At 40.8% G+C, this 144,179-nt stretch overlaps 3 protein-coding genes, 2 long non-coding RNA genes and 1 other non-coding gene across 6 annotated transcripts in view; 4 read left to right on the forward strand and 2 right to left on the reverse strand.

Annotated features, from left to right (window-relative positions):
* Positions 1-22,469: 22,469 nt before the first annotated feature.
* LOC103189595 (collagen and calcium-binding EGF domain-containing protein 1-like) lies at positions 22,470-47,928 on the forward strand. The gene is made up of 10 exons (XM_007910046.1): positions 22,470-22,480; positions 26,347-26,399; positions 37,036-37,170; positions 37,529-37,666; positions 39,831-39,937; positions 41,494-41,611; positions 44,600-44,748; positions 45,373-45,408; positions 46,842-46,877; positions 47,678-47,928. Exons 1-10 carry the CDS (start codon positions 22,470-22,472, stop codon positions 47,867-47,869), a joined length of 975 nt encoding a protein of 324 aa, XP_007908237.1. The 3' UTR covers positions 47,870-47,928.
* Positions 47,929-49,630: 1,702 nt separating this feature from the next.
* On the reverse strand, positions 49,631-52,130 carry LOC103188926. Its single transcript, XR_489014.2, has 3 exons — positions 51,969-52,130; positions 50,790-50,893; positions 49,631-49,962 (listed from the first exon to the last, which is right to left on the reverse strand). It is a non-coding gene; the product is annotated as an uncharacterized LOC103188926 (long non-coding RNA).
* Positions 52,131-54,917: 2,787 nt separating this feature from the next.
* On the reverse strand, positions 54,918-58,528 carry LOC103188930. Its single transcript, XR_489015.2, has 3 exons — positions 58,480-58,528; positions 57,455-57,539; positions 54,918-55,050 (listed from the first exon to the last, which is right to left on the reverse strand). It is a non-coding gene; the product is annotated as an uncharacterized LOC103188930 (long non-coding RNA).
* Positions 58,529-100,805: 42,277 nt separating this feature from the next.
* LOC103188936 (cytochrome P450 1A1) lies at positions 100,806-107,353 on the forward strand. The gene is made up of 6 exons (XM_007909133.2): positions 100,806-101,959; positions 102,271-102,397; positions 102,972-103,061; positions 103,167-103,290; positions 103,713-103,799; positions 106,026-107,353. Exons 1-6 carry the CDS (start codon positions 101,111-101,113, stop codon positions 106,327-106,329), a joined length of 1,581 nt encoding a protein of 526 aa, XP_007907324.2. The 5' UTR covers positions 100,806-101,110; the 3' UTR covers positions 106,330-107,353.
* Positions 107,354-112,952: 5,599 nt separating this feature from the next.
* Positions 112,953-144,179, forward strand: part of edc3 (enhancer of mRNA decapping 3 homolog (S. cerevisiae)) — a 45,107-nt gene continuing 13,880 nt past the window's right edge. The window contains exons 1-4 of the mRNA XM_007909141.2: positions 112,953-113,087; positions 115,120-115,299; positions 115,616-115,926; positions 127,838-128,173. Of these exons, the coding sequence (XP_007907332.2) occupies positions 115,136-115,299; positions 115,616-115,926; positions 127,838-128,173 (811 nt within the window). The 5' untranslated portion in view covers positions 112,953-113,087; positions 115,120-115,135. The remainder of the gene's footprint in view (positions 113,088-115,119; positions 115,300-115,615; positions 115,927-127,837; positions 128,174-144,179) is intronic.
* Positions 117,204-117,275, forward strand: trnav-cac. The gene has a single exon. It is a non-coding gene; the product is annotated as a tRNA-Val (tRNA).

Genomic DNA, 144,179 nt, shown 5'->3' on the forward strand with positions numbered 1-144,179 from the left:
TGTAGTCCTGTAGCTCAGTGGTTAGAGCACTCGCTTTGCAAGTGAGAGACCTGAGTTCAATTCCAGGCAGAGGGCGAAACCTTGGGCAAGTTTCCTTACTCCACACAGAGCCTAATAATAATCCCTCCAAAACAAAACAATAATAAATTGGTCATTTTCAATCTACGACTGTTTGTGGGACATTGCTGTGCGCAATTGGCTGCCGCGTTCGCCCACAAATATACAGTCAATTCACTTTACAGTCTATTCTGTGAAGCGCTTTGGGACGTCCTCCCGATGTGAAAAGTGCTATATCAAATGCAAGGATTATTATTATTATTATTATTAGTTTGCCATTGAAAGCACTGTCTGGCAAACTTTCCCGCTTGTTGTCCAGCTAGGACCACCCTTCCCGTTAGGGCTTTGGTTTGCAGGGTTATCAGGAACTGAGTGAGAAAGAGACCCTATCCCCAGTGATTTGTCTGCCTTTCCAAGTCCTGCTGATGAGCCAGGCTGAGCTGTCATCATGTGGTTTAATTAATCAATGTTATTTCATATTAAGTTAGAACACACAGTTTGTGTCAATTTGACCTGTTTTTTGTGTTGAGCCAATGGTAAAAGTAAAGTATATAACTCATGTGTTAGTTGTACATCTTTGATTACTACATTTCTGTGGTGATAACTCACTTTTATGGCTCTAAGAGAACAATAATAGCTATAGCTCCATTCAATTAAAGTGCCTTTCATTAGATGATGTGGGAGCTTGATTGAGGTGGGAGTTAGAGGATGTAGGAAGGAAACAAATTAAGGTGTAGTTAAAGATGTAGGTATTCAGAAGGATTTTGAAAGTGGGAGGGACATTGCAGTGTGGAGTGATTTAGGGAGAGAGTTTCAGAGAGTAGAACAAGATGGCTGAGGGCTCTTTCACTAATAATAGGTTGGAGGAGGCAGGGAATGTGAAGCAGGCCAAACGAGGAAGTGGGCAGAGACATAGGACTGCAGGAGATCCCAGAAATAGACCATGAAATGAAGGCATCTGCAAATTAAAATGAAAATCTTAAAGTCAATCTACTGGGTAATAGGGAGCCAATGAAGCCTGGCACTTTAGCCCGTAGGTGACTTGACATGAAAGTGAGCTATGCAATGAGATGTAGAGGCTTGTGAGGGAAGCTGTAACATTGCAGAACTTGTGTACAGCAGATGGATAAGCAGCAGGAGGCTTGCCAGACAGTGTTTGCAATGACAAGCTGTGCAGTGTTAGCTGGTTAAATTCCAGCACTACCACAATGCATGCTCTAAGATCTCCAAGCCCTGTCTCTCACCAACCTGCGCCTGATTACTCCACAGGCTGTAGATAATCCAGAACTCTGCAGCCCAAGTCCTCTCCCGCACCAAACTCCGTGACCCCAACCCACCCATTCTCGCCCGACTCCATTGGCTCCCTATCCTTCAACAACAACAACAAGATTCCATTTATTGAGCGCCTTTCACGTCTGGAGGACGTCCCAAGGCGCTGTACAGTTGGGTCAGGACCCGAGCAAGGGGGAAATGGTGAGGGGAGGGAAGGGAGGGAGGGAGCGAGGAGAGGGTAGAGAGTCGAGAGGGGAGCTGAAGTCACGGTCAAAGAGAAAGGTCTTGAGACCGGCCTTGAAGGAGGAAAGGGAGGAAGCAAGGCGAAGGCACTGGGGGATAGAGTTCCAAAACCTAGGGGCTGAGAGGCTGAAGGCCCGGCCACCGATGGTAGGGCAGTTGGGGCGGGGGATGTGGAGCAGACCGGAGCCAGAGGAACGGAGGGTACGGGTAGGTAGGGGGATAGTAGGTCGGAGAGGTAGGAGGGAGCAAAATCAAGATCCTGGCCCTCACATAGAAAGCCCTCCATGGCCTCGCCCCACCCTACCTCTGCAGCCTTCTAACCCGCTACGAACACACCCGCTCCCGGCTCCGGCCTGCTCCATATCCCCCGACCCACCCGCCCCACCATTGGTGGGAGAGCCTTCAGCCACTCTGCCCCCAACCTCTGGAATTCCATCCCCCAATCACTCCGCCTCTCCCCCTCCTTAGTCTCCTTCAAGTCCTGCCTCAAAACCCTCCTCTTCGACCATGCCATCGGTCACCCCCTTCCCCTCCCCTCCCTTCTCCCTCCCTGAAATGCTGTACACTGTCCAGGACCTTGGGATGTCCTCCCGATGTGAAAGGTGCAATACAAATGTAATCTTGTTGTTGTTGATTAGGTGAGCCAGAGAGCTTGCACTCCATTTCAATTTCCAAAAGATCCATTGGTTTGGATGAAGATATGGAACTAATAGTTTGGTTTGGAAACTCTCTCAAGCATGGTGATGGTTTTCCGTGTGTGTCAAACACCTGGCTGACCAAACAAAATGCAGCAATAGGTACAGGCATCAACAGAGAAATTCCTTCCTCCCAGGGATGATTGGTTTTGTTGGTTGTCTCTTCACCCACTACAATTGTCTCATGATTGTTAGCAAAAGAAGCAGAGAGAGGTTAGAAGAATTGTCTTCACTCAGAGGTTTGTTAGGGTGTGCATCTGAGGCTGGATCAAGATATTAAATGACATGCAAAAAGCTGGGATGTAGGACTAGAAGCTCCCACTCCGTAGGGTCAAATGACCTCCTTCTGTGCTGAAAACATCTAGTCTTTTCTCATAGCTCTCCCTACTAACACTACGAGTCAACCTGAATCATGTTCCTCTGCACTGTCTCTAGGACTTAGGCATTTGTTGCATTTACTGCCTTATCACATCTTCGAGATATACATTATACGTTTATACGTTCCTCATATGTTGCAGTGAACTGCGATAACTTTTGGCAGTCCATTACTCCAGGTACGGAATAACCAAAGTACATCATAACCCATGATGTCTTGGGATCTGAAGTCAACTAATTTGGCAGCGTATTCAGCATCACATTTGCCTTGTTTATTATTGACTCACTCAATTCCTTCATAGTGAATGTTTGATCAATCACCTGGGCATCTCCTGGGAAAAGGGCTGTGAGTTTTGGCTAGGATCTTTGAAGCAGGACTCAGGTTAGCATCCTTAGGGACAGACCAAGGTACAACACTGAATCATTGGAGAATGTCTCAGGCTGGACTGATATACTCCTCTGTAACACAGATAATGGAGGAACAGGAAGAAGTTAATGTCTTGTATCTTGCGTATTATTTTTAATTCGATATCTGTAAACTTTTCTTTTATGGAAATTCACATATTTCAAGAGGCTTGTTATTACTTGATTGAGGTCCACAATGAATTGTGGAAACTGTGCAGATGAATGCTAGCCATTAATCCAAACCAGGCTCTCTATTTACAACGTGTCAGTGCTTCACATGTTCCAATGACATAGGCAGTTCACAGACGTTCACAGCCAAATTTTATGAAAATTGATGGAGGCATGGGGTTTTCACAGGGAAACAATTAAAACAGACAGAAATGCCTTTTCAATATGGCAGAGACTCAGCCTCACTGTTATATATGTTTTAATTTAAAAATAGTAACACAATAAAGTATTAATAAAGTATTAATAATCCAGGATAATTGCATAATCTTTTACTTGCAAAAGGTGGGATGGAGTTATAAAAGGTAGGGGCAGAAAGTCTGAAGGGCCGATTACTGGTGGTGGTGTGGATGGGGGACATCGAGCAGGTCAGTGTCGGCTGGAAAAACAACCAAGCTCTAAAAATAGAATGGCAATGGCAACATGTAAACCAGCTTTATTTGTTGAGTAAAAATTTGGTTTGTTTAAATATTCTATTAGATGAAAACTTTATTTGAAATACATCTGTGCATGTTGGGACAATACATAGCAGTGGTTACTCCATCTACTGTGTCATTAATTTTCCCACTTTTAACGAGTTTATAATTGGATCATATTTTGAGTTCTCGCTGTGAGCCAGGCATGTGAAGGAAAACGTTAGTGAAAACAAGAATTTTTTCAGGTATAGTTCCATCAGCTGTATTGTCCTCTTAAAATAGTGGTCTCTGGGCTCCTGCAAAAATAATTTAGCTTTGGTCAACCCCAACACCCCTAATGCATCAGTGTGATATATCTGTTTCCTGCACCACTTATCCTTGTCAACTCTCTCCCCCAAAAGGCTGTGGATGCTGGGTCAATTTAAATTTTCTAAACTCGAATTGATAGACTCTTGTTAGGCATCAAAGTGACTGAAAGCTCACACTACGAATTGTAGAGACTTCAACAATTTGTACTGACACAGGCGGAATGTGCAATATAAAGAATTTCTTGTTGTACAATCTTGCAGGATTTATCATTAATTCCTGTGGGTGGGAAACAGTGTCTTCAGAACCAAATTGGCCTAAATAACTGTGGATGGAGGAGCACGGAACAGCTGAGAAACATTAACATTGTTCAAGTGAAAGGACAAATTAGCTATTCAATGATGTAAAAAAAGCAAACAGGACGCTGGACTATATTGTCAAATCACTTGCGATCAGCTCCCAGAAGTGATACTCAAGCTGTGTAATGCTGAGTTCAGGCTGCATCAAGATTACTACAATTAGTTCTGGTCACCGTGACATAAAAGGGGGTTGCCTAAACTCTACAAGCAGTAATGGGGTTGATCCCAGTGTTAGAGGAATGAGTTGTGAGAAACAAGTAGAGAAGCTGGGGCTCTTTAGTCTTGAAATGAAATGTCTCGGAGGGGACCCTATAGAGGTATATGATATTTTAAATAGAATTGAAAAGATAAACCCAGAAGAATACTTTAGGATGTAACAACACAGTAGAACAAGAGGACAAAGGTTTTGAGTTGCAAAGGGTATTTCAGGGCAGGCACTTTACTCAGAGGGTAATTAACAACTGGAACAGGATGTCAGGAAGGGCGGTAGATGCCAGGATAGGGACTCATTTAAAAACAACTTCATATAGCCCCTTTCATGCAGTGTAGCATCCCAGACCGCTTAGATTGTGATGGGAAGACAATTGGGTGAGGGTTCTGGAAGTATGAGATTAAATAATAATCCATGCATTTGATATAGTGCCTTATCACATCTTTGAGATGTCTCAAAGCGCTTCGGAGAATATACTGTAAAGTGAACTGAACATATATTTTTGTGGGAGAAACGTGGCAGCCAATTGAAAGATTTATTCAAGGCTATTTTGTGACAGGGATTGGCTTGCTAACAATAGATCACTTTCTCTTTAGTATGTGTGTTATTGTAATTCAGCTTAAGCAAAATGGCATTTTCAAACAATTAGTGGAATTTATGAGCAACATTTGTAACCTTAATTACAAAGGAGGAAATAGCTTTGGGATGTTGATATTGTTCAGTTTATCATCAAATATTAAAGCAGTCGCTTTCTCTCCCATCAGACAATCGATTTAATTGCTTTCTGAATGTGATGAACTTTTAATGAAACATTAAAAAAATCTTATGAGGAGTGAACATTGTGTTCTTTGTTTGACAGTAACTGACTTTTTAATCTTCTTTATGTTGGGGCCGTGTCAGCTGTGATGTATTAGAGTCTGTGCTCAGCCATTACTCCCCTTAATTAATTACTGCAATGATAGATTATTATTGTTTCTGATGCACAGAGATAACTGCAAATTACAATTTTCATCTGTTCATTAAATTGTCCATCATTAGTCTTTTCAGAAACTGGCACTACCTTTCTATCTGTGGCAGGAAGTATTTTTTTAAAAACCAAATGCTGTGTGCTAGTGGATTCATTTTATTTATTTTATTCATTTAGATTCAGCTCGGGTCCAAATCCCTGACTATCCAGCACCTTGGAATGTCCTCCCGATGTGAAAGGCGCTATACAAATGCAATTTGTTGTTAAGCTACATATGTAAAGCTTTAAACTGCGAATTGTTAGCTGATCAATGCCAAGTTAAATCATCTGTTATCCAGAATCTCACCAATAGATTTGCATTTGGTCATTTTGACTTCACAACTATTAAGATTTGGCTTCCCCTTCTTTAACTTTCCAAAATGGGATTTGCGTGAATAATTACATTAGAGTACTCGCCATATCTCAAATGCCCTCTCAGGCCTTTCTGTTTCCATACGTTCCTTTTCAAATAAAAAATGCTTATGCCGAATAATGAATGCTGTTAAATTTGTACAGCACTTGATCAAGCAGGAATTGCCTCTATGAAGGCAGATTGCTCTAAGGCTTTAGTACATTAAAACAATGAGTATAATCCTTTCAGCCTTTTGACAAGTCTGCACCTCTACCTCCCACACGGCCCTGTTCTATGTCCTTAGAGAACAAGGCAAAGATATATCTGTGGAAGTGTGAAACTAGCATTTCTAAAGTTCACAGGGAAGGAGCAACTAACTGCTTCAGACTGTTTGGGTCTCGGAGGTACATAATCGATGAGCCCAGCTAAATTATTCAGCCTTGCACTCTTCGCTCAGAAATGCCCTCAGGCAAAACATCTGAATTTTCATTTTACCTCCAAGCATGACGCCCCTTGGTAGAGATTTAGTGCGGTATTCTAGATATTCCCATTTATGTTATTGCGTCTATCTGTTTCAGTTGGCCGCACTCTAACCTCTAGGTCAGAAATTTGTGGATTTGAGCCCCACACCAGGATTTGATCATATCATTTACGCTGATTCTAGTTCAGTACTGAGAGAGAGCTGCATTTGTTGGAGATGCCATTATTTGGGTGAGATATCAAATTTGATCGTATCTCCTTGTTGTGGTGTTAAGGATCCCATGATGTTCTTTCAGAGGAGAACTGGAAGTTCTCCTGGTGTTCTAGTTGATATTTCTGCCTCATTCAAATTCATCAACAACTCCATCCCCATCTCTACCCCAGATATTGCTTGAATGTCATTTCATTCCCATTGTGGCAAATTGTTGGCGCAGATCAGCAGTATCACTGGTAAAAATCTGAACTTCTGTTCATCTGATGCCTTCTCTGCCCTCACCACCATCACCACCACCAAGACGCTCATAATTTTTAGCAAATTTGTGTTTGGGGGGAGGGCTCACTGGATAGCGGCTGAATGTCTCCTCATTAGCCTAGGGTTACTGAGGGCAATTGTAAGCATCCACTAAGGCTACACACAAAATCAGCACAGATCAGGGTTTCATTATGGGCATCGTGGATCTGAATGGTTCTGTTACACATTGGGCATCTGGTATTGCCAGATAGTCAGATCATAAGCTATCAAATTTGGGATCTGACTATGTAGCAATGTCAGAAAATAAGCATTTCCCAACCAGTTGGTCATGGGTTAGAGCCCTGAATCTTCCACTCTCATAGCAATAGACCACTGCTTCTCTGGGCGCTCCATTTATGAATGCCATTACTAACTTATCCCCTGCTTATGGTCACTTTCCATCAGATGTTTATAGAGAAAAAAAAGGTGGAAAATAAATGTGTGGCACTTAGACAATACACAAGGAAAATAACAACATTCTCAAGAGCTTACGCTTACGCAGTAGCACACATTTTATATGCAATCTAACATAATGAAAAATGTAGCTATTTGACACTTGTAATTGAAGCTTTCAGTAAATACGAATACGGGAAGTATTTATGGTAAAGTTTCTGAAGATCAATCAGTTGCAAACTGCACTGGACTGCCAGAACTAACCTGCTGTTCCACTCCTACTGAATCCAGTTAAATAGTCGCTGAAAGGGTCAGTTCTCCGCATGTTGCCACTCTCTGGGTCTCAGTTATGGGATATTGTAGAACAAAATATGTTTTGTTTCTATTTCGCATCCTAAAGAATAAAAGTAGGAAGCTTTCGGTTGAGGCAGTGGGAGGAATTTCCAGCAAGGAGTCAAATGTCAAACAATACGCTAGCGATTCAAATTAAAACCAGTCTTTGACAACAAACACTTCCTGGCAAATTATTTCTTATTGAAACTGGCTCAAAGTGGCATAGCACATATATGATAGACTGTAAAAACTTAAGCTCAAAGAGAAATTCTTAGTCATTCAAGTTTTCAAAGTGCAATGCATTTTTTACTGCATGTTGAGCTGTAGAATCGCATGGATTTGGGCACCGATTCACCAGCAAAAATGCAGCAGTCAGGAGCTGAGGCGAGATGGAGTCCTGCTCTGATACCCACTGAATGAATTCTTTTCACGAACAGTATGTTCTGCCATATACCATGGTGGATGCAAATCCCTGGTGCGTTCAAAACTGTCGGTCTGTCCCCTCCATGTCCTGAGAGCTTTGAACAGTTAATTTATTGCCAATTTAATGTTAGTAAAAGATGAATGGTGGAGGACACTTTGTTCAGTTTGATAACGACTAGGTTGCTACGTAATCATGTTTAAAAGGCATATGCTGGAAGCTAAGGCTAATTTCACATTTTATGCTGTTTCTTTTGATTGCTTTAAAGGAAGCATTTGAAAGCTATTTTCGTAGCAATATAATGATTAATAATTAGGAATATCCCTACCGAGCTAATACAATAACAATAATAATCCTTGGTTTTGATATAGCATCTTATGACATCTTTGAGACATTTCAAAGCGCTTCATAGAATATACCGTAAAGTGAATTTGCTGTATATTTTATGGGCGAAACATGACAGTCAATTGTGCACAGCAGTGTCCCAATATGAGAAACAACTACAGCCCATTACTGGATCACACTGAATAAGATGCATGTTGTGGAGATCATGCCCATTCCATTCAGTAATCTAGAAAAAGAAAGTAATCAGAAAAATAACATTGAGAATAATAACTCTAGGAAGGATGACTTTTCACAAAACAACTGCAGATGATATTTGCTCTTCTGGAAAACAGCCCGAACAAGCAGCTTGGAAACCTTTAGATTAAGGTTAGGATAGTTTCCCATATATCAAACACTTGACATTGCACAATAAAGACAGAGAGAGACAATGACTTTGTGTATCTTGGTTGTGTTACTATCAACCAAGAATGATAAACACAAACACACCTCTGATGCTCTGGTGATGTTCTGCTAACTTCAGGGTACATACAGTCCCATTACATCGTGGTAGTCGGGAATCAAAAAATGCGATCAGCATCATAACAGGGTGCATTATATCACTCTGTCGGCTTGAGAGAGGTAGCATGCTATTGCTTCACTGTGTACATTCATCTGAACAAATGATGCTTATTTTTACGGTAAAGTATTGTCTACAACAATCACAGGCACTACATCATTCAGTTCAGCTTCTTGAAGAAGTCAGTTACATTCCTTACTATCAGGCTGTCTGGTCAAACAACTGGATGTTGAGTTGGATGGTCTGGATGTCGTGAGCCTCAAGCCAGGCCAGGCCAACTTTATGTGGCTTTACAGCCTCTGTTGGTGATGCTTGCCGCTGGCTGTGGCTCTTCCTGATCTTCTGGTTCCTCTGGTTCCGTTTTGGACCTGAGCTACAGCTTGCTCATCTGTAAGATGCTCAGTGTTTGATGCATTATTATATATGGTCTCTGACCAATCTAATTTCCTCAGCCATCTTGTCCTCCACCAAGTCCTTGAATATTTGGATCTCATCTGCTGTAAATCCCACAAAGTTGTAATGTCATCTGCTGGTTCTTCTGGAGGTGAATTGCAGAGTACCTTCACATCCTTCAAGTTTGATGTGAATTAATTCGACGTTAATGTAATCTTAAGAGGAAATCCCTCCAATTCTCAAATTTTAGTTTGGAAGCAGTTCTATTGCTGCCGAAAACAAGCTTCCAAATTAAAACTGAATTTAGAAGTTTTCCAAAAATTCAGCACAACCTTAAATTTTAAAGACAGTGATTTGAGGACTAAAACCATGAGAAATTTCAGGCCTTAGACACTCACACACTACACAACAAAGTGTCAACAAACCGTGGCCTTGTGTTTGTGAACTATTGAAATTATATTGTCCTTCAATGTGGAAATGCTCATTCTGTACACTGCGGTCTCACCACAAAATGGTGAGTAAACATGCAAGAATGTTTGGAGTTGGCAAGTCATCAGCTACAAAAGTTACTGGTAAGTTAAAGGAAGCTATTATCCTCAAACAGTTCAACATTTTGCAGTTCAATGATTTTCTCAGATGCCAAACTTGAGCAGTTTTCCTTGAAACAATAATAACCCACACTTGTCCTGTAGCTTAGTAGTTAGAGGACTTGCTCGCAAATGAGAGAACCTGGTTTCGATTCCCGAGCAGGGCGAAACGGTGGGCAGGTTTCCTTACTTCACACATATGTTTACAGTCAATTCACTTTACAGTAGATTCTGTGAAGTGCTTTGAGACATCTCAAAGACAGGATAAGGTGCTATATCAAATGCAAGGATTATAATTATTGTATTATTATAGCCTCTCTTGACTAAAAACTGGACTGAAGCAAAGTTCAATTGCCAAAAGTTTTGCCACATTATAAAGGCAATTTTCGGGGTTTTACTTTTATAGCAAATGCTCCTTTGGGTACGTTGGAAAATGTAATTGCAGGAATTCTGTTGCAAGTCTGGAGACATTTTCAGTTCAAGACAATAACTGTGCAACCCCGATTGCCTCAAAAGAATTGTTTAATCTCAATTCACACTTACCTAAAAAAAATCTTCTGAATGTGCTGGAGTGACTGAGATATTTTGGATATAACACTAGTTCACTTGCACTACTCTGATCCTACATGTCACAGCAGCCAGCCAGCGCTCCTCTAACCAATGCACCTTTCACTGAATCAACTGGAATGTGAATGCCAGCTCCAACTGGAATGACGATAAATACATGGTTGAAGTTGAATGTTTCACTCTGGCAAGTCACTCGGAAACCATTGAGAGAGATGCATGCAAACGGTCTAGAGTCAATTATTCACAGATTTTCCCTCTCTCCCTGTAGGAAAGAGTTTGGCATCCGCACATGCCTGGGATTGGGAATGTGGTATTTATGGGGGGGGGCCTACGGGCATGAAGTTGCATTTCTCCAGGTCACATCTCTGCCCAGCTTTCTGATTAACAGCAGTGTTAGCAAACACCAAACAAGGCAATCTGTATTCAATGTATCTCCTGTATACCATCAAAATGTGGGCAAATGAGAGAACCTGGTTGTAATGTAATGTGTAGCCAGGACATTCCTGTAATTAGTTACTGAAGAACGCCGATACCTACAGGAATTCAGCTCTGTTTTGCTTATTTATTTGGGTCAAATCCCTTTGCAATGAACCATGACCCATTCAAGGGTTTGTTTTCTCAGTGACATGTGGCTGTTCCCTGAAGCTGCTTTGACATGAATAAAAAAACAGACTAAAAGCAAGCGCATATGTTTCTGTTTCTGGATACGGTTCTGCACATTTGACGTGCACAGGGTTACTCGCACGAACACATGCAACAAAAGAGTCAATCTTTCAAGTGTCACTTTTTCACATTGCGGAACATGTAAAGCAAGTCATTCTGTTTTTGGTGACTATTTCCTGTTAGTCATCCTGTAAGCTGGTGAACACATGCGCAATCTAGTTTTAGTCAAAAAGAGGAAGCTCGGTGAACAAAGGGTTAATCTCTTAGACTCATGCCTTGCTTCCATTGTGATATGCTCTGGAATACGAGAACCCTACTAACAAGATCTTGCAGGTTGCTCTCTCCCCTCCATAGGGTCTCCACAAAGTCCAGTTACCCCCATGTTTTTTCTACAGTGCACAGACCAACAACTGAAACATGCGGAAGAATGATGATCATTGTATTGAGTACAAGTGTCTAACTGTACTTAGATATCCAGAGAATCGGCATAAGTGATCCTCTGGACTCTCAAGCGATCCCTCATTTTCATGGCAGATACTGTTCGGTACACCACTTCCATAACATGGATGGAGTGACAAGGCAAAATGCATCGCTGGCAGCTTCTGTCAGCTCCTCCTTAGACTTATCTCATTGAGTGCTCTGGGGAGCTACCTTGTGTGAGGGGTGCTATATCAATGCAAATTGTTGTTGTTTTGTAAAAGGGGTGTTAAGAGATTTTGTGAACACCCTGCAGAACTCTCTGCTTGTCAATTGATGTTTTTGCAACCCAGGCAAGTGTCCTATGTTTTGCTAATTAAATCTGGAAATTCACATGTCGAAATTCACGCGTCCAAAACTTCACACGTTCTAGCAACTTGTGCAATAAAAAACGAACAGTAACCAGAGTTTACACCCAATTCCATATGGCTAAACTCAAAAAGAAAAACTCAGAAATGGGATGAGATAAAAACAATATCTCCTAAATCAAAAGGAAACGGAGTACAGTTTGAAGCTGAAACACAACATTCAGGTTTAGATGACCGTATAAACCATTTGAGTTTCTCACTTATGGTTCACATTATTCTGATTCTTTAAGTGTGACATGACCGCAACTATTTCTTTCAGGTTTTTCTTCACTCTATAAGTGGAATTAGTTGATCTCAGCCGAGGTAGCAATTAAGGTGCTACAATTGGCTTGAGGACCTTGGGAAAGAGTGATGAAAACCAGCCCAATTTCCCTCTCCTGATTGCAATCCAGATCCCCTTTGGAGAGGATAGCAGGAGGCTGGACTGTGATGTCCTCCTGCAGTTGAATAGCCTGCCAATGCTTCCTGCCAATGCTCTCATATGAATAATGGAAGCTGGAGGGTGGTTAGTGTTTTTGAAATATTATCCTGGTGAAGAGAAAACTGGAGGCCAAAAATTGTCAGAAAATAAATGAGTGCAGTGGAACCTCATTGAAACAACCTCACTACAACAATCATTTCTGCTTTACAGGGAATTGTGGTCATGTACAGTAACTGCATCTGAGTGCAATATTGCATCTCTCCTCCACTGCCCTGCACTGTAAACTCAAAGACCCCACAAACTTTATGCCAACAACTGTCTAGCCCAGGAGCAAGAGTGATCCTGACTGAGCTGGACTGACACCCAATATAGATTTGATGAATAAACAGCATGGTGAAAGACAGCGTTGATCTTTATTTTACCAACACAAGTAAATTGACCTAGTTGTTCATTATACACAAGTTCAAAACTGCTGAGAAACATATCTGATTTACAATGATTAACAACATCACCTTATACCAGGAGCTAATATAAAAAAAATTATAGCTGCTGATTCATTAAGAACCATGTTGAAATGTCTTAAAAATAATTTGCTTGTGACCTCATAAAAGCATCAATGAAGCAGCGTGGCTGCCCTGTTCTCTCTTATCTTGCTATTTATTCCAACTAAATTGAACGAAAGACAAGTTTCAACTCTCCATTGGTTGCAGATTAAAATAATAATCCTTGCATTTGACACAGAGCCCTATCACATCGTTGGGATGTCTCAAAGCACTTAATAGAATATGTTGTAAAGTGAAAACAAAAACAGAAATTGCTGGGAATACTCAGAAGGTCAGGCAGCATCTATGGAGAAAGGAAAATGAGTCAACATTTTGGGTCCATGACCATTCTGATGAAGGGTCCTGGACCCGAAACATTGACTGACTTTCCTTTCTCTATAGATGCTGCCTGACCTGCTGAGTGTTCCCAGCGACTTCTGTTTTTGTTTTCAGATTTCCAGCATCTGCAGTATTTTGCATTATGCTGTGAAGTGAATTGCCTGTATATGTTGTGGGCGTAACAGAATGACTGTGACTGTATATTTTGTGGGAAAGGAAAGAGCAAAAGGATAATGGAGAGAAAGGGAGAGAAATTTATCATAATCCAATGGTTACGGTTACAGCCATTTTCACGTCTAAGTCAATAATAATCCTTGCATTTGGTATCAACACAGTCTTTTTAGCTGTTTCTGAAATGAGTCCAGTATACTGGTCTCTACCATTTTTCTTATTAACCTGTGCCAACTGTTGAGTATTTCTGCGTAAAGAAATATTTCCTGGCGTCTGTCCTAAATTTGTCTGCATCCACTCGGCCGGCTTCCGTTTATCCCTTCCCCCTCCGCTCCACCATTGGCGGCCGTGCTTTCAACCTCTATGCTCCAAAGCTCTGGAACTCCCTCCTTCAATCACCCCGCCTCGCCCACTCCCTCCCCACTTTCAAATCCCACCTGAAGACCTTCCTTTTTGATCGTGCTTATGGTCACCTCCTCACTCCCTCTCCCCCTGGCTCGGGGTCAGACTCCACCACTGTCAAGAGCTCTGGGACTCTACCCCACATGAAGGGCGCTATATAAATGCAAGTTGTTGTTGGTGTTGTTGATCTTCACAACCATGAACCTGCGCTCTTTTGTGCTGCTACGTTGATATCTCTGAAAGTATTGTTCTGGGTTTACTTTGTCAATCCCATTTAGCATATTGTATAACAATATCAGGCCCCCACCGAGATATCTCTTTTCAAGTCTATAGAGCCGTAGGAGCATTTGAAACACCCTTTCATCTTATTTGGCAGCAAAACATACCGCTCGTGAGATATTTGGCAGCGCTTAATAGTGAATTCAAATAGGAATCAGTGTCAAATTTTACTCCTCATACATCGCTGAGAAACAAAAGCAACTTTATTGTTTCACCTTTGCTCAGTCAGTGACCTTGCTGGCTAGTCAAAACCACATTCCTCTGCCCTGATTACTGTTTCTGTTTCAAGAGGTGTAAACTTCAAGAAGTTTTCATAACTCCTGTTACTTATAATTTATTGACTTTTCCTTCCCCTCGAGGTAAATCCTGAATAACACAACAGGCTTACCAGTAATTGTACAACAATTGCAAAATGCCGTGGTTGGCCTGCTGATTAGTTGCAGGGGCACATGTTCTTAGGCTAAATGTCAAACCTATCGAATTAACAGTAATCCCATTGAGACACTGTACACTGTGAATTTCAAGCTATTTGTGCACAGGCTAATTTGGATAGCCAGAATTCTATTCCATCATTTAAATGTGAAAGGTTACAGTGTTTTATAGTAGAATCTGAGAAAGAAGTACCGCCATCCAATTTTCTACCTCTTGCCTGTAGCCTGTTGCCCTCCTGAGGTTCCAGTCAGGCTCCAGTGACTGGCACAAGTGATTATTTTTCAAGCATGAACTTAACAGCACGCTTCAAAGCCTAGTCCAAGCCTGTTCCCACATGACGTGCACACACATGCACATTTTTGCTTCCGTTGCCAAACGTAGTTTGGCTTTATGTAGAAGACGTTATCTTACATTCTCCCTGGGAGATGCTTTCAAAGGTGCCAACAACTCTCTGCTACTTGGCCCAAGTGCCATTATCCACATGTACGTCATGACCATTGATGTCAGGGGAAAACTCTACGGCAAGAGATTCACAAGCCAAACACAATCCTGTCTTCAACTTGACGCCCATATTTAACCTGCTAGAGATGGGGTAGTATTTCAAGGTAGCAATACAATTGGTTCATTTGCATATTAATATTCTGTCATCAACAACAACAAATTACGTTTATATAGTGCCTTTCATGTTGGGAGTACGTCCCAAGGCGTTGGGCCATCAAGGGTTTGTACTCGAGCTGAAGGTTGGAGGATGGCTGAAGGGATGGTCAAAGAGGAAGGTTTGAGATGGGCCGGGGAAAGATGCTAGAGTTCCTTGGATGCGTACCAACTGATGGTCATTATGCCAGAGAGAGAGCATTTTGGATCCCAACTGCTACCTGGCTCAGATAAGCTAACAGAATAGTCCAGTATTTGAACCTATGTCTTTCTGGTAATTTTGACCCATTGCTGCAGTGGACAATGGCCATAACCACTAGGCCATTGGACAATCACCGTTTCATCTTTTAAGTAAATGTTAGCATAAGCAGAGGAAAAAGGGATATTAAGTGAAGAGTAATTATTTATAACGGTTTGATTATAAAAAGAATCACGAAGGTAAAACTGGCCCAGATCTTCTTTCGATTCTTTTTCAAATGGAAGTAAAATAGCGGCTTGCTGAAATAAACTGTGCAGTTTGGGTCCAGAAATAAAGCTATCTGCGAGGAAAGTACATAATTACATGGAGAACATGTCAAGAGGCTCAAGACCACATTTTAAGCTGGTTTCCCCAGAGTTCTGTCTATTTTCAGTTTTTGGTTTGATTTTTCATAGCCTATAATTATTTCAAAGAACTATCCCTGTGTGAGCTGCCATGATGGCTTAGCAATGATTATTCAATGAGTAGCTGATCCAGATAAACTATAGGTTTCATCTCCGGTTCTGGCCTGAGATAACTGATCTGAGCAGGCAGCAACTGGGGTTTTACTGTTCACCTCTGGATTCATAAGAGAAATCAGTTCGTGTTCATTCTCTCCAATAATCCCTGATGCAAGGTTTGTGTGTGTAGGTCAAAGTACGGGGTAAACTGCAATGCAATGCTGGTATTTTGATCCTATGACGTATTGATCCATTTGCCTGTTCAGATGGGCATTAAAGATGCCATGGCACTATTCAAAAAGAATAGGGGGTTTCTCCTGACCAGAAATGATTGCCACGTCTGCCTACAAATTTACAGCTACTACAACTGACAGCAATTCCCTGTAAAACACTGAGACATTATAAAGCACTGCAATCAAAAGCAAAGGTTATTGAATTATTCTTATATGATATTAAAGATGAAATGGCTCATCCCAGGGAGAGTATTTAAGTTGGAGGATTCAATCACTCCCACACTCTCTCCCTCCCCATTCCCCTCGCAACACTCAATTTCTCACACCTTTTAAACTCGCTCAGTCATTATTCTAACTAAATCTGAAACATCCACTATTGTAACAGGAGGGGAAGCAAGATAAAATGTTGCACTGAATTAATTTGAGACATTTTATATGCCATTCTATCTGCCCACAGAAAGGAACAACTGTCTTTTGTAAAGAATGATTATTAGAGGCTAGCCTAAAAAACAAATCATAATCATTACTGTGTTCACAGCATGGAGACAGTGTGACATATTTTTCTTGGAGCCCATCCAAGAACAGTTCTATGTGATTCTACTCCCTCACCCACAGCGCCTTAACTGTATTTAGACAAACCATTAGTTGCATTTGCAAAAGAATGTTCTTTCTTTCACTAACGAACAAGATGAAGTATTCTAAGGGCTAGGGGGTACGAGCAGGGGTGTGGGACTAGTTGGATAGCTCTTTCAAAGAACCGACACAGGCATGATGGACCGAATGGCCTCCTTCTGTGCTGTGAGATTCTATGATTCTATGAATCATAGAGAATAAAGAAAAGAGAATGCCAACCACCAAACAAAGAGCTCCATGATTGCAATGGTTGGAAACTAAATTAAACGCATCAAAACAGAAAGGCATTTGTCTGAATGAGGTGGTGCACATGTCCTCAAGTAACTCCTTCCAGGCCAGGGCTCCATATATGTCAGGTTTCTGCCAACCTGCGCTCATATCCTCCAGACACCAAGATTGCATACAAAAATGGATCAGAATCATTGAACGAGTGGCTACAGTGGATTTATAGAGTACTGGCCCCAGCCTGTGTTATTCTCAGCTCCATCTCAGTGCTGCCAACCTACAACACACAATTAATATATTTTCGGCCTTTGTTCGTGTTTACTCATGTTGCAGTATTGTGACAATCCTAATAATAGAAGGACTTTATAAGTATTTGCTCACATTCACGAGAAAAAATCAAAACTTGGATCTGTTCGTTGTTGTCACCGCTAGTATTATCACTTGGTTGAAGACTCAAACCCATCAATGTCTCATTTGATATCTGGTGAACTCTTCCTCCCATCCCCTCGATTGACCACAATTATTGGATCTAAAACATGTCTGTGACCTGCACTAAAATTGCTGCCCTGTGGACCATATTTTACTGCTGGTTCCCTGGTCCTCCTGACTTGAAAAACGCTATACAAATGTAATTTGTTGTTGTTGTTAAACTGCTTTAACTCAACATTGGATATCACTGACATGAAAAGTCGTATGCTTATGATTGCGTGACTCTTGTGTTGCATTAATAGAGAGAAACAATTAAAGCTTTGCATATTTCACCCACAAAGTATACAGTATATATACCAAGAAAATCCTTGTGTGTTGGATGAGGACAGGTTGGACTCACTGTGATTTCCCCTCTATGCTTGACTGCAGTGACCAACATCTGTTAAACCATATCCCGGTACAGTGGAAGAAAGGAGGAGTCAGACATCTTCAGGAGCGTGGGCGAGGAGGGAGCAAAATTGGTAGATAATTTGAAAAAAAGTAACATATGCAACCACTATAGAGGGCATCTGATTGCCAGGAAAGTCTGGTTTTATTCAAGTATGGGTTGAACTTAAGTAGAAATAAAACCATTCACAGATTAGTTTTATTTCTGGCTTGTTTCCATTAAACAGGGTGGGAATTTTTAAAATTGCCAGACAGATTACAATAGAAGAGTCCATGACTAATGTCAATAAAGCAACAGTATAAGATCATTGTCTGGAAGCAGCACGACATAAGAAACAGATCAGGACACAGACTTTTCAATTCCCAGAGATTAGACTGTATTTAGTGCATGGGTGAGTCTCTATTATTGTGTTAAACCTTAAAGCTTCATTAACTTGCTGAGCCACAAACTTCAACTACAAAATAATGTGATATAATAATAATAATAAATCCTTGCATTTGATATAGCGCTTTTCACGTCTTCTAGAAGTCTCAAAGCGCTTCATAGAATAGACTGTAAAGTGAATTGACTGTATATTTGTGGGCGAACGCAGCAGCCAATTGCACATAGCAGTGTCCGACAGACAGTCGTGGATTGAAAATGACCAATTTATTATTGTTTTGGAGGGATTATTATTAGGCGTGTGGAGTAAGGAAACTTGCCCAAGGGTTCGGACTGCCTGGAATTGAACTCAGGTCTCTCGCTTGCAACGCGAGTGCTCTAACCACTGAGCTACAGGACTCCTTTCTCAGTTCAGGCAGTTTCCTTTGCCTGAAGCTCAGTTGCTTCCTTTCTCAGTTCAGGGTTACTTGACAGATTTTGCCTCTGCTACTCTTAAGGTTCAAGTGAGAGAGATGTATTGTACCCATGTTAGACTTGCAAAATGCTGTCAGAAACAATATTGTGCAGCCAAGCAAGATCAGAGGTGGATGTTGTATGGTTGAATCCTCTGCTGGGTCTCTGTAGGTTTAAGCTAATGCTATAAAAGTCTTTCCCATGCCCTCAAACCAAATCGCTGCTCAGTTTGAGTCTACTTTCTGCTTTAATCATCTTCAAAGAATTAACCCTTGATCACTGTTCTGTCCAGAATCTGGGTCAAGAAGGAATGAAGGGTCAACTTGATAAGTTTATGGATAAGTTTTCAGCGCCTTGGGACATCCTCCCGACGTGAAAGACGCTATACATATGTAATCTTGTTGTTTTATGTGTTAAGGTTCAAACACAAATGATGGGCCGAATGGCCTCCTTAAGTGCTATAAGATTCTATGAAGATGTTACCGTTTGTGAAGGCAAGTTATCAATCTTAAAATGATCCACACTGGCTGGCTGCCAGCTCTGGCCCTGGAGGAGAAAGATGATGGCTAGTGAATCACAATCAGCAGTGGGAAGGAGCATTTACCTTGCATTGCAGATTGATGCTGCTTTTAGAGGTTGTATATGGTGTGGAACTGCCTCCAAGGCCCCTCAAACCCTCATTTATATTCCATCATTTGTGTCAAAGGCAAATGTACCAAAGGCAGGTGTTGCAAATATATTACAGCATAATACGCAGGAGGAAGGAAGTGACTGACACAGCAATAGTTGCATACGCATCTCCTTGTGCTTATGTGTCAATTCAGATGATTAGTTTCCTCTTTAAACAGAATAAATTCTGCCAGCGCTTAATACCTTACTTACTGTATCATTTTGCAACCGAGGACAGATCAGAGACAGGAAGGCCATTCCATTAATCTGTCTGAGCTCCCAAAGGTTCAAACCATTCACTACTGTGTGTTTCCTCTGTTATTTCAGCAAGTGTTTTTGGTTCAGTGCTAATGGTTCTACAGCACTAGTAGTTTTGTAATTAGTCACACATTCGATCACTGTAACTTCTCCCACACGAAAGCAATGGAAATGCATTGAGGTTGTTTTAAGATTACTCTGGGCAGCTCGTTTGGAGTAAAGGTCAGAAAATTGTGGGTCCAAATCCTGGTGTCTCCACTCACCCCTTCACTCTTTTGGAGGCTACAAAACGAGACTTACATCTAAAAAAAAGTACCCCTCACTGGGGAGTAGGTGGAGTCTCTCTGGCTGAGGAGGAGTCAGAGAAGAAGAGCACCTCCTCCTCTGACTCCTTTGTAAAGTCAATCCGAAGTATTGTTAATGGTTGGAGCAGCCAGTGTGATTATCTGTACGATTTAAGGTGTGAACATTGCCTACAGCCTAAAAGTCAAAGTTTCTGAAACAACTGTTAAGATAAAATAGTCTTACAGGCTGAGATGTGGTGTCATTTGAAGCCTCTGGTGCCATACATATCACAGTGCAATATACGATGACAAGAACAACAAAATTACATTGAGATTCACATTGAGAAGACGTCCCAAGGGTTTGCACCTGAGCTCAGGGTTGGAGTCAAGAGGGGTGGAGGGCAAGTGGGGTGGAGGTGAGAAGATGACTGAAGACGCAGTCAAAGAGGAAGGACTTGAGACAAGCCTTGAAGGAGACAAGAGAGGAGGCTGAAGACCTGAGCGCCGATGGTGGAGCAGACATGCCAGTGCCTGCTGAGTAGAGGGAGCGACCAGTTTGTAACATTTTAGTAGGTCACAGAGATAGGGAGGGGCAAGATCATGCAGGGCTTTAAAAGAGGACAAGGATCTTGAACACAATCCTCTGGGAAATGGGGAACCACAAGCTGCAGAGCTCTGAATAATCTGCAGCTTGTGTCTTCAAGATGAATACAGTACTAGTGCCTACCCGAGTCAGCTAACAAAACTGCTCATTGGAAGAGGAATTAGAGATATGGCTCAATGACAGAGCATTTGCATTTGTTTTTAAAAAAAATTCATTAAACTCTATATAGATTCATGCAGGCTTGGGGGATCATGTCACCAGTGGGAATGGCGGCCTAATAATAAAGCCTATAAATCTGTTCGTAGTTTGTTGAGAATTACATAAGGAACAGATTCTTTCCAGCTGAACTTGTGGAAATGCAAATCAATCAAATTTAAGTAGCACAGATGTGCTTGGCTGACAATGGACACATCTTAGCAGGAAGCAGAATAGAGGTTGATAATAATATAATAATCCTTAATAATAATAATAATAATCCTTGCATTTGATATAGCATCCCAAAGCGCTGTTGAGACATCTCAAAGCGCTTCACAGAATATGTTGTAAAGTGGATTGACTGTATTTTGTGGGAAAAGCGTAGTAGCCAATTGCACACAGTAGTGTCCCACAAACAGTCGTCGATTGACTGACCAAATTATTATTTATTAAAAAAATTTGGAGGGATTATTACCCACGGAAAACAATCCACCAATCGACTAACAACTGGGTTCCTACCTAATTGCTAGGTAAACAGAGGTATGTGGAGTGAGGAAACTTGCCATTGTTTTCATACAGATATAAATATTACCTAATTATTTCTTGGCTCAACACATTCTCAACAAGATCTGAAATTAATGAATAAGGTATTTCCAAAGCAGAAGCAGACTCAAGGCTCTCTGTGATAATTAAAGCTAGAACAATTTTGGGAATTGCGCACAATTTCACCTGTGGGTTCATGAACCTCTGTGGGATGGGAAGCCAGTGGAGTTGGGCGAGGATGGGGGTGATAGGGCCATGGAGCCTGGTGTGGGTGAGGACATGGGTTGCAGAGTTATGGATGATCTGCAGCCTATGGAGGGAGGCGATGGGGAAGCCGACAAGCAGGGAGTTTACATAATCAAGCCTGGGTGTCATGAATGTGTTTATGAGGGGTTCGGTGGCCTGCGGTGTGAGACAGTGGCGAAGCCAGGCGATATTGCGGAGGTGGGAGAAGTCAGAGCGGGTCAGGCACGGATGTGGGGTAGAAAGGATAGTTGAGGGTCAAACAAGACCCCAAGGTTCCAGACTGGCTTAGTAAGGTGAAGTGTGCATCCTTGGATGGTGATGCTGTCAGCGCCTGAGGTGTGGAGGCACTGACGGGAGCTAATTAGGAGGCTCCTCATTTATGTTAACATTCAACTGAAGAAAGTTAGCTCTCATCCAGGACTTGATGTCTGACAGACATTCTTTCAGGACAGAGGTGGCCCTGGAATTGAGGATGGAGTATATACACACACACTGACATACTATAAAACTATTAAAGGTTCTTCAACAATGAACACAGCAAGAAGAAACCACTGTGTGCTACCATGCTTTGAAGTAGAATAGAGGTTGATTATACAGCACATTAGAGGACTGATATTGAACAAGATCCTTGAACGTTGGATCTGTCCCAGGAACAAAGGTCTCCTCTTGCAGGGTCAGAAGCTTGAACTTTGGCAGAAACCCAAGTGGGCATTTAGTTCCACTGGCTTAATTCTGAGAAGCCCACCAAGTGGTGAAGAGAATGAGAATGTCATGCTGGTTTAATGGGAAAGAGAGCATTCCTCTGGTGCTTAAATTCTGTTACCTGGTCACAGGAATAAAAATGTAATGAACCTTGAGGTTAAGCTGCATATATTTGATGTTTGTTTTATGATCATCAGGTGTAGTGTAGAAAATGATCAGAAGGTAAGTGAATCCATACCTTCACAGTATTGTGAAGGAAGATTTGTTGTATGTTGTATCTCTAATTGAACTGGGGGTAGGGGGTATTCTTCTGTCTTCCCAAAGTTTCTGTCAATTGGGGTGGTGATGAAGAATTACCCCGGATCCTAATTAGGATGAAACATTTGAAAAATACAAAGTACACCACAAATATAAAAATTACCAAAGGACATTGGAAATGTTCAACAGTAATAATAATAATCCTTGCATTTGATATAGAGCCTTATCACATTGTTGAGCCATATGAAAGCGCTTCACAGAATATATTGTAAAGTGGATTGACTGTATTTTGTGGGTGAAACGCAGCAGCCAATTGCACACAGCAGCGTCCCGCAAACATTTGTGGATTGACTGAGCAATCGACTAACAACCGGATTTCTACTTATTGCTAGGTAGACAGAGGCATGGGGAGTGAGGAAACTTGCCTAAGGTTTCCCAAAGCCTGGGAATTGAACCTGGGTCCTCTAGCTTGCAAGAGCGCTCTAACCAAGACGCAACAGCACACTGTAAAGCAGAGAACACACCCAGGAGTATAAAGCAGATTAAAAGGCACTTGTGGAGTTGTAAATCACTGGAGGGAAAACACGACTACACACAATTGGCTAGGATGTGATACACATCCAAGACATCCGCAGCACAAGGCACTACTACAAATAATAATGGCAGTAATGACTCAAGGGCATCAGATGGGTCATGGGTCAGATGGGAGTCGGATCAGTGAATATGATAGTGATTTTTCATCAGTGCTTTAATGCTGCTGTCTGAACTCCATCTGCAGAATTTATGAGTCAGGTAAGAGTTCCTTGCATCTAGGAGCCCAGAGTGAGCTCACTGTTTCCCTACCAACAGACAGCTGGCTGACAGTAAAAGTTAATTGGTCAACACCGTAGTTTGGATCAGCAAACTCAGTCCACCCTCTATTGTGTGAGGAGCAATTACCTTCTTAAACCTTTCTTTGTCTCCATTTCCCAGGAAATAGCAGGGTTTATTGGATGAAGCAAAAAGCCTATAGAAAAGGCAAGAGGATTAAAGGGAGAATAAAGGACAATTTGAAGTGGTTCTGATTTGGTCATTTCATCTCAAGGTTCGTAAACAACAGGATCAAAGGTCGAGTGGTATCTGTAAGTTAAAATAAAATTGGGAAGAATTAATATTATGAATCAAATGTACCTTTTAAAAATCTCCTCTCCGATTCTTCTCTTGATCATACTGAAATAAAACAGACATTGCCCACTTCTGAGACCTTACAATTTGTCATGTGTGAGAGTGTGAGCCCAATCTTACTGTAGGAAACCCAATTTGGGGGGAAGTGGGGGTGGGGGTTTGTGGGCGGAAAGGAGATCTCAAAGATATCTGATCATGCCCTCACTGAACCACATGCACTTTCCGGCAGAGGTTATTGTATATATAAAGCATCATTCCCACCTGGACTGCATTCAATTCAGAGTGACTTCCAGCATCAGCCTGGCTCATGTCTCTTCCATTGAGGCCAAATGTGGCTTAGTGGTTAAGAGTACTTGCCTTGCAAGCTGGGAGATCTGGGTTTGATTCCCAGCAAGGCGAAGTTTTTTTTTACTCCACATGCCTCTGTTTACTTAACAGTAAGTAGGAACCCGGTTGTTAGTCGATTGGAGGATCGCTTTTCCGGGGGTAATAATTCCTTAAAAAACAATAAATTGGTCACTTCAATCCACGACCGTTTGTGGGACACTGCTATGCGCAATTAGTTGCTGCATTTTGCCCACAAAATATACAGATAATTTACAGAATATTCTGCGAAGCGCTTTGAGACTTCTTGAAGACGTGATAAGATGCTATATCAAATGCAACGATTATTATTATTAAATCTGTGGCCACCTCTACAGACCTGACTGTGAATGGCTATCTCAACAGATCAAGAATCAAACCCGGGAACCTCTTCATCTAATGGACAGTGAATTTACCAAATGAACCACAAAGGGAGTTGTATGAGTGTCAGCCTGGCTCAATTGGTAGCATTCTTGCCTGATGGGCCACTTTCTGGGTTCAAGTCAAATACTTTGTGCTCATAGTCTCGGCTGACACTCTTATACAGTACTTGAGGACTGCTGCCTTATTAGAAATGCTGTTGGTCTCCTTATTCTAATGAATAATTGCCTACAAAATATACATTCACTACACTTTACAGAATATCCTGTGAAACGCTTTGAGACGTGCGCTAGGCGTGAAAAGCAGTATATCAAATGCTTTCCATTATTTCATATCATTATTATTAACATCCATGACACTATTTTACATGCTAGCTTCTCTCATCTTTAAAGATATCATACTTCGTAGGAGACACACTCACACACACACACACAAGATAACTAGGGAAATCTGTCACTAAACTGGTTCTATAGTATTCCAGGGTTGACCAGCATTTGAACCCATTCCCGAGTAATCCATAAACTAAAGGAGGCATGAATTTCAAATTTACAGCTTTGCCATCAGAAGAATGGAAACCAACTTAATTTCAGCAAGTTATATCCAGTTTCTAGAGGAAACTGGAAGAGGAAAACTGGGTGGAACAGTGGAACAGTGCTTTAGCACACTATCCTTTCACCTCTGAGTTTGACTTCAGTCCAGACTGATGGCAAATTTCCTTTCTTTAATGGCTATAGAGTCTTAAGTGAAATGTGTTTGGGAAGCCTCACCCAGTTCCTAGTAACGGGTGTGAACCCAGAGCACAATGCAAAATTGATTACACTTTTCACTGAGATGTCCCACAGGATGACTGTTGTTGAAATGTCACACTACAGACATTCTGAATTGAATGCAGGACAGAGGGGAGTGAGGCTTTGTCAGAGGTGCTGTTCTTTGGATGATACGTTTTGTCCACAAATATAGTCAATTCACTTTACAGTATATCCTGTGAAGTGCTTTGAGATGTCTAGAAGATGTGAAAAGTGCCAAATCAAATGCAAGGATTATTATTATTATTAAATGAGGTCCCGTATTTATATTCAAATGTATCTAAAAGATAATAGAGATGTTTCTCCTGGTGTCCCAGCCACCAATTCTCCAGTAAATTGGCCAGTTTATTTGAGTGGCTGTTCGTGAGACATTGCAGTGCATACAATTGCTGCCACATTTAATAATAATAATCCTTGCATTTGATGCAGTGCCTTATCGCGTCTTCGAGATGACTCAAAGCACTTCACAGAATATACTGTAGAGTGAATTTTTTGTGGGCGAAATAATTTACCTACAGATATACAAAGACGACATTTGTCTGCAAAGCTCTTTGAGACACTTCAGTGTTTTACATCAGTGTTACAGGCCTGCATTAGGAAGGTCACTATAAAAAGATTTCTTAACTTGCAAGAGGCCAGCTGACTGGGAGAAACCAGCTTCAGGGAATGGGAAGCCTGGAATCAGATGCCTTGTAAGGGAGATGCTAGTTAGGAATCAGTTTGAAAAGAATTATGAATTTTCCGTTAGTGTGTTCCTCGTGCTAATTAAGACAAGGAACACATTGAGGAATACTAGAAATTTTGCCCCAGTGTCTTAAAAATTTAGGTTTATGCTGCGTTTTGGAAAACACTTAAATTCAGTGTTTATTTGGAAGTCGTTTTTTTCACCGTTTTTTTTTAAAAAGGTATCAAAACCATATCCTTAACACTTAAAACAAAGAATATTCTGTACTTTTAATATTGATTCAGTGCAGAAACAAAGAGTGTTGTGTGACCGGTACATCAGATTTTGGAATAGTATCTCCATGAAGTTCTAGCAATGTCCAGGAGAATTATGGACTCGTTTTGCATTCTCTCATCCTAATACTGTATTTGTGTTTGCTTTTCTATACTCAGGAAGAAATGTTGCAAGGGTTTCAGATTTGTGTTTGGCCAGTGTATACCTGAAGGTAAGCTGAACATGCTTTATCACTTGCAAAAAATTAACTGAATGAGTGAGCTAGTTTCTTTTCAGATTATTCTTATTTCATTATATTATTTTTATTAGATTATTTTGCCCAACAAAATACATAGTCAATTCACTCGACAGTATATTCTGTGAAACGCTTTGAGACGTCTCAACAATGTGATAAAACGCTATATCAAATGCAAGGATTATTATTATAATAATTTTCAAAGTTTCTCTTTTGTTTTCCCCAAATCTCGCTCTTTACATTTAAGTATGTTTCTCTTAAACTGCCCAGTTGTTGCTGGTCTGAGATCAGCTTATCCAGCACAGACCAGCAATTGAATCTGGTTCCCTCCAGATATGTGTGCAGGTTTACTCAAGCCAATTACTTTATCAACTGAGCCATCACTCTGTCAGGTTCCAGATTTGTTTGTGATCTACAGGCTGCTGAAATCAAGATTACTGAGCATAGAAATATCCATCCACTTCATACAAAGTTACTGATTAAAGATTCAAGTTAATGACAAACTGTATCCTGTATAATAATAATGCAGTTTGCCCTTCAGTACTGGAATGGACTTTCAAACTGGACTGTAAACTCGCCTCCCATTGTGGGGCTTGAAACCACAACTTTTTGGCCTGGAGGCGAGATTGCTATCATTGAATCAAATTGACACCTACTAACATTGATGTCTGTACTCAGTATCATACACCAGCATTTATCTAATTCTTTATTGTTCTGAGCTACTCAGCTGCATAAATTAATGATTTTTTTGCTATGCTCGGTACAGACAGCAGTTAGTTTAATACTGGATTTATACTGTTGGAATGAATAAATCTTGCTCCCAGTGAGACAGCTGGTGTATGTTTCTCACTCTGAAATTGCACTTGGTACCTCTGTGCAATTAATCACAAGTACAGAGCTCACTAACTGATGCCAAAAACTAGTTTGTTTAAGTGACAAGTGTGCAACCAGCTTTTCAATGATATAGTAATAATAATCCTTAAATTCAATATAATGCCTTTCACATCAGGAGGATGTCCTAAAACACTTCACAGGGATATACAGTAGTGTAAAGTGAAGTGAAGGTGGTTTGGGGGTGAAATATTAAACCTTAAGGATGATTCAGTGGATCACCTGAGATCTTTTAAATAATTTTTTTTTAAAAAATTTAACAATTTCTTTTAAAAGTCATGTAGTAAAAAACAGCTTTGCATTGTATTTCAAACAGTTTTTCCATTTCCGATTGAAATGTAGCCAATATGTAATTGCAAGACAATAGGAGTTAATTATGATAGTTCATTAGAACACTTTGATGATTTGCTTATATTGGGAATTCTAATTAACTGTGACAGTGCAGAATAATGAGGATTCCAGTATCTCCCTGTGAATCCACAGTGCAACAAAGTAGAAAAATAGGAACATGTTAGAAATAGGTGGAAGAGAAGGAAGGATGACAAACGGTACCAAAAGGAACTGAAATCAAAGCCAACAAAATTACAGCATGTGTGCCTTGTGCATTTGATGTGGTTCTGGTTCAGTTGCAAACTGTCATGTGGATTTATCCAAGTGTGCCCAAGCTTTTTCGTTACACATCATTAGCTGTGTGTGGCTGAACCGAAATGTATTGCACTTGGAAGAATACATTTCCTTACGAAAGTAATGCCTCCTTGCCTCACTATGCTTTATGCATCATTACCTAAGAAAATGTAGTACATTTCTCTCTCCTCTGAACTCAGCATTTCCTTGCACAAATGGGATAAAATCCAGAACAGCAAAAGCCCTTGTTTTAGAGAAATCTTTTTTTCCGCTGAACTCTACCATTCTATGAGGAGTTTGCATATATCAAGAGCAAGAATCTTATGTATTCCATACACGTGGTTTAACAAAATCAAAAACAGTGAATTCAAGGTCAGATCGATCTTGACAGGGTAATCTTGACAGTATTCCTGATGTCAATGTAAGGGGCTGTTTACTCCACCATTCTCATACAACAAATTGCATTTTATATAATGTCAGGAGGACGTCCCAAGGCGCTGCACAATGAGGGGTTTGCACCTGAGCTGCATGTTGGGATCAGAAAGAGGTGGAGGGAAGATGACCGAATAGTCGAACAGAAAGGTTTTGAGATGGATTACAAATATATATTTATACTGGTTACAGTGCAGTAAAAGTTGTTATTACAATCTTACAGTTAACTTTGCAAAGCTTACATTTATAAAGCATCTTTCAAACAAGATGAGCATCTCACAGAGATGGGGGGAGAGGAAGAGGATTTTACGAGTGTTGACCAAAGGCACATTAAAAATATGCATCAGAGATGTTTTGAAGTTAGGATGAGAAAGAGCAACATGAAGACATTTGGGAAGAGAGTTCCAGAGAGTGAGGGACAATGTGATCCACAATGAACAGTGGACCAGAATCGGATGAGCAGAAAGACATAGGTCAGACATAGGTCTGACAGAGATTGTATCAGAACTTTCCAGCTACCGCCCCATCTCTAACCTCCTATTCCTCTCCAATGTCCTGGAATGAGTCGTTGTGTCCCAGCTCCGCTCCTTTCTCTCTCGCCATTCCCTCTTTGAACCCCTCCAATCCGGCTTCCACGCTGCCCACAGCACGGAAACAGCCCTGGTCAAAGTCACTAATGACATTCTGAACATCTGTGATCAGGGCTCACTCTGCCTCATCCTCCTCGATCTCTCTGCCGCCTTCAATACTGTTGACCACTCCATCCTCATACACCGCCTCTCCGCTTTACTCAATCTTCGCGGACCTGCCCTTGCCTGGTTCGATTCCTATCTCTCTCACCGTCTCCACTTCATTGTCTCTAATAGTTTCTCCTCCAGCCCCCGCACTGTCACATCTGGGGTCCCCCAGATGTCCTGGCTCTGTCCTTGGCCCTCTCCTCTTTAATATACACATGCTCCCCCTTGGTGACATCATCCGCAGACATGGGGTCAACTTCCACATGTATGCAGATCACATTCAACTCTATCTTTCTGCCTCCACTCTCAACTCCAGGACCACTGCTGTCCTGTCAGACTGCCTGTTGGACATCAAGTCCTGGATGAGGGCAAATTTCCTACAGTTGAATGTGAACAAGACTGAGGCCCTCCTGCTTGGCTCGTGCCAGCACCTCAGCACCTCAGGCTCTGGCAGCATCAACCTCCATGGTTGCACACTACAACTCACCAAGCCAGTCAGGAGCCTCGGTGTCTTGTTCAACCCTCAACTGTCTTTTCTCCCCCACATTCAAACCATATCCCGCTCTGCCTTCCCTCACCTCCGTAACATCGCCCGACTCCACCACTACCTCACCCCCTCAGGCCGCTGAAAACCTTGTTCGTGCCTTCATCACCTCCAGGTTCGACTATGCAAATCCCTGCTTGTCGGCCAGATAATCCAGAACTCTGCAACCCGTGTCCTTTCCCGCACCAAACTCCGTGACCTCATCTCCCCCGACTCCACTGGCTTCCTATCCTTCAGAGGATCCAGTTCAAGATCCTGGTCCTCACATACAAAGCCCTCCATGGCCTCGCCCCACCCGACCTCTGCGACCTCCTAATCCCCTACCAACCCGCCCATTCCCTCTGCTCAGCCGGCTCTGGCCTGCTCCACGTCCCCCTGACCCACCCGCCCCACCATTGGCGGGAGAGCCTTCAGCCACTCTGTCCCCAACCTCTGGAATTCCATCTCCCAGTCACTCCACCTCGCCCCCTCCTTAGCCTCCTTCGAGTCCCGCCTCAAGACCCTCCTCTTCGACCATACCTTCAGCCACCCCCGTTCCCCTCCCCAACCCGGGTCTGAAATGCTGTACTCTGTCCAACATCTTGGAAGGCGCTATACAAATGTAATCTTGTTGTTGTTGAAGGGATTTAAACATCAATCTTCAAATTGATTCACTAAGGTAGTATGAAAAGTCTAATATATAACTATATATTAATTATTCTGTAGCTCAGTGGTTAGAGCACTCACCTCACGAGCGAGAGACCTGGGTTCAATTCTCGGCGGGACGAAACATTGTGCAAGTTTTGTTACTCCACATGCCTCTGATTACTTAGCAGTAAGTAAGAACCCTGTTGTCAGTCGATTGGCAGATCGTTTTTCTGGGGGGTAAGAATTCCTTAAAAAAAAATTGGTCACCCAATCCACGACTGTTTGTGAGACACTGCTGTGTGCAATTGGCTGCCAAGTTTCGCCCACACAATATACTTTTCAGTACTTTTCAATACACAATTCACTTTACAGTATAGTCTGTGAAGCGCTTTGAGAAGTCTGAAAGACGTGATGAGGTGCCATATCAAATGCAATGATTATTATAATTATTATAATCCTTGCATTTGATACAATGTCTTATTATGTCATTGAGACGTTTCAAAGCACTTCACAGTGGTGTGACTGTGTGTATTTTGTGGGTTTTGGTGTTAATGGGCCTGCAGAGCCCAGTGTAGGGGCTACCGAGCTATATTTTACTGTAATAATCGCTTTGATTTTGGAAAGAATATTTTCTTGGGAATTACTTTTGGCAGTCTAAGCATGAAGGAAAACATCTGCTAATGGGCAGGTTTTAAATATTTACAGTATTTGTTCTGGCTTTGTGTCTTGCAAAAGGCAAAGCAGGATCACATTTGCTTTCAAAGAATTGATTCAAAGTTTCCTTCATGGGCTAAGGAGACACTTGTTTTGATATGTGAGGATATCCAAATGAATATCATTACTGTACATTACTGAGATGGAACTTGTGACATGGCTTGTAACATAATTTTCCATATTCAGTGCATGTGTTGGAAAAACAATCCTTCATCTTTGAATAATATTAGAAAACTTGACAGGTGCAGAACTGATTGTGATCTGCCAGTTAGTACTGTAATGTGTGCAGTTAACAAAGTGTTAGGCATTACAGGTCTTCCTTTTTCTGGCAGATAAAGCATAGAAAACAGTGGGAAGAGTGAGGTGATGCAAAAACTGAGCCAGCGCTCTGAGGTCATATGAATTCAAATAGCGGAAAACTTCACAATAGCTTTTGTTTGTTTTTCATGAAATGGTCCTCAAACATCCAAGAGCTTTGTGGCAGTTGGTGCGTTACTGCAGATACAATTCTTTCAATTAAAAACTTTGTTTAAATTGTCATATATTACCCGTCCAACCAATAAAGTGTTATTTTGATGTGCACTGTTCTTGTTTATGTCCCTATTGTTTCTGTAGATGTATTGAAAAATGAAAAACTAATATCTTTTTAAAAAGGCACCATCTACTGTCACCACAGAGAACTGTTAGACTACTGCATTGCTGTCTGCCTTTAGACCACTGGGTGACACTGCTCACTACTGTTACAGCACTTGGATAATTTTCAGAGGCTCCAAATGCATCACCATCTTAGCCTAAAACCATTGTTTTTAGAGATGGGAGAGAATTTTAGAGACTTGAGAGTAAACTTAAGAATTTTCCAAAAATTCTGCACAATGTTAATTTGAAGACAATGATTTTTAAGGCTAAGGATATTTCAGCCTTCAGCCATGTTCACAAGATTAGTTAGGATGAAGAAGGCCCTTCAGCCCATCTGATCTCATCCGTTGTGCTCATGTGCTCCTCACAACCACAGCAACACACTAAACACCACTGCTGTTGCATAAACACTGAAAGAATAAATATATCCATGTTGTAAGGGAACACAGTATCACAGCTTATTGTATCTCAACTGCTCTAAATAATCCTTTCCACAACAATAACAACTTGCACTTATATAGCACCCCTCCACACAGGGTAGCGTCTCAGAGCGCGTAACAGTTGCTCCGAGCCGGGGGTGGGTGGGGTGGAGGTGGCCGGAAGCACGGTGGAAGAGGAAGATTTTCAGGCAGGACTTGAAAGAAGGGGGAGAGGGGGCAAGGCAGAGGGATTGAGGGAGAGTGTTCCGGAGTTTCGGGGCATAGTGGCTGAAAGCACGACCTCCGATAGTGGAGCGGAGGGTGCGAGGGATGAACAGGAGGCTGGTGCCAGTCGAGCAGAGGTGGTGGATTGGTGGATTGGGGAGTGAGGAGGTTGGAGAGGTAGGGAGGTGCAAGGGAGTGTGAGGATCTTGAAGTTCAGTGATGGGGAGCCAGTGGAACCTGGCAAGAACTGGTGAGATGTGGGTACGGAGTTTATACCGGGTAAGTATGTGGGAGGCATCAATTTCAACTGGTCAGAAATTAAACAATTTACTTAAAGTTAATTATGTTTTGCTTTCATCTACTTTTAAAAAACATATTTTTCCTTTTCCAACTTTCTCCCCTTTTCTGGAAGCAGTGATTCATGCTGGAGTATTGTTCCTTGAAGTTGGCTGCCTTCTGGTACATTGCCTAAGAGCCCATCCTTCACTTTTGGACCTAACAGTGACAGGGAAGTGGGAATAGAATTGATAGCTCGAGTGGGGAGAGTGGGGGGTGTGGGGGAAGAGAAGCTAGCATAGGCACAGTGATAATGGGAAAAAAGGAGAATGGGTTCAGAGGAGATAGCTCAACAACCACAACAACAAGTTGCATTAGTATAGTGCCCTTCATGTGGTGTAGCATCCCGTAGAGCTCGAGTGGGATGTGTTTGTGTGGGGTGTGGAGCAGGAAATTAGAAAAATTACAGCTGAGCCCAATCCTGTCCTCACTTGATGTTCACAATGGTATAACTTAAAATAGACATTGATGAATGAAAACATTAACTGATTTTTCCTTCCTAACCCCAGGGTACTGTGTCAAACTAAAAGTATCATCCAGCAGCCCTGATCACATTGGGATCAACTAACTTAGCACAGAGTAAGCATCCAAATGGAGTTCATTGAAATTAGCTCTTGCCAACCTGTGCCTAATACTCTCTGGAAAGAGGTGAGAAGGGTGCGTTCCTCCACTGAGAGAGTCTGTGCCACCCTCAGTCTGATTTCGATACTCTTAAGAATGGGGATGGGTTTCCACATGGGTCAGACACCCAGCTGCCTTGTAAAATTGCCACTAGGTCTTTTCTGGATTTCAGGCTCAACTTCAGACTAACCGAGTAACCAGACAGTCATCCCCTCAAACATACAGATTTTGTACTTCAGCAAATGCTCTGGTCAAGGGGAGATAGAACCAGCTTCAGAGTTCTTGGGTTTCCTTTCTGAAGCACAGATAACATGGAGGAAAGAAAGCATTCAATTTGGAAACAATGCAGCCCAGTGTGCCATGTAGATCAGAAAGGCTCGAGGTTCCATCCCCAAAGTGTGAATCTGGTAGGGTTGTGAAGTTTAACAGATTTATTGCTATGAACATATAAGTACTTTGCACTGTCCTTTTTCAGTCCTACGAACACATATGTACACGATAAAGCCATCCTAACAGTTTCATGCCTGATTGTCAAGTAATATTGTTGAATGTCACTTATAAAATATAATACAAAATTACATTTGCATACCACCTTTCATGTTGGGAGGACGTCCCAAGGCAATGAGGCATTTGGACCCGAGCTGGGGGGTCGGAATCGAGGAGGGTGGAGGGCAGGAAGGGGAAGAAGGCCGAAGGCTCGATCGAAGAGGAGGGTTTTGAGAAGAGCCTTGAAGGAGTCAAGGGAGGGAGTGAGGCGAAGGGAATGTGGGATGAAGTTCCCTAGGATGGGGGCAGAAAGGCTGAAGGCCCAACCGCTGATGGCGGGGCGGGCTGGGCAGGGCTATGTGGAGCAGACCAGAACTTGCTGAGCGGAGGGAGCAGACAAGTTGATACAGGATCAATGGAGGGCCACGGAGGGCCTTGAAGGTGAGGATGAGGATTTTTGAACTCTATCCTCTGGGGGATGGGGAGCCAGGTAGAAAGGACAGTTGAGGGTCAAACAAGATGCCAAGGTTCCGGACCGGCTTAGTAAGGTGGAGTGTGCATTCTTGGACGGTGATGCTGTCAATTCCTGGGGTGTGGAAGCGCTGACGGGAGCCATTCAAGAGGGCCTTGGTCTTGTTGACATTCAACTGTAGAAAGTTAGCTCTCATCAAGAACTCGATGTCTGACAGACAATCTGTCAGGACAGCAGTGGTCCTAGAGACGAGGGTGGAGGCAGAGAGATAGAGTTGGATATCATCCAACTTATGCAGCAAATCAACAGCAAACCCCCAAATAGGCCCAATCATGAAGAGAGGCTTTTTAAAAGCTTTTGCTATCAGTGATTTACTTTAGCACAGTGCGTGAGTTAATATTGATTAGCGATATAGATTTGAGGCCTGGTTGGAAATCCACATCTCAGGGCAATACAATGCAGAGACATTGTAGCTGTGGGTGTAAAATTTTCCCAGTTCTGAAAGATAAGAGCAATATGAAAGATAAAGAACAATAAAATGAAGGAAAGGTCTAAAGGTAACTGTGGTTTGTTTGAGAATGCTTATTCATTATCAATCGGCTCTTTCAAAGGTGTCTCTGCCCACACGCATATGCGCTGATTGAATGATCTGGAAGAGAGATTCAAAACAATAATAATAATCCTTGCATTTGACATAGCTCCTTATCACGTCCTTGAGAGTCTCAAAACGCTTCACAGAATATACTGTAGAGTGGATTTACTGTATATTTTGTGGGCAGATAATTGCGCACAGCGATGTGCCACAAATAAAGTATAACTGTGAAGTACTCTGAGACTCTACCCCACGTGAAGAGTGCTATATAAATGCAAGTTGTTGTGGTCAAAGCACTTTGAGCTGACCTCCCGATGTGAAAAGCGCTCCAGCAAAACAAGGGGAATGCCGACTTAAAATTACAGCCAAATCGGCAAGAAGTGGGATAGGAAAATATTTCGTCCAAAACTGAAAGAGTGGGATCTGTGCAAACAGGACTGACATATTTTAATGCATAAAAAAGTGAATGAAAACAGTTGTTGGTTTGGGTGGTTCTTCCACTTTGCAGCCGTGCACTTGAAACATTCCACTGAGCTGTATTTTGCCCAAAGGCACTGCAGTGTGTGAAACTCTGGTCTTGCCAATCATACAATTATCCTGTTGCATAATATGTTAAGCTGACACACTTTAAACTCAGTTGACTTGCTGTTTTTTTTTCCCCTCTTCCTGTTTAGTTTGCATGGCATGAAACACAATTCCAGGAGTTGTCTCTGCCATCTGCACATTTTATCTTAACAAAATCTAAACAAGTTCGTGGCTATGCTTTGCGTGAGGATTTGTCTCACACCTCTGTAGTTGCATGTTTGAGCCATGGGAGTGGTCGAAACTGTTGCCCTATGTATGTCTGGGTGAATTCCTGATCACTACAATGTGCACATTTGACTCCCCTCTTGGAACCCAATGTCAATCCCACTCTTAATTGACTCTAGGATTCCCCTAGTGGTAGTTTGCCAAATGCTTGCTGAATTCAGTCTTACCTTTGAAGCCAGTTTTCCGCAATTCTTAAAAGAACACGCAGAAAAACAGCTTCAAAATTAATGCTGTTAATTTGCCAAATTTGCTTGGAAATGCTATGTTAATGCAGTAACTCTTAGACCCTTCGGGTCGACACTTGGCTCATTTATGAAACGGCTTGGTGCTGTAATAATCCTTGCAGATCTTAGAATTTGGGGTGGCGCCTGTAACTTTGAGAACGCCTCACAATGCTTTGCAAAGTTTCTGTGGAGTGTAGTGACTGTGTAATGATTAGTTAGTAGGGTTAGTATTCTGGAAGGATGTGTTTGAAAAGTTTGAGACTTTTGCATGCTGACCTCTTTTGCGATCTCGTGATCAGTTGGAGAAGGGGAGGAAAATCTGGACAAGGAAGGGAGGGGCAATGTCGTTTGTCACATACCTCAAGTCAATTTTCTTGCCAATTGACCAATGAGTATCATTGGCAGTACCTGTGTTGAAGGATGTCTGGTGGATTAACCCAGTTTGGGATTAAGCAGGGCGGTATGGATGCAAGTTGATTTTGGCAAGAGGGGAACAAATAATGGAACCCTTTCCAAGTTATAGAAATAATTGCACAACACAGATTGCAAATCTCACCAGTTCATGTTTACAACAAGTGTTGGCCTGACTCAGTTGACACAAACTCTGGGTCTGAGATTTGGGGTTCAAACCCTGACATTGGGTCTCTGAGCTCATAGTCCATCCATGGCTTTGGAGGAGATGTTAAATTAAGGTCCTCTCTGCCTGTTCAGGTGTATATTAAAAGATTCCTTGATCTGTTCAAATAGACAAAAGAGCCAAGAAATCTCAAGGTAAAATTGATGATTCACACCATTGCTAGGCATGCAATTAGCTGTGTGAAAATTGGCTTCTGCATTCACTTACAAATGCAGTCACCATGCTTCACAGCAAGTGTTTTGAATTGTTAAACGTTAGACACTATATGAAATGCAAGGATTATTATCAATGGCTCATTTCATGTATTTGAAACCTCTAGGCTTGAATAGCTTTGCCAGTGATTGCAGTTGCAATGCTGTCCGCAGTGGCTTGCTTCTAAGTGTTGTGAGAGCAAGATAAATGTCATCAACAAACATGAGAATTTACTGACTGATTACACATCCCATATTGTTGTTCACCATAACATATACAAGAAATTGTAAACTTGTTCCTTATGATGATGGTGCTTGCTGACGTTCCATTTATCAGGGACCAAAGCAATCGTCACCTGCTAAATCTTTAACTGTGTATTTTCTTCACCTCTAGATACTGATGTCTGTGCTGAATCGAGATGTGAACAGCAATGTACTGATAACTTTGGGCGGGTCGTATGCACATGCTATCCCGGCTATCGTTTTGACAGACAACGTCACAGGAATCATCAGTCACCCTATTGTTTAGGTGAGATCCCTAATTGTAGGAATTATCAACAACAACAAATTACATTTGTATAGCACCTTTCACGTTGGGAGGATGTCCCAAGGCGCTGAAACCTTAGGAAGTCCTCCCGATGTGAGACACAGCAACTGTGTCTGCAGAAATACACAGGGTTCACTGATCAGTGTCTCAATATTAGTGATAGTAATTTTGCCCCCTTACACCCACAATACTGTATTGAGCCACAATGTACAACATAGGAATAGAAAGTCACTAAATAGCTTTGGTGGTAGTGAATATAGAATCTTCTTATTTTTCTTCCATTCCAGTATCTTTCCTGTTCTGTAGATCAGTAAAAAGTAGCCACTGCTGTTCTCTGCAGATATAGATGAGTGTTCAGCAAGCCACGGGCACCTTTGTGATCACAAATGTATTAACACACTCGGAAGCTACAAGTGTGAGTGCCAAGAAGAGTTTTACTTGGATGTGGATGGAAAATCCTGCCTCAAAGCTATTAATAGTAAGTAGAAACCTTCTTTTCACGATCTACATCCAATTTGAACTGCACTGCACATGTTGGAAATGGTGGAGCAAGAATGTATGTTGTTTCAAATAATAATTATCATTCAGTTATTAAATACATGCCAATGACAGGATTTCTTTTCTAGGAGAGAATCATGTCATGTAATTCTATGTCATTCAGCTTGTGACGTGCCTTGCGATGTCCTCTCAATGTAGAAGGCATAGCTAATAGGTTTTGCTTCAACCCAAATCTTTGGTAAAGCATTCCATGTCCTAATAATCACGTGTAAAGAAACATCTCCTAACTAACCTCTCAAACGTCTATATTCTAGGGAAAATAACTTCTCTCATCTCCGTTTATAAGTAAAACCTTCCATCTTTAGTATCATCATGGTGTATCTTCTCTTGTACCTCCTCATTTGTGGGCAAAACGCTCACAAAATATACAGTCAATTCACCTTACAGTATTTTGTGGTATAATCCTCTAACCCATGGCCTTATCAATAATTTGTACATTATAATTATTGCAAATTCAATCCAAACTTGGGAAAATTCTTAAACTGATGTATGACCGACTGATATAATTGCCTCACATTTCTGAGCCTGAATTCCTAGATATGATCACAAGAGATTTTCACCTGATTAAGGCCCTTCGGCTATTTGATCTGATTCTTTTAGAATACCAGTACTAAACAGTCATAAAAACCCATTTTGTTTGGCAGCTTGGGTCTTTATTGACAAGCATGGAGGGAAAATAAAGAGAAAAGGAAATAGATTAAAAGACAAGAAAAAAAGAAAAAAGGAGATGATTATCCAGCACACTACCTAAGCTATGCAAAGTACCTAACAAGTCACACTACACACCATTATTTTCACCACTAAACTAAATAAACTGGCTGCTCTGGGTGGAAATTCCTTAGTTCGGAAATTGTTCAAATCTTTCGGGATCATTTTGAATTTGTTCCCTATTCAGAATAGGGTACAATGTGATAGTAGTAACAACAACAACTTGCATTTATATAGTGCCCTTCATGTAAGATAATGTCTGTGAGGGCTTTGAAGTGATGAGGTTGGACACTGAGCAGGTGAGTGAGAAGAGAGAAGAGGGATGGAAGACGTGACCACAGATGTGGTCAAAGAGGTAGGTTTCAAAGCGTCACTTAAAGACAACTGGAGAGAAGTTTAAAAATCAAACATCAATTTATCTCATGCGTAATGATCAAATACCCATGAATGATAATTATCAGTTGTCATAGTTAATTTACTGATTTATTGACCAGCACAGATTCACCTTAGTCTAAATAAACGATGTCACAAGTTTGCCAGACATTGCAAACATCATATATCAAAAGAGACCATTTGGCGCAGTCTAGAACAATGTTGTGGCTCCACAATGAGAGTATGTTTATAGACATCTCACCCAATATATCAAAAAAAACTCCCCTATGTTTCATATCATGCATCCTTCCCACAGGAGAGAACATTCCTACATCAAATCCATTCTAAGGGATTCGCAGTGAGCGTGTGGTATTCATTAGCCACCCTCTATCCTTCCATGAAACTTTGTCTGTCACAAAAAGCTTCTATGCAGGGAAGGAGTTTGGTTCAACATACTGTAATTGCTTACCTAGTGACTCCCCAACTTTAGCTAGGCTTCCCCAAAAAATCTAGCTGAGGTTGGGAACTAACCATACAGATAATTATGTAGAGGAGCTTTTATCGTGTTACCAATGTATTGTATACTGTACCATATTATACCTTAGTTTTCACAGGCATACATCTGCCTAAACACGCTTCCTTGTTCCTGCATCTACAGTGTGTTGAAATTTAGACTCATTTCCTTGTCTCCAGTTCTAACTCATTCTTTCTTTGGACATCAAGAATGAACTGTTTGCTACCAGTCTATAATTTCTCCTGGAATCTAACAGCTATTAAAATGCAATCTTGGGCTCCTGTAACCACTATTTTTCTTTTGGCTTGTTTTTTCTCCTACGTTTTCCAATCATGGTCGGTTCCTCAATTGAAAATTTTTTTTAAACCATTTTTTGGCATTGTTACTAGCTTGTCTGCGGATTAAAGGTTCACGTGTTGCACGAACAGTACCAGATCAGAGTCCAGGCTGATTCACTGATGAAGATATTCACTGTTTTGCCTTCTTTCAGACAGCAGTCAGATCAAATCTGAACATCTGATGAGTGCTGGCACCTGTTCAGTCACGTGTGAAGAATTTATAGACATGAAGCAGACCCTGGCACAGCTTAAACAGAAGGTAAAAACACAATCCTTATTCCAATATGCCTATCCTGCTCTTAATCTTTGTAGTGAAACATTAATATTACCAAGGACTCCTTTCACATATGTTGTACTGGACTAGGAAAGACCACCGCATTTGGTCAAAGGAAGCAAAACATTCACTCCTCGATCTCTAATATCCTCAATCAATTCAAATTCTTTCCATTCAAGGCTAAAATATTAACTTTAATAATGTACACCTTAAACAATAGGTGTTCGCTTTAAAACCAAGGGTGTTGCTGTGCTTTTTCGAGGGTGGTGGTGGTGGTTGGGGAAGTCCCACAATTGTTAATTGTACTCTCAAACGCATAATAAGCTTACGAACCTAAGAATATACTGAGACCTGGAAAGTAATTCATATTTAGGGATCCATCACATAACAATCCCGGACACTAGAAATCTCATCCTGGCTGGGGTCAGGACACTGGATTTATTTGAAAAGCAGCTTAGTGCTTTAATGAGGCAGTAGGGCTGGTGTTCTAAAAGGATGAATTCCCAAGAACCGATCTTGTGATTGGCTGCCAACATGTCCAAGTATCACGTGAATAATGGATCTCTTGGGTGAGGTATTGCCTGGCGCCTGAGTAGCTGAATCCATTAGGAAGGAAAACAGGAGTTAAGAACATTGCCTCCAGGAGGGGAGGCGGGGAGGGGAAAGAGGAGGGATTTTTTTTTCTTAAAAAAACACAGCGCATCCGAATCATAGTGTGACTTTTATTGCATTACATAACATGAGGTAGTTATGGTCAGATTAGCTCTAACCTATCATTAGTCACTGAATCAGCTTTGTCTCACAGGCATACTCCATTCTTATGAATGGCTATTTGTTACTATGCTTATTCCAAACTGATTTGTGGCGTTCTGAAGCACTACAGTTTGAAAGCAGGTCTATCGAGAACGGCAGTCCGTAAAAAATGTGTATGAAATAGTTTTTAATTGAGTCAGGATATAGTGTGTTATAATAATAGTAATCTTAGGGTTAATGCATTTGACACAACTTGCTTCTAACTTCCTGACAAAGCCAGAGGCTACATACATGAATTAATGTGCTGTGTTACATTTGGTGCCAAAACAATTTAATTTGGTATTAAAAGGGCCCCGTCTTTATGACTAAAAGTGGTCCCATTACCACAACATTGTTGATTACACTCCAAATGATGATGGCATTGATAAGTGGGAAAATGTCACAATGCTGCAAGTAGGCAATGCTCTTCTGAATATAACGCTGGGACCTGCACTCCAGTACATAGGAAAGAAAGGAACCAATGCCTTTAAAAGAGGCGTCAGGGAGAATATTAAGACAACGCTGGGCTGAGGAAATTATAGGCATTTTGAGTTAAACATGTCTAATGATAATAATCCTTGCATTTGATGCATGTCTCAAAGGGCTTCACATGATTTACTATTGAGTGTAGTGACTGTGTATTCTACAGGGAAACAAACCTGCTTTGAATGTGGGAAACAAAAGATTAATAGAGCATGTTTTACAATGTGAAGTATTTCTCAACTGATGAATACTATTTCTTTCTCCAGCTTTTGCTGGCAAACCTAGATAATTCCAGTGAAAAAATACTGTTGGCTGGAAAGTGCACAGACTCTTTACAGTGCCCTCTGAATACACCTGGGCACCCTGGTACGCCCGGCCCACCTGGTAAGCTCGAACACCACCAACAACAAATTACATTACATGTGTATAGCACCTTTCATGTTGGGAGACTGTCCCCAAAGCGCTGAACAGTCAACGATTTGCACCAGACCTGGGGGTTGGGATCAGTGGGGGTGGAGGGCAGTGAAGGTAGGTAGGGGTAGGAGGGTGACCGAAAGCACTGCCGAAGAGGAAGGTGGCTTAGATGCTCACTTTAAGGTAAGGAGGCCTGAAATTGCACATTGCCTTGAAATGTATTGTGCAAAATTTGGTAAATTTCTGAAATTCAGCCTTGATTTGAAAACTGGCTTTCTGTAGTTTTTAAAAGGTTGTTATCAAAAGGTGGGGCCCTGAAGCTCAGTGGTTAAAGCACTTGCTTTGTAAGCGAGAGACCCGGGTTCGATTCCCAGCAGGGTGAAACCTTGGGCAAGTTTCCTTTCTCCACACGCCTGATAATAATCCTTCAAGAAAAAAAATAATAAATTGGTCATTTCAATCCACAACTGTTTGTGGGATACTGGTGTGCGCAATTGGCTGGCGCATTTCGCCCACAAATATACCGTCTATTCACTTTACAGCCTTTTCTGTGAAGCGCTTTGAGACGTCTAGAAGATATGAAAAGCGCTATATCAAATGCAAGGATTATTATTATTATCAGTGAATGTTAGCAGGTTATTAAACTAGTGTGAACATCTAACTTTCTCCAACTGAACGTTAGCAAGACCGAGGCTCTCCTGATTGGCTTGTGCCAGCGCCTCCGCACCTCGGGCGCTGGCAGCATCAGCCTCCACAGCTGCACACTCAACTTCGCGAAGCCAGTCAGGAACCTGGGTATCTTGTTTGACTCTAAACTGTCCTTTCTCCTCCACATCAGCGCCATGACCGGCACTGCCTACCACCACCTCCGCAACATTGCCAGATTCTGCCACTTTCTCACCCCTCAGGCTGCCGAAACCCTCACCCACTCATTCATCACATCAAGGCTCGATTATGGAAACTCCCTCCTCATCGGCCTTCCCAACTCTTCCCTTCACAAACTGCAGATCATCCAAAACTCTGCAGCTTGTGTACCAGGCTCCGTGACCCCATCACTTGCCCGACTCCACTGGCTCCCCATCCCTCGGAGGATCATATTCAAGATTCTCATCCTCACTTTCAAGGCTATCCGTGGCTTTGCTGACTCCCTGCTAACCTGCCCCTCCCTCCTTTCAGCGTACTCCGGCCTGCTCCATCTCTCCCGCCCGACCTACCATCGATGGCTGGGCTCTCAGCCTCTGCCCCCACACTCTGGAACTCCATTCCACAGTCCCTTCACCTCGCTTCCTCCCTTGCCTCCTTCAAGGCCGGACTCAAGACCCTCCTCTTCGATAGTCGCCCTCCCACCTCTCTGTCTTCCCTCACCCCTATCCCACCCCTCCCCCATGCTTGGGTCCTGACCCCTGACTGTCCAGCACCTTGAGACATTCTCCCGACGTGAAAGGCACTCTATAAATGTAATTTTGTTGTTGTTGTCTTTACCTGACATCCACACACTCGTGCCTGTTTGCAAGGGTGTCACTGGATACCGATGAGGAGTGGGAAGTATGTTTTTTAATCTACTTGTGGCATTTTGAAAGGGAACATTTGACTGTAGAAGTACCCTTGTGAGAAAATAAAGACACTGGTCTAATGATAAGAAATGTTTTAAGAGTCCGAGATAGGGTTTAGGAACACGAGTCAAGTATGAACAGGAAAGCCAGCAAAGTTCCACTGCTCAGTGTTTGAACTTTTTGCCTGTGTTTAGAATTAAGAAAAAGCAATGACTCGTCTACACGCCATTTCAAGAAAAGCCTGGGGGGGGGGACTTTAAAAACAAGTTTTAACTGTTATGATCTCTGATACCAAATCTCTGCTGAGTTTTCATCCAAACATTTATATGGTAGTTCTTTAAAAACAAAGAGATAAGACACTGACTGTGAATTAGAACTGAGGCTTAAGATATTTTACACTGATTGTTCACACTGAGCATAACATCGCCATCAAAGTATGATGTTTAGTGTCTTGCCTTCGATATGGCATGCTTTCGTGACTCTAGTGAACTAATCATTGATTTGTGGCTGAAATCCAATGTAAACTTAAAAAGACAGACTTTGCGTGTTAGCTGTGCCACATATTTTTAGCTCACATCCGCCAATGAACAACTTTCTCCTCTGCTTAAAGTTGTGGAATTGATAAATAAATAAAAGACTTGTGGCCACAGCTACATTTCACCAAAGCAGCGTGCGACGGTAGATCATTGTTAGAAAGCGGTAGCCATGGTCGATAAAATCCCAACCAGCGTGACAATGGGACACAAACCAGTCAGTGCTTCTGCATTCATTGTGCGTACACAAGCAAAGCCGGCTGCCCTTCTGTCTGCTTGCTGGCTCTCCATTGCTAATCAGTGGCTAAGATAACTTCCATGTCACCAGGGTGTTGAAACGTGTGCACACAGCCAGCAGGAAGTCATTTCGGTGGCGACCTGATGACAAGGAAATCAGCCACTGTTTATCAGGGAAGAAGCTGCCCAGCGTTTTGAAACAAGCCAAGAACATCTGAGGTTGTCAAACCGAGGTCCCATCTGCCTGTTTGAGTGGGTATTAAAGATGTTCTCTGACACTATTTAAAAAGAGAAGGGAGTTTCTCCCAGTGTCCCGGCCAATAATCCTTCAGATTGAATTGGTCAATCACTTTGCTGCTGTTTTTTGGTACAATATACCATCACTACACTTAACAGGAACATTAATAATAATATTATTATTAATAAGACATTAATAATAATAATTATTGCATTTGACACAGCGCCTCATCGTGTTTTGAGACGTCTCAAAGCACTTCACGGAATATACTATAAAGTGAATTGCCTGTATTTTGCGGGTGAAATGTCAAATTCTTGACTTTGTAAGTGCTGTATCAAGTGCAAGGATTATATAAAAAAACATTGTCCCAAACATGAATTGTTTTGATTACTTCAAGGTCCGCCCGGACAGTCTGGACATAAAGGCGTCATGGGGCCGATAGGACCTCCAGGGTCTCCTGGTATACAAGGACCCAGAGGTGACATGGGTCCTATGGGACCTGTCCCTGATCTATCCCATACCAAGAGAGGAAGACGAGGTCCTGTGGTAAGTGAATGTCAAAGTAAATGGATGGTATTTGCTCCAAGACTAGAACGTCACCGCTGAGGAATAATCATGAGTTACGTTGGCACGACAAGTTTTAAATATGTTGCTAAAACGCTGTCAAGGAGGCTCTTGATCTGTGTAGCATATTTGTTGCTGCAAACTTAGCACTATTCTGTTCCATCTGATAAGGTTGCAGGTGTATCCCTATCCTGCAAAAAGTAATTTTGTCAGGCAATTCGAAGTAAAAATAAAAATATAACAAGGCATTACAAATCTAAAATTAGACATTGCAGTATTACATTTATTTCAGAGATGAATAGGCACACGGATATGATATAAATTTGATAGCTCTTAACTACACTATAACAACAACATAGTGCCCTCCACGCAGGGTAGTATCTCAGAGCGCTCAATGAATTTACTAGACAGAGTGCAAGGAGCACCATAGCCCTTACACTTTACATTTCAGTCTCCCGTACAATAATGTTACTCACTTTGCGCTGGGTGAATATTACCGTTTATTGTTCTCCCATGATATAAACTTAGCCATTGAACGTTTAAAGCTCTTTAAAGTAAGTGTGATTGATTATCCATTGCAATCAACTATGTCTATTATATTTCCAGGGTGCACCTGGGACACCAGGAAGGAATGGCCAAAAGGTACTAAGTATATCCAACATTTGTGTTCGTGAAATAAGACGATTTGGACCCAATCAAAAAACCTGTGTCTACCACCTTTCGGACTTTCGGGGTGGAATTACTCACTTATACATAACAATACTCGCACAAACTGTCATTTTATTGGTAATGTAACACTCCACCTTGCTAAGCCAGTCCAGAACCTTGGGGTCTTGTTTGACCCTCAATTATCCTTTCTACCCCACATTTGCGCTATGACCCGCTCTGCCTTCCCCCACCTCCGCAACATCGCCCGGCTCTGACACTGTCTCACACCATAGGCTGCTGAAACTCTCATACACGCCTTCATTACATGAAGGCTCGACTATGCAAACTGACTGCTTGTCGTCCTCTCCAACTCCTCCCTCCACAGGCTGCAGATCATCCAGAACTCTGCAGGCCGTGTCCTCTCCCGCACTAGGTTCCGTGACCCTATCACCCCCATCCCCACCCAACTCCACTGGCTTCCCATCACACAGAGGATACAGTTCAAGATCCTGGTCCTCACCTTTAAAGCCTTCCACGGTCCTGCTCCCCTCTACCTCCCAACCCTATCACCCTGTTCGCTCCCGCCGCTCAGCGGGCTCGGCCGCTTCACGTCCCCCACCTTGCTCACCCCACTATTGGCGGGCGGGCCTTCCACCAGTCTGCACCCTCTGGAACTCCATCCTGCAGTCCCTCTGTCTCGCCCCCTCCCTCGCCACCTTCAAGACCTACCTCAAGACCCTCCTCTTCGACCGTGCTTTCAATCTCCCTGCTTCACCCCCTCTCCTCCACCATCCCCCCCACCCGACCGTCAGCTCGTGTCCATAACTCTGTCTGTCCAGCGCCTTGGGACATCCTCCCGATGTGAAAGGGCTTTAACAAATGTAATTTTGTTGTTGTTGTTATGTATGAAATTGAGAAAAAGTGATAGTGAACAAAGGCTGTATGATGATATAACTTGTGGGAGTAAATTATACCAAATCGATAATGCCATGCACTTATACAGCCCTATGTGCTTTGTTAATCACTCAGGTTGACAACAGTATAGCTTGCTCAGTGAGAACAGTTCAGAACTTGGCTAATTCCTCTCCCTGCAGTCACATACCTTGCTTATACTCACACAAGAGTAATGGCCTCGAGGAGAGGAATCAGAGACCATTGAACTGTATCCCAGGACATTACAGGTGCCTTCAGCAGAAAAGGGGAGAAAAAGGAAAGGAATAGGATGAGATCAGATGGGTAAAAAGGCCTTCTTCATCTCAACAAATCTTATGTATGGAATTTATAAAAAAATCTCTGGCAATTTCCTTTAATGGTGGATGCTTCTTTAACCATGCTGTTTTTCCCTCTTTGTGAGTGTATGTTCCTTTCTCCATTGTGTCTAATTTCGGAGACATTGGGTAACTTATGCTATTTTTCTTCTATTTCAGGGGGAGAGGGGGCCGCCAGGTGCCAATGGACTGCCGGTAAGACATTTGTTGAATGTATAAGAATAGAGTGCAAGGCCGTAAGAATCTTTGTATGTGATAGTCTTATCAGATCATCAAAAATGGCAAGCTGTGTTGGTTAGACTCCAGCAGTATCCCCAGTGCACACTCTGGGATCCCTAAGCCTTTGCTCTTGCCAACCTGCGCCTAATACTTTTCGGAATTAAGGAAGCAGAATGCGTCCCTCCAGGGAGAGAGTGCAATGTATATTTGTAGGCAAACACAGCAGTCAGTTTCCACCGCAATGTCTCACAGACAGCCATGAAGTGAATGACCGGTTTTATCCTGGTGATGGTTGGTCAGGACACTGGGAAACGTCCTTGTCTTTTTGAATAGTGCCATGGGATCGACTCATTGAATTAAGTCACTAAGTCACAAGGGGAGCCACTGATGATTATACTATGTGGAGTCCTGTAACTCAGTGGTTAGAGTACTCGCTTTGCAAGCGAGAGACCTGGGTTCGATTCCCGGCACGATGAAACCTTGGGCAAGTTTCCTTACTCCACACGCCTGATAATAATTCTTCAAGAAAAAAAAACAATAATAAATTGGTCACTTCAATCCATGACTGTTTGTGGGACACTGATGTGCGCAATTGGCTGCCACATTTCACCCACAAATATACAGTCAATTCACTTTACAGTCTATTCTGTGAAGCGCTTTGAGACGTCGAAGATGTGAAAAGCGCTATATCAAATCCAAGGATTATTATTATTATTAATATGAATTTAGCTTGTGTATTTTATCACACTCTGTTACATTTGTGTCATTTCTTTCAGGGTCCCCCTGGCTCATTTGACTTTTTGTTGTTAATGATGGCTGATATCAGGAATGACATAATTGAACTACAAGAACGAGTGTTCGGCCACCGACGAGGTATTATCCTAGACACCCTGCCTCTGGATATGCAGGATATGGGATCTGGACAAGACACAGTGGATCCAACACAGTCTGGCAGTCACAGTAGGTGACCAACTGTTCCTAGACTGTTACATAACGCCTAACTGACTGTATATCTCTCTTAGCCCCCCCCCCCCCCCCCCCCACAACCCCCTGTTGTAAATAACAAGAATAATTAAGATCACATCTGTTCAAACTATCCATGTATCGGGCCACAAACTACTTCTCAGAAAAGAATGAATGTACAAGTGCTTTATATGTTTGTGTATCACAACAGGGAAGTTTTGTAAGGTTTTTATAATAGATTTTTCACTCAGATCATCATGAATCCATTTAACATCACATATAGATAATAATAATAGTAATTGCATTTGATAAAGCGCCTTATCACATCTTCTAGACCTCTCAAAATTCTTCACAGAATATACCGTAAAGTGAATTGACTGTATGTTTTGTGGGCGAAACGTAGCAGCCAATTGCGCACAGCAGTGTCCCATGATGGGCTGTAGACACTCCAAAGCAGGGCTGTTGGTATACTAAAATATTAATAAGATAGTGTGTGAATTTCTGCACTTGAAGTATGAAGAGTCTTGTGGAAGAACAGGAAACAGAGCAACATCAATAAAAAGCGATGTGTTGGTTCTAGTTCAGATTTATTGGAATTGGTTGACAAAGTGAAAGAAAATTATGATTTATGTCCCGTGTTACAGAGCCTGGGGAGGAGGTTGTGGTATGATACATTAGAGAAATTACTTGCTACTCTCCTCTTCCCCTGCTCCCTCTCAGGTCTACTGCTGTTTTGGAAGCCTGCGCATACTCAGGTGACTAAGAAATTCAAACAAAACCACAGTTTGAGACATCTGTCTGGCAGACTGGTCTGGATTTGTTCTCTCCACCATTGTGTTTGTGAGGGACATTTACATGAAGTCACTAACCAGCTCATTTCACGGTGTCTGAATTTTTGTGTCGACTGATTTCATTTGCAGATTTACCGACAAATTCCCCCACTTTGTTATTCAAGAGATAGGTTTCCTGTAAACTGCTCCAAAGGAGCAAAAAAAAATGATTTTACCTCGATTCGTCTTAATTTCCCCTTCAGTTAAGGAATATTTAATGTTTTCATTTAAAAAAAACTATGGGATCTAATTTACAGTATTTCTAATGGGATTCCTTTCTCTAGAGACCCACACAGAGGGCACTGCAGAAGTCAATCTTGCAAGTTGAGTTTCTGCAAGTTGTCATGACAAACTTCTGGTTATCAGAATTATTTCACATTTTGAAATCATTTTGCCCACAAAATACAGTCAATCCACTTTATAGTAACCTATAGAATGCTTTGAGATGTTTCAACGACGCGATAAGACGCTAAATCAAATAATCAGGAATTATTTATCATTTGCACGATTCAAATTCTTTATTGAGGGGTTACATAAAAAGTACTACAGATAAGATAGTTATGTATCGTTCCTTATTAATATTATGTTTTGTATTTTCATTCTGTGCACTAATTCCCTCTAATATAAAGTATCATCATAATCATCCTTAAATTTGATACAGCGCCTTTCACGGCAGGAGGCTGTCTCAAAGCCCTTCACAGGACTATACAGTAAAGTGTAGTGATTTTGTCAGTGAACGCAGCATTTTGTGCACAGCAATTTGGGTCCACCGGAACAGGCAGACGTAGGTTTATTGTCTCATATGAGGGATGGTACACCCAACAATGAAGGACACACCCAGCATTGCATTGGAGTGTCAGCCTAAACTATACCAGCTCAACGTCCTGATGAACTCAGGAACCCACAACCTTGTGATTCAGAAAAATGAATGCTACCAACTGAGCCAGCCTGACCATCTTACCCTGACGGAGGAACCCACTCTGGCAGATTTTGTTCAAATAAAATCTACTTGTAATAGATCGTACTTTACCTTTTCATTTCTTGGAACAATTTTCGGCAAACAATCACGCACAAATTGTTTTGGAATGAGTGACCAATTTAAAAAAAAATAAGGGATTATTACGCCCAACAAAAAAATTAACAGTTGAGTGAGCTGATGTACAACTTGGGGATAAACCCTGAGTTGGAGAGGAGATACCTGCCAGGATTCATGTTCTTGGTTGCTATCTGGAGACCACTGCAGGAAGTTGGTGGGTGATTGCTGTGTGCTGGAGGAGTAAATGGATGAGAGAAAAAATAATGAACATTCCTATTTGTGATTTAAAAAAAAGCGAAATTGCCTTAAATACTGAGTGCTAATGACATCACCTGAAGTGATGTAAATTGATGTGAGGGGAATCATTCAACATCTGTACAGATACAATTACTGCTCAGGGGCTTCAGCTGGGCTTGTTAATTCACACACATACATGTGCACACACTCACACGCACAAACACACACACAGTAACTCATCCAAGCTATGCTATTACTGAACCTTCAAAATAATTATTTTGACCAAAATTATTTTAACAAAATTAGCAGAAACAAAAAAGAACTACGGAAAGTGGAATTTATTAAAGACCCTTTTTAAATAATTTTGGAAACTGTTTTTTTTATTATTCAGATGAATTGTTCCTCATTAATTTAAATCATAGAATGATAGAATTTTACAGCACAGAAGGAGGACATTCAGCCCAGGGTGCCTGTGCGAGCTCTTTAAAAGAGCTACCAACTAGTCCCACTCCCCTGCATTTACCCCATAGTCCTACAAATGTTTCCTTGTTAAGTACCTTTACAAGTCCCTTTTAAAAGCTATTACTGAATCTGCTTCCACCACCCTTTCAGGCAGTGCATTCCAGATCGTAACAACTCTCTGGGTACAAAAATCTGTATGTGTTTAGTATGAAAAATGTACGTGGGTATCTATTAAGAATTTGTAACCAGAGTACTATTCCTATATGTTTCATTGTGTTATTGCTCCTATCTTGGTTCTTGTTAAGTATGGTGATGGGTTTCTGCATGTGTCAGACACCCGGGGCACCAAATAAAAATTACCTTGGATATCCTCCTGTTCGCAGAATACAGAAGTGAAACAGGCATCACCTGCATCGCCTATGTCCAGTTTCTATTTTGGTTTTGGAGCAAACATTGGGCTGAACCTGAACAAAATATCCCAGAGACTAATGTGAATCACTGGCATGTGAACAGATTTTGAATCTGCTATAGAGTGAAAGAGGATAAAAAGACAGAGAATAGTTGAAGTGTTTAAAACACATGAAAAGTAATGAAGGTATGATGAATATTAACATACAAGGTGAGGGTGCAGGGAGGGGGAAGAAGCTGTACAATGGTGTATTTGGAACTTGGGAAGAATAAGGGAGAAAGCTCGGAGAAGCAATGATGGCTGTAATATTGATAACACAGAGAACAGCAAGAGAAGCTGCAAGGGAGAAAGATTTGGAGACAAGGGATAAGAGAAAAAAGTTTCAACTATCAGATGAAATCTTGTAGCCTGTCCAATCAATTTAGCACACGAACATAGGAATAGAAGTAGACCATTGAGCCATTGAGCCTGCTCCGCCATTCTATTCATGCTGACCTCCAATTGACAGGTGCAACAGGAATCAAAGCTGAGTCTACGAGGATCAGTCTCACATCTCCAGTGCCCAGCAACCCACTCAAATTCATGGTTGAAAGTTGAAACGTATGAACACTGGGAGTTTATAAGAGATTGGATAGAATATGACTTCAAATACTTTGTGAATTACTTAAACCTGACAGTACATGTCATCACCGCCTTCCGTTTAATGCCGTGCTTCCAATTGGGCATTGAGGAATGTTTTGTGATTCAGGTAAACTGATGGTGGCTGGGCTCCAAGATGCTAGCTCTTGGCATGTCAGTGATGTTATCCTTCATTGATCGCCACATGAATTTACACGCACAAAGCACATCTCATCAGTAAAACTTCCCTTTTTACACTAAAAGCTTTTAAAAAAAGTGATCATCCATAGGTCAGTGCTAATCACAACACAGACAATCATCAATGGTGCTTGTGTTATGATTTCTGGTGGGGCTATAAGAACTGTAATTAAATAAGATTTTTTTTATAAATTGGTAATGTCATGCTTCAAGCTCTGGTGAAATTCGTGAAACGAAAGTGCCTGATTTTTACAGATGGTGTTGGGTGAAATGTCTCATTTAAAAATAAAAGTAGAAAGCACTTCTTCAAATACCTTTCAGCATCTTCTAATATTGCACTGGATAGTCAGTCTAAGCTGTGACCTCAAGTCCCGATGTGGGGTTTAAACCCACAACCTACTGATCCGGAGGTGAGAGTGGAACTTGTTGAACCAGGCTGATAAGAATAAGACCATGGGAATTGTAGGGAGACATGTGAATACCTGTAATTAGAAAAGAGCTCAATCTATATGAAGCAGGATGTGAATGAATCATGATAAAAATTGTTATATTTGGCATAGCCCCTTTTTACTGTTTTGCAGTGAATCATAACAAGAACTTGCATTTATATAGCGCCCTTCATCCAGAGCGCTTTAATTTTAATTTCATGCATATTTAATGATTCGGAAACATCTACGTATCCACGTCAGGATTTGAGCTCATGGTCTAAGGAAAGTCTACGTTGAGGTCAAAAGGAAGGATTTAGTCTCAGCTGACACTCCACGTGTGGCATTGTTATGGGAATGTGTGACATTGTTGCAGGTGCTGTCTTTTGGATGAAATGTTAAACTGATATCCCAGTGCCCGTTCAAAAGGACTTTAAGGATTTCATGACATTATTCGAACTTCCTGCACGCAAAATAGTTTGTCCACAATCACAGTCTGGTGCAACACCAGATTCATGCAAAAGGGGGCAGCAAGGGTAACAAATCTAACCACTCACTGCACTCATGGTTGTCTCGGATTTCCTCAGCAATTCCTGGTAATGTGCTCCAAGAGTAACGTAGTTATGCTTCAGCACTGCTAATGTTCCTCAACCTCATGTGGTGCGTGATCAGGGTGCGAATGTTAATCAATCGCAGTAACACAGGTTTTTTTGGTTCCCATGACTCTTTAACCAATTGCAAGAAACAAGATATGAATGAATCGTGCACACTAACTGCTTTGGATACTTTGGCTTCTCACTCTTAAAATCCAACAACAACAATAGGGAAAGGAAATCAACAGTAACCAGATATCTTAAACTAGACCCTTAGACGTCAGATAATTTTGTTTTTTAAAACTATGCAAACTGAAATATAACACTGATATTTCGGATTCCTGAAATAGTCATTGGATGAAATTAAATGGGCCAAAGGGCCTTCTTTATCCAATCGGTGACTTTCACAGCAACACAGGGAATATTACAGTGAAACTGCTGAAACAGCGCACAATAATAATAATCCATAGCATTTGATTTAGTGCTTCACAGAATATACTGTAAAGTAGAATGACTGTATATTTTATGGGCGAAACGCAGCAGCCAATTGCACAGCAGTGTCCTGCAAACAGTCGTGCATTGAGTGACCAAATTATTATTTTTTTTGAAGGGATTATTACCCTGGAAAAAGAACCACCAATCGACTAATAACCGGGTTTCTAGTTACTGCTAGGTAAACAGAGTAAACAATGTGAGCATAAGGAACAGATTTATTAAAGGTCTCAAACAGGAAAAAAAATCCTGCGTTCATTTATACCTACCTCAAAGTAGACTAACAACTGCATTGCAACATTGAAAATGTTCCTTTAGCACAAGAAGCCGCTGCCTGGTGTTTTTGCGACGGAGACTGCCAATTTAGTGTCTCACAAATATTTTATTACAAATACTTAAGCAAGGGCTATAATTTAGATTAATGTGAAACATAACTATGACATGTCACTGCATTGAAATGCACAGTCGTTCCTGCTGCACTGAGATCCAGGACATTATTTACCGCATTAATTCAACTGAGGTTCCAATCCTTCTGATTCACTGTGTTCATTACTCTATACCTACGTCAAACCGACTTTATCAGAATCAGTCAACATAACGATAATAGTAAAAAAAATTACACTTTTTTAAATCACATTGGTTGCTAACCCCCTCTGAAGCATCCATAATCTCCATTACGAAACCCTTGAGGCTGAATCTCTAATGCTGTTTACTATACCATGGTTCTGTACTAATGTGGTTTCTTTTGAATATGTTTGTGTTCAAATATTACCTATAAACCTGGCTATGATTATGTTTCAAAGTCACGTACCAGTAGCTCTGGGTGTATGTTCACACTCAAGTTGAATTTTCTGACTCATTGGTCAGTAATTCTCCACATGTAGGAAGGAACAATGCATATTTTTTGGTAGCTATTATAAAACATTTTTAGCTGTTGCTGACATGAAAATGAAGTTATTAAGCAAGATTAATTCTACAAAAACATTTTTAACAACCAGTTTGCCAAATAGTTTATAAGGTTCGTTATGAGTTATTTTGCTTCTCTTTCAGGAAATTGAACTTACAAGGAAACTCTATATCACAGTATTTTATGCTGTATTGTATATGTAAGGTAACTGTATCACAGTACTGTATACTGTGTAAGGTAACTCTCTATTACAACACCAAGCCTTTAATATAGTGCCTTTCACACAGGGTAGATTCCTGCAGAGTTTGACAGTGGTGGAGGTTGGCCAGGGAGAGAGGGAGGTGCTGTACTCTGTATATATAGACAGTGTATCGCAGTACTACATACTATAAAAGGTAATTATATTATATTGCCAAATACTGTATATAAGGTAACTAACATAGTGCTCTCTCTTTATCTCTCTCCTCTCTCTCTCTCTCTCTATATATATATATATAAAGTAGCAACATGTTGCAGTACAGTGCACGCAAGATAACACAGATCATGTGCCTTCCCTGTTTGGATTACCCTACTTGTTGGGGCATTGACTTGCACAGTTGAGGACATATTTGTTGTTTCAAATCAGACATGGTTATCTGTAATATAATTCTGCAGGGTGGAAAGTCTGAAGAATAGGGATACCTCTAAGGCTTGAAATTCCATCTAATCTTAGCCAACAATGCAATTGTGACTTAAAACATTTAGACTCCACAGAATTGGGGGAAAAAACATTTTCATTTCAGTCTTACCTTGGAAATCTGAAATAAAAACAGAAGTCGCTGGGTCGGCGCTCAACAGGTCAGGCAGCATGGAGAGGAGAAAGTGAATTAATGTTTCAGGTCAATGACCTTTTCGTCAGAACGTCTAATGATGATTATTTTCTGCAAATTCTATGCCGTCTATGCAAACTTTAAGACAACATTGTCTGTGGAATTCCAGACTTCAGAGAAGGAGAAAAGAAAATTGCAGAATTAAAAATTATCACTTGGATGTGTTTTATTTTCAAAACTGATCTACTAGGTGAAATAAATGATGGAAAGAGAAGCAAAAAAAATTCATAACGAACCTTACAGACTATTTGGCAAACTGGTTGTTAAAAACGTTTTTATAGAATTAATCTTGCTTAATAACATCATTTTCATGTCAGCAACAGCTAAACATGTTTTATAATAGCTACCAAAAAATATGCATTGTTCTGTGTATTAAGGTGTCTCTTTCTGTATTCCTAATCATTGTGACTGAAAAACTGATAAGACATGGGATGGAATTGTATTGTTTGCAAGTTCTTTGGATGCTAAATGCAGGGCTGCAATTACTGCTGAAGTACTGATGCTTAACTTACTGCTCAATTACCTCTCCTATCTTAATATGTGTCAGTCTGGCTCAGTTGGTTGCAATCGAACCACTGAGTCAGAGGTTGTGGGGTTCAAGCCACATAGAAACTCATTTAGCTCATTGAACTCATTTAGTTTACTAAATAATAATGCTTATATTTAATATAGCATCGGTTTGGCTGGTTTTATATCTCAAAATACTTTGCAAGATTTACTATAAAGTGTAGTGACTGTGTATCTTTTAGGCAAATTCAACTCTTTTTTTGCAATTTGCACATAGCAGGCTCCCACAGCAGCCAAGAACTGAACTCCAATGCAGTGGTGGGGGATCCAAATGAGCCATGGAGTGAGGGTTTAAAGATTCTGTTTCACCATTTGAAAAGAGAAGGGAGTTTCTCCTGGTCAACGATGCTGCAGATAAAAGCAATGATTCACTTAATGGCTGTTTGCCATTACACTTCACGGTAAATCTTATAAAGTGCTTCGAGATGCAAAAGCAACAAGGTCCTATATCAAATATAATAATAATAATATTATTAATCATTGGCAGGAATTTAAGCCATTCAATGGAAATTTCATGCAGTGGTGCACACTTTACAGCTCAGTAGCAGGGAAAGAACCTTAAGTACTGCATTGCTGTACTTAAATTGGGAAATATTGCATTCACTGTTTTTAATATTGTTTACTTTGATGAGCATTGAAAAATCACCAAAAATATCATTAAGAATAATCCTTGCATTTGATATGACGCCTTATCACATTGTCAAGATGACTCAAAGCCCATTCACAGGGCATACCATAAAGTGGAGTGACTGTGCATTATGTGAGTGAAATTCCGCAGCCAGTTTGCACTCAGCAATGACCCACAAACAGCCATCGAACAAATTTTTATTTGATGACTGTTGGCCAGAACATCAGGAGAAACTCCCTTCTCTTTTCGAATTGTGCCATGGGATCTTTAACGTCCAACTAAACAGACAGAACCACGGTTTAACATCTCATCCGAAAGACTGCACCTCCGACAATGCAACACCCCCCAGCACTGCATTGGAGAGTCATTTTAAAAACTATGTGATTGCAATGCAAAGGTCCAGGTGAGCCATGCAGCGAGATTGTGCGTGTGGTGAGAGTGGGTGGGCGATGCCGATAGATATACGGCAACAGGAGTCTCCATCATCCAGACGTTCCTGAACTTGTTGCATGGGAGACTCTTCTTTTGCTGGTAGGTGACACCTACACCTCAGCCTTCCTTTGACCTGCTCCGTCTTCCCCCACCTCCACACGTTGCCCGGTTCCACCACTGTCTCACACCGCAGGCCGCCAAAACCCTCATGCATGCATTCATGACATTGAGACTCGATTATGCTAACTCATTGCTTGTCGCCCTCCCCAACTCCTCTCTCCATAGGCTGCAGATCAACCAAAACTCTTCCTCACTAGGCTCCGTGACCCTATCACCCCCATCCTCGCCCGACTCCACTGGCTTCCCATCACACAGAGGTTACAGTTCAAGATCCTGGTCCTCACCTTCAAAGCCCTCCATGGCTCGCACCCCCCTACTTCCTAACCTCTTACCATCCTGCTCACTCCCTCTGCTCAGCGGGCTCTGCCTGCTTCATGTCCCCGCCTTGCTCGCCCCACTATTAGCAGGCAGGCCTTCCGCCACTCTGCCCCCACCCTCTGAAATTCCATCCTGCAGTCCCTCCGCCTAGCAGCTTCCCTTGCCATCTTCAAGACTCATCTCAAGACCCTCCTCTTTGACCGTGCTTTCGATCTCCTTGCTTCCCCATTGGCCTCCACGGGATATCCTCCTGATGTGAAAGGCACTACACAAGTGTAATTTTGTTGTTGTTGTGTGGGACACTGCTGTGATTATGATTCGCCTACAAAATATACAGTCAATTTGCAGTATAGTCTGTGAAGCGCTTTGAGATGTCTCGAAGACATGATAAGGCGCTATATTAAATGGAAGTATTATTATTATCATCAGCAGTGTTATTATTATTATACCTGGCCTGGTATAGATGGAGCCACATATCTTTATGGAGGTCCTTGACATCAGAGCCTACGGTGCTTCGGAGCAGTTCCACTATTACTGTAAGAAAGCCTAAAAACATAAGGTCAACTCAATCCATCAAAGACAATATTTCCACGCAAAAACAAAATCATTATTGATGCAGTGCTTTATCATTATTAAAACATCTCAGGCGCTTCACCCAATGCAGATAGCCGCTACTCTCTGCCAGCAATAATCGCACCCGCGGCAATTAACCGATAAGGTGCCATATCAAAATTCAAGGATTACTATCATTGCTAACATTATTAGCATTAAAACGTATTAACCCAATTTCCACCGTTGTAGTGTTTCGAGAAGAAGAAAAAAAAAGTGAATAAACTCAACCTCTGGTATGAACCCGAGCAACAACAACAACAACAAAAAAAATAAGAATAAGAATAAGAAGAATAAGAAGAAGAATCATTTGAATTGGACTTTGCTTTCTTCCAACAAACAAATTAAATAAATAAATAAATAAATAAATAAAAATCCTCTGCAAAGAGAAAGAGAGAGAGAGAGAGAGAGAGAAAAAAAAAAAAAACCCTGTCTCGGTGCAGGAAGGGTGTTGGGAGACAGGCGTGTTCCCTTCGCTGCTGTGTTGCGTGACTGGAATCACATCGCTCAAGTGGCTGTACCTGCCCTGCAATGCTCGGCATCTCACGTAGCCCTGAGTCGGACTCGCACGCGAACTCGTCTCGTCTCGATTTGCACGAAGCCAATTGTTAAATGGACAATTGGGTGAATTTCTGGATCTGGTTTACATTGTGCATTCATTCCCCCCTCTCCCCACACACACCCCACCCACCCAACCACACACACACACACACACACACACCCACCCACACCCTGTGATTGCTTGCACAGCGTTAGAAGCGCTCACACACTACACTACACTACTCTCTCTCTCTCTCTCTCACTCACTCACTCGCTCGCTCGCACACACGCACAGTGCAGAGTTAGGGGGGAGTTTAACATTTACGTGATTAAAAGGCATTGCACGGGAAACGGTCCAAACAGCAGCTCCACAGGGACTGCAAATGCTCAGAGTTGAAAGAATCCCGAGGAGGAGGGAGTGGGAAGGGGAGTGGGGGGGAGACCCCCTGGGATTACAGTGGCGTTGCATTAATTCTGCACCAGGATCTGAACGTTTGCAGTTGAACTTTGCTGAACTTTCCAGCAGCTGAAGCTTTTTGCCAGTCTCGATTTTGCAACGAGAAGCCTCGTCTCTCTTTAATTCTTGCAGCTGACTATAAACGTGCGTTTTTTTAAGTGCCAAAGCATCATCGGGTTAATCAACACGACCTCAACAGTCGGGTATCAATCGTATGAAATATTGGGGCTCGAAAAAGTCTTTTGGGAGTGAGTGGGAAGTGCCTGATGTTGATTTTGTATTCTGCTGCACCAGAGTGGCTTAGGAGTCTCCCATCTCAAATGGGAATAAGTTATTTTTTTTGACTTGCCATTGCTGGTGTCAGCTTGTATTTTGCCCACACAATACATAATATGTTTTAGAGTAATGTTATCAAACGTTTTCCTTTTCAACATTCTCCCATTTGATTGTATCAGCTCAGCTCCGAGCAAAGTACCAGCAGGTACGGTTACCATCCTCTGCGCTTATTATTGTTCCACAGTTGGATCGCACAATTTTCTTTGACATGATAACAACAATAATAATCCTGGCATCTGATACATCATTGAGTCGTCTCAACGCACTTCACAGGACATACGCTAAAGTGAATTGACTGTGTATTTTGTGGGCAAAATGGTATAAGTCGCAATGCTTGGATGTTACTCACCCCGTCCCTTCCCAAGTACTTATCGTCTCTGCAAACAACAACCGCCTCAAAAAATTCAAACTAGATTAGTCAGACACGACCTGCCCTTCACAAACCCATGCTGACTCTCTTTAATTAGCTCATACCTGACCAAATGTTCAGTCACTCTGCCCTGATGATGGATTCCAGTATTTTCCCTCCAACTGGTGTTAAGCTGACAGCTCTGTAGTTTCCTGGTTTCTCCCTCCCTTCTTAAATAAAGGGGTGACATTCGCAATTTTCCAATCTAAGGGCCCAATTCCTGAATCTAGTGAGCTTTGGAAAATTATGACAAATGCATCTGCAATTTCCTCTCCTGTTTCCTTTTAACACCCTGGGATGGAAACTATCAGGTCCTGGAGATTTGTCTCTTGAGTCTGTCTCATTATTTTCTCCATTACCTTTTTTTTATTTATATTAATTTTATTTAGCATTTCTCTTTGACTTATTTTTAGGTTCCCCTATACGGCTGGTATTTTGTTTTAATCCTTTACTGTAAAAACAGTAGCAAAGTATTTATTTAACAAGTCATCCATTTCCTTATTTTCCATATGGTCTCACCTACACCTGTCTTTAAAGGAACCACATTCCACTTGACATTCTCTTTCTTCTAATATATTTATAAAAGCTTTTACTATTGGTTTTAATGTCCCTTGCGAGTTTTCTTTTCACACTCCCCTTTTGCTCCTCTTGTTACACTGTAGGAGGATTTAATTTAACAGGAATTGGGTGATATCTCGTGACAGGAAATAGTCTACCAAATCTTTGCTTGGCACAGCATTATGTGTTGAGTCAAAACATTCAACTGAGCTTGGATATTGAAATATTAACCAACTTAATATTCTCAGCACCAACCTGTGAGCATATCCCTCCACTGCCCCCCTTCCCCACAACGAGAAAATGATACGTCTCCAAGATCTGGATAATCCATTTTACATTTCTCTGAAAGGAACTGCTGTACAGTTATAATGAAGAGACACAACTGTAGATGCTGGAAGTACACTGCAGGTAATCAGTATCTGAGAGACAGAAATAGGTTAAGGTGTCGAGCTTGACTTTTCATCAGAACACTAGTTGCTTTATTGGAATAATAATATTCCTTGCATTTTACATAGCACTTTATCATGTCTTCGAGACTTCTCAAAGCGCTTCACAGAATACACTGTAAAGTGAATTACTGTAAATTTTATGGTCAAAGCAAAATTGAAATAATAATATTCTTGTGCATTTCATTGGGATGACATCTCAAAGTGCTTCGTGGGATTTACTGTAAAGTGTGGTGGTTGTGCATTTTGTAGACAAGCATGTCCACCAATTTGTGCACAGCAACATCCCACAAACAACTGTGAAGTGAATGACCAATGTTATCTGGGTAGTTGTTGGCCAGGACACTTCTCTTTTCAAATACTATTGGATCTTTAATACTCACCTGAACAGGCAAATAGCATCTTGCACCTCTGACACTTGACTTTTATATCTAAAATTCATCTCATTAAATACAAACAAGATCACAAGTTTACAAGAAAAGTATGGATGAAGATCCTTGAGCCCATTTGAACTCATCCTTCAAGAATCATCCTTCATTCTATCCGTTCGATGCCCAATACAGAGTTGTGCAGTTTCTCGAATAAGTTCAGCAAACTAGCCGCTACCATGCTTCCTGATGAATTGTTCTGCCTGAAATTCTAATTTGACATCAAACTATCCAGAGCTCATGCCGTCAGTGTGGGAGATGACTTGCGTGCTATAAGGCATCAGAAAAAGAATTAATAACTTATTTTCTGGATGCTTTTTGACACCAGATATAAAATTGAAGGGTGATATACAGGAGTAACTGCCTTTGTTAAAGATTTCTGTTAAGCCTCAGTTAATGGGAGGACATTTACTGTGATTGTTCCCAACACTGTGGCCAGTGGGCAAGAGAATGCTTTCAATGGTAAATTTCACTCTAATAAGGGACCACATGTGTCAGACTCAATTATGTAGAATATTTACCAGATGCAATGCCGTCTATGTGAGAGTCAGTCTGTTGGGAACGAAAATTATCCAAAATCTATTCACACAGATGTTACACATGGATAGAGGGTAACTGCATTGTACAGATTATATTCACCAGTTTACAGCACTGTTATGGTGAATATTGGTTGTCAGATACAACATGTGGCATATTCATCAATTCATGTATTCAGATATTTCATCATTTCAGACATTTACTTATCTGTCATAATTCTTATAATGACTTCCTAGAAGTGGGATTATTAAAACATATTCATTGCATGCTTGCTATTGCTGGGGAAACTTGAAATTTTAATGGTAAAACATTTTAAAAGTTAATTTCAGACAAAAAAGTGTTTCTGCCTGTTAATGATTACCCTTCATTCTGTTGAACAAGTAAATTCAAGGTCATAAATCCTGGTCTGTACTGAGTGAACTGCTCCGCTCTTTCACTGGGCTCCTATCCAGGGCCTTGGGATGTCCTCCCGATGTGAAAGGTGCGATACAAGTGTAATTTTGTTGTTGTTGTTAATCTTGCAAGACAAAGCCTGATGGGTAGGGTGGTCCTAGCTGGGCAAGCAGCTGGACATTTGCCAGACAGTGCTCTCAATGGGAAGCTACACGGTTGTAGCTGGTTAGGCTCCAGCAGTTATCCCAACACAAACATTGAGGTCCCCAAGCCTTGGCTCTTGCTAACCTGCACTTAATAGTCTCTGGAATTAGGTAAGTAGTGTGCGTCCCTCCAGGGAGAGAGTGCACATTCCATTCCAGATGCGTGTAGATGGCACACATATGTAGAACTCTGTCTGCTTGGATAGTCTTAATCATGGGAATGAGTTTCTGCATGTGTCAGATCCCCCAAAATAGCCAGGAGCGCAATGAGATAACAATTGTCCTGAATGCCCATGGATTTGGAAGGGAAAATCAGACCGGGTTCCCACTTCTGTCTATCCACAGACTCCTGTTGAAAGATATGCATGAGTGGGGCCAGGATTGTGTCCCATGCAATCGAATATTCTGATTGTTAAAGCTCACACAAGAACTTGGGTTAAGAAATGGTGGGTGACTGACAGCCATGAAAACACAGTCTAATAGAAATAGTAAGGATTATAAATTATAAACGAGTCAAAATGTCTTCACGAGAGGAGGGAGAGAATTGATTAGACAGAAAACAAATTAGATGATTGGAAGAAGTTAATGGATTTGTCTTCATTGTTGCCATGTCTTCATGTTTCTCTGAGTCCCACAGCTTCTTTCTTGCTTTTTTACCCTCCCTTAAATTTTGCAATAATTCATGTCACAAAGGTCTGGCTGGTTGCTCCAATAATGTTGTTTGTGAAGTAACATTCTCAGTGCCCCTCTGCTTCAGAACACATTCTGGATGATATCAGCCTAAAAATGATATATTAGAAGTTGAAGGTTGTTTATTCTAAGGGATTGCTTTCAAGATTACATCATCAGCATAGGTCACCAGATTGAGAAGGGTCTTGCATCTGTTTCCCACTAAATTCTCAGACCTGAGCCTAGCGATGGGAATTGTTCTAGATGGCTGTTTGTGGGACATTGCTGTGCACAACTGGCTCCTGTGTTTTGCCCAGAAAATACAATCATTCCATTTTATAGTGTATCCTGTTAAATGCTTTGAGACGTCTCGGTAACCTGATAAATTGCTATATCAAATGCAAGGATTATTATTATGACAATTCTTTTCCATTACATTTCATGGCAATCACACTATTTCCCTTTTAAAAGTTCTTAAAATGGAAAGAATCAAGAATGTGACAATAAGAGCATGACACTGAAAGGTGAAGGAATTAAAGAAGCAGAAGAACAGGTGCGAAAACAGGGGCAATGCTTTGCCCTGCAGTTGACCATATTCAGCTGGTTAAGCAAGAATTTCAACATTGAGCACCCTGTCTTGGCACAAAATCTGTACGGTAGATATCGATCAATCTCAGGTACATAATGTTGGCAACCAGAACTACTGCTTAAAAGATGGTTAATCTGCGTGCTTGCTCATCAGGTGAGAAGAATTTATGGAAGGGATCCACTGATTATAATCCTTAGTGAATTACCCAATGAGAACAATCTTCTAAGTCCATTTGAAGAGAACACGGCATCTTCACTTTTATAAGGAACTAATAGAGTGAAAGAAATAGAGTGAAACAACTTAAAGGCTTTATTGTACAGATAATCGATCAAAGTCAGAAGAGCAGAGGGTACAAGCTGGACGTAACCTGGAGAAGATTGCATAGTGAAGGTGGCACAAGATCATGGATGGATGTGCTAAACTTGGCAAGGTGACTTCAAAGGATTTATGTCCAGAGGTCCTCTGTTGGTTTATCTGGTAAGAACATTGCCCAATATTAAATTTGAGCAATACAGATTAGGAAGGTCCTAGGTTTGATGCCCAGCCTATGCTGGGTTAACTGATCCTAGCTAGGTAATGACAAAGCTATGCACTTCTTCTCAGTATCTGATGAAGAATTGTCCATTTAAGCAATCAAATGAATCTCCTTCTCTTACTGTTACTGAAGAGTGGTCCTGCAAACAGCAATCTCTACTCAAGTGAAATTGTTTTTCCAAGAAAAGTTTCAGAAGATGCATTTGCAAACAAATCTGTCTGTACGTGACTTTGTAAAATGTAATTAATTTTTTTCCCTATATTCCGATAAAATTGAATGCAACTGGAACATAAGCTGGAATGTGTTGTCACCTCCCAGCCTTGCCCTTTTTCTTGCACCATTCCCTGTTCGAGTCCCTTCACCCATAAAATTCACAGTCAATCCAGTTTACAGGATATTTTGTTAAGCACTTTGAGATGACTCACTGAAGTGATAAAGCGCTATATCACTGCAAAGATTATTATTATTATAATTACCCATCCCAGCATCGTCACTGTGCATGTTCACAAAGGGGTTGAATTGTAATTGGCACTGTATCTCCTCTCATGGCTTCTCTTTCTGTCCCCATACAGTCAATTGCATCATTCGGGAGATGGGGGGGAGAATATTTAATTCCCTTTTTGCTCATAAAATTGAGGTTATATATAATAACTTTCCAGTAGTCAAAGTACTGTAATTTATTGGCAATACAATCTCTCCAGTGCACTACAACTGAAGCATTTGTCGAAACATAGTCAGTTATTTGAACAGAATTCCTTTGATCTGCAGATGAAATGTATTAAGCTTAATAAATCCAAAAAACCAATACAGCCAAACGTTGATTGACATAAGACTTGTGACTATTGGCAAAACTTGTGAACGCACGACTGAATTTATAATCCATGATTAACTGAACTCTTTGACTTTGCAAATGGTTGTTTAAAATTGTGCCACACATTGCTTCAACCCTCTTCCCCCAACCCACCCTTGATTTTTTGGGGGCTTAAACATAGTTTATTTTGCCCACAAAATATACAGTTAATTCCCTTTACAGTATATTCTGTGAATCACTTTGACACTCAATGACATGATCAGGTGCTATCTATATCAAATTATTTACATAATTACAAATTTAACCTAAACTCGGTTTCCACATTTGTGAAAAATAATAATAATTTGATCACTCAATCCACAACTGTTCTTGGGACACTGCTGTGCACAATTGGCTGCTGCATTTCACCCACAAAATACAGTAAATTCACTTTACAGTATATTGTGTGAAGTGCTTTGAGATGTCTCGAAGATGTGATAAGGTGCCATTATACAAGGATTATTATCATTATTAATTGAACTCTTCTAAATTCTTCCATGTTACAAATGGTTTTTTAAAATGTTTGAAAAACACATTACTCCGACCCTCTTCCCCCAATCCACCCTGGGTTTTTTTGGCTTGTACATTGTTGAAGTTCAACCTAAACTTGGTTTCGACATGTGCGAAGGAATTGGACGTCATTCACAAATAAATAGGATAAACCAATGAATAATATCAATGGTTACATTGGAGAGAGTGGTTAAACTAAAGAGGTAGATTTCCCAATCCACCAGCCACCCTTTTAAACCACAGCCACTTTCATCCACCTCCTTTGCATGTTCTTTCTGAACAGCCGCGGAAGTAACTCTACCCTCATTACACTGAGAGGCTGCAGTATTATGACATGTGTTCGCACGAAATGTCCTGATTGATGACTTTTCGGTGTTCTTCAAGCAGAAAGCACCTCCTCGGCCACCACAGTTCTCTCATTTCCACAGCTAGTCAGGGTCAATCTGGGTATTTGGATAGCTTGACCCTTGCTTTGAGTAATCAGTCAGACAGAACCGAGTCCCGCACGCTAACCTCTTACCCAAACACGATTAACTTCCCAAGAAGGATGTTAAAGAGACAGCATCAATCTTATCGCTCTGCAAAGCTATTAAAACAGGCTCTGGAGATAATCCACGACTTTTCTTTGCAAATTCCACTATCACACTCCCCCACCCACCTCCACCCACAACTCATAAATCTGAGCTAAATGAGAGAAGTGACTATGTTTGACTCAGAATCAATTTTCTCTTAACAAAGCTTTACCTATTAGATTCAGTGACTGTTACTAAAAATGTGATTTTTTTTTAAACTCGGAATAATTTAGGCAGGAAAGTGTGAGTTTCAAATGAAATGTAAATTCTAAAAGGTTAAAGTTTCACTTTGATTTTAAAAAAATCACTAACTTCCTTTGTTTCAGGTGTTTCCAAGAACAAATTAAAAATTATTATAAGCGTTGCAATTCATTTAATGTTGCACCTTTATCAAAGCTAGATTTTTTTTTAAACTCGGAATAATTTAGGCAGGAAAGTGTGAGTTTCAAATGAAATGTAAATTCTAAAAGGTTAAAGTTTCACTTTGATTTTAAAAAAATCACTAACTTCCTTTGTTTCAGGTGTTTCCAAGAACAAATTAAAAATTATTATAAGCGTTGCAATTCATTTAATGTTGCACCTTTATCAAAGCTAGATTTTATTTAGTGGCAATTATTGTTTACAACCTCAGAGCAAGAATGTGGCAGGATGTAAATGCTGTCCTTTTTAGCTAATGAAACCCCAATGCTAATAGCGTGCTCATTTCTAATCTGCGGTAAATAAAGCATAAATCAAAACCAGTTCTCTTCAGGTATCTGACTTGACCCAGGGTGAGTTGAGAAGGATAACCTGTCCGCACGCAAAGCTGTCTAACAAACGCCCCAGGCTAAGATTGAGAAGTAGAATGAAATAGTTGCTCAGAAACTCCTTATGAGTTTCTGACTGAAGTTCCTTTCCCATGCCTCGACACTCAACTGTAAATTATGCAAGAAGTAATGGCACGATTCCCTTAAGCAGTGTTAGTTTACATAAGACTTTTAAGATGTTTAAACTAAACTTCCAGCCCCAAATCTCATTTGTTCCCAACCAAGTATTGAATGACTATAGGAAGCATTACAACTGGGGATAAAACAAACAAAACAATTTTAAATAATCAACACTTTTGCTCCTCTGCTATAATAATTTTTGCATTTAATAATCATCCTTACATTTGATATAGCAGCTTATCATGTCTTCGAAACGTCTCAAAGCGCTTCACAGAATACGCTGTGAAGTGAATTGACTGTATATTTTGTGGGTAACCCATTAATTGTTTCTCTCTGTAAATGGCAGATTGGAATTTTTCACCCAAACAAAAATGTCGGATTGAAATGGAAATGGAGGCATGACATATAGTGAATGTAGAACGCTTGGGAACACTAAGAAACTTTGGATCTATGGTTCCCAAAGCTTTTCAGTGTATTGATAAACTAATCCATGCAGAATTATTTGCTATCAACATCTCCATTATTGTAGCATGCAATAGTAGAAGGTGAACTAGATGGACCTTGTATATTTTTGTCTAACAATTCTTATGTTCCTATGAAATACATGTGTTAATGTCCCTTCCTAACATTGCAGTTATAACATCCTTGCATTTTATATAGCACGTTATCACATCGTTGATGTCTCAAAGAATATACTTTAATTATAATTCAAGTATAAATACAACATAGCAGGCCAACACCTCTGATTTTCCATTGATTGATACCAGATTTTCTTAAAGTGAACTTGTACCACAGGGGGGACTAAATTCTGGATGGTCATTAATGTTCCTTAACATAAGCAAAACTAGAGAAGCTAGTCTTATGCCCTTTTAATACTCTTTTTTTATTATTATTATTATAATACAATCAATTTGATACAGTCCCCCATTTAACTGTCATTGATTCAATGTTAAAATTCAATGGAGCTTGGGGCATCTTCAGTAACAATGAGATAACTAACTAAATTTAATCTGTCTCTCGGCTAGTTTGGATATGGAGCAACGTGGGCCAGGACAATGAAAGAACACCATGTTCTTCTCTGAAACAAAGCATTAGGATATTTTATATTCAACTCATCCCCATAACTTGGCACTGAGTTGTTGGTTTATTCAAGAAACCTTTCAACAATGCAGCTCGCCCTTAGCGCTTCACTTCAGTGTCAGCCTTAACTGTTCCTAAATACCTTTATAAATTCTTCTCAATCCTCGGTGTACCTGCCTCTATTAAAGCTCTGGCTTGCAGTGTTAACAGGAGCCAAGTGAGAAGAATCCCTCCCCTCAGTGACTTCTGTTCCTCTATGTCCTTCTGGCAGGCCCGGTTGGCTGGTCTGTTGTCAACAGTGCCTTGAAGTACAGCAGAGCCCCTTGGCTTAAGAACCAGCTCAGCACCACTCAGACCCCGGTTACCCTTATTAAGTGAGTTTCTCCTGATGTCCTGGCCAGCAATACTCGGAGAAAATTGGTCACTCATTTCACAAGTTGTTTGTGGGATATTGCTGTCCCATGTTGCTGTTTGTAAAATTGGCTGCCATGTTTGCCAATAAACACACAACCAGTTTTATAACTCAATCTGACATCGCTATTTCAATGTTTAGGTGCTATTTCAAATGCAAAATTTAGCATTATAGGTTGAAACATATATTTGCACTTCCATTGAGAAAGATGCTGAGATGCTAATTTCACGCTGGAGTACTTAAACTGTATTTTGTCTTATGCGTATTTTGTCTGTACATTAATTAACACCTATACTTGTTCTTTTCCTTTAAGTCTGAAGGTACACGATTGCTACAGTATATATTTAAACTGTGAAGAATGTGAGCACACCTGTCAAACAGGTCTCTGCCTGCTGAACACCTGTCTTGAGCCAACTGGCATTCGGACATGGTTGCTTTCCTGGGTATGTTTCAATAGTTCATGGCTGGATTCTGAAAAATAATTTAAAAAACTTGTATTTGGTATAGCGCCTTATCATGTTCAATCTTCTCAGAGCGCTTCACGCAACATGTTATTTTGAAACGCAGTGACTTGTTATGAAGTACTATACTTTTTTAATTTCAAAAGCTTTTGTAAACACATTATTTCTTTTTTAATGTTTTGTATTTATTTTGCCAAGTAACCCAATGGCACTTATCCATGTATGTTTTGATTTCTTTTTCATTTATCTGTGAAATGCGATGTGATTGAGTAAAACGGTGTATTTTTTGGCACCTCTTTACACAGTGACCTATTTTCTCCTCCAAACCTGCTCCCACTTCATATGTAGATTTGATATTTGCAATATTTATTTATGCTCCTTTGTGCAGCATCATTAATATCGTGAAGGTGGCTTCACTTTGTGCAAACTCAAACACGTCATCACAATATTTCACCAGAAAAAAGTTTGCAATTGTAAGATTTTATTCAATAAACATCCATTCAGACTGAATACATCGTAATCAGTCTAAAACAATCCCACTGGATGTCATACTGAACAACAGCAATGAAAAACATTGTGGTGCACCATGCATCATTCTCCTCCTACAAACCTCCATCCTGGAGTCCCTCTAAATCAACCTCTCTCCCACTTTCAAATCCTGCCTCAACACTTACCTCCTTGACTGTGCTTTCAGTCATCTTTCCCGTCCTCACCCACCTCAGCCTCTCTCCCTGGCTCAGGTGCCCAGACAGCATAGTACAGTGCTTTGAGACATCCTCCCGACATGAAAGGTGCTACAATAAATGTAAATTGTATTGTGTAATGGAAATTCAGATGGGTATTTAACAAAACACCATAAACCTTTTATCTTAGCTTCACTGGTGGTAATTAAATGTGGGCATGGTAAGCATGCAGATTAGCAGTACGAAGCATTGATAAGAACTAGTCTTCTCCTACAAAATACACAGTCGCTAGACTTTACAGTGAGCCCTGTGAAGCATTCTGACATGTCCTCCCAATGTGAAAGGCACTATATCAAATGAAAGGATTATTATTGTTGGTATTACAGGTATCCAGTTAGGAACGACCTATCCATTATGGTTTGGGCTTGCAGGATTTGAGCCATGTTTTTTTAACTCCAGGTGTTACTGGTATCCAGCCAACCCGATCAACACCAACAATGTATTGAATTACTGGTGACCTGCCTGGCTTCACTGGTCATATTTCCTCACAGCCAATTCATCTGCAGAGAGATTCTGGCATCCTCATCAGGGAGATATGTAATAAAACACGCTCAGAGTGCTGGTGACACAAAGATTGTGAAATATTGGAATTCTTCAATGTCACATAACTTCCCCTTTCTTATGAACTCTGTACAGAAGCATCAACATCACTTACTAATGTTACCCACTCTTTGTAACATGCATTTGCCTCAGATTTTATACGTATTTACTTTCTTCTTTACTTCTCTGGTTTGCACATCTTTAATTTTTAATCCACAATCAAAAGGTTTTACAAATTATTTTTGAAATTAATTCAATTTGTCCCCAAATTCATGTTTTTAATTTGTTACAAATCCTTCAAACTCCACCTCCTTCTCTCCCTATATGGTGACCACCCCCACCCATTAGTTTTATGAAGTGCTTCGAAAAAGAATGGGGGAAAGGTCTAAAGTGAAATATAAAGTGCCTTTTGTGTAAATTGTCATAAGAGTGGCAATATTTTCTTCTCCTAAACCCAAATGAGAAGATACGATCAGGATAATATTATTTGGTCCAATGCACCAATTCCACAGCAAATTGATGACAACTCTCTTTCATTCCATTACCTCACTCTTCTCCATAAAACATAATCTATTCATAGTATACCGCTTATTGAATGTACCCAATCAATACTGTACCTTTGGATATCTGAGACACATGATGTAGCATGTTACAACCATCAGGTTTTGCATCAACTACATTTACATTTGACATGGTAGATATTAATGGTGAAAATATTACTGACACTCTGAATATCTGGCATTATATGTTTCAAATTCAAATAATGCTCACTGAAGTATAATCCTCCATTTTAATACTAGAACTCCATTTTAAAAACAATTTCTCACATTGCAACATCATACATTATAGAACCCTCCTTTTTTTTTCCATACTTGAAGAGAATTTGTCAATCTTCTTATGGAAAGTATTGTTCATGAAGCAGTTGTTACTTGCTCAATCATTTTGGAGAAGGGATTTCATATTTTTGACTAATGAGCTAACAGTGTTCACGAGTTCTCCACTTACTTCCTTATTACTTCATTTACACCAAATGAAATAGAACCAGGTGTACTTTCAGGCATATTTTAGGTTGGTTAGATCTTAAGCGAGGAAAGAAACTCTAACAATCACATCCAGTGAACTTACAGCAGTCAGAAGTGTTCTCTTCCCCATCTCCAAACATTCGCTGTCAAGATTCATACATGAAGCACTGGCTATCAAGCAAGTGTATGGTGAGAGTGGAACTTTACCCTCGCAAAGAGTCAGTGCCTCCAACAGACATGGGGATGGGAAAAATGGTGGGCATTGAACACTAAATGGGATATTGAGATTATTTAATAATAATTATCCTTGCATTTGTTATACAGCACCTTATCTTCTCATCGGGATGTCTCAAAGTGCTTCACATGAAATACTGTAAAGCGGTTTGACAACAACAGCAACTTCTACTTGTATAGCCCCCTCCACACAGGGTAGGATCTCGGAGTGAGTGATTGTGTGCATGTGAACATAGCAGTCAATTCCAACACAGCAATGTGCCACAAACAGACATGGAGCAACTGAGCAATTTTATTTGGGGGATTGTTGTCCAAGCCAGCTGGAGAGATTCCCTTGATATCAATATGTTGCAAAGTAGCCATAAATGCCAGGTATTCGTGGGAGCTTGCTTTCTGAGATTCACTCCTGGATTTTCCAATATAACATTTACTTCCTTTCCAATCAACTGCATTTTGTAAAGTGTTTCAAGACATATATTTTGGTGTGTAAATACAAGATATTACTATAATACCACAGTACAATGATAGTTTTGAGATGATCCAGGGGAGCCCAATACCCATAGGAGTCTTGTATTACAGTGGTTACAGCACTTGTCTTGCAAGTGAGAGGAACCAGGTTTGATTCCCGGGCAGGACAAAAACCTTAGGCAAGTTTCCTTACTCCCACACACACCTTTGTTTACCTAGCAATCAGTAGGAACTTGGTTGTTAGTCAGTTGGCCAATGATTTCCGGGGCTAATAATAATCCCTTCAAAAAATAATTTTGTCACTGAATCCACTCCAGTTTGTGGGACACTGCTGTGCGCAGTCGCCCGCAAATACATACAGTCAATTCACTGAAGCGTAGGTTCTACGAAGCGCGTTGAGACGTCTCAACAACTTGATAAGACGCAACATCAAACGGAAGGAGCGTGATAAGTAGCATCATCACCCATTTGGAAATAGGTTTTTCGAAACATTCTCCAAACGAAGCTCACCCAAGCCATTTCATTTAGCATTTCAAATGAAATAAATATTGGACCAGGTCTGCATATTGTCACGTCGGCTGTTCTTGTGACTGACAGGCAAGGCGGGCAGGAACTGAGCTGAGAGGGCTATTGCCTTGACAGTTATTCCGCCTGGGTGTGCTGTGATAAGACATGTTACACGCACCTCCCCAATCGCACGCAAAGTCGTGCTTAACCACACGGAAAACAATAACTTAGATATTCCCCTTCGAGTCCAATCTTACATGCCTTTTCCCTTTAGCACGCAACCTCCATCCAGCCCTCCAGTCACCACACAAGTGCAAACCGAGATGGATTGGAAAACGTTGCACCCTTTCATTCAGACTGTGCTCTGCGTTTGATATATATTGTGTGTTTCGTGTGTGAAAAGGACGCATCGACTTATGGCATTTCGCTTTTGATGTCCTTTCTCTGGGAATAAAGAAAAGATTGCATGAGTTCACGGTCGTGTTTGTCCTCTGCAAAAAAAATAAAATTCATCAGAGTTATAAAAATCCAAATGAATTTGGATTATTTCTAGATTTCTTTTGCAGCTGCTGTAATTGCTATTTTAAAAAAAAGTGCCTCTGAAACTTGCAGTAAGTTTATACACTGCGCGTTTTTAATTGAAAGTTACCATCTAAAACGTAAAAGATCCAGATCCACTATTCCCATCGTTTGTATCTGTTGTAAAAGGGGAATTTTCGTTTGCCTGAAATTATTGTGTGGGCAGAAATGAATGGTTTTTAACCAACTACGAAAAGATAACGTTTTAAAATGTAACCCCGAGTAACAAACTGTGTGTGTGTGTGTGTGTGTGGGTGGGGAATGTGTTCAATGAATTAAGTCAGGAAAAAGGGAAATAAAAACGTTCAAAAACAGAGAGGTATTTGTGAGCCCTCTCCCTAACTTATGAAAATAGGTGCAAATGTGCAATGTGTTATCCTCGAAGCAAATTATACGTTGGTTTTAAATGATAAATTCGGATCTCATTTCCCATCATGTGGCATGCATTAATCTGTAATAGAATTAACTGATCTAAATTAACTTTGGATGTGTGTATGTGTGTGTTTGTGTGTGGGGAGAGGGAGGGAGGGGGAAAGAGCACATAAAATGCACCAGACAGGACAAAACTCATCAGACAATCCAATGATTGAACCATGAAAAATACCAGAGCCCCAAAAACCACACACACACACACACACACACACAGGGACAAATAGTTCAGAGGAGAAATAGATCGTGTTTCACAAACCCTCCTGTCTCAGGACTTTAAAGCACCTCTAAGTTTTGAAGTTGCGTGCAAAGATTCCCTGCCTCGTTTTTTTTTCTTTGCAATCGCCTGTAGGTAAAAACCCTGAGCACCTGAGGCTTCGCACGCGACCATTAACCAATGCTTAGAAGAAGAGAGAAAAAAAAAAATGAGCAAAAAAGAGAAAAGAGAGAAAAAAATATATATGTGTGAGCAGAGAGCAGTGAGGGCAGGTCGCTCTGGTTTCCTGTGGTTAGTAGTTAATCATAAACATGCTGGTGGCACTTGCCAAAAAAAAAGTGTGACTGATGCCTGTCACCTTCTGGTTCTCTCTCCCTGGTTTGCATCTGGAGGGGGCAAAAGATCTGGCCATGAATGTCCTCTCTGCATTGATGTCGTCCCTTTCTCTGGGTCGTGTTTTTTAATTATTATTATTATTATTATTATTATTATCATTATTTTATTAGTGGTATTTTATACTAATTGTATAAAATGCAATATTGAAAAGCAATGTTTTGATGGACATCAAAAATGTATAAATGTGTATTAGAAATATATACATTTAATAGGATGAAAATGTGATACTCGTTTCTGTGAAGCCCTTTGAGATATCTCAAAGATGCGATAAGGCACTATATCAAATGCAAGGGTTATTATTATTATATGAAGTGTTTTGAGACATCTCAACAATGTGATAAGGCGCTATACCAAATGCAAGGATCATTTCTTTAGTAATAATGATAATCCTTGTAGTTAATATAGCATCCAGAGGACGTCTTCACAATATTTCCTGTGAAGTGCAAACATTTACTTTGTCATATTTACTGTGACTATGTATTCCATAGGGTAAAGTGGGCTTTTCTTTGCAAGCAGGTTCTGATTTCTCTAATTCAGTATTGCCATTGTGTATTAAAAACAAAGCCACACTCCGTATTTTACTGTCTAAAGCACTGTAGCATTTGTATGTCAACAGGCTGGTAAGACACTAAACAAAATCAATTCCACCCCTCCCCATTAAGCTATCTACATGTCACAGGTTAGGAAAGTAATTAAGAGTTAAAATAGTTCAATAAAGTTGCAGATTTTAATTTGAAAATGGGAGTTAAACTAAAGGTGATTGCCCAGTGATATAACGTTCAGCATAAATGTTCCTGAAGAAGCATATGCAAAGGAAAAATCTTCTGAACAGCACGTTAAAAGTTCTGCGGATTTCCCGAATTCAAAACAATTCAATTGAAAGGAACTCTCATTACCTGCAAATTCAGCAGGTTTCCTTCAGTTGATTCTACATCTTGATACACGCAAGACGCCGAAGAGAGAAGTATTGGAAAAAGTTGCTGCATATTTGGCTTTGATAATTGTACAGATCAGTGGCAGCATGACAAATGCAATGCTGTCTCATCAACACAGTTTGAATAGCCCCCCTGGCGAAGTGATAAGACTGATTTTGCACCTGGTTCAAGTTGCACATCCAGCAGAGGTTTACATATCCTTTCCCCCTACTTTATTTTGTCAGCTTACACTGAGAAAATCACATTGTGGCCAGCTTTCCCCCATCCACCCTGATGGCTCAATGAATTTGATCCAGTGAGGAACTTTTATTTGAAAGACCAGGTTCGATTGAAATGTTTAACATAATAAAGAGATTCAATAGGATAGCTACAGAGAAACTATTTCCTCTGGTGGTGGAATCCAAAACAAGGGGACATACTCTTAAAATTAGAGCTTAGCAATTTAGAAGTGAAATCAGGAAACATTTTTTCACACAAAAGTGTCGTAGAAATCTGGAACTCTCTCCCCCAAAAGGCTGTGGATGTTGGATCCATTCAAATTTTCAAGACTGTGGTGGATAGATTTTTGTTAGGTCAGAGTATCAAGTGTTATGGAGCAAAAGCAGGTAATTGGAGTGAAGGTACAGATCAGCCACGATCTAATAGAATGGCAGAACAGGCTCAAGGGGCTGAATGGCCTCCTCCTATGTTCCTATGATTCTATGATTTTCCTATGTTTCTATGATCCTTAGTCTGTGCTGATCTCAGACAGGGCAATATTAGAATGATATAATTAGCCTCAGAGACACTAGGTTATAGAGAAGAAAAGCAGTTTGTGTTCTTTCTCCCGATCCAATGATCCTGCACGTTGGCAGGAAGTTGAGTGAAGACAGAATGGCTGTGATGGCCCCTTCTTCCCTATCCTCTCGGGTAACCCAAAGTGCCAAGACTCACTAGCAAAGCTCGCAATGGCCACTCGCATGTGGAATCTGACTGACACCCAATGAACTGTACTCCAGTCGTAGATAAAAAGGAGACAAATGGCTACAGAAAAATTGTCAAGTGAGAAAGAAAGGAAATGCAACTGACAAGGTAGCACTGATATAAGGTATCAGACTCACCGAGTTACAGACTAACTCAGGCCAGTGGAATAGATGTAAAGTTAACTTCAAAATGTGTTAAAAACTGACGGTTAAAAAACTTGCAGCTTGATGTAGTAAAGCTTCTTAACCATATCTTCACTAAGTTTACATTTTTCTTTAGTTAAAAACTGCCCTGAATAAATGTGAACTCATATCTGCATCAGAAAAGTAATGACTGGTAATTTCTAATAATAATAATAATAATAATCCTTGCATTTGATATAGCGCTTTTCATGTCGGGAGGACGTCCCAAAGTGCTTCACAGAATATACTGTAAAGTGAATTGACTGTATATTTGTGGGCGAACGCGGCAGCCAATTGCACACAGCAATGTCCCACAAACAGTCGTAGATTGAAAATGACCAATTTATTATTGTTTTTGGTTTTGGAGGGATTATTATTAGGCGTGTGGAGTAAGGAAACTTGCCCAAGGTTTCCCCCTCTGCCTGGAATTGAACTCAGGTCTCTCGCTTGCAAAGCGAATGCTCTAACCACTGAGCTACAGGACTCCACAATGTATATTTAACTCAGGTCTCTCGCTTGCAAAGCGAATGCTCTAACCACTGAGCTACAGGACTCCACGATGTATATTTAAAAACAAAATATATATTTTCTCTCTTTTTCTCTTTAGAGACAGTTCTATCTATGCATTATAAATGATGAAAAAATATTTTAAAATAAAGTATACTAGTGCTTCATTCAATATATTGCAAAGAGTCATCCAAAACTCTGCCGCCCGCATTCTTACCCGCACCAAACTCCGCTCCCTGATCACCCCATTCCTTGCCAGACTGCACTGGCTGCCTGTCCCAGAGAGGATCGACTTCAAGATCCTCACCCTTGTCTTCAAATCCCTCCACTCCTCTGCACCCCCCGACCTCTCTGACCTCCTCTCTCCTCACAACAGTGCTCGTTGCCTTCGTTCCACCGGGTCTGGCCTCCTCCTTGTCCCCTGAATCCTCCGCTTCACCATTGGCGGCTGTGCCTTCAAACACTATGCCCCGAGGCTCGGAACTCCCTTCCTCACTCCTTCGCTTCGCCCCCTCTCTTCCTATTTTCAGGTCTTGGCTGAAGACCTTTCTTTTCGACCGCGCCTTTGGTCACCTTCCTCCCCCTCCCCCTGGCTCAGCCCCAGGATCCGTCACTGTGAAGCGCTCTGAGATGCCGTCCGGGGTGGAGGGCGCTATATAAATCCAAGTTGTTGTTGTTGTTTCTCAATAGACTCAATACAATCATAATTTTCACTGCTGTTCACTTAATAACCATAAATGTTACTTTGACCACAATAAAAGGACCAATATTCAATTCATAATATTAATGCATCCTCTTTTACATGAAGTCTCTACAGGATACTTAGAGCTCAAGTACGCCATTTTCCTTATGACACAAATTGTACTTAGTTTTGTTGTAGCACGGAGTACTAGAGAACTCTAGCATATGATATATAGAATTGTATATTGAAGTAAAGTAAATGACATGTATCTTTCAAATGTGCTATTTGTTTGATTGTTAAAGCTTCTGGCTACATGTGGAGTCACCCTGATCACTTTAGCATCATGATAGTCGTGGAAATTCTAATTAAATTGCCTTGATAAAAAGGACCTAGATTCTCTGGAATTTATCTTGAAGCAACCAGAAACTGTGTCCTACAGGCCTTTGAGTCAAGGAGAGTCTAAGCATTCTGTAAGAATATACTTCACTGTGAGCAGATGGTTAATCAATTTAGTTTGATGTGGCTTTAATGGACTATTTAGCAGCATGCCCAATGCATTTACAAAGGTTTTCCTGACAGTTTGAACTCCTTGAGGTTTGATAATGGTTACTCTGCATTATTGGGAGAACAAGACCAAAGTTTACAGTCTATTCGAAGAGGGTATCAAAGGAGAGACTTTTTGAAGGTTTGTTAAAACTTCTGCAGTATTTTAATGCTGATTTAAAAAAACTTGAAGCTATGATAATCCCAAGAATACGTTAACTATTGTATATTGAACATATCAGTGTGGTCAAGAACAAGGGGTCATGGCCTCAGATTGCGAAAGGGGAGGATGAATAGACAGTTCATCCTTAACTACTGTAAACAAAGGACCGTTGATGTGCAGAACAGTTTGAAGAGAGAGGGGTAAAGGTGGAGAGTATGGGCAGTTTCAAGAGAGATTTAATTTCACCAATTTACAGTGAAGGAAACTGAGAGTTTAGCCCACAAAATACGCAATCAATGCACTTTGCAGTATATCCTGTGAAGCGCTTTGAGACCTATAACAACATGATAAGGAGCTATATCAAATGCAAAGATTGTTATTATGATGATGAGTATTTGAAATTAGACTGGCAAGATGGACTGTGGTACTCCTACACATTCTCATCCCACACATTCCTATCTTCCATTTTTTAAATATGGTTGAGTCATCTGAGAAGATATGAGGCAAAGGTTCTACCCAGTTCACATTGGGCTCAGCAGGAATTGAGGTGATTAAAAACAGAAACATTTTGAATTTGGAATATCAATCATGACTTTGCAGAACCCATTAAAAAAGGCAGATGATTATGAAACAAAATATACACATGATTCAATATAATACGGTTTGCTGTGAAGTGTAATAACTGAAATTATTCAGCATGAGGTACTGCAACAGAAGAGGATTTGCTAATTAACACAACAATTATAAGAACCAGTGGAGTTAGAGAAGAGGACAGGTGATCTAGCAAATGGAATATTAGGACAATCCTTTACAGCTCTTTGGGGTGTTTATTCTGGGGAAATTAATTTGTCTATTTTTTGTTTGTTTTGCATAGTTTTTCAAGTAATAAACTTGAGAGAATCTTCAGGTGTGTGCTTAACATTAGACCTAACATTTGTTTCCACCTTTTACAATCACTATCACATTGTAGAAAGTTCTTTTCTGTCCAGGGTTTCATCCACAAAGTACACAGACCATTCACTTTACAGTTTATCCCTGGAAGCGCTTTGAGACATCTCAATGATGCCATAAGGCACTATATCAAATGCAAGGATTATTATTAATATTTATATTTATGGTGATGTTTTAAACTCATCAAAGTAAATGATATGCAAATGCATGAATGAGTTTTGCTATTATTGTTGTTATTTTCTAAATATTTGCCAGAATTTGCTGAATGATTCACCAAATATTTAGTATAAATTTGTGAACATGTTGGTTATTGTTAGGTTAGAGTGAATGAAGTAGATCAAGTCTTTCATTCATAGATAAATACTATCTATTTGAATAAAATCTTTCATTTTATCTCAGGAATTTCAGTGTGGTTGTAATGGAAAATGGTTGGCAATTTTTTTTATTTCCCTGAAAGATATAAAATCTAACTTTAATTTCTTAAATTAAAAAAGTTACCTTTTTTCTTCTCTAATTTCCTACCTTCCTAATGCGAAGGCATTGACTCATGAGGGAGTTACTCTTTCTCCAAATTGTGATTCACTGACTCGCAATATATTTAATAACCTTGGGGTTGGCTGGCAAACACACCTCGGGACTCAAATTCCAGTGTTTGATCTCTGGATTAACCTTGAATTGCAAATTACAATGGAAAAAATCCATTAGAAGTTTCTATTTTCAATATCGCAGCATAGAACTCTCTGATTATAATAATAATAATAATATTATAATCCTTGCATTTGATATAGCGCTTTTCATGTCTTCTAGACGTCTCAAAGTGCTTCACAGAATAGACTGTAAAGTGAATTGACTGTATATTTGTGGGTGAAATGCAGCAGCCAATTCTGCACAGTAGCGTCTCACAAACAGTCGTGGATTGAAGTGACCAATTTTTTTTTGAGGGATTATTATTAGGCGTGTGGAGTAAGGAAACTTGCCCAAGGTTTCACCCTGCCGGGAATCGAACGGTCTCTCGCTTGCAAAGCGAGTGCTCTAACCACTGAGCTGCTGATTCTCCAACATTTGGTAAAGTTACTAACCCTGGGATGATATTCTCATTGTAAAATACCAAGATGGGCTCATGAACTCGATATATTTACTGACCAGAGGAGAATCAAGTGCCAAGGTTGTTGAGTTTACCAATAGTCAGAGATTCTAATTGGCAAGGCGGCACAACACAATTGCTCACAATTACCGTTAATCTCACTCCAATAGACCAAAGGGAACATGTAGCAACATGGGAAAACAAAACTAGAGATCATCCATTTATAATAATAATAATCCTGTACTAATCCTTGCATTTGATATAGCACTGTATCATATCTTTGAGACGTCTCAAAGCACTTCACAGGATATACTGGAAAGTGAATTGACTATATTTTGTGCACAGCAGTGTCCCACAAACAGTCATGGATTGAAGTGACCAATTTATTATTATCATTGTTTTGAAGGAATTATTACCCCTCTGGGAAAGCGATCCGCCAATTGACTAACAACCGGGTTCCTACTTACTGCTAGGTAAGCGAGGTGAGAGTTCTAACCACTGAGCTACAGGACTATAAGGTGTAATGAAAGGAGGGTGTTGCAAAATAAGGAAAAGGAGAGGTTAGAAGCACATCATTTAAAAGCAAATAAGGTAAATAATTGAGAAACGTCTTAAATGTGATGAGGGAAGCGTATGGGGGGAAAGGGAACAGGTTAATAGCTCTGACCAGCAACAATACAGACGCAGTGAGCCATATGGCCTCCTTCTGGGTTGTAAACCTTCTAGAATTCTAAGCACACCGCAGCCCATGATTTAATTTGGTGAGATATACAGGTATAACCTTAACCTACACTCCGTTTACCCCAGTTAACATACGATTCAGTTGAGCTTCAGTCTGTAGGGCGCGTCGATCTGAATTGGTCAATGCTTTAAATTTATTGATTATTAATGTTAAATTTTAGATATGGTTCAAAATTGTTTAAAAACAATATCCTCCCATGAGCATTAACAAGAATGCCGCAGGTATGATCGCCAGTACCAGGATTTATTGCCTTGCCCTTGCACAAGCCATTGAGAAAATCTTTCAGAAGTTTTATAGTCTCAACACAGCTGTTCAACTCATAAACCACATAACAACCTCATTTTGATTTGTAATAATTACAGTTATAAGTGCAGCAAGTCAACTTGATTTGCCCCTTGCACGCAAAAAGGACATAAACGGTGTTCATATATATGATTATAAGTGTTTGTTTATTTCCGCTTGGCTCCTATATGGAGAGACGAGGAAACGACAAACATTCCAATAAAGCATGTTTGTTATTGTTAATGCAATCAGACTTTCTTCCACTTGACAGGACTGCACTGGTATACACATCCTTGCTGCTACTGCGGTAACTTGCCTGCCGCTGCGTGCCATCAGTTTGCTAGTGGTTACAATGATCAATTACTAGGTGTTTAACAGCACGCAGAATGTTTATGAGGCTGCAAGTTGCATCACTCGTTTTGAGTAAACAGTTTACCAAGGGATGAAAAAGGCTGAAGGACTTCCAACCCCTTTGCAATTCATCCCCTCAATTAAATGAAATTAAATCAAATGAAAGGGGATGGTAATAATCCTACATTAATAATTTGGTCACTCAGTCCATTACTGTTTGTGCGACACTGCTGTGTGCAATTGGCCCACAATTTTCGCCCACAAAATACACAGTCAGTCTTTTACAGTATATTCCATGAAGCCCTTTAAGACGTCTCAATGACATTTTAAGGAGTAATATCAAATGCAAGGATTATTATTAGTATTATTAAAGTTAGTAGGTGAAGTAGAGAAGCATCACTAAATGTCACTTTGAGCTACTGACCATCAGTCTTACATAAAGATAACAGTTTGCTCTAGGTCATATAACTTTTATATTGCTCTGAAAGTGTTTTTCTAGTACAGTTTTAAATAAAATCAAACTAAACATTAGGTTTATAACGTTAATTTAAAGGAGAAAGCCTTTCCGTTCGGAATTAGTTTAAAAGGTAAGAAAACAGCAATAGAGAATATCTTCACTTTTTTATTAACACAATTTGGGGAAGGAAAACAGGTTTTGGGGAAAGTGTACCTCAACAGTGCAGTTAACTTCAGAGGAGGCTAGCAGTGTTTGATGTTGTGCTTGCTCCCTCCTGTACCTTTCCACACAACATACCTGTCACATTTGGCCTGACCGCATTGTTGCAGAACAGGCACATCAAGCCGTTCAAAGGCTAAGATTTGCGTGTGAATGAAAACGGGTGTGTGCATCTGTGTTTTGGGTATCACACTGTATAGAATATGTCAAAGTGCCACGATGTTGGGAGGAACAGAGGGAAAATGAGAAAGCTATTTTGAATGAAAGCATTCCCACTTCCCGCAAAAAGGCGGGATACTAAATGATGTTGAGTGAGGTCTGGTTCAAGCATACGATCTTCAACATCCACTTGAACAGGTTAATTGTTCCTCAGTTTAATGTCTCATCCAATCGATGCTTTAAGTGCTCTGGAACTTTACCCTGTGTGAAGAGTGCTATATAAATGCAAGATGTGGTCGTTAAGTTGGAACTGGTTTTCCCAAAAAACATGACATCTGGTAAAGCTAATCAGTCCACAGTTATGTAAAGCATTGCTGCGAGTTGGTCTGTCTGTCTGATCAATGATTTTGGTAAGCAGGATGCATCCCTCTATGTGTAGATGGGATGCATGGAAATCTCAGCTTGGTTTGGATACCCGTAAGCATGGTGATGGGATTCCACATGTGTTAGACACCCGGCTGTCCAAAAGAAAAATCAATCAAACTTAGACATATCCATATACAACAATAACAACAACAACAATAAAATTACATTTGTATAGTGCCTTTCACGTCGGGAGGACGTCCCAAGGTGCTGGACAGTCAGAGTTTCGGAACCGAGCTGGGTATCGGGATTGTGGAGGGTGGAGGGAAGGGGTGGGAAGCAGGGTGATCGAAAGCATGGTTGAAGAGGACGGTCTTGAGATGTGTCTTAAAAGAGGCAAGGGAAGGGGTGAGGTGGAGGGTCTGCGGGATGCAGTTCCAGAGGGTGGAAGCAGAGTGGCAGAAGGCCTGTCCGCCAATGGTGGGGCAGGCGAGGCAGGGGATGTGAAGCAGGCTGGAGCCCGCTGAGTGGAGGGAGCAGACAGGATGGTAGTGGGTCAGGAGTCATGGAGGTAGGCGGGAGCAAGATCATGGTGGGCTTTGAAGGTGAGGACCTGGATCTTGAACTGTATCCTCTGTGTGATCTGAAGCCAGTGGAGTCAGGGGAGAATGGGGGTGATAGGGTCACGTAGCCTGGTGCGGGAGAGGACACGGGCTGCAGAGGTCTGGATGACCTGCAGCCTATGGAGAGGGAGGAGTTGGGAAGGACGACAAGCAGGGAGTTGCATAGTTAAGCCTGGATGTTATGAATAAGTGTATGAGGGTTTCGGCGGCCTGCGGTGTGAGACAGTGGCGGAGGTGGGCGATGTGGTGAAGGTGGGGCAAGGCAGAGCGGGTCATGGCACGGATGTGGGGAAGAAAGGATAGTTGAGAGTCAAACAAGATGCCAAGGTTCCGGACTGGCTTAGTAAGATGGATGTCAGGCTGTATCAGGCAGCCGCACTCTTGCATCTGAGTCTGAAGGTTGTGGGTTCAAGCCCCACATTCAGGACTTTGATCTCTAGCATTCCTATACAGTGCTGGGGAAAAGCTGCATTGTCCATTGGATGAGACTTTAAACTGAGGTCCATTCCACCTATTCAGGTGGATGTTAAAGATCCTACGGCAATATTCAAAAAGAGAAGGGAATTTCCTGACCAACAATTCCCAGATAAAATCATTCACTTGGTGGCTGTTTGTGGAACATTTCATTGTGTAAATTAGTTGCCACACTTGTCTACAAATACAAAGTCAGTGCAGTTAACAGTAAAATTCTGTGAACTGCTTTGAGATGACTCAAAAATCTTATTAGACATTATATCAAATGCAAGGTTGATTAATCTCAACTCTGAGAGCTAAACAGTAGGGTGGTTCTATCCGGTTCTAGCAAAACCAGTACTATATTCTACAGTTAACAAAATTCTTCCATATTAAACAAATTGATTTCCTACAGTTGTCTCTTAAACCAGTCTATGGTATTTACTTTTGACAGTCTTGCTTGATAAGTTATTGAATTATATCTCCTACGATTTGTCGTACTTCGTCACAAATGACTATAATTAAAAAAGAGTCTAGTTTACTTATAGTCACAAAGATGAAAAGTTTCTCTCCACAAATTAAAAATAATAATGCCAGAGATGAAAGTATCTAATCCTGCTGTTTAATCCAAAGAAAAAAGACCCTTGCCAGAAAATATTCTTCTTGACAGATGGGTCAATGCTGAATTATACTGTGTAGCTTACTAATATGAATGAGTGCTTTGTCCTAATAATACGTTGAAATGAACAGGCCCTGTGGATTTCAAGCATTGAGAGCAATCTAATCGAGAGCTAATTTACTGATTGTTTCGTGCAAACCTGAAATATGAATAATTTTGAAAGATTCTAACACCATTGGATTATGAACTTCAAAAAATAGAAAGTGAATCAAAGATTTTGTCAGATATGGGGGTGAATACACTCATCATTGATTAATTCTTCATTGTCTGACTAAGTATATTAGGCAAGGAAACATACTTATCACGACGTGATAAGGCGCTATGTAAAATGCAAGAATTATTATCATTAAATAGCCATGAAATGGATACAAATGCATCTAAAGGATAGTTGACTAAAACACTGGAATGAAATGTAATCATTGGAAAAAGTGACAAAAAGTATCTAAGCACAACATCTAAACACAACGATGTAAGCTCCAAAAGGATGAATGTGTAATATGAGGCATCGTGCTGTGATGACTGCAAACTCTGGATATGCCCATCATTTTAACAAAGGAGTAATTCAAGTCAATCATTGTAGTGAAAATTACTACTCCAATGCTTGACAGAAAATGGCTACCATCTATCAGTTACTGATAATATCATAGAACAGTGGGAATGAATAGATACCTGATATTCTTGGACATGAATGAATGTTGTTGTTAATCCTATGAAGCTAATCGACATGTCATGGATGATAGCCATTTGGACTAGAGGAGAAAGGCCACTTTTGACTCATAGCTGTTTGTGGAATAAAGGTAGTGTCAATAAATGTTAGCAAACAGTACTTTGAAATGTTTTTGAAAAACAAATTTCTTAAATTTGGTAAGGCACTGATGCAGTATTTAAAATCTCAAACACAGCCAAATCAAATTATTTAAAGACTGTTTTGGTTCAATTTCACTCTGAGACCTTCAATGAGTTCATTGGAAAGGAAAAATTTGTAGTGAACAATGGGTTTTCTGTATCTTGGATAAGAGAAAATCAGTGACATGTAGACAGTTGAAGTCCAAGATTGATAAGAATTTGAGGAGCTTCCATAATAAGATCCTGTTACATCCAACACTGAACATCAACAAGTCTACTTTATAATTTTTGCGTCAATTTGCGCAGTCAATTTGCACACAGCAATATCCCACAAAATACTCAGTCAATTCATTTTACAGTATGTTCTGTGATGCCTCAATAATGTGATGAGGCACGATATCACTATATCAAATGCAAGGATTATTACCGTTAAATAGCTATGAAATAGATACGAATGTATCCAAAGGATTGCTGGCTAAAACACTAGAAGAAACACAGGCAACACATTTCAAAGTACTGTTTGCTAATACTTTGACAATTTTAAAACATTTTTTTCAATTTAGCACAAATGCACCATGCCATAGTGCTGCAAAGGTACACAATGAGACACAGACAGATAAGAGCCACATGGAAATTAGAGGGTCCTGTTGCAAAGCAATTTGGAAAAAATAGCATGCACGAAGACGACACATTTTTGAGATTTCAGATATCCGCAGCAGGTAAAATTGAACTCTGGCATTCTGTATCTCAATTGGGTTGTTTAAAGTTGGAGACATGTACTGGCCCCATAAATACTGGGTTATAGACACAAAAGCTTTACTTTGAAGCAACATCAAAGTTAGAAATAGTGTTTGTGAAGTGTTTACACCCTTTCACACAGTGCTTTGCAAATCCAGTTATTTACAGCTGAGCTTCAGTTCCTGGAAACAGAATATGTATCTGGTCCTTTGCAACTTTTTTCATGATGAATTTGCTGATATAAACAAGTCATCACCATTGACAACCCACACTGTAAAGGACCTGAATTTTCCAGGTGTGAAATACCTTTTTTTGGCAGGATCTTCCGCTGCCCACATAATAATAATTAATAATCCCTGCATTTGATGTAGCACCTTATCATTCGTTGAGATGTCTCAACTCGCTTCACAGAATATACTGAAAAGTGAATTGACTATATATTTTGTGGGTGAAATGTGCAGAGGCAATGTCCCACAAACAGTCGTGGATTGAGTGACCAAATTATTTATTTTTGTGGGGGGGATTATTACCCCTGGAAAGTGATCTGCCAATCGACTAACAACTGGGTTCCTATTTACTGCTGGGTGTGTGGAGTAAGGAAATTTACTTATGTTTTTGCCATTCCTGGGAATTGAATCTGGTTCCTCATGCTTGTGAGGCAAATGTTCTAATCAATACGCTATAGAACTCCTCATACAGAGTCGCTGAGAATGATATCTATATGACAAACACAATAGCCGTTTGCACAGGCAAGGGGTCAAAAAAAAGCTGTGAGGTGAATAATTGACGAGGCATATAACGACAGATTGTGTGTTAGGCTGGTAATTACATGCAGCCTTCCTTATAAACTCTGAGGATTACATAGCCATTTTCATCATCTTAGCTCAATGGAACCTGATCTCTACAGACCTGAAGGTAGGAACATGGCTTCTACCTTAATGTGAAACCTACCAATTCAGCTTGCTAACTCTGCACCTGGCACACATTAAAACCCATTGTGTAACACAAGTTTGCTCATTCTTTGCTTATAGTGGGACAGATATCTATCTACCTTGAGTGGAAACTGAATTGATTCAAACCATACTTAACAAACACTTCAAAGTCCTGCCGTTCCTCCCCTCAGCACTGTACAAATGTAGAGAGCCCTCATTCTATAGTAATTTAATACCATCCAATGCTTGTACTGCTTAGGAGACAAGGTAACTTGTAAACGATAAGGGAGATCAAATTCATTTTAGATTAGTGGACTTGCATAGCATTGCTTGTCTCCAATAAACAAGCGCCACTTTTTTATATTCTCTTGGAAAGCACTAGGATGCCCGTGTGTCTCCAATTAACCGATTGGTCGGGCTCAAAGTAAAAACAGAAGTTTACACAGAGAGCTGAAAGACTATCATCTAATGAGGGGGTTCAAATGATATCACAAACAGTGAGAGCAAATCTCGAAGGGTTTATAACTGTCACCTGAACCCCCAAATCACATAACTGCCTTGAATCTAATCCTTGTTTATGTTTGTTTTAAACATATACTGTTCTGTTTGTGTGGTGTTCTATTTCATTCCTAGACACTTTTATATGGATTATGACTCAGTGGGTCTCATGTTCCTAAATTCCCAAGGGTGCATTAAAATGCTTAATACGCGGAGAATAAACTGTTTGTATGTTTTATTGCCCAGCAGTTAACCAGGATTTACAGTAAAGTTGTGGCCAATTTTCTGCTCTCAACCAAATTTGGTCATTCGTCTAAGTGTTGTTTGTGGGATGCCCCTGGCACAGATTTTCCACATGTACCAACAATTACTGCAATTAATTCAGTGTGTGAAGCACATTGAGATACTTCGACATTGTTAGGTGCTGGATCAAATACAAGCATTATTTTCATTTATTTTATTTGCAGCAGTGACCGTTGGTGTGCAGAAATTGGCTGTCGCATTCATCTACAAATACACAATCACTACACTAAACAGTAAATCCTATGTAGTGCTTTGAGACATTCAACAACATGATAAGTTGCTGTATCAAATGTAAGTATTATTGCATTTTTCAGTGCAATTAATGGCCGTGAGTGTGTTATGCTCAGGTTATGCCCCGGTTGTGCTCCCCCCCCCACACAAAAAAAACCTCAGGGCCTTGTGACATTCTTCCAATGTGAAAGAGGTTATATAAATGTAATTTGCTGTTTGTTGTTGTTCTTTTATTCATCACTGCAACCAGAAACCCACATGATTACATAACCTTTGTGTGAGAAAAGCAGATTTCAATGCAAGCACACACAGAGTGCTGATTACTGGCCTCGAACACTCAATGAAATGTTTGATGATTGAATGGCTACAGCGGGATTCTTAAGTATGTGATTGTTGGGTTTCCAACAAGATTGGGCTAAACTCTGATGTTCCCCCATCCCCCACAGCTGAATACTGACCTGTGCTCAATACACTGAATGCTGAACAACATGCATGAAGAGTGGTCACTTTGGTGAGGTACTGAAGGGTGCATTTGCAACTGTACAAAGTAGCAGGTGCTCATATTACTACTTCTGCCACTGCTCTCTCTGGATATCAGTGAAAACTAAGAACACTTATATGATGTCTTTTACATAGGATACATGTCTTGAGTTGCTTCACAATGACCTCTGGGGACCACCAACACAGGAGGAGATAAGTTTGAAGATGTTGACTTAAGGCATGATTAAACAGTTGGACTTTTAAGAGGGTTTGAAGGCAGAGCCAAAAGTCACATGACAAAAGGATATTGGAATAGAGTTTCAGAGCATGGGGGCAAGAGAGTGGCTGAAGTCTATGGCAAATTGGTGGTTATATCTATATTGTAATATATTTCTAATACTGATTTATATTAGTATAGTTCTCCTGGTGCTATTGCAAATCTGCATGAGGTAGGATAGGGTTTGGTTCCTCCACTATGACTTAACTCATGGTCTAGATAGGGTAATACAATACTAGTGAAAGGCTTTATTGTTGAGGGTACCATTTTTTAGATAAAATGTTCTACTTAGATTTCATCTCACAGATGGACATTAAAGAGTCCACGATAATAGCTGAAAAAAGAAATCTGTTCTGTTCAACAATCCTCCAGGTCAAATAACCTCTCAACTCAAAGCTTTTTATGGGATCTTGCTTTATGCAAATGTGTTTGCTTACACAAAACAGTCACTGCACTTGATAACAATTACTGTAAAATGCTTTGCAATGTTTCAACGTGTACAGGCACTATACAAATGTAAATAAAGTTTATGGTTGCTGGTTAGTGTGGGGAAGGGAATTGGTCAGCCAAGTGAAAAACCATCACCATGCATTCAAACTAGACTGAGAGTTCCAGATATGTGTGCCACATACACATGGAAATTTCCCTGTGTTAGGGATGGAATGCACTCTCCCTCTCCCTGGAGGGATGTACGCAGCTTACCTAATTTGCCAGGTTGGCAAGAACCCAGAGTGTGCATTGGGGAACTGCTGGTTAGTGGCCATTCCAGGATATGACCACAAGCACTATGTAAAAGGGAATTGGGTAAATATTTCAGAATAGAAATAATAGAAAAAGCTTTGGGAAAGAAGAGGGTTATTGGGATTGGAATAGATAGTCTCAGTGGAGGAGCTATGAAAGGCACTGACAAGGTGGAATGAATGGCTTTGTTTTGTGCTGTAATTCTTATGATTCTATAAGTCGAATCTTGACATATCTGACACACTCAACACAGACACTTGTTACACAATACTATGAGTCTAGGCTACAGGGTGAGTGATTGATGTAACTTACAGCACTCTCTTTTATTAGAATGCTGACAACAGCGAATCGCATTTATATAGCATCAGGAGCACATCCTAAGCTGCTGGACAATTAAGAGTTTGTACCCAAGCTGGGGGTTGGGATCAGAGAAGGGTGGAGGGCAAGGGGGCGGGGGATGGATGAGGGAAGGTAGCTGAAAGCACGGTCGAAAAGGAAGGTTTTGAGGAAACAGAAACCGATAAGCTGTGTCATTGAAACGTGCGATTGTCCATCCGCTAAAGTCCTAAACCATCCCAAAGCATACAGGATGATGATCCAATATAATTCCTGCATTAATACCAGGACAAAGCGATGTATAGTACACACACGATGAATGGGAACATTTGTCTCTTTGCTGCAACACCTACTCGAACTTTCATACCGTTTCCTGTCTGACGGGTTTGGTTGACATTAGTGAACTACTTCTTTGAGACAGATTTCAGCCTCTTGGATGGCACTACTCGAATAGAGAAGTACGTTTCTCCCGATGTCCTGACCAACATTCCCCAAATAATAAAAAAAATTGGTCACTCACTCCATGGCTGTGTGTCAAACTTTGCACTTCACCCACAAAACCCGCAGTTGATCCAATTTACAGTGTTTCCCATGAAGCACTTTGAGATGTCTCAATATCAACAACAGCAACAACAAACAACAAATTACATTTATGAAGTGCCTTTCACGTTGGGAGGACGTCCCAAGGAGCTCAACAACGTGATAAGGCGCTATATCAAACGCCAGGATTATTTATTCTGTGAAACACTTTGAGGCGTCTTGACGATGGTGTTCAGGCGCACTATCAAATGTAAGAATTATTACTATTATTGCTGTTGTTATTCATAATAACAAAAGAACGTAGGTACAAAAAAGCACGATGGTTGTCACTGAGAGTTCACTCTGGGGGGGTGATGGGGAGGACATAGGGGGAGAGAAAAACATTAACATTCTCAGTCACATGAGTGCTTTGTAAAAAAGGATGTTGACCTTTTGCATGTCTAACAGTCCAGGGCAGAAAGGAGCCCGCACGCGAATTTCCTACAAATAAAAGTAATGATTAACTTTTTTTTTGGACAAACAGCACCGAGGTCGCATTTCAAAGGCAACTCAAACACTGCGAAAGGCGGAACCCTTTTATGATCATCTGGGATAAGATTGCTTCTCTCTGAATGACTTCATTACGCTTCTCGCCCACACTCTCGCCAGTTCTACCTTTTTTTCTTGGCGGCTTAAAAAGAAAAAAAAGTTAGTGAATGAGTGAGTGAGTGAGTGAATGAGTGAGTGAGTGAGTGAGTTGGTTAGTTGGTTGGTTGGTGAGTGAGTCGATTGGTTGGTTGGTGAGTGAGTTGGTTGGTCATGTTAGGCTTTTCTGACCTTGAAATGGACAAATATGAAATGAACATATTATGACTCTCCCCCTCCCCCCTCCCCACACACACACACTTCTTTTTTCTTCCTCAGTAAGGATGATTAACAATATTGTGACAGTCAGGCGACTAGGAAACACATTCAGCCCCACGAGAGAGTGAGTTGGATGCCTGTGTGTGCGTCTCTGTGTGTGTGTGTGTGTGTGTGTATGTGTGGAAGGTCATTCCCCGTCCGAAAACTGATGGAAACTGTTGGGTGATGCAAAAGATAAAGGCAACCAGAGATAAACTGGTCGCACGCAAGGATTGTCGGAAAGCGCTGGGGGCAGGAGGGGAATAAAGAATGGAATAGTAGATCGCTGTGAAGTAATGATACACCTCCCACCATTGTTAATTCCTCTTTGGATGCATTCCATCACATTCGCTGCAAATCAGCCAAAAAAACAAAACGCTCAAAGCATTACCCACAGGCGACATCAGTTTATACAAGTCTCTCTTTTTCTCTCTCTTTCTCTCTCTCCCCACCCCCCCTTCCTCCACCCCTCTCTCTCTCTCTCTCTCCTCTCTCTCTCTCAATCTCTTTCTCTCTCTCTCCCCCTCACCCCCCATAAAAAAAAGAGAAAAAAACTCAAGTCAAGTTTTCACTCTGCAGCGAAAGGGCGTGAGGTTTGTTTTTTTTCCTCTCTCTCTCTCTCTCCCTCTTTCCTAAATATAAAAATCCCACGCCTTTTTGACAGTTCCTCAACGGTAAGTGTAACCTATTACACCCACGCTGGACGTGTGCAAGGGGTGGTGGGGTGGTGGGGTGGGGGTTAAAGATGGATAGGCATCAGCTTGTGCAAAAAAAAAATCAGGAGACGTTTAATGTTGCACCAGGTGGTTTTGGAAAGAGCTGTGTGTAAAGAGTTCATTCAGATGGCGTGAGACTAACCTATCTCCACTGCACGCCAAACACCAAACGCTAGGGATGCCTTATCTCTTGGCAAAGGGACGCCTTTGCACATCCAATCATCTACCCCAAGGCTTCTCGTTTTCCAGAAGATCATTTAATAGTGTGATAATTATTAACTTCGCTTAGTTGTGCATCACTGCTCTGGGAGTAAACACTGGCAGGCAAACCAGAGCTCTGCTTTACACGGTATGTGTTGTTTTCCCAGACTTGCCAACGAGCCATTCCGAAACTTCAGCATTCCACCATTAAGTTAAACAGTCACTCGAATTGTTTTTTCTCACCAGTTAATGGCTGAGCCGCAATGTTTTCTCTCTCGACAATTAACAGCACGGGCTGCCATCCTTGCATTTGATCAAGCAAATCTATTGAAAGAAACCATAATAACATAATAGTAATAATATAATAATCACATTGGGAGGACGTCTCAAGTGCTTATTAATAATAATAATAATAATTCTTGCATTTGATATAATGCCTTATCATGTCGTTGAGCGCTTCATAGAGTATATGGTAAAGTGAATTGACCGTATATTTTGTGGCATAAATATATATGTAACAATAGAGATTGGGTGAATGCTGACATTTTATGTGTTATTTAGTAGGCTGGACATTAGACTGGGGGGCAGAGGCTGCTTAGTGACATAGGAGAAATTCCACCTTTGAGGAGGTTTTGTATGGTATGTCTGACAGGTGGCGGAACAGCAAACGTTTCAGGCAGTTTGACCAATTGCCCTCAACACTAAACTTTAAGTTTACAATATGTTTTTAAAAATCTGATGTGATAGGGATCTAGTTTATAACCTTAATTCTGCTTAACCTTAATTTTGTCCGCAAAATACACAGTCAATCCACTACAATATATTCTGTGAAGCGTTTTGAGATGTCTCAATGAAGTGATAAGATGATATATCAAATGCAGGGATTATTATATGCTGCTGATAAGTGTAGATTGATTATCAGGGCTCTGATTCAAGAATCTTTTGAGTAGTGAGGGTAAACTCACTTTTGTCTGAACTCCCCAATGGCCAAGAGGGTGAAGCCACCACTAACACACACAGAAACTAAATGATTGGAGATATGAATAGTGCCATGAACCAGCTGATCTTGGCACAGCATCGGTTGGGGCACTGCAATTGGCATCAATGTCTCATAAGTTAAAAAGATGAAAATTAGCCAGTTTACATTCTTGGTCATTATCCAGTAACCAGGCTCTAATGGGGAAGTGTGTGAGCGCAGAGATTGTGAGTGAGGGCAGAATCATCTCTATTGCCCCATAACAAAATAACTATCTCTGTGTCTATGATACCAAGAGCACACATGAAAATATATTTCTACTCAATCAATGCCTTCAGGAAGGACGTAGAGGAGAAAATTGGCAGAACTAAAGGTCTACTGATATCACTCAAAAAATAGTACCAGCTATCAACTGGTACCAGCAGCACCATGTGACAATGAGGTTCTATGATAAGATTTATAAGCTGTACATTACAACGACCCATCCTTAATCAAATTATGGCACCACCATCTTAGCCAAATGGAACTACCCATTAATTCTAATTAGGGTATGGTTCTAAAGTTGTAAATGTTTACAACTTTTGGACATTAACTGGCCACATAATAATAATAATAATCTTTGCATTGATATAGCACCTTATCATGACTTTAGATGTTTCAAAGTGTTATATTTTGTGGGCGCAATGCAGCTGCCAATTGTACACAGCAATTAGTTAGTGCATGCCAGTTTGGGGAAATGTGACAACTTGGATTCAATGGTGAATGTTTAAGCTTGTTTCAAAATTGTTATAGTATATACCATCCATCCCCTTGGGATGTCCTCTTGATATGAAAGGTGCTATATAAATGTAGAATTGCATTGTAATTTATAATCTTGTTCCAGCTGAAATCAATTAACTCTGGACAGATTCAAACCTTCAAACCATGATTCAGACCAAAACTGGGTTTCTGATCTGTTTGACTCCATTTCAACAACAACTACAGCAACAAATTACATTTATACAGTGCCTTTCATGTCAGGAGGATGTCCCAAAGTGCTCGACAGTCAAGGATGTACACCTGAACTGGGGGTTGGTGTTTAACTTTTTTCACACTGGTCAGTGACCTTACCAAAATGAACAATCATTGGTGCCCAATAATATTCTTCTATATCCCTGAGAACACAATACAAAAAGCTGTATCGCTTAACAAATTCATTCAATTTATGCACTGCGTCGATTGTGTCAGATGATTTGGAAATCAGCAAAAAAATATTCCTTGGCTTAGATGGAATATATCCTAGAGGGCCAAAGGAGACCAGGTAGGAAATGTGGACTTTGCTCTTATCACAGAAGAATTGCTAAATGTTGATGATGTGTCCCAGAAATCGAAACAGTATTGATCCAGTCATTTTTAGGACATATTATAGTTTATTTAGATTTAAAGAAAACTTTTGACAATATTCCACATGATAGACTTCAAAAATAAAGGCCACAGGATTCTAGATATAAACCAGGACTGAATAAGAAATGGGTTTAATACTGGAGCGCAGTAAGAACTGATCAGAGGTGTGATATTGGACTTGTTGAATTTGGGAGAAGTGTTGCATGGAATTCCAAAAGCTCAAAAGCTTTAGAGGAAAAAGGCCATTTATTTCATCCAACCATCTTCCCAACCCATCAAGCTGTTTGCTAAAGTAGCCCAATGTCTTGTCCTCTGCTATCCTTCCAGATAACCAATTCCGGTCATTAACTATCCTCTGTGTAAAGAAATCCTCTTTTCCTGATGTGTTGTTAAAATTAAAAATAATAATCTTTGCATTTGATATAGTTTCTTATCATATTTATTGAAATGTCCGAAAGCATTTCTTAGGAGTTTTACTGTCAATTTGTATTTGCGGGCAAACACAGCAGCCAATTTACACATAAGAATGTCCCATACACAACCAATAATCAATGTCCAATTTTGTCTGCAAGATTGTTGATAGAACTCCCTTTTCTTTTCTAATAGTGCCATGGGATGAACAGGCAGATGGGTCCTCGGTGTAAGAACTCATCCGAAGAATGGCACATGCCTCTCCTAGCATTTCACTGGAACAGTGCCATGGGATCAGTAATGTCTGCTTGAACAGACCTACCTGGGCCTCAGTTTGACATGTCATCCAAAGGACAGCACCTCTGACAATGCAACACCTCTCCAGCACTGCATTGAAGTGTCAACCTAAGACTCTATGAGATCCAAGTCCTGAGTCCTACCATCTGAGCCAGACTGGCAACCAATGGAAACAGTGATCTTCATAACTGCAATATAGTTTGTATGGGTTAAATGTGAAGGATTTCATAATGAACCAGAAGCTACAGAAGGAAATGTGTCCTATTTCAACATTTCCTGTTAGCTCAGCTTCCACCGACTGAGTCCATTCTAATTTCCACTTTCAACTCCTATCGTCTAAACTGACACTGCAATGCAGTGCGGGGGAGTTGTGCAATGTAATTGTTAAGTCCCCCAAAACAGAAATGCTACTCTACTGCCCACTCTTCCTGACTACTGAGTCAAGCCTTGATCTATTTCAAGGTCCATGAACACTTTTTGCGGATATTAGCTCTCTATAAAAGCGTCGGGGGTCACCTGATTAGTATTACTGCTAATCTAACATTGGGAGCACATTAGGTCTTCGTAGTTCCCTCGTGTAGGTGTATGGTAAGATTTATAAATACATATCGATAGTCAGACAGACAGACAGACAGATTNAAAAAAAACTGCTCCTTTTAAACTAATCCCTTTAAATTGATATGTGCAATAGAATTAGCTGTCGCTGCTAAAATCAGCATTGGGTAAGGTTGCAAAAACTGAATACCAGTTTTAGGATATAACTACAATGTGAAGTGTGCTTTCAAGTCCCACCAAACTCATTATAGGTGCTCGTGCAAACTTCTGCAGACTGCCTTTTTTTTTCAGTCCAGTGTACGAGTGCTTGAGAACACGATTGCATGAATTATAGCGAGCTGTCACGCAACCTATTGCAGCTTTAAAATCCACCAAGTTCTCACCTTGTTTGTTTTGGGTTACCCCCTCGCTCTGCAGGGCATATTGTTGGTTTGCGTGCAAGGGGAGAAAATTAATAACAAAGTGATTTATTCTCGACGGGGAGGGGAAGGGAGAAACAACACCGTAACGTGCAATCTGATTGTTTTCCGCCCACCTACTGTTCAGTTGACCAAAAACTGCGCTCAAACGATAAAGTACTAGTGGTAATTATTCGCAAACACCGTTGGGAGTTCTGTATCGTGCTTTCAAGTGAAGGCAAGACTAAACATCGCCTAACACGTTACATCCTATGGTTTATTTCTCAGATGTTAGTTGCTGTTTATAGTATATTTAATGGCACGTTTGTACATAGCTTCGGATGTCATTTTTTTCTGAAAAAAAAGCAACTTTCATGTAACATGTGTTTAATTAAAGAAAGGTTCTGATAACATGCAGGCGATTATTGTCGAGGGAATCAGTTGACTGGTGTTACTTTGTTCGGTTTAGGAACAGTCTATGCACGAACCAGATCAGTATTTGGAATAAAAAAAACACCTTTTAAAACATTTCTTTATTGGGTTCTCACGCACATTCTGAATAAATTATTGTTTTTGTTATTTTTCTGGGCAGGGTAAAGTATCTCCCTAAACAGAACATGTTGTTTAATTGTCATTGAATAAGTCTTTCAGTGCAAATTCCCACTGACTGGCCAGTCAATTCACTTTACAGTATATCCTGTGAAGCGCTTTGAGACGTCTCACGACGTGATAAGGCGCCATATGAAATGCAAGGATTATTATAATCATTATAAATCGTTTGAAAATGAAAGCTGGGATATGGGAACTTGTCTGTAACCCGTCAATCTGCTAAAATATGCTACAAATCTCCAGGAATGCTGATGGATTGTGCAAAGATAACACACAAAAAGAGGACTGAGCAATTAGTATGCATTTTAACGCTGGGGTATGGAAAGCGTTAAAATGAAACAACGTATGGAAAGGGGGGCCACAGATAGTGACATTCCGGTGCATGTTTTTGTTGATTTTTTTTGTGTGTGTTTCCATTAAAGCCTGAATCAAAGAAGTCTAACACGTGCTGTGAAAAATTCATCGAGCGCATGTTATGGCTCAGTTAAATCACACCTCGCACTGCCTCGCCGAGTGGCGAGTGAAGCAGTAATTGGCTCAGCGCTGCTTTGCGTGACTCCACACACTACCTGGGTATTAGGAGCAGACTCTGACCCAAGGGAGGGATTGAAAGGTCGGGCAGACAGACACCAGGCAAAGTGCTGCAACACAGCGACGACACGCTATCTATGCCCAGAAGACAATGCTTAACATGAAAGACTGTGTGTGTGTGTGTGTGGGGGGGGGGGGGGGGGGGAGGGGGGGGGGGGGGGGGGGGGGGGGGGGGGGGGGGGGGGGGGGGGGGGGGGGGGGGAGAGAGAACACACATTTTAATTTAATTCCACATCTCCACTCTTCATAACCAAAAAAAGACATTGCATTTTGATCCCCTTCACGATTTTCATCTTTAAAAGCCAAATGCAGAAGATAGGGTTAAAAGACGTGCAATATTCGGGGAGGGGGCTAACCCCCCCCCCACACACACACACACCCCTCTCTATCCTTTCTAACTATGTTCAGCCATGAAACGATCTGGATTGTTTGGCTTTCCTTTTTTTAAAATAAAAGTGTGTGATTCTTCATACAAAATGAGTTAAACAAAATCAACGGCCAACAGCGGTTTCCGTATTATCCTGAAACCGTTTAATGGTAAGAACACTCACTGACTTTTTAAGAGGCCGAAATAAAAATCCACCAACAGACCACTTTAGTCGATCATCTGAGGTTTGTGGGGAGAGTGAGTGTGGGGAGAGGGAGAGACAGAGAGAGAGGGAGGTAGAGAGAGAGAGAGAGAGAAATAAACTGTGTGAGCATTATATACCCTTTCGTGGTGGTTTCAAGGCACGAACGTGTTTCAAAACCCCACAGAAACAGAAGTGTGTAACTTTGCGTCGACTGCCTTTTGAGTGAAGTTTCTCCCCATTTTGGGGGATTAACTGATAGGCTTAAAATCTGCATTACAGGTTAACTCGAAACACATCCTTTTAGTATGAATTAAACAACCACAACCACACACCCCACTCCTAAACCCCCCACCACCACCACCTCCCAAAAAAAAAGTTACCAAAGCGACTAGGATCGAATTAGGGGGAAATTAGCCTGGAGTATTTTTTTAAAAAGCAAAGAGAGGAGGATGAATCTTTGGCGTTTGAAGGTTATGGGATTCGATTGTGTTAGTCTGGGTTTAGTTGCGTGACTGGACACACAGCTCAAGTCGTCCTGTCCTGTCCTGCAACTGTGACATCCCATATCTCCATCTCACACTCGCACGCAACTGCAGTGTGTGTCTGAGTCGCACGTAACACACCATTTCACCAGAGGGTCACACACACGAGCTCTTTCCACCCTCTGAAGCGGTTAGGATCCTGTTTGGAGAGAGAGAGAGAAAAAGAGAGAGAGAGAAAAAGAGAGAGAGAGAAAGGGAAAGAGAGACAAGAAATCTCCATTCACCCCCACACCCCCCCACACCCCCCGAGCCCATGAAAAGATTCCTCGCGTGTGCAAAAGAGTTAGAGTCACGCGATGTGTCCGCGAACTGAACCCAGCAGATGTAAATTATCTTCACTTTCGCTTTTATTTTTTTTAAAAAACTAATACAGAACGGTAAAAGTTCAGTTTTTTTAAAAAAATAAGAAGTGTGCAAAAAAAAAACACACACACACTCTCCAGCACCGAAATTCACAAATGAATCAATGAGATATAGCGGAGAGATGCAGAGACACGGAATATATATATATATATATATATATATATATGTACTGCATAATGCCAAAAAAAAATGCCAAAATGCCCCTCAAAAAACACGTATTGATTGTGTTTCCATGAAAAAAAACATTTACAAATCTTGAATGTCGCCAGTGGTACGGTTTGCACGTGTCCACGCCTCAAAAGTGAGATCTATTATTATTAATACACGTTTGCAACAGTTCCTGACATTTTGGGATAGAGGGTGAAATCAAATCATAAAATATACTTGTGGCAGAGTGGCGTGTGACTCGAGCTCGTTGCCTCATGCAGGTGCGAGATGGAATCCTATTGACTCAGCCAAGATCACACCCTCATTTGAGCGACTTTCGTGCGAGAGGCAAAGGAGGTTTACAATAAATCAATCAATCAATCAATCAATCAATCAATCAAAGTGCCGAGTGGTGTGGCAAGTGGCTGCAGCGATTCCTCACCAGACTGATCCTCGCCATCCATCCCACAGCATCAGAGATAGCAGGAGCTCTCCCACTCTGGAACACTGAGATGGGAGCTGGGGGTGGGGGTGGGGGGTATCACATGAATTATACACTGCACAGCGGAAGGGTAAACTTGCCCCAAAAGTCAGCTCAATGCAATGCAACACAACCAACTGAAATGCTAATAGTTAGCTGTCTGACACACAAGTTGAAATAGGGCTGACGGCAGCAAACCCATCATAATTCACCCCAGGCTCTCTCAATCCTATTTCAGACCAGCGCCCCTACTGAGTCCAGGAGCCAAAAAGTTATTTTCTCACCCGAAACACGCACGCATGGATCCCATAAATACAATATTGCACATCAAATTACTTATTGAACATCAAATTGCTGCTCATTACACATCAGGGATGGAGTGGGGGGGGGGGAGGAATGAAAGCCTTAGGAAATGGAAATGGCACAGACTGTGGGTAAACGGCTGTACTGCACGGGAGGTGACACTCTCATCGTGAATTTAGATCGGTGTAAAGGGAAGATAAAACGTACATTTTTTTTTCATTTTCAGTAGTTAACATCCACAAAATATACAGTCGATTCACTTTGCAGGAAACTCTGGGAAGCGCTTTGAGACGTCTCGAAGACGTGATGAGGCGCCATATCAAAGACAAGGATTATAATCATCATTATTATTGTTGTTATTATTATTAACAGTCATATTGCACACAACTCCCCCACTCCCCCCCCCCCCCCCTCCCCACAACCCCACACCCCCAATCTCACCAGCAAGTCATTGATAAACGGGGAAGAACGTTTTAATAATTATTTAAAAGCAATCATTTCAGAACTATTTGCAATAATATCGACACGTATCACGGCTGTCAGTAATAACACGAGTCAATCGATCGGAATGTATACATTGTCTGAACGACACAACGTTAAAGGAAACACGCAAAGGAGTCAGGGTCAGGTGGCAGTGCGGATGGTGGGGTTGGGGTTGGGTTGGGTGAAGATTTTACTCCAGCCTTCCGCTACGGGAGAGTTACGTGGGTACATTGTGTTGTGAGCCTGTGTTAATCTCGGCTGTGCATTGTCACGCTGAATAGTTTGGGACATAGCGATGTAGTGTATATATAAGGCTGGCGAGGCACACACTGCTTTCTACATGTGATCTGCAGCCAATCAAACGCGAAGAAGGTGCTTATAAAAGGCCAGGCATCGCCCGTGCTCAAGTCAGGTTGGTCAGTCACTACACGCCCTGCAAACCGTGTCACTCACTCAACTCCCCCGTTAGTTGGGACGCGCTTTCTCAAGACGCGCAACAGCAATTGTTTTGTTGTTGGCAAAAGAAAAGGTAGGTTCAGCTTCTCTTGGGACCCCGTTTAGGTGCACTAAAATAATGTCGTGGGGGGAATAGAGGAGGAAAGGGGGAGGGGGGGGAAGTGCTGCATTTGTCCTGTAGATATGTTTTTGCGCGTAATTTCACAGTGGCGGGGAGTGTGACCGCGAGCGGGTTTTTATTAGAGGGAGTCTGGAAGGTACGGGTGGAACTGAACGCGCACTCACTCACTCACACAGTCCCAGTCTGCAACCTGGAAGCTCTAAAGGGCAGCGCTTTGAATGAATGTTGGAAACGGCTCCTGACAGGTTACCCGCGTGTGTCTCTGTGTTTGGTTTGCAGCGTGTCCAGTGTCCAGTGCCCAGCGTCCAGTGCCCAGTGCCCAGCGTCCAGCATCCAGCGTCCAGTGCCCAGCATCCAGCGTCCAGTGCCCAGCGTCCAGTGCCCAGCGTCCAGCATCCAGCGTCCAGTGCCCAGCATCCAGCGTCCAGTGCCCAGCATCCAGTGTCCAGTGTTCAGTGCCCAGTGTCCAGTGTTCAGTGCCCAGTGTTCAGTGTCCAGCATCCAGCGTCCAGTGCCCAGTATCCAGTGTTCAGTGTCCAGCATCCAGTGCCCAGCATCCAGTGCCCAGCGTCTAGTGCCCAGCGTCCAGTGCCCAGCGTCTAGTGCCCAGCGTCCAGTGCCCAGCATCCAGTGCCCAGCATCCAGTGCCCAGCATCCAGTGCCCAGCATCCAGTGCCCAGTATCCAGTGCCCAGTGCGTCCCTATGTGTTATAACATGGCTCAGATTCTCGCCGCTGGGCTGGACGGGCTGACGGGATTCGCTGTGACCGAAGCCTTCACCGTCCTGGCCAGCTCCTGCCTGGTGTTCCTGGTCATCCGCAGCTTCCGAACCAGAGTCCCGAAAGGCCTGAAGCCGCCCCCGGGGCCCCGGGCGCTGCCGTTCATCGGCAACGTCCTGGACCTGAAGAACCCTCACCTGAGTCTGACCGCCATGGGCCGCCGGTACGGAGACGTGTTCCAGGTCCAGATCGGCAGCCGGACGGTGGTGGTGCTGAGCGGGATCCACACGCTCAGACAGGCGCTGGTGAAGCAGGCGGACGATTTCGCCGGACGCCCGGACCTGCCCAGTTTCCGCTACATCTCCGACGGCAACAGTCTGGCTTTCGGCAACGACTACTCCGACGTCTGGAGAGCGCGCAGGAAGTTGGCGCAGAGCGCACTGCGAACCTTCTCCGCAGACGAGTGCAAGAACTCCACGCACTCGTGCGTCCTGGAGGAGCACACCTGCAAGGAAGCCCAGCAGCTGGTGGAGGTGCTGCTGGAGCGGGCGGAGGGCTTCGACCCGGTCAGGTACATCGTCATCTCGGTGGCCAACGTGATCTGCGCCATGTGCTTCGGCAAACGCTACAGCCACGACGACCAGAAGCTCCTGGAGGTGGTCAACCTGACCGACGAGTTCGGCAAAGTCGCCGGTGCCGGGAACCTGTCCGACTTCATCCCCGTCCTCAGGTTCATCCCCAATCCCACCATGGCCGCCTTCCTGGAGGCGAACAAGAAATTTATGTCGTTCCTCAAGAGCATCGTCAACGAGCATTACCAAACTTTCGACAAGGTGAGTCCAACCATCATTAATAACCTTTGCATTTGACGCAGCGCCCTGATCACGACGCCGAGGCGCCTCAAGGCGCTTCACGGGATGCACTGTAAAGCGGACCCGCGTCTCTGTCGTCGTCAAAACGTGGCGTTGCGAAAAAAAAAATGATTAAAAATTAGCATTGTAAAAGGATGGAGGTCGGGCTTCTTAAGCCACGCAAATTCTTGTGTTCTTACGCCGGAAATTTTCTTGAACCGTTCCCACCGCATTCCGAGTGTTCCATTGCAGCCGACTGTAACCCAGAACTGGAATCCCGTCTCTCTTTGCAGGATAACATTCGGGACATAACGGATTCTCTGATCGAGCACTGCCAGGATNAAAAAATGGACGAGAACGCCAACATTCAAGTATCGGATGAGAAAATAATCAACATCGTGAATGATTTGTTTGGAGCCGGTGAGAATTGTACTGTATTGTGAAACAACGGCGACAACTTGCATTTATGCAGCACCCCTCACACAGGGTAGCGTCCCAGAGCGCTTGAAGGTGACGGAGCACGACTCCGCCACTGTCACAACAACAACAACAAGATTACATTTGTATAGCGACTTTCACGTCGGGAGGATATCCCAAGGCGCCGGACAGAGAACAGCATTTCAGACACGAGCTGGGGTTGGGGGGGTAAAGGGAGGGGAGGGGAAAGGCAGGTGGACGATTAAGATTAACATGGGTTAAGAGTTCTCAAATCAGACAGCCCCCACTCCAATTTTAAAATAAAAGATATATTTCAAGTCCTGTAGATGTTGACACCATTTGAAATACTCGACGTTTAATCAAAACGTTTAATGTAAATTCATGACCCAGTTAGCTACTGGGTCATGAATTTACATTAAATGTGAATATCATTTATTAATCCCAGTCACAAACACGTCTACAATTCAACTCTTCCCTCCACCAAGATTGCTCGAGTGTTTGAGAATTCATATATGTTTTAGAGTTGCCTAAAAGTTTTCCTCTCTTTTTGATGCAGGTTTTGACACCATCACCACTGGGCTGTCCTGGGCTGTAATGTATCTGGTTTTGTACCCTGACCTTCAGAAGAGACTACAAGATGAGATAGGTGCGTGTTTGTTTTGCTGGTGAAACGTTTGCACTCTTTTGGATGTGGGACTTGTCAACAAGGGTATGAGCCGCTGATCTGATCGCTGGCTATTGTTCTTTCCAGATGAAAAGATCGGAAAAGACCGAAGCCCAAGATTGTCTGACAGATCCAGATTACCATATACTGATGCTTTCATCTTGGAAACCTTCCGATACTCGTCTTTTTTACCTTTCACTATTCCTCATTGGTAAGTGCAATCTGAAATTTATTGTCATAACCGATTTCTCCGCCCTCCCCTCCAATAAGTTGCCGTTTGTCAGCAAGTACTCCAGTGGATTGTATATGATATATGAATGAAGGTGAATGATAAAATACACAGCACTTAAACTGTACAGTTAAACAAAGTGCTTTGACAAATGATAAAGCGCTGTATCAAATGTAAGGATTATTCTATTAAGGGGAGCTTAGAAACAATTTCCTTACACAGAGGGATGTGTAATTCTCTGCTGCACACAATAGCTGAAGTGGGGTTCGTTAATTCTTTTAAAACATAATTGGATAGATTCTTGAAGAGGAGGGCTATTAAAAGGGATTGGGAGCAAGTAGGAGAGCGGCATTTCATTCACTCGTGGGAAAAAAACACCAATTTCTTCTTTTATTCTATTTCAGCACCACAAAAGATACTGCATTGAATGGATATTTTATTCCGAAAAACACTTGTGTTTTTGTGAATCAATGGCAAGTGAATCATGACGAGTAAGTATCTTTTTTACCTCTGTAAAGTTAAAAGTCAGAGATCTGAGTGTAAAATTGCAATAACTGTGATGACTTGATCAGCAGTGATAATGTTTAGAGCATGACCAGTAATTATTATACATGTTGTCTGCAGTCATAAACGTGCACCTTACAGTTACATTGACATGGAAAATGGTCTGCATTGAAAAAGTTGCTGAGGCAGACAGGAGTTGAAATGGGTTTGAGCAAATGCATGACAAATTCTTGGGGCCAGGAATGGAAGAGGTCACAGATGAGAAAGTGGATGAGCGAAACGGTCTTTTTACCTTCCCTCTATTTTCTTCCCACTGTCCATGCAACTCTGCTAAAGGTGCTAATTTGTGCCTGGCAGTTTCACAGGCACTAGTAGTCTTCGGTACTTCCCCCGGGAATCATTCTCGGAGAACCTTAGACATGAATGAGTCTGAGCAGGCAGTACAACCAACATTCATACCTGTGCACATTTCAACAACAGTTATTGGATAACAATTAGCATTAAAACTGCAGCTACTTTTTCCACATCTTTCTTAGCCCGGGTGAGATTAACCAATTCAGCACAGAGCATTTGGATTGTTAGGACTTCTCCAACCAATAAAAAAAAGACCTCCTCAGAGTTCTAAACAACCCAGCCAAAGTACGCACACCAGTCCAGAGGTATGCTTGTGTACATGCAGGTTGCCAAAGTATCTTAATTCGACAGACAAACTCCCTTTTGCTCTGATCTTCATTGCAGTTTCATTTAAGAACTGATGAGATAAAGGTAATTTCCCCTTTCGCTCTGAGACCTTTTTTCAGACTGGTAGTTTTGTGCAAATGTCATGGTTGAACATCACAGGGTACAACCCCTTTTGAGGTAGCTTTCACAAAAATATGGTGTGTAAATTGCCTGTCTGAATTGGACAACCAGCCTGCTACAACTAAAGTAAGCATTACATGTAGTGGTCTGTCTTTATATGTTCATATCCTTGTGCTAAAACAATGCTCATCATTCTTGGTGTTCTGGTGGTCTCTCTCTCTCCCCCTCCTATACTCCCGCCTTATCAAATAAGGTCAAATTAGGATAGAAAAATAGAGGGCAGGATACCATATTTTGCCATGACACTAACAAATGTACACTAGTTCAAAAGGATAGCTTCAAGTGCATCTCCAAGTAAATATGATCGTGGATTGAGTAGAAGTTTAGACCAGCAGTGTATATTTCAATAGGGGAGCTGCATGATAGCTATTATTGTCCGAGAAGCTGGCCCACTTGAAGGGCGCAATATAAATGCAAGTTGTTGTTGTCTTACATGGCCTGTGCAGCAATTATTGAGTTGTCAGTATCGCTCCACATTTAAACGTTCATGCTGTTTACTTAATTGTGGATTTCCTGAGTAACCTGCACAATGTATAAATCAACTTACTACATAAAGGATTAATTATTGCTTCAGACCGTTTCAGGGTTGAGTGCCTAGCAAGGACAAGGTAGACCTGTGCAATTCTACCATCTCAATATGTCTTCTCAATTTTTGTAAAAAAACAAGTAGTGTTGGATTGATGTTAGCTTTGGTGATCAAAATGATATAATCACTCCATTAAAAAAATCCTGAAATATCATGTATTATCATTAAAATGACCAACAATGGCTGTTTGAAAAAAAAGTTTGGGTTTTTGATATTAAAAGTTCTAAATACTCTTTCCAGGCAAACTAAATTTCACAAAACAGAAAGATGTTTATGGGCAGGATAGGGATTCAACCCTGGTATGTTAATGGACCTAATGGAATGGAATTTAAAACCATACAGTGTAATTATTGTATTATTGCATAATATTAATAGCCTGGTATTTCACCTCCAAAACATACAGTCAATTCACTTTACAATATATTCTGTGAAGCGCTTTGAGACATCTAGAAGACGTGAAAAGTTGCTATATTGAACGAAAGGATTTATTATGGTAACATTTCTACTCAAGGCATTTACAATAAAGTAAAAGGAAATGCACCAGGTGTGAACTGCATCAAGCTCAACCCAAATATAGCCCTCAGCTCCCAGGGTTTCCACAATAGGATTTCCAGAATATTATGTTACAAGGATTGTCTGTGCGTGTAAGCACTCTGGGGCACTACCTGGCGTAAGGGCACTATATAAATGCAAGTTGCTGTTGTTGTGCTCTCAAATCAATTTTAACAAAAGAAAGTGCATTTTCAACTCGTGCTTTGTATTTCAGAAAACTCTGGACAGATCCCTTCACCTTCAACCCAGACCGCTTCCTGAATGCAGATGGAGCGAGCATTAACAAAATGGAAAGCGAAAAGGTGTTGCTATTTGGCATGGGCAAAAGACGATGCATTGGGGAATCAATTGGGCGCATTGAGGTTTTCTTGTTTTTCACCACTCTGGTTCAACAGTTACACTTTGATAACATTCCAGGGCAGGAGATTGACACAACACCCATCTATGGACTGACAATGAAGCACAAGAAATGTGAATTCAGAGCAGTGTCACGATTTGCTTCTAAATCTTCCAAATGAATTCCAGAGAATCTTTTCGATTGTTCAGGGAAAATAAAAAGAGACTGAAACTCATATTTTTATCCATTGCAAGTGCATACCATTGGCATGAGGGAATAGAAATCTTAATCTGTGTGTTTTGTTCTGTTTCATATAATTTGCTGCTGATGTGCCACTGTTTCAATGTATTTAAAATACCTTTGGATAGGTTTGAAGAATGATGTAAAACAAAAATGAAGTTTAATAGTTGCATTGAAATACAATTCATTTTGCATAATGTACTTATACTTTTTTTAAAAAAATTTCCTATCGAAAATGGTAAGGAATTAGACTACTTCTTTATATTATATAAAGGGACTTTTAACATTTTTTATAGCTAAGAAACATTTATAAGATTTTAAAAAATGGTTACAGTTAAGTGTGGTTTTGTGTTTATTGTAGGGTGACTCATAGCAAATGTTTATTTTAGTGATTAGTTCAACCATACAACTTGGGAAACTCATAGACTTGATCTATGCTAAATTAAATGGCCTCAGGTGGGTGTCTCAACACCCCTGTATTAGGAAGTGCAGAATTAACCAGGATCTCTGCTCCTGAGATGTGCGTGTGCATACTGGGTAACGATACTGGAGCTTGTTTGCTGCCCCCTCACCTTTCCCCATATAGACTCCCCAACATCCTGGTAACAGAGACAACATTTGGGTACTGGGATTGGCTGTAGTATCTCCTGGAGGTGGAAATTTAGGAAATCGGGTTCCTGGTTGTTATCCAGTACCACTACCCCCCACCCTGCCACCCTGCTGCAAAGGTGTCAGGTGAGGACTGTTGACTATCCTGTCAATCCTCACAAATAACAATGTCAAAGGCATGAGGTACCAGAAGGGAGCAGGCAGCAAGCAAGTGTCAGCATCTTTAGATGAGAGATGAGGGGAGAAAATTGCTAACAAAGAGTGTTCCATCATTCTGTACATCATTATCTTGTCAAAAATATAAATCACTGTATTGAAGTTTCTACTGACAAATAAAACTTTGTAGTTGTTTCTGATGGATGAGACCTTGACATTATCAAAGATTAAATAAATATTTTGTGGAAGGCCGACAAGAGAATTGGAAAGGTTCAGCCTCAAGCTGACTAAAGCATGAATGTTGTTTCAGCAACAGTGGAAGTAAGGTAAGGGTGTAAGCAGGCAATGTGGACTCCTGTAGCTCAGTGGTTCAGAGCACTCGCTTTGCAAGCGAGAGACCTGAGTTCAATTCCAGGCAGAGGGCGAAACCTTGGGCAAGTTTCCTTACTCCACACAGAGCCTAATAATAATCCCTCCAAAAAACAATAATTAAATTGGTCATTTTCAATCTACGACTGTTTGTGGGACATTGCTGTGCGCTATTGGCTGCCACGTTCGCCCACAAATATATACAGTCAACTCACTTTACAGTATATTCTGTGAAGCGCTTTGGACATCCTCCCGACGTGAAAAGCGCTATATCAAATGCAAGGATTATTATTATTATTAATGTTCCAAGGGTGAAGGAAGGTAGTTTTAGTGATGCTTTGCATCTGGGGTTTGAAGCAAAGCTGGAAGTCAAATAGAACTCGAAGATGCCACATTGACTGATTAAGTCTGAGTAAGCAGCCAAACACAGCGATAAGAGTCAGAGGCGCAAAAGTTCAAATGCAGGAAGTTAAAGCTTATCCAGAACTTGATGTCCTGGAATTGAAGGTGGAAGTGGAGGTAGCGTTGGTGTCATTCGCATATATTTCAAGTGAATTTTTCTGAAATATAAGAATGGATATTCCACAAAGAGTGCCTGCAGTTCTCCAACTTAACCAAGAGAGGGCCAGTAATTTAAAGGCAACCTCATTAAGACATTCATTCCTACAACTGATGCTACGAACAGCCAATCTATTCCCTTCCATCTAAACACTGTTTTTAACTGCTAATTAAAATAATCTTCAAATTGATGTACTATCTGAGATAGCAACTAGCTTTATTAGTAATGACAATCCTTGCATTTGATATAGCATGATTTGATATAGCTTGATTCATCATGTCTGTTGTTCAGACGTCCCAAAGTGCTTCACTGAGTTTACTGTAAAGCAAATTGACTGTACATTTTGTGGGGGAAACTCAGCAGCCAATTGCACCTAGCAATGTCCCATAAACAGTTGTGGATTCAGTGACCATACTATTATTTTTATTTCAAATGTAGCCCTAATTCGCTTTGCTCCTGTTAATAACATCAAAGCCCAAGTACAACAAGGATTTGTCAATTTCAACACACACCATGTCTCTTCACCTCTCTCAATAATAACACAGTGTGTAACAGGCGATCGATTGTTCATAGTCAGTTAAATGGGTTGAAGTTTGATCTAAACTTTCCACCAAATACAGTAGTAAACCAAGAAGGATCAGTCCAAATTTATCAAGGCTTTAAAGCTCAAATTAATGCATTAAAATAACAATGTATATTACTGCAAGCAAAACGTTTAGGTGGGAAGATTATTATTTTAAGCTTATAATACTATTGCAGACTATAACCTATCTCTACTTAACCCCATAGGAACAAACAGAAGGTAAGATACATAATTATAAACAGCAAAACTGCTGCAACTTATAGATCAAGAGCTCGTTGGCTCAAATCCTAGTCCAAGTTGAATTTGCTGCTCTCATCTAGGGCTGCATGGGAGGTTAAATTGGCCTCAGCCATTCCAATTCATGTAAAGGGAAACCCAGCCAAAGATTCTGCTCCTTGTCCTTCTGAAGTACCTTCTATTGGTTTTGTATGTGTCTGGCAGCTGGATGGGGAGAGATCAGGCTTGCCTTTGATGTTGTCTACAGTAAAGTGGCCTGCAGCCACTCACTGCCAAAACTCACGTCTTCATTTGGACAGTGCACCAGAGGGAAAGTGATATCTGTGGATCTGCACTCCAGAAAGACATACATCAGTGGGAAGAATATTAGAAATAAATTGGAAACACTTAAACTTATAAAAGAAAGCGACATTTCATATCAATGTTATCATCAAAAAAACACAGATTCGCTTTTCAGTGTTCAGCTGAAATTTACTGCCAGTGTAACAGTTAACATTTGTGGTCTCTTGAATAGATACGACCAAAACTGATAAGATCACAACTTTGGGACATACTGCAATTGTGGTTTGAAGTAGCGTGAGAATTTTTAGAATCAGTCTTGTCCCCATTAACACACGCTACTACTACAACAGAGACAACCGTGTTTCTCTTTCATTGTTTTTAAAAACAACTTCCATCCCTCTGCGAACATTGACTCCTGCTGGCTCCAGTTTAATGTGTGCTGACCGTTCTCTGGCCTAAGTCACCATTATTCATGTGTGAACTGGGACAATGAGAGTGGTCTTTTTTTTACCATGGTTACATCGCAGCCGAGCCCTATCCTGCCCTCTTCCATATGTTCCACCAAAATACTTCCAAACAACAGTACCTCCAACAATTGTGCCTGCATTGTGAGCGTAGATCCTAGTGCCGGGCACAGACCCTGGGGCACTTGAACAACCCAAAGGTGAGAACGCAAACAAATAATAATCCTTGCAAGGATTGCAATGCCTTACCATATCGTTGAGACTCCTCAAGCGCTACTTGCCTTATTAATCACCTTATTAACCACAGATTTGACAAGTCAATTGTGCACTGCTGTGTAATATTGGCTGCTGTGTTTCGCCCAAAATTTACTTCACTTTAAATTTACTTTACAGTATATTCTGTGAAGCGCTTTGAGACATCTAGAACGTGTGAAATGCTCTATATCAAATGCAAGGATTATTATTATTAGGATTATCATGGTGAGCAATGAGTCAAGTAAGAACCTCTGGGTCTCCTTCAGTTTCCCCCTTGGCAAGTTCTATACCATCCCTGGGGAATATGTGCTTCCTATTCTTTTACGAGGTCTGTTGTTAAAGTACGGTATGCCTGTCTCAATGGTTGCTGAGTCCATAAACAGCATTTAAAAGGGAATTGGCTAAATATTTGAGTCAGGGCGGTGATGGTGGATGATGGTGATGGTGGGGGGAGATACTGGGTAAAGAAGGGAAGGGATGAGAGTAGAGAGCTCCTGTGAGTAGGCAGTGTTAGCACAACCACAAATGATCTCCTCCTTGTGCTGTAAACTTTCTGTGGCTCTTTTTTTTGGTCAGTCGGATGTCTGTTGCATGCAGAAACCCATCACTATGTTTAAGAGTATCCAAACTAAACTCAGAATTCCATGCATCCCACCTACACATGGAAATCCCAGGGATAGATTGTTGGAATGGAATGCGCGTTCTCTCCTTGGAAGGAAGTATCTTGCTTACCTAATTCTGGAAAGTAAAAGGCATAGGTTGGCAGGGGCCAAGGCTTGGGGACCCTAGAGTATGTGTTTGGGTAAGGCTGGATTCTAACTAACTGCATAGCTTGTCACTGATAGCAAAATCTGGCAAGCTTACCCACTGCTTGTCCAGCTAGGACCACCCTATCCGTTAGAGTTTGGGCTTGCAGGGTTAACAGGAGCTGAGTGGGAGGATTCCCTGTCCCCAGTGACTGGTCTAACATTTCAAGTCCTGCTGGTGAGCTAGGCTGTCTGTGGCTCTTACTATAGGGATGATAAAGGTTGGTATCATATAGGGTGACCATATTTTGTAAACTAAATCCAGGGACACATATAAAAAAAAGGAATTCACCACAATTCCTGATGCTGGCAGCTACAGGAGAAGTTTGTTGGATTAATTGCTGTATTTCTTTGATGAGGGCATTCGATTCAGAATCATGTTGTTCTTGCTCAATCCAAGATGGGACAAATTTTTGCCGCAAAATACACAGTCAATCCACTTTGCAATATATTCTGTGAAGCGATTTGAGACGTCTCAATGACGTGATTAGGCGCTTTATTAAATACAAGCGTTATGCTTATGATAAATTTAGTCCCAGGGACACAACACCTCATCCAGGGACTGTCCCTGGAAATCGGGGGACATACTGTCGATCGGTTGCCCTAGTATAGAATGGATGAGGGTACAGGCGGTAGAGTTTTGAATCAAGTTGGATTTTGTGGATGGTGGAGCTGGGGAGACTGGTAACCTGAACAACAACAACAAAATTACATTTATAGAGCACCTTTCACGTCGGGAGAACATCCCAAGATGCTGGACAATCAGGGATCCTGACCCGAACATGGGGGAAGGGTGAGGGAAGCAGAGATGTGGAAGGGCAACTGAAGGCATGATTGAAGAGGAGGGTCTTGAGACTGCCTTGAAGGAGGCAATGGGGGAAGCGAGGTTAAGGGACTGTGGGATGGAGTTCCAGATTGTGGGGGCAGAGAGGCTGAAACCCCGGCCACCGATGGTAGGGAGGGACGGGTGGGAGAGATGGACCTGGCTGGAGCCCGCTGAACGGAGGGAGCGGGCAGGTTGGTAGGGAGTCAGCAGGTCAGTGAGGTAGGAGGGGGCAAGGCCATGGATCTTGAATTCGATCCTCTGGGGAATGGGGAGCAAGTGGAGTCAGGCAAGGGTGGGAGTGATGGGGTCACGGAGCCTGGTGTGCGAGTGTACATGAGCTGCAGAGTTTTGGATGATCTGCAGCTTGTGAAGGGAAGAGTTGGGAAGGCCGATGAGGAGGGAATTTCCATAATCGAGCCTTGATGTGACAAATGCGTGGGTGAGGGTTTCGGCAGCCTGAGGGTGAGGCAATGGCGGAGGCTGGCAATGTTGTGGAGGTGGTGGCAGACAGTGCCGGTCATGGCGCGGGTGTGGGGGAGAAAGGACAGTTCAGAGTGAAACAAGACACCCAGGTTCCTGACTGGCTTAGTGAGGTTGAGTGTGCAGCCGTGGAGGCTGATGCTGCCAGCGCTCAAAGTGCGGAGGCGCTGGCACGAGCCAATCAGGAGGGCCTCGGTCTTGCTGACGTTCAGCTGGAGAAAGTTGTCCCTCATCCAGGACTTAATGTTGGACAGGCAGTCGGTCAGGAGACCAGTAGTCCTGGAGTTGAGGGTGGAGGCAGAGAGATAGTGTCATCCGCATACATGTGGAAATTTACCCCATGTCTGCGGATGATGTCACCAAGGGGGAGCATGTAGAGGGTGAAGAGGAGGGGACCGAGGACAGAGCCCTGAGGAACTCCGCACGAGACGGTGCAGGGGCTGGAGGAGAAGCTGTTTGCTGAGACAAAGTGGAGGCGGAGTGAAAGGTAGGACCTGAACCAGTCAAGGACAGAACGTTGGAGGTTGAGGTGGGAGGAGAGGCGGTGGAGGAGGATTGAGAACCTCTGTTAGAACATCAGAACCTAAGAAATATTTACTATAAGAGCATAAGAATTTGGTTTGCCTTCCGCCTTCCTGGCAGTGGCTTGACATGTCGTGTCCCAAGCCATATAACTGTATGCCAAGATATTAGTATTTTCTGGCAGAAATCAATCTAATTTGTTCTTGAAACGAAAGAATACTTCTGCCACAGGAGGGGAAGGCAGGGCAGAATATCGGGGCTACTTTTTGGGCTGGTTTTGGGCGGGTGGCTGGTGAGCTTTGGGCTACAAACGGATTGAATCCCCTGAGGGGGGGCGGGGTGGGCGGGAGTGGCGCGGCGTGGGTGACGTCAGCGCGTAGCCCTCCGTCGCCAGGAGCACGCACGCAAGCGCGCGCTCGGCTCGAGATGGACGGAGGCGGCGAAGGTTTCTCGGCTCCTGTCGCTCTTTAACCTCATTTCGGGCCGACAGAAAAAAAAGCCAAACCAAACACGACATAAGTCCGCTTTAGCGACAGGAGCACCGGCTCGGGGTGAGAGAGAGAGAGAGAGAGACGCACAGAAACCCCGGCCTTCTCTTGGGGAAGGGGAGCCCTGATCAGCGCTATCCTGGTTGTAGGCTTTGGGCCTAGTCGAGGCGCACAGGTCGCCATCGGAACTTTGCTGCCCCACAAACAGCAGTCGCCCCTCTCATTGACAGTGTTAATGTTTATTCTCTCCACGCGCGGGCCCAGCCCTGCCTTGCCTGCCCTGCTTGCCAGCCCTGCCTGCCCTGCCAGCCTTGCCTTGCCTTGCCAGCCCTGCCCTGCCAGCCCTGCCTTGCCTGCCCTGCTTGCCAGCCCTGCCTGCCCTGCCAGCCTTGCCTTGCCTTGCCAGCCCTGCCCTGCCAGCCCTGCCTGCCCTGCTTGCCAGCCTTGCCTGCCCTGCCAGCCTTGCCTGCCCTGCCCTGCCAGCCCTGCCAGCCTTGCCTTACCTGCCCTGCCAGCCTTGCCTGCCCTGCCCTGCCAGCCCTGCCAGCCTTGCCTTACCTGCCCTGCCAGCCTTGCCAGCCCTGCCCTACCAGCCCAGCCTGCCTGACTGCCCTGCCTTGCCAGCCCTGCTCTCCTGTGTCGCGTGGCTGCTGCCTGTGGTAACTGTGGGCTGAGTGAGCAAGAGCCGAGTGCTTTCTCAATGCTATAATCCCTGCCTTTGATACAGCAGCGCCTTATGTCGAGACGTCTCGAGGCGCTTCACAGAATATACTGTAAAAGGAATTGACTCGTGTTTTGCGAGTGAGCGTTCCGCGTCGCGGTGAAGCCGGGTGTTATTTCCTCTGATTGTCCACTCCCCGTCACCTATTCCTTTTTTTTTGAAAAAAAATCCAGTCACCATTTCTGGCTCCCCACAGTGACGACTGTTGATGGTAGGAGCTGGACAAGTCTGGGCAGGGCTCACCACATAGTAATGGAACACCCCGCATTTGGTTGGGCACCTTATAATGTCATAAGTGTCTCAAAGATCTTAATACACTTACTTTGAAGTGCAGTGGGTGTTTTGTTGCCAATTGCAAAGACTAATCTGCCAGTAGCAATTCATAATGGAAAAGTGGATAGCTCTTTCAGGGAGCCGACCAAGCATGAGGTGCAAATGTCTTAGCTATGTTTTAAAATTTTATGCTTCCAGGATCAATGAAATGAATGATCCCGTTTTGGGGAATTTATTCAAGACTACTGCTATTATGCTTTATGTTGGGACACAAACGCATTTTTCAACTTCGCTCCTTCCAATCGTACTTGAACTATTCACAATTTAAACACAGAAACGAAAGGCATCTTTCGTTGAAACATAGAAATGAAAGGCATCTGTTTGCATGAAATATGGTTTACATTATAGCTTAAATGTTATGGCTTTCTACTGGATTCTGTATTTATTAATTATGCGTTATTGATTTTGTCTTCAATTAATCCCATTTTGGTATTTTGTAACAGACTTATCAGCAATTTTGAAGTGAAAGAACGTCAAAGTTAAAGTAGAGTGTTATTAGATGGAATGGTTACATGTAAGAATGACTGGTTTGCAAAAAGTAAACACGTATCTTATTCAAAGATGGTAATGAAATTGGTCCTTAACTATTTAATACTGTGATGTGTCACTCAGCATTCTTGGCTTTTTGAAAATAATAATAATAATCCTTGCAGTTGATATAGAGCCCTGTCACATCTTTGAGACGTCTCAAAGCGCTTCACAGAATATATTGTAAAGTGAATTGACTGTATATTGTGTGGGCCAAATGTAAATGTTACACATTTAAACAAAATGCCAAGAATGGATCAGGGGATATAAACTAGAAGCTCACTGCGAATAGGCTGTCAACTCTTGTAACTTAATTATTTTTATTACAGCACACATTGGAGTGATGATATGTTATTACCCATGCGAGGTGTTGTAAAAGTGCAAGTTAGCCACTTGTAGCTTGATAATGTACATTTTTTGATTTTTCAAGAGTATGTTTTTTAGGGTATGTTTGCTCCTCTAGTTATTTGCATTTGTTTTCATTCTGTATTGTTTGTCCATTTGATCCTCCAGTTATAAACTATAGAGGATGGCTGTAAATTGGATTGGGAGCCTTGTTTCTATCAACTGTGGTGAGACACTTGGAGTATATCAGGGAAAAATTTCTGCAGTGGATCAGACCAGTCAGACAATCTCCCTTACACAGCCATTCCGCAATGGAGTGAAATGTTCTGTTCCTGAGTTGACATTTAGGTAAGTACTGTACTTTTGATCCAAAGTGTTAAGCTGTTGAAGTGGAACAATTTTTTTTTCTTTTCCCAAATTGCAAATATATGATGTTCAGTTCTACATTTTTATTACTTCTTCATTAAACACAGGATTTTGAAGGAAGCTAATTTGTGGCGTTTCAAAGATGTCCTACAATCTACAACTTATCTTTTCTACTACTTTTTTGGTTTGATTTGCAGCATTTTTTTCATTAAAAAAACCCTTCTTTCCCTGCTGTGAAATCTGCTTCCACAGACAAGTATGAAATTGCGGGTTTAATTGTATTTTCTGTTATTTACAGTGCAATAGACATCAAGGACTTGAAAATATTAGAGATCCCTAATTTACAAACAAATACAAGTTCCACCCAGCCTTCATTGTTCACAACTACTAGTTTGTCACACAATGCTTATTCATCTCAGAATGGTGCTGCAAAAGGTGTAAAGAAAACAAATGCTTCAGGAAGTGCACCACAAGCAATCCCACGCCGTGCAGAGCAAAAAGTTCAAGATGTGGTCATTTCCCCACAACAGTATTCTAAAAGTTATGTAGACCGCCATATGGATTCTGCCCTCACTCCATCAAAAGGATTTCGTCGAAGACATAACTCTTGTGAGTAGCTTGCATCTTTCCCAGTTGCATGACAATCACTATTTAATTTAGTTAATTGCACTGTTTCTTGAACTTGTTTAAAGATCTGGAGAACAATTCAAAATATTTTTCTCCTGTAAATATGTTTCTTTGTTGCCTCCTCTTCCCAAGCTTCCAGACTGACTTTTATATAGTTCAACAGCATTAATTGCCATCCAGTACCAATCCCAACTAGCCATGTGAGTTTAGACATGATTGCTAGCAGGCTGTGCAATTATAAGCCACATTACAACCAATACTGCCCTCACTTCTGATGTGCAGATTGGTCACTGGATGGTAATTCGCCCTTTTCCTTACATAGAATTAAAGTAGACCATAAAGCATCAAAATATGCCATTCATCCCAGCTTCTCCACATCAATATTTATGCTCCACCCATCTTTATTCCTTCTTCCAATTGTACTCCGTACCCCTCTATTCTCTTCTCTCTTATGTATGTGCAGCTCAGGAGTACTGAAACCAATTTAGGACTAAGGATTCTGTTCTGATTAACATATAGCTATCCCTTCTAATTGTTCTATCTTTTCTTGTACTCTCACATTTACATTACCATGCTCTTCTTCAAAAAAGATAGTCATTTAGTATTTAATGCTGATCCTTCATCCTCCATGACAAATTTCCCTTTCATTTCTAATTGGGTCTAACTTTCTTTTAACTATTCTATTGTTTTTTATGGGTTGGCTCAGTAGGTAGCAGTCTCGCCCGGGTTAGAGTGTTGTGGGTTTAAGGTGAACGTTGCGTCTTTGAACTTAGATAGGCTGAACTCCAGTGCAACGCTGGGGGGTGTCGCATTGTTTCAGGTGCTGTCCTTTGGATGAGACATGGCCCTCTGTTCAGAGGAACATGATCCAATAGCACTATTGGAAAAGGGAAGGGAGTTCATGGTGTCCTGGACAACAATCTTCTTTAATAAAATTGGTCAGTCACTTAATGCCTGTTTGTGGCATATTGCTGTGCGATTAACTTAGTGTCTCAATCAGCCGCCTTGATACTTATGATGTTCCTAAAATGTAACCATCAAACACTGAGCCGAATTTCTCACTTCTGTACTGAGTGTGTGGTCACCATTGCAATTCTCCAGCTGTTCCTGACCAGAGCACTATATTTTCAACATTATTTCTGAGCATTTGAACACAGTCAACTTGGCAATGTGACCTAACTTACTTTCTGAATTTGTTGATTAGTATTTCATACTTTTTTTGAAATAGGGAGCAAGAAGTTCTTTTTAAGCTATAGTGGAGCCTTGTAGCTCAGTGGTTAGAGCACTCGCCTCACAAGCGAGAGACCTGGGTTCGATTCCCGGCAGGGCGAAATGTTGGGCAAGTTTCCTTACTCCACACGCCTCTGTTTATCTAAGTAGGAACCCAGTTGTTAGTCAATTGGTGGATCGCTTTTCCAGGGGTAATAATTCCTTCAAAAAACAAGCAATAAATTGGTCACTTCAATCCACGACTGTTTGTGGGGCACTGCTGTGTGCAATTGACTGCCACGTTTCGCCCACAAATACACTTTCACTTCACTTTTCAGTATATTTTGTGAAGCGCTTTGAGACATTTCGAAGATGTGATAAGGCGCTACATCAAATGCAAGGATTATTATGGTGCATTGTCATCCATTGCTTTCATTGTAAAGAGTTACACGTGAGGAGTGAATTGTGGATGACTGATGGCTGGCTCAGGTATGCGGTAAATGTATCCAGTTGTAATGGGATAGATGAAGTCAGGTGTATTATTATCCTCAGGGTTTTCTTTGGTTTGTTTGGCAGACTTATGCCATGGGGATGGGTGGGGCATGGACAATGCACCTGTGCTGTTGGCTAAAAGCCAGAAACTGAGAGCAAATTTGAAAATCTTTTCATTGAGCCTTATCGACTATATGGTTCTTTCAACTGCAGTATTGCTGACTCACAAACTCTGCTTAGGTACTTTTGTGACTTGTCTGTACATCAAAAGATAAATAATATAGTATAGCAAATATTCACAAAATATAATGTGTAGTAAAAGATCATGCCAGATCAAATGAAACAAATTAACCTTATGGACCCTGGTATCTTGTGTGATGCTTATGCTAGTAATGATTTCCTATCTGTTTGGTGTAACAATTTGGCACTATCTTTCTCTTTCACAGAGATTTTGTGAATTTTCTTTTTGGCTTTGCTTCCCACTCAGCTGTCAAAACAAGAAACTGTGTGTAGAAGATAGAGAGTGAGTCAGTTGGATTTTAATACAGATAATGTTTTACAATGTTCATAGGAATATGTTTGCCAGAGACTAAATTTACAAAGAATCACATCTTGTTTGCAAACATTATTTCAATCCCTTGTTTTTTGGAGACTGAAAAGCTACTCTTATATTGCATTAAACTGTTGATGGAATATCAATAGAGCAACAACAATAACAAATTGCATTTATATAGCGCCTTTCATGTTGGGAGGATGTCAGAAGGCACTGGACAGTCAAGGATTTCCACCCAAGCTGGGTGTTGGACTCAGTAGGGATTGGGCTTGAATTAGACATTAAAAGTCAAATCATATTCAGAGGTACGGTAGTGTATTAATATCATCTTTGGTTTTAAAGATTGCATATACAGGGCAAAGTGTGAGAGTACAAGAAGGAAAGGTAGAACAATTAGAAGGGATAGCTATGTGTTAATCAGGACAGAATCATAACAGTCTTTTGTCTTTCTGAACCAGAGCCTTACTGAACAAGGGACAAGAAAATTGAGTTTAAATCTGGATTATGTAGACCACGTGGCAAGAGATCCCAAACATTTGGTACCTGTATTAACAGGTTGGAGGGAGTTGAATTTTAAATTTGAGGTTTCTTTAGAGCTGAGTTAGACATGACATATCTTTTAATTTTCTCCCTTTCTGAAGATGCTGACTGAAGCTGGTGTATAAATAAACAGCAGCCCTTCAGTACTTTGCCCAAGTGGCTTTGTCATACATCAGGCTGGACAGTGAGTACCAGCAGGCTGTTTTACCATAGTCAAACGTTATCAATCTCCAACCATGTGTATTGTATGTACTTTTGCCAGCAGAATTCACTGCTTCATGAATAGGAATGTCTACTCCAGGGTAAGTGAGCTGAACTCTAGCAACCCTTAAGTGAGAACAGCTAAATCCGACCTGTGTTTGAAGCTTGGACCTTCCTGAACCAGACTGGACAGTACATTTACCCACTGAATTATTACAAGAGCTTAATGCACAAATATTGTATATTTTGTCCACCGTCATCAAACATCATCTTCCATTACCCAAATCATTTTCAGGCCCACAAATAACTAAGTTTATGAAACTAATCAACATAGTAATAATCCTTCCATTTGGTACAGCATCTTTCATGTCGAGAGGACATCTTAAAGTGATTCACAGGATATACTGCAAAGTGGAGTGACTGTATTTTGTGGTAGAATATTATTTAGTAAAAGCAGAATTTGTATACGGCAGCTGGGCTGTGATGTATAGAGGTCACCTTTGATTTGATTATACAATATAATTTTTAAAAATACAACCTCCATAATGCAGGCTAAACAAAAGAGGCCTTGTCTTTCGGATAAAGAAATATCTTTCGATGACCTTAGTTTCAAAGGTAATTTCTTACTCGCTGTTTGGCACGAAGGCAATAATTAATAAAAGTGGGTGTGTTGAGGTGGGCTGACGAGAGCAATAAACAAGGCATAGGTTAAATTAGTGAAAGATAACCACTGTTTTAAACCTAATTTTTGCTTATTAAAGTATGTGGAGCTTATGAACGATTTGGAATACTAATCATAGTTTTAAAAATGCATGTTCTAAGGGCTCCAATTGATTTGTTAAATTGCAACGATGTATATATTGAGTCTTATCAACTGACGGGCAATGCCTGAGGTCATGTTAGCTAATAGAACAAATTGCTTTATCCTATTAGAAAGCCCCATTTTTATCTCCACCCATGTCGTGCAACAGAGGGGGGAACTGATTAGATCAGTTTCATCTTGTCTTGACAATGTAATCTTATCTTGTTTACATTACACCACAGACTCTGATAATAACTCATTGCTTATGATCCTCTTAACTGAGAAACCATATGAAACACCAGGCGTGTTATAAAGTAAAGTACATATTTACACAGCAGAAACATTTTGCATCACATAGTGGATAAAGCGTGCTTTCACTTTAAAGAGAAGGGGCAACTCCTGATGTATGCCTATTACAGATTTGTGTTCGAGATTAATTTCTGTGTCGTCTTGTCTCCACTGGTGCTCAGAACCAAATGGTACTAACCCATTTGCTTCTTCTTTATATGTTAGTCAAGATAGTAAATGTCTGAATAATTTGCAACCAGTGGGACCCAAGTCTTCCCCATTTTCCAGCTGGAGTTACTGGACATCATTGGGAACAACTGGGGAAAGGGAGGAAGTGACGAGTAATCCATATGAATCTACGTTGCAAGAATTTAATTTCATCCATATAAATCTACGTTGCAAGAATTGAATTTCAGCCATTATTTCTGCTGGACTTTGTGGGGGGGAAAAAGTAAAACAAGGAATTTGACTGCTGAGCTAATCGACTAATCGGTTTCGCCCAAAAATATACAGTCAATTCACTTTGCAGTATATCTGTGAAGAGCTTTGAGACACCTAGAAGACGTGAAAAGCGCTATATCAAATGCAAGGATTATTATTATATTAAATCCCAAATTCAAAAATTTTCTAGCTAACAAACCTGTGAAGGCTGAGCAGGATTTTTACATGTGTGTGCAAATTATTGTGAATATTTAAATATAAATTCACATATAAATGAACATGTAGAATTCACACGAAGGTTTAGTTTTAATAATGTAATCCCTCCAAAACAATAATAAGTTGGTCATTTTTAATCCACGACTGTTTGTGGGACACTGCTGTGTACAATTGGCTGCCGTGTTTCGCCCACAAATATACGGTCAATTCACTTTACAGCATATTCTGTGAAGCGCTTTGAAACGTCTAGAAGATGTGAAAAGCGCTATATCAAATGCAAGGATTATTATTAAGGTTTAGTTTAAATTGACTTTTATGGAGGGAGGGGGAGGTGCAGTCTGCTTATATTGCAGCACAATTTTATTTGCTGTAAATTTAACAGGAGATAGTGAATTCATGTAACTTATCAGTTTTGGCACAATCCTGGTGAGTAATGTGAGGAAGTTGGCTAAATGTGAACAGCTCTGACTAGCAGGTATATTTGAAACGGGTTAGAATTAATCAGGGCCGGGGGTTTTGTTCGATTTGGCCGATGTCTGGCAAAAGCGGATTGCACTGTATTTAGACTATGCTCACGTCAAGTTATGTTATTGCCATGTTAGCATATTGTTTCAATTTCTGCCAAACATTTCCAACTTTGCACAAAAAAATGCTAAACACCCTCACCCTGGTCTGAACTTATCGTATCCCTTTGATGCAACTCAAACTCCCAAAGAGATCCACTACTTGTCTATCTAAACTGATTTGACTTGAAGCTCAAACTGCTTTAACTGAGGTCAAAACCCACCAGTCCTTGGATTGTTGAAGTTTATTTTCCATTTGTCCTATAATTTAGGAGTGAGTCATTGTTGTATTTTGGGATTCATGCTGTTGATTTTTGTAACCTGGAGTGTAATAGCTGCTCTTTTTGGCTAAATGAGCACAGATTCCTTTGTTCATCTCATATGTTGTAAAATTTATAGTTGCATCCTGCCTTTTCCTTGGGATCCATGGTTAATAATCCATGATTATTACCGCTATCCTCAAAGTTCCTTAGCATCCTAATTGAAGTGCAAAGTTCCACTTTATAATACTTGTGTGACAAAAATCAATAACAGCTAAAAGTAAAGAAAGTTATGCAACAATGGGTTGCATGCAATTCTTTCATTTAGTTTATCACGCTAGGGATGGCTGAAAGAACACAGCCCATAGGGCATTGGTTCAAATGAAATTGGAAAGGAGCATTCATAGTTTAGCTCGAATATCCTTAGCAGTATAAATCTTGGAAGGACTATTTACTTTTTAATAAATAAGGAATAATTTTCTTTTATTTGGTATTCAGTGCCAAGCTTTAGGCAGTTTAATCAGCCAGTTGACTGCACAAACTTGTAGGGTGAATGTACTTTGGTTTTCAAAGTATGTGTTTGTATAATTGTTCAGGTTGCGTGACCTTCTGTGCATGAGAAAGATTTGAAAAGATGTATTTTTTACCCTGAATTAGCATATCTGTAGATAATCTGCGATACCTATAAAACAGGAAGGAAATCTAGATGTAGATTTGATCAGGTAGTAATTTCCTTTATGGTAACAACAGTGTTTCTCCATTTAGGACACAAAAAACGGTCACTGCTAATTTATTGCTGTATTTGTTTTGGTTTTGCTGTGGCTTGCTGATTAAGAAGCTGTAATTTGAAATCTGTTGTTCATTTAGTTTGTTTCTTCAGCGTTTTGTGGGTGACTACTTTTATATTTTGATGTGATTTGAAGGACTTTATTGTCTACCAGTAAGAAGAGTGTAAGATATAATATACACATATAAAATCATGGAGATGTGTTTCTACTGGGAATTTTATGAGCACTCTAAATCTAAAATTGATACCCAATAAATAATATTATGTTACAAATTTTATGTTGCATGTTAGTGTCAGACTGACACTAACTAAGATCCTTCACAATTGAGTATTTTGGGGGGATTTGAAAATAAGATGTCTTACAGCTCTCCTCTTCCACTAATATTAAAGCAATACTTTTCAAGATTACACTAGCATATATAATAAATAAGACCTATAATAAATAATATTCCTTACCATTGATAAAATGCTTATAACATCAAAATGTCTCAAAGCATTTTGTTTTGGAAATAATTGCTGGAAATAAATGTAGGACTGTGTTTGTGGAGGCAAATAGTGAGTTCTGGTAAGGCCATGTCTGAATAAACATTGATTCCAAGCTTAATCCAGCTGTTTTTCTGGATATTGCAGAAGTCGATGCAAAAAACAGAACCCGAGGAAAGAAATTGTATGAATTGGAAAATAACAAAAAAAGCACTTGGGGGTTCCCAACAACAAAACCAAGTCTTTCTCCCTTGGCTGCCACAGAGACAAGGGCAGGGTGTAGGACTGCATAAGCGACTGACTCAAGTCAAGAGTTCATCCTCTGCCGAGAGCACAAATCAGGCCAGAAACTTCCCGATTCAATTGGTTATCACCCTCCTGCTCACAACATGGTACCATTCTTTTTGCAGTTCCCACAGCAACCATCTCAAATCTCTAGTATAGCAAATGTTGTCCGAACTCCCTCCTGGAAGAATTGGAGATAATGGTATGGCTCTATAAACCATATTTGGCTTCACATTAATGATCCATTGATATTTTCCAGAGCATCAGGATTGATTATATCTGACTTTTAGGTTGCAAGATCCAGAGCAGTACAAATGCAACTTACCAAGGTCACCTCAGAACAGATTCAAGGCTTCTGCCCTTTTGGGTGGACCAAAACCGAATTCAGTGTTAAGAAATTTCCACCCTGCTCCAAACATGTACAAATGCTTGGCCTGTTCTGCTGCGGAGAAGAGAGTACCATAGGATTAACGTACTCTCTTGAAACCTCTAATTAGTTCAGACATAAAACTGCAGATTTATATGGGCAGGCAGGCATCCAAGGATATGCCTGTGCCAGCTCCATCTCTCACTAAAGGAAGATGGCCTGAATCTTGACTTCAAGTAGGAATACTGGACACCACAACTCCAGGGAATCATTCCTGGAACAAGGTTACCGCCCACAAAATACTTAAACCAGTTGGCTGGGTATGGGAGTTCGTGAGGTTCTACCACTCCTTGTTTCCTTTTGACTCTCCCTCTTCCCGCTTCATGGATTCCCACAGTCAAATGTCTTGATGCCATTCACAATCCCGGCCAGAGGTTCCCATACTTTTTAGGCTCAAGGTTGCCCAAAACATTAAGCATCCTGACTGAGGATCCCGTGCAATAAATTCATAGAAATCTGCCGCCTGCCTCACTGGTAGATAATAATAATAATAATATAGATGACACTGAGAAGCAATCCTTGGAATGTGCCTTCCTTATCCTCTCCTTGGGCTGCGCGTGCTTCCTGTGGGGCAGTGAGGCATGGTCTTAGGGAGGGTACAAGCTCTCTTGGCTCTGGCACAGATTGGGACTGTTACGCAGGCACTCAATAGAATCGTACAACCTGATGGAGCCTGATTCTTCATCGGACAAACTGAGGGGTTGAGGGTGGGTGTAAGGATTCTCTGGTAGAACAGAGCTTAGCGATTCCTGCCTTCGCTGCGGGAAACTCATTGGGGCTTATTCCAAAAGACCAGTTCCTTCCTCTGCAGAGGAATGATCTCCTCTAACTGGTGGCCTTGGCACTCCAGGTTGCCATCACTATTATTTGCACCACAAAAAGTTGTCCTGAAATATAATTCCTGATCGTAACTTTCCAACTATTTGGGTTATTTACATTAATGAGCCAGGCAATGAAAGGTTTTCGTAACTGCTTTTCATCCTGTCATCCAGTGTTGGGAAACTCATTTGCTGACTTCAGATTCCAGAACATCAAAATGTCTTCCATGACAGGGTATTGCTATGTTTGCTCTTGCACATTGCTGAGTTAGTGAATTTTAAGCTAAAGTGATAGATTACATGTGTGTGTGAGAACACGTCTTTCTTATCCACTGTTCGGGCTGTTTGTCTGCTATGCTGTCGTCCACGCTGCCTTCCATCCACGGTCTTTGGCTTTGCACTTCTCCGGTGTATGTTCAGGCTCCGCAGCCCCCTGAACCCACCTTGAAGCGCCCCCAGGGGTATGTCGACCCCAGTTTGGGAATTAATGGTCTAGGCTCACACGTGAACAATGGCACCTTGGGTGAGTACTTGAGGACACCAGGCACTATGTAGAACTGCATATTTTTATAGGCTGGATGAGGAGAAAGGAAGAAAATTGGCAGAGAAAATAAATCTGCAAAAACAATATTGTGGAAACCAGTGAAAGGAAAACAGTATATTCCCTGAATAGATTAAGAAAATGCTGGTCCTGACATGTCTTAATTGTCACGTATATATAGTGCCCTAATTCTTTGAGGAATAACAAAGATGTAAATTAATAAAGCACCTGAGTAACGTACTGATTGAATAATCTGGCTAGGAGCATTCAAGGTTCTATTAATTTTATTTTGCTCTGAGTTTAAAAATAGCAAACGGCATTGTTTCATTTATGTTGTATGTCTTTGGCTGCACGCCATGCAATTAGTTGAACTGCATCATAATTCAGTTGAATTGTTCTGATTGACTGGGTTTGTAAAATTTGTTGGTATTAATTTTAGTAAGGAGTCGGGGTGTATTGCGTTACATTAAAAAAATAGAAAACTTAGAGAACCTTTCATGAGCAATTAACTTCAATTTTTTTTTAGACTTGGTTAATATTACAAATTTATATTCCCTGCATTTAATTCAAAAGTGTGGATATGAAAGCGAACATTTGATTTGCTGTTATTTCTGCTTCTTAATCCTCATTGGGTAACTGCAAAATTCCTCCAAAATTGGTTGATAGTTTTATTGTTACAGCTCAGCTCTTGTGGAATCTACAAAAGGAACAATTAGGTTGTGCTTAGGTGTTGGCATGAAGTATGCAACATTTGAAGTATATTGCCCTCTTTCATTTCATATGCAACGCTTTCCTCCCAAATATGACTATGTTTGTTTACTGTGTTCTCTCCAGCAGAGGCTTGGATAGTGATTTCAGCAGATAGAGTGGTATTATGCATGTAGTGTTCAAAATTATACTGCAGGAATCATCCTCTAGCAACAAATGTGCAAGTATTTCTGTTGGAGCTACTTGTGCTGCTTCTGTCCGAAGTGCCAAGAAATTGCCCACTTTGGGTGAATCTTGGCAGACCCTGGAGACAGCCACACCTTTTTTTATGTAACAGCACTGGACTGCAAAAACATATTAGTCTCAATGTCTTCTCATGGTATTTTCCTTCATTCTCGAACTACAGAGTGATTAAAAAGTTGTGATACCATTACAATGTCTAATAAATATTAAAGAAATTATAATTTTGTTTTAGATAATTGGGTAGATATCAGAACTTTTTGGTCACCTTGTACAAGTATTCTAAGTTATGGAGGAACTGAATCTGTGTGTTTGAGAACTGGAGGAAAGAGCTGGAAGTGAAACATCTATGAAACAACGTACTTTTTAAAAAAAAGTCATTTAGAATGCACAGAAACCTGATTTTAAAATCAACATTTTATGCTGAGTTGCTCAAATTGTATCTGAAGATCTGCAGAGGAATCTTATGTGGAGCATTAAATATGTTCCAAACATGTTGTAACTTTTTATACTAATGTGTTGGTTGCTTAGTAATAATGGAGGTTCAGTGAACCACTCAAAAGAAAGTCTTGCAATTTAGAAAAAGATAGATAGGAATTTGGTTTATTAGAATTGAAGAAATTACCACCACTGAAGCTGCAAAGGATTAAGCCTCAGTTAAATTATTTCAAGCTTAGTCTTATCTCTTCAATGTTTCATTCAGGTAGAACAATGTTCTCTCTATTATAATCCACATTAGCAACTTTTCTGCAGCTTCATTCTGTACTTGAAATCTGTAATATTTTATTTTTACATTATTAGCAGTGCTTAATGTTTCTGTGTCTACGGCCTTGGTTTTAGTAAAAAAACCTTAGTGCAGTCAGATGTACCATCATTTTTAGTCGTTGTGCTCTTACTTTTAAACTCTTTATCAGATTAGGTTTCCAGCCTGGAACCCTGAAGCATAATGTTTGCAAACCACACTGCACGTTATGCTTGACAAAGATCAATTTGGTGAAAGTTACCAGCAAGCCTAGGGATGTGCTGCATTGAATCCCTCGAAATTGCTAGAAATTGACATAATGAGTCTACTCAAAAGCAACTTCAAGAACGCTTGCATACAAACGATCACAGGAAGGCCACGCATTCCACAGCACTGGTCGATTTGCTAAAATGATAAATGCTAATCAGCTTGCAGTTTGCACAATGCAGAATGTCAGGATAAGCCACGAGAAGCGGCAGAATTTCCAGTTTATTCCTCGAAGATGAACTCTGGTGACTGAGATCATATCACAATTGGTCTTAAACTAGCAGTTGCACTTTGATTTGTGTATTCAGGCTGTAGGTGGTTATATATTTTGGACAAAATACAAATTCCAGTGGTCTTGATGATTACACAAAATAATAAAAAAAATTAGAGGGTGCTAATTTACCTTTTACCAAATACAGGATGATACTGTTAGGATGCACTCCATTCGTTTATAGCAGAAGGATATCACAAATCTTTACCTCGTTTTATGCTTTCTCGCTGTTTCTGTAACTTTCTATATCTCTTTGAATCTCTAACATTAGTTTTAAGAACATCTCCATTTAATGCTTCAATATTTACTACACTATTAAAGTTTTTATTCTTGATGACAGGAGTTCACAATGCCTTTAATCCACTGTGGCCATCAATGCTGTGTTCATTCTGCAGTGTACTTTGACAGTGAGGAAGTGTCTTCCGTGCAGGAGCCCTGCCCTGGACACCACCTGCAGTAGATAACTTCAGGAGCAGTCTGATTCACTCACAACTGCAGAGCATTGTGGATGAGAATCAAGTTGGGGCGCCCTTTTCTATAGTCCCTTGAAAGTTTTGGGATATCTCCCAAACTTTAAAAAAACTAACACTTTATTCTTGTCTTAATGCAGTACCGAACTGCAGTCTAAACCTCAGTGTAGCCTTGTCTACACTGCTTCAATGTTGGCAGTAATATTTCAAAACTATTAATACTGCATAGCTCTTAAAAGATGGTTAAAATCTGGTAATGAAATCAAATGCTTTTCTACACTTTACACAGGGTCCTCTAGCAGCAAGCTTCCTAACCAGGCAACACCAAAGAAAAATGGAGTGAAGAATGGACCATTGAAAAATAAAGATGATGAATGTTTTGGGGATGGAATTGAAGAGATTCTGGATACGGACTTTGACTTTGAAGGCAACCTAGCACTCTTTGACAAGGCAGCTGTGTTTGAAGAGATCGATACATTTGAAAGGCAGAATGGTGCACGCTCCAGGGGAACGCCAAGTGAGAAGCAAGCCAGGTACCGGCATGATGAGAACATCCTGGAGTCTGAGCCCATTGTCTACAGGCAGATCACAGTGCCACAACACTGCGGCAAAGAATATTGCACTGGTAAGTCAGAACCATTAGAGCCCAAACCAGCTTGTGTGTTTGCGTTTTAAAATTGAAGAGATGTGGGTGCAGAACTGCTGCTGGTTGATATTTTTGAGGATTTTGTTTTTACATTCAAGTTTAAAATATTCCTTTGTGCTTTTGGCGCATTTCATTCTTAAAAACAACTTAAAAATACAGGATACTTCAGGCCAGATTAAAATTGTCTACACAGACATGTGTGGTTGCCTTTTCGTGACTCTTCTGTATCAAAACATGCTTTGCGGGTACCTGGGTTTCATTCACCACAGTGGTCTCGTGTGAATACAAACCACATTCAGAGATATGTAACTTTTCTTAGACAGGAGCAAGCATGGATTGACTTCAGCTCTTCTGCCCCCACTCTCTGGAACTCCATTTCCGAATTCCTCTGCCTTATCCCCTCCCTCACCTCCTTGAAGGCCCGTTTCAAAACCTTCATCTACAATTCCGCCCCTACCCTCCAACCCTCTTGATTCCAACCTCAGCTTGGTGAAGACCCTTAACCACCTTGGGACAGAGACACGTAAAACAACTTTGTTCATAAAATTTGGTAGCATTATTGAGATGCGCTTTCTCCCACCTTAGATTGCTATCTATATCTATCTGATTGTAAGAAATATTTTATCTTCAACAATCAATGAAGTTAAAAACTCATGTGGGTAGTTTTGAATCTCTTCCAAGTATTCTAGAGGCAACGTTTTCCTAATTTGGTTGCAGGACCACCAAAGAGCTAAACCCTTTAAGTCCTTATTTTCAATTTAATGAGTTGAAGTCTATAAAAGCTTAAAAGTTGTGTTTGGTGGACAAATGGGTAATTGTGTTATGTATCTTGATATATTATTGTTGGTGGTGGTTGGTTTTGACATAATTTTCTCTCGTTGAAAGCTAGGAAGTTTGTCTTTTCTAAGCTTTACAGTGAACCTTCGTCTTCTGTTATGCAGTGTCCAGATTCTGTTTTGAGTGAGCCTCTCTCGAAGAATCAAAACTATTCATAAAACCTATTGACAGACATCTGTTTGCAATTTTGGTTCAACTGGACCTGATCATTACACAGTGCACCATTTTAACAGCATTCTATCTCTAACAGATGTTACAATGGTTCTAAAATTAAATGCAACTTGTTGAGAACAAATTTGAAAGTGCATCAAACGCATATCCTCTCTAGAGGCATTACATAATGCTTAAAGTGATACATTTGTGTGACTAACTGAATGTGTAGTGATCACTTACTGATGACTTTCTCCAGGGCCTTAATACTTCTCACTCTACAAAGTTAAATTTGGCTGACCAGTTTTCAAAGAAAGCAAAGATCTGCACTAAGAATTAATTGAACATAAGGAGAAAGATTGTCACTCATTCCAAACATTGTCCATAAAATCTGGTAGCAGTATTGAGATTTGTTTTCTTCCACTTGGTATGGGATTTAAATCTGATTGCTAGAAATATTTTAGCTGGAACAATCACTGAAATAACGAACCGCATGTGGGTAGTTTTGTTTAGTTAACTGAGGGAAATGAGAACCAGATGTCCTTCACTTGACACTGTCTATTTAGCTATGCTTGTAATAGACTGAAAGGCAGCTATTTCTTAATGATGTCAGTTGTAATATGTTGCACTGCAGCATCATTTTACAATAGTGTTGCCAAGTTTAATGACCTGAATCACTTTATATTAAGTTCTGAAATTAATAGTGTAATGAAATTCCTGTTATAATTTTGTTCTACTGTTAAAATAGGGTAGCTCTACTCTATTTGTGAGCTCAATCACATGAAAATAATGGGAAAATGAATCTTTTCTCACTTAGTATTGGTAACAATATCCATTATCAGGGCAGTTTCCTATGACTTTTCAGTTTCCTATATCTGACCATATGGTTCAACTGAAAGTTTAAAATAGTCTTTCCTCTGCCAGTGGAATGTGATATTGTTACAGTTTTTGTTTAGTTATTCTTGAGTGGATGCTGGTTTTCATAATATTTTGTTCTGGTTGCTTCAACATAAGCAGGCTGCCCAGGCCTCAATGCTGGAGGAGAGCAATGAGGATGATCCCCAGTATTGGAGGAATGAGCAATGATTATTCAACCTAGGACTCTTCTTGAAAGTTGACTTCTCAGAGTGGACCTTGTAGAACTACATAAGATTTTCAATGAGATTGAGAAATTAAACCTTGAACAAAACTTTCAGATTCATCAAGTTAGCAGAACAAGAGGACACAGTTTTAGGATTGCAAGAGGTGATTTCTAGATCGACATCAGGAAGTATTTTCTTAGAGAGTAACGAACGACTGGAACAGGTTACCAGGATGGGTGGTTGAGCCCAGCATGCTGGACAAAAAGCAGCTTGATTCTCTGGTGGGTATTCTGGGTGGATGAGATCAAAACTCCGAACTCCTCTCAGAAATGATATATCACCTGAACCTTTCAAAATATTATCTTGGAATGTTCCTACCTTACACTCATCTTTTGAATAGTTAGTTATGTAGCTGGATCAAATATTGCTTCACGCAACCTCAAGATTGAATTAAAATTGAAATCCCACACCCAGAAGCAAAAGAATTCCAAAGTTAGATTTTTTTTTGACCCAGTCTATATTCTTACTCGAGCCCTAAACTTTTCAGATCGATTACTTTTTCCTCTTGTCAGACAGAAATCGTAATAACTTGCCTAACTGCTTCAGCTGGCAGCCATTTGCTATTGATGCAAGTATTGTGCTTTGAGGCCCTGCAGTAGACTTGTAAATGCATTTTTGCGCAGTATAGTGTGCTTGGATTGCATCATTAAAATGCTGTTTTGTGAAAGAGCAATTTGCCTTATTTGAGAATGTAAACAAGCATTAGCCGGTTCCAAGTCGCCACCCTGAATACCTTTGTGCAGTTAAAGGATGGCTTCTTAAGAAAGTAGAAGATTAAGTTATTTGGAGTTGGATCAATCTAAGCTTCAGTACATTGAACGCGTTATAGAGTGCGTGCCAATTTGGGGGAAGTGACTATTCTAATTACTGTAATAAAGATCTTGATCTCCTGAGAATGTGTATTGAACCAAGAACTGGAGCACATGCTTCTATTTGTGACCTTCCACAATAGCGCCAAACTGATGTTAATCCATGTGCATCGTTTATTGTCATTCCCTTTTTGCAATAACAACCAGCTTAGCTGATTTATGTACAATTGTTTGGTATTTGCAGAAATCAAACTACAATATTTGTGTCATTTTTAAAAGCAAATTGTAACGCAAGATCCATAGTCTGTTCAACCAAATTAGCTCATATCGTGGAGCGAAATTATGTAGAGCTTAGTTTACATTTCACTTTATGTATTGCCACATAACTGGTATCAATTCAAGCTAAGTAACTCACTTGAACAATACCCATACCATGGGAGTTTGTTTACAATTTAGTAAACTCTGGTGTAGGTATTGTTCAAGTCAGATTGTATGTTGCGTTCACATCAGAGGGATCCATAGCTTTTTCACATTTGCTCCTAACTCATTGTGAACAGTTTTGGCAGTGCACCATTGGTACACTGTATGTAGGTGGTTGTCTGCTAACATTTGCTGTTGCCTGTTATGCCACCACTGATCGACTGACTGTCCTACCTTCAAGTCAGAAAATATGTACACAAGTCGCTGAGGCTCATCTTCCTGGCAGTGCCAGTCGTCCAAGTCAGACATTACTGTTATGACCATGATAATCCCTAAAGTAAAGCAAAGTGCTTTTGCCGACATTACCTATTTTTAAATTACATTCATAATGGATTTTTACACAAAGATAAACCTGTAAGCTGTCTTCCTATACAGCTAATTGTTGCCAGATATTTCAGTTATTCTTTGCTAGGAATAAAGTTTAATCAATAACATGCTTTAGCAACTGCTAGATATCTGATTATATCATTAGGGATAAATTCTTAAATTTCAAAAAAAATTTAATCAATAACATGCTTTAGCAACTGCTAGATATCTGATTATATCAGTTGCTAAAGCATGTTATTGATTAATTTTTTTTTGAAATTTAAGAATTTATCCCTAATGATACACTTGTTGTTAAATTGATCCAGTTTTGTAAAAGTACCCTATGCATACCTATAACTGTTTTCTGTGTTAAATGCTTAATCTACACAGTTTACAGCATTACCATAAATCTTGCAGCCATTGAAAGAAATCATATTCCAGCTCTTAAACCAATGAGTTCTGCGTAGATACATTTCTGTTGTTCATTGACATTTAAAGTTGTAATGCCTTCGAGAGGGTACCGTTTTATGATCTGAAGTTGAATTTGAAAAAACTTGCTGAAACCATTTTTGATTCATGTGCTTTATTTGATATTCTATCAGAACAAAACCCTAGCCCAAATATGTTGGGTTTCCTTTGTTGCCTCAGATCAATGTATTTGTTCAGTGCAACCACATTTCACCCTTTAATTTGAAGCTTGCGGTGGGGGGAAGTGAAGGAGTATTGGAAGGCCACTGTGTAATCAGGAAGGAAACGGCTGGTTTCTGTTCTTTTTTCATCAGGAGGGCTTTACATGGAATTGCAGAATGTCTTAAGGTTCTGGGGAAACTCACCTATATTGCTTTCAACAACAACAAATAATGACATTGTATAGCATCTTTCACGTCAGGAGGACATTCCAAGGTACTATCATCGAATTTCACAAATCTTTTGTTGAAGTGCCTCCTGCAGCTCTTTTGAAAAAGCTGGAAGACTATGGGAGTCAATCACCAAATCTTAGCTTTTTATTGGGATGCGTATTTCAGCTCCCAAGATGTGTGCAAAGGTTAATGAGAGATTCACTGAGTCTATTCCTCTTGAAAGGAGTAAGGCATGGTTGTCCACTGTTACCTACCCTATTTGATGTATTCATCAATGATACATTGGATGACATTGAGAGGGACAGACTTTGAGTCTCTGTTGCAGGTATTTCCAATACAATTGGGTTATTTCTCTTTGCAGATAATGTTGTTCACTTGGGGAACTTGTGCATTCTACTCACAGTCTTGAACATTGGGCCATTCTTTGGTAGCCTTTTGTATGAAGCATATATTGGTGAAGCAACCATAGGCATAAGTTTCGGCATAGAAAAATATAAATGCAGAATTGATAGCCTTGGAAATTATTGGCATTAAAACTGATATTCTGCCTGATACACGTTCTCCGTGGATTGAATATTTCTATGAGAATTTGGTTTAATCTTCCATTACTACAACCCTCCCTTTTAAGTACAGTACCTAATTGTTTTTGCATTGCCCTACAATTAAATTTTGTGATTGATATAACAGAAATGTAGAACTGGAATTACCAGTGTCCCAGGTTGCAATTTTATTTTTTAACCATAATCAAATTTTGAAATGCTTCAGTTATCCTTAGCAAACTCCTGACACGCTCTTGACTTGCACAATCTTTTTCGTGCCATGGCTCTGTGTACAGAGTGAGATTTTGCTGAACAAAACTAAACACACTGCGTGTGGTAACATTATTGTACTAAATTGAATTGCTGGCCTGTTGTGTATCCTGTTGATGTACACAGTAAAGAAAAGCAAAAGGTTGGTCTTGAAGATTTTGCTGATTGTTAATGCATTATCCACAAATTCCCATAGATCATGGAGAATTGAAAAGGGTCAATTATTGTGCAGGCTTAGCTGATTTTACAGCTAAAATTCTATTTCTCATGTGGATCTGAAATAATTCTTAGAAAGCTGGGTTAACATTCTAGTAACTGAGATTGGAAAACAGTAATAGTTCCTTAATACCCCACCTCCTCCAGTGATTGCTTCCTGCACTTTGGGCTAAACCATATTTCATGAAGGAAGGTTAGAATGAGTTTAAAGCACAGTTAGCAATAACGAGAGTGAGGGTTACACACAGCCAGCTAACAGCAACTGTTCAATAGGTTCAGATCAATTTGGTGACTAGTTTGTCCCACCCATCCTTGCCCATTTTAAAGCTCTCCTGCTGGTTAATTGAAGCAAGTTTGATTGAGCCTCTAGTTTCAATGTTGGAAAGTACCATGTCAAAGTAACTCAGTTCAATTTTGATTCATTGGCTCACACAGTCATCGTTGCTTCATGAGTTCATATTCCTAACCTTGGAGCATCGTTACATTAAATCCCCTGTTTTTATTACAATATCCAGTTACAAATAGTAGTGTTTCCGTTGCAGAACGGATGGCACAATATGTTATTACCTTGTAATGAAAAACAGAAACAAGCACAAATGTAAGACTGTCCCAAAAAATAATGGAAGGGGAAATTAGAAAAAAAAATTGTTTGCACAGACTTTCTGCCACAATCTGTACTTTACGGAGAGTCTATAAATTATTTAAAGGGAGAATTCGCTAAGTGCTTCATAGAATCTTACAGCACAGCAAGGAGGCAATTTGGCCCATTTTGCCTGTGCCGCTCTTTGAAAGAGCTACCAACCAGCTTCACTCCCTCGCTGTTACCACATAGCCCTGCAAATGTTTCCTTTTTAAGTACCTGTCCAATTCCCTATTTTCGAAAGCTATTATCGAATCCGCTTCCACCACTCTTTCAGCGATTGCATTCCAGACCATACCAACTCTCTGGGTAAAAACTTGAAGAGGTGATATTAAAGGATACAGGAATTAAATTGACTCATGTAGAGAATAAGATCAGCTCAGACTTGATGGGCTGAATGACCGGTTTCTGTGCTGTAACACTCTTGAATAAAAACATACTGTTTCCCTAATCCAGTTGTAGTTAATATTGGCTTGAATTCAGAAGTTTTTTTTGAGATGGCATGTTGGTCTTTTACACACACGATGAAGTAAGACCTTAATTATTTTTCTTTATAGTTTATCATTCTTGCAGCTTAGGGCTGCACTGCAAATTTAATGATAACCTCTCTGAGCAGGTTAGACATTGCGTGTGTACTTGACAGGAAGTTGGCTTGGCAGCCAATACCTCTATCCAGTATCAATTAGATCAAAGTACATTGTTTCTCGGTTTCCTTTGGCTTAACAATACAGAATCTTGCCCTGATTCCCAGGCATAATTTGTGGGGCACCACGTACGTGCATATGAACCATAATAATAATAGCTGTATGTGTTTTCTGTTTTACTGGTTACAGAGAAAATTAAAAGTATGATTGCATCCCTACATTTTGCTTTTGTATGCTGGAATCATTTTGGTGCAGCACTGGATAATGAACTTACTTGTTATGCAGGGTGCATTAATAAGAGCATTTTAATATATGGGAATTTACAAAGGAATAGTATTTAATCCCTAAAGTGTAAGTCTCAAAGCTGATAGACATGCCAACCCTCAAACTTGTGCTCACACTCACAGGAGATCTGGTCTTGCGCATAAATGTTGATAGTTTTAATGTATCCTCTTCTGTGTGGGTGAAGTTGCTGTAAAACTTCGGAGTGTTTTATTATTCGGAGTTTTGTTGTACCCGTTCATCTCACTCTAGACACATGCACTAAAGAGTTCTTGTGTTTGTTTACACCTGGAGACAATGGGGTCTATTATGCAAGTCGTGCAAACTTTTGTGTACAGAGGGATTCACAGGTGCCCCAATTATGTAATTAGCCAATGAAAAAGATTACCGAATTTATTTTAGTAATAACACTATTCCTAATGTTCGAAGTGCTTTATTACTGACGATTGTTTAAGCATCACAGTGCACAAACTGTTCATCAAACCCTGCCAGACCATAGGTTAACTTTCACCTTGAACATTGAAAGACTCAGACTGAATAAAACCACCATGAACTTCACAACACAATCAACATAATAGCCCTTGAGCAATTCAAAGCTGTAAAATATGAGATTGAAAATGAGGGTTTCTAAATTCTTTGTTGCTAATTGTCTGAAACCTAAATTACTGCATTGTAATCACTCCTAGGTATCAATTATAATCTCTGTAGTCAACTGAACTGGTTTTATCTTCAGTTTAACTTGCTAAGTTCCACTTTCTCCAGCTGCATTTCTTTTATAGGAAGCATTAAATGTGAACTAACCAGGTTTAGTATTGCTATTATGACATCTAAACCTGGGCAATATTAGGGTTTAATTTGCAGCGATTTCCTACTGGGTTCCCGAACAGAAAGTCGTGAGTGGGAATTCCTACTGGTATCCAAAGTCGTCTCCATAAGTAAATTGTGTGGGAGTAGAGTTCCTGTGAGTTGGTGTGGTGTACAGTAGCAACAGCAGCAGCAACTTGCATTTATATGGCACCTTCAGACGGGGTAGCATCCCGGAGCGCTAACTGCACAGCATTACCTGTTTCGGGTTTAAGGAATCTAATTAGAAATTGCTACGTAATGCCAATTCCTTAGGGCAGGTGTGAAAATTAAAATGGTAGAATATGTTGTGTTTGAAACTGAGCTTGTAAGCACATAGAACTAAAGTGAGAATTATTACTGCATATCTAGATATAATTGACTGCGCCCAACACTCCCTCACCCACCAAAAAGGGAATGAAACATTAGTTGGGCGGAAAAAGACTGGACTGGAATTCATTATTCCACAAAGAAACAATAAATCATAAGTACCATTAAAGTGCTTTTTTGACCAAATTATTTAAAACTAAATTACAAGCCTTATATGAAGTGAAAGAAGTAGGGAGGAAAGTTGAAAGTTATTGCATTAACAAACTGCTAATGTGGTTTGTATCAAACCATCAAACTTGCTCATTTTGTTTTCATTGTCGTCGGCCATAGAAGCTTTATTGCAGCTATAACCACCATGTTCTTGTACAGTTTGATAGCTGGTCAGTTTGAAAGACGTTTTGCAATAACTATGGCACAATGAATAGTGCGTAAATGCTATTGTGTAAAAGTGTGTACCGTGTAAAAGTAAGCTGGTTACTCCTATTTACTTCTTGAAGTCTTATATATAATAGTGCCGTTATGATAGAGGGAAGTTTAAAAACTGCAGAAATTAATAAGCAGCCATAGGTATCTGCAATAAAATAGACAATGATGCGTGTGGCATACATCCTAAATGTGTCTACCTGTACACTTACTTTTAACCTTTTAGAGCGGTCATTTTCTGTATATATCCTTAAATTAATGAATATTTGAACATTTGATACCTTGGTCTTCAGTTAAATTTGATTGTTTTAAATATTTGACCTTCATACAATTGTCAGTAGGTGACATCAGTGAGTCAAAATGAATTCCATTTTACCTTTCTTTGTACCTACTCTGCAATTGAAATACTGGGCCATCTATGCTCCCATCTGGGATTGTAAAACCTGGTGTATAGGTAGCATCAATCTTAATTTGTGCTGATTTTGAGGGAGGAACATGTATATGGCAATCACTTAAATCAAGGAAGCTAATTGACTTTGTCTCCTTATGTCCGTCCTGCCAGCCAAAATTGGGGACCTTGGAAGAGCTCAGAAAAAGAAACATGAGGTTAGTATACCAATTATTACAACAAAATTTCAGTCAATAATGGTGTGCTAAGCCCCACTAAAATCTAAACAGATGAGAATTGTTCTCATTAATTCTATTGCAAATCCCAAGGTGTTAACCATATATAAAACCTATGTTTATATCATCAAAATTTATAAAATATATTTTAAAAAGTAAGCATGAAACTTGCTTGCATCAGTGTGCTGGAAAGTATGAACCATGCAAAATTGTAGTTGATATACAGCATCTTGAAGGCTGTGGAAAATGTTTTTTGGAAATTGTACAGGTTTCTGCAGCGTTGGACGCACCCCTAATAGTCTTGTGTTAAAGTGAAGCAGGGCACCCTGCCATGATATTACTAATTACCAAGGTTAATTTTGTGAGATATCTATCCTTTTTACAGTTTGGGGTCTTGTTATGCTCTCAAAAAGCTATCCAGTAGAGATAGATATGTTATGCTAATCTGATATTTTTATTGATAACTATATGTATATGTGCCCTCCACCTCCCAACCGCCTGCTCGGGTCTAAATCCCTGACTGTCCAGCTCGTTGGGATGTCCTCCTAACGTGAAAGGCACTATACAAATGTAATTTGTTGTTGTGGCTCAGGTTAAATTTGTGCCTGAGTCTGGTGATCACGTGAAAAGATTTGGCCAATTTGATTTAATTGTTCCTAAATACTTCAGCTCTCTTCCCATTGTGGCATCAAGCTGTTTTTATACCGTTCCCAATGATTTGGTCTCTTACACCCTACCTGATTGCCCAATCTAGCTGTTGATTTGTCTCTGTGTAAAGAAATGGTCATTATCTGAAACATGCTCAGAATTTTTTGTCTTGTTGCTTTAGCAATAATAATAATCCTTGCAATTGATAAAGCACCTTATCATATTGTCGAGACATCTCAAAGCGATATCACTTGAGTAAGACCAGTTTAATAGTTCACTTGAAGAAGGAAAGGGAGTGCCACTTCTTGGCAAAGTTCATATATTTATCTGATGATGTGAGTAGAAATCTAATCCAAATGTAGAGATTCCTCCATGTGAGGCTCAGCTCGTCCCCATCTTCGTAACATTGCCAGTCTCCGCCACTACCTCTCCACTTGTGCCGCCGAGACCCTCATCCACACATTCATCACATCCAGGCTAGATTACGCCAACTCTGTTCACCAGGCTTCCGGTGTCTTCCCTTCACAAACTGTAGACTACCCGGAACTCTGCAGCTCCGTCCTTTCCTACACTATGCTCCATGAGCCCACCATCCCAACCCCTTGGCTCTACTGGCTACCCATCCCCCAGTAGATCGAGTTCTAGTTCCTTGTCCTAATGTTTAAATCCCTCCATGGTCTTGCCACACCCTATCTCTGTGACCTCTTCAAACTCTAACATCCCGTCTGCTCCCTCAGCTAAAGTGATTACCAGCCTGCTTAATGTTCCTCACACTTTCCACCTCACCATTAGCAGACAGACTATCAGCGTATTACCTCCACCTCGCCTCCTTCAAGGTCTGCCTTAAGACTTTCCTCTTGACTGCGCTAACGACCATCTTTTCTGCCCTCACCCCCAGCTCGGGTGCAAACCCTGAACTGTCCAGCACCTTGGGACTTGCTCTCCATGTGAAAGGTGCCATACATATATGTAAATTGATATTATCGAATTGTAATCTTTGGAAACCTGGTGAAATGTATGAATTGAATTGTGCTACTGTAATTGGTAAAAGTCCGATTAGGCCTGAATAAGCTCGAGACTTGGATAGATAGTCTGTTCATATGTTGTCATTTTAGATGAGATAGATACTGTAGTTGTGAAATAAGAATATTAAGGGGTGTGGAGAAAAGGCAAGGAAGTCTAATAAAAGATCTGCCATTGTCTAGTAAACGGGTTTGATGGTCTTCTCCTGTATCTACCTTCCTATGCTTAGTCTTTCATCCTGCATATGTTTATATGCAACCTACGATGAAAATGTTTGCTTTTTGGGAATATTTATTTTTATTATTTAATGTTCTGCCGCTTTATTCTGGAGTATCAAATTCTTTGGCAAAAAGTAGCCGATGTTCCTATTGGAAATCTGTTGCTTGGTTACATAACTAGTAACCATTTAGGAACAGCAGTTTATTAGATTTTATTGAGTTTGCCTTTCCGTGCTGCTGCTGAAAGAATGAGAGGTGCAGGGTATAACATCCCACAAAGTAGTTTTTTCCCCGCATCTCTGGAGAGATGACAAGAAAAAAGATGTATGTCATGATGCCAGCTGCCACAATTCCTGCATTGCTAGCCTGTTTGGACCTTCCACGGAAATGTGGGACTTAGTTCTTGGTCAGAGTTGAATGCTGCAGTATGCCGCTTTGAAGCTGCTATGCATCTCCTTCTCTATTGCTGCTGGCGTTCAGCAATCTTCCTCTCAGTGTGAAAGCTGGCAGCCAGGAATATTGCAGCAGTGCCTCTATATTTGACGTGGCTCTGCAATATAAGCACAGCATGAAATCTACTGCTGAAGAACCAATCGTTCCCACACCAATGAAATCCATTCTGACTTTATTATGGGTGAACCATAATCTTATTTTAACCAATTAACTCTCCATATGAACACAAGTCATACTTTCGTAATTGTCTTACTGACTGCAAACAATTGACCACAGGGTTAATTTTGAAAAATGTCAAAATAGTAACAAATAATTAATTTTAATTATTTGTATTAGTCAGAGCTTTGAGAGCTCACTTTTCGCAGATGCTCCTACTAGCTAAGTGAACAGCACTGACTATTAACCCCTGTATTGCCAATATCTTGTGACTACATTTTAATCGTACACATTTCTTACAGCACAAATTATGATATAATCATTTCAGGCCAGGCTACCTCTTTATCTGATGATGTGAATAGAAATCTAGAGGAACCATTGTCAGAGGTGCTGTCTTTCTCATGAAATGTCTTTCCGATGCTACATTTAAAACATGTCCCATCTACCTATTCAGGTGAATGTTAAAGATTCATTGGCACAAACCCATAAAGATTTGTTCGCAAACGTGTAACTCAATGACATGATTTAGATTGAAATTCATTGTGCTATTACTAATGTGAGGTGTAATCCATTCAAATCTGACAAGTGGTCTACCTGTTTGTTGTTACCCTGTCATAGTATACTGCATCCTACCTAACCAGAGTGCATCTAGCATAAAATCATAAATCTGTAACATCAACTTGCATTTATATAGCGTCCTTCACGCGGGGTGCTTGAGTGGTGGTGGAGTCTGACCCTGACACGTATAAATGCATGTGCGAAGATAAAATGCAATATTTCTCTTATATTATTGTAGTTCACAATAACTGAACCAAACTGTCGGCTTTTTAAAACCGGATTATATAATAATAATTATTATAATAATAATAATAATCCTTGCATTTGATATATGGGAGGAATCTAGAGATGAAAGAAAATCACAAAGCCAAACTATTCCATCAATGTTTGTTGAGACATGACTCCCAAAAGGGTGTACCATTCCTGAGAGAAGGAGTAATGATACTTGTTCAAAATTAGCATCTCCAAAGTATGCCTAGTTCCGGCAGATGACAAAGCTGCCAAGAAGCCTTTGTACTTATTGCTTCAAGCCTCATTTTTGACTGTAGAGTAGTAACAATCCTCTCATGCAGTGGTACTTGACAGTCCTAATGAGCCTGCCAATTTCACAAATCTTCAGTAAATTTTAAAAATAGTTTTTAATATTTTGTGTTGAAATCGGTACTTTTGAAATGCGGCAACATTTGTTATGTGCATAAACAGACCGTTCCACAGAAATAAAGTGGACAAATTAAATGGATTTGAAGTAGGATTTTACATGACATCTTGACATAAAGTTTTATTCATCTGAAATTGAATGAGGGAGACTATTTGCCCGCACAGGCTAATATACTAAAGTTTGGAAGGTTGTTGTCTTCACAAAGGCCTCATTGACACATGCCAACTGTTTTACCAGTGTCAGAGTAAATTGTCGAGCTGGGTTGTATTTCTAAACACAATTGCAGCATTGTTTATTTAATTTGTGTTGCTTGCTTGTATAAGCTATCTTTTGTGCAGTATGCACAGAGCACCACCTTCCTTGAGTTCTATGTATAACATCCCAGGGTTTGGGTTTGCTTCTATGAAACATCAAATTGAGCGCAACTTTACAAGCTGTATAGTGGAATTAATGTGAAAGTAACTTTTGAAAACTGGAAATTGCAGTGTTCTCACGTAAGTACCAAAATAACTCTTTAAAATAATTCTTCAGCTCTTAAGGATTACCTACAATTCTTAAAAGGGAAAGAAGTGCATCCTTTAACGCACTGATACCTGCTATCCACCCAGTGAGGGCTCAAACTGGTGCTCGTCTGATGTCAAAATGACCAACTAGTGAGGGAGAGATTTGCTGGGTCTCCTTTGAGGTCTGGGTCCCTCGCTGAGCTGGCTAGGAAGACGTGCTTAGCAGTGGAATGTTGGAATTGGGTCAATCCTTTGTGGTGGTCTCAGTTTTCCATTTCCTGAGCGTGGTCGGTCTGCAGTACTCCAGCGCATTGCTGACAGATCAGCCAGCCTGGCTCATTGGCAGGATTTGCATGGGCAGACCAGTCATTGGGTGCAGGGATTCTTCACGTTCGGCTCCTGTTAATCGTGCAAGCCAAAGTGCTTCCAATGGCAAGCTCTGCGGTTTCAGCTCGTTAAACTCCAGCAGTACTCTTAAGCACACTCTGGGATCCCCAGTCTTGGCTTTTGCCAACCTGCACCTAATACTCACCGAAGTTGGATAGGCAGGATGTGTTCCTCTAGAGTGCGTGTATATACTATTCCAGAGAATGGCATATATTTGTGGAACTTTGTCTAGTTTGAATACTCTTTAAGCACTGTAGTGGTTTTCCAAAACAAATTCACTCACTTGTTAGCATTCTTGCCTTGGGGTCAAAAGTGGGTTAAAATCCCAAGAGAGGACTTTGAGCTCAAGCCTGATCTGGAGTTTGGTCTAATACTTGAATGCCATTCTGAAGAAGCATTCCATTGCCAATTCTGTCTTTCGGATCAGAAGTAAGCTGGCATCTTTTCTGTCTGTTCAAGTGGAAGATCCCATGTTATTATTTGAAAAGGGAAGTTATTTTCCCCCTGTGTCCTACAGATAATTTGTCATTTACTTCAAGGTTGTTTGTGGGACCTTGCTGGTGCAAATAAATAATAATGATTAAGTGAGACAGCTTCACAAAATACACTCTGTATTTTGTGGGAGAAACTTAGCAGCCAGTTGCGCACCGTAATGTCCCACAAACAGTCAGTGATCAATTTTATTTGAGGGATTATTGACCATGACGCCTGGAGAAACTCCCTGTTCTTTTCGAATAGTACCATGGGATCTTTAATATCCACCTGAACAGGCAAATAGGATCTCGTTTTAACATCGCATCCAAACAACTGCACCTCCTCCAATGCAACACCCCCCCCAGCACTGCTTTGGAGTGTCAACAACAACAACTTGGATTTATATAGCACCCTCCACGCAGGTCGGTGTCTCAGAGCGCTTCACAGTAACGGATCGTGGGGCCGAGCCAGGGGGAGGGGGAGAAAGGTGACCAAAGGCGCGGTCAAAAAGGTTAGGTTAGACAATGTCCTGACGTAGGGCTTGAACCCACGACCTTCTGACTCAGGTGAGAATGCTACCACTATGCCAGGCTGACAATAGCCGCAGCTTTGGCCTACAGGAAATCACTACACTTGACACTACTAATCTTGTTTTTGTTTCAGCGACTGCAATGCAATCTTCTGAAATTTCATGTGTATATTTTTTTGGTGTATTCCAGGAAGGATATATGCAAGCTTTTGCAGTTTACTAAGTTCAAATAGTTAGGGATTTGTTTTTAGCTTTTGTTTTATTCAACAATACAGTTACTGGGTTACTAAGTGCCTCTTTTTAAAACATATGATGTATTGCCCATGCGGCAGGGTTATTATGTTTAGTGGGTGGGCTGTATCCATTTCTTTCAAACTACAACGGTAATGTGTCAAAAATATAGGCGAATACAAACAATACTTTAGATTATTGATGATTTCCTTAGCTGTTTTTCCCCTTGATTTTAATATTACACAGTACTACACGATGTAGATGAAGAAAGATAGATCAACTGCCAAATTCTGTTTTGGTTGTTTATTTGGAGATTTTACATTGGTGCAGTTGAAGTATTAACTGTACACAATAGATAAGGACCATTTTTTAAAAATATACAAAATCTAAAACTTTCAGCAGTTTTCTTGTGGTTAAAAATAAGTGATCCCCCTTTCCTGGTAAATTCATGCATCGTGCAGAGAAAATGTTATTGAAAGGGATAAGTGTATCACTTAGGATTTCACCTTTAAACTGTACCTCTTAAATCACTGAAGAGTCTCCGCACTTCAGTTAAATATTGCCTTCAAGTTCGAGACAGACATTTCCTCGACCACTGTTCCCTGATCAGTCAACAGGATGCGTTTGCTATGGATAAGAATAATTGGAGCAGCGTAAATAATAGACTGTTATCCTGAAAATCAAATCTGAGGCCATGGTTTTGTGTCAGCTGCTCAGCTGGCAGGCAGCCCAGAATATTTTAAAGTGACTAG

Source organism: Callorhinchus milii, unplaced genomic scaffold (assembly GCF_018977255.1).
Source record: "Callorhinchus milii isolate IMCB2004 unplaced genomic scaffold, IMCB_Cmil_1.0 Scaffold22, whole genome shotgun sequence".
Lineage (NCBI taxonomy): Eukaryota > Metazoa > Chordata > Chondrichthyes > Chimaeriformes > Callorhinchidae > Callorhinchus > Callorhinchus milii.

Bases quoted from the DNA above. Each gene is read 5' to 3' on its own strand.
- LOC103189595 (XM_007910046.1), top strand. The intron at 26,400-37,035 runs GTAAGCTGAACA...CTTCACCTCTAG, and splicing joins TGGCCAGTGTATACCTGAAG to ATACTGATGTCTGTGCTGAA. The intron at 37,667-39,830 runs GTAAGTAGAAAC...GCCTTCTTTCAG, and splicing joins CTGCCTCAAAGCTATTAATA to ACAGCAGTCAGATCAAATCT.